The following is a 144179-nucleotide window of genomic DNA, read 5'->3' as shown; positions in this document are numbered from 1 at the left end:
AGCTGCGGCGCGTGGGGGCTCCTCCCTGGCTGTGGTGGGCGGGCTTCTCATTGCGGCGGCTTCTCCTGTTGCCAGGCGTGGCTCTGGGCACGCGGGCGTCGGGAATCTGCGCATGGGGTTCGGTAGTTGCGGCTTCCGGGCTCCGGAGCATAGGGTCAGTACTCGCGGTGCAGTTTTAGTTGCTCCGCGGCGGGTGGGATCTTCCTGGCCCAGGGACGGAACCCGTGTCTCCGACACTGGCCGGCAGTCTTCACCACTGAGCCACCAGGGAAGCCCTGCCGTATTTTTTTAAATCACGCAGTATTTGTGTTTGTCTGACTTATTTCACTTAGCATAATCCCCTCCGAGTCCGTCTATGTTGCTGCAAATGGCAAAAATTCATTCCTTTTTTGGAACCAAGTAGTATTCCACTGTACACACACACACCCACACACACACACACACCCGCATCTTCTTTATCCATTCATCTGTTGATGGGTACCTAGATTGCTTCCATGTCTTGGGAACTGTAAATAATGCTGCTGTGAACACTGGGGTGTGCGTATCTTTTCAAATTAGTGTTTTTATTTCTTTTGGATACATATAGCCAGGAGTAATTGCTGGGTCATTTCCTGTTTTCTAACTCTATAAATGAAATAATACTGTATGCATTCCTCTGTTACTTTCTTATTTCACTTAACCTTATATGTTTTAGAGACACTCATTTTGATACGGAATGGTATGTAATGAATGGCATGTTATTTTGATATAAATGGACCTGCAGTTCATTTATTTTTGCTGCTGTTTAGCTTCTGTTATGAATAAGCTCCATTTTATTCATCCGTTCCTACTGTTGACAGACATTTGTGCTGCTTTGACTCTTTTGCCGAGAGAAGTGCTGCCATGAGTGTTTCAGGTACCTGGTTCGTAATGCAAATGTGCAAGGATTTCTGTTTTATGGAAATTCTGCTCAGGCTGGATCCTAGAGTATGTATGTGTTCAACTTCTTAATTTGTTGCCACTTATTCTCAGAAGTAGAATAGCTCAGCTGGGAGGGTGTTAGACCGAAGACCTAAAGATCCCGGTTCGATCCCAGTTCCGGCAGTGGCTTCAGGTGTCCCACCAACGGTAGCTCCGTGGTGACCGCCTTCTCAGCTGCCCGTGCGCCTGTCTCCACCTCTGTAACGAGGGAACGCCCGGCTGCCAGAGTTCTCACTCACACATGGGCGGTGACCTGCTTCCGTGGACGCGGAAACACTGGCTGATTTTCCTTGGACAGCAAGGAGCTCGGACCAGTCCATCCTAAAGGAAATCAACCCTGAATATTCATTGGAAGGACTGATGCTGAAGCTCCAATACTTGGGCCTCCTGATGCGGAAAGCTAGCTCACTGGAAAAGACCCTGATGCTGGGAAAGACTGAGGGGAAGGGGGGAAGGGAGCGGCAGAGGATGAGATGGTTGGATGGCATCACCGAGTCCGTGGATGCGAGTCTGAGCAGGCTGAGGAGACCTGGCGTGCCGCGGTCCCTGGGGTCACAAAGAATCCACACAAGTTCGTGACCAAACAGCCACAACAATTCTCAGCAGTGGTCAGTCCAGTTTGCACAGAGCCACCCTGACACTGGGATTGTCTGCTCTTTAATGTCACTACTTTGGAGGGTACAGAGCTGTATCTTGGGACTTTACTTTTTCTCTCCCTCGTTGCTAGGGAGGTTTTCAGATGTTCATCGGCCATCCAGATCCTGCACGTCTTCTCACAGACTGTGAGACGTTGGGAGAGTTGCCTCACTTAGATCCTCTTTCCTTCAGCAGTAAGAGGAAGACAACAACATTCACCTCACAGCATATCTAGGGAAAGAGTCGCCGCTGTCAACATGACATTGACCTAGCTTACTTTAGGTTTCACTTTGACCGGTGCTCTTCCTGGGTGTAGGAAGCTGGAATCAATGCAGAGATGATGGAAGCACCCAGAAAGGCTCCTGGGTGTAAGGAGAGGACTCTACCAGTTTGTGAAAAGTCCCAAATACCCAGAAGTTGCTTGTTTCAGTTATGGAAACTCTAACAGCTTTAGTTAACAACCCCTAAATTTCAGTGACTTAACAAAATAAGAGTTTATTTTTTGTTGCTGGTTACAAGGCAGCATTTCTCCACCGACTTAGGAAACCAGGTTCCTTCCCTGTGTCTCTGCGATGCCCTTTAGAAGTTCCCTGTTCCACCTGTCAGCAAAGGAAAGAGAGCCAAGAAGTCGTAACACCCACTGACTTCTTAAAAATCCATCCTTGGGAAAAAAAAAAAAAATCCGTCCTTGGGATGGCATGTCTCCTCCAGTAGCATTCCTTTGGTGAGACCTGCTCACACGGCGGTGTCTGTATGCAAGGGGGCCTCAGAAAGGTAGCCCCGAGTTGCGACTGTCCACTTACCAGGAGGACACTATGGAAGGGAAGCCACAGTCATACACAGTGTTTACCCGTGATGGCAACTCTTCCCACCAAGGTTAAGACAATGGTAGTGACATTTCTGTCCTATCAGCCCACCCTTAGGCAACACGATGCCCTTGTTCACACTGAATCTCCTCTTAATGCTCGTTTTTAGGTACATCAGGGGTCCCCCACATCAGGATCTAATGCCTGATGGTCTGAGGCAAAGCTAATATAATGATAATAGAAATGAGTGAAAGTCACTCAGTCGTGTCTGACTCTGCGACCCTACAGACTATACAGTCCATCGAATTCTCCAGGCCAGAACACTGGAGTGGGTAGCCTTTCCCTTCTTCAGGGGATCTTCCCAACCCAAGGATTGCAGCCAGGTCTCCCACATGCAGGCAGATTCTTTACCAGCTGAGCCACCAGGGAAGCCTGAGAATACTGGAGTGGGTAGCCTATCCCTTCTCCAGCGATCTTCCTGACAGAGGAATCAAACCGGGGTCTCCTGCATTGCAGGCGGATTCTTTACCCACTGAGCTATCAGGGAAACCCCAGTAGAAATAAAGCACACAACAAATATAATGCACTTGAACCATCCTGCAACAATCCTTCCACCGCAGTTGGTGGAAAAATTATCTTCCACGAAGTCGATTCCTGGGGACAAAAAGATTAGGGACCGCTGATGTAGGTTTCACTTACATCTTGATGAAAGTGAAAGAGGAGAGTGAAAAAGTTGGCTTAAAGCTCAACATTCAGAAAACGAAGATCATGGCATCTGGTCCCATCACTTCATGGCAAATAGATGGAGAAACAGTGGAAACAGTGGCTGACTTTATTTTTTTGGGCTCCAAAATCACTGCAGATGGTGACTACAGCCATGAAATTAAAAGATGCTTACTCCTTGGAAGGAAAGTTGTGCCCAACCTAGACAGCATATGCAGAGATATTACTTTGCCAACAAAGGTCTGTCTAGTCAAGGCTATGGTTTTTCCAGTGGTCATGTATGGATGTGAGAGTTGGACTATAAAGAAAGCTGAGCACTGAAGAATTGATGCTTTTGAACTGTGTTGTTGAAGAAGACTCTTGAGAGGCCCTTGGACTGCAAGGAGATCCAACCAGTCCATCCTAAAGGAGATCAGTCCTGAGTGTTTATTGGAAGGACTGATGTTGAAGCTGAAACTCCAATACTTTGGTCACCTGATGTGAAGAGCTGACTCATTTGAAAAGACCCTGATGCTGAGAAAGATTGAGGGCAGGAGGAGAAGGGGACGACAGAGGATGAGATGGTTCGATGGCATCACTGGCTCAATGGACATGAGTCTGAGTGAACTCTGGGAGTTGGTGATGGACAGGGAGGCCTGGCGTGCTGCAGTCCATGGGGTTGCAGAGTCGGACACGAGTGAACTGAACTGATGTGGGTTACAGATGGTGGTGAAGGGGTCAAGGAAGAGGACAGAGTTCTGTCATATCTTGGTTTTGTCCTGCTTTGGCTCCGCTGGGAACGTGCTCCCAGGTAAACTGTGAGCCCTGGGAGGAGCATTGCATACCATGTTTATTCTTGAGTTTAGCGCTCAATTGTGGCACGTGTATCGGTGCTTCTCAGAATTTAATGTGTACCCCAGTCACCTGGGGGTCTTGTTAAAATGCAGATTCTGATTTGGTAGGTCTGGGTGGGGTCCCAGATTCTCCATTTCTCAAACGCTCTCAGGGAGTGACCATGCCTCAGGTCCAAGGGGAAAAGCTGGTAGAGGCCCATCCACTCATTGATGGAGCATATTTTAACAAGTGGCTATAATCAATCAGGCACTGTCCTGGATGTTGAGGAGAGAACAGGGAACGGGACAGGATATTAATTTGCCGCTCTTCAGATTGAAAGTATAAATATGTGTTCAGCATCAGTATAGTGGAGTAGAGACATATCACATACACATCTATCTTGCACTTTTTGTTTCCTGACTTTCGTGTTTTCAAAACGCTTTCCTTTTTGTGATTTCTTATTCTCCCTTGCGGAATATAGGTGTTTGCATGTACCCACTCTTGGGTGGGGCCTCCCCGGTGGCTCAGATGGTAAAGCGTCTGCCTGCAATGAGGGGGACACGTCCCCTGGAGAAGGAAATGGCAACCCACTCCAGTACTCTTGCCTGGAAAATCCCATGGATGGAGCCTGGTAGGCTACAGTCCATGGGGTCGAAAAGAGTCGGGCACGACTGAGCCATTTCACTTCACTCTTGGGTGATGTATTACAGGGTTTAAACTTAGATAAGATTCCTCTTAGTAAATACTACCAGATTGTGCCTTATTTTTTTGAGAAAATGAGTTTTTTTTTAAAAAATTATTTATTTGTTTTATTATTATTATTGGCTGTGGTGGGTCTTTGTTGCTACATGTGGGCTTTCTCTGGTTGCTCTGAGCGGGGGCTTTTCTTCCTTCAGTGCTCGGTCTACTCATTGAGCTGGCTTGTCTTATTACTGAAGCACAGGCTCTAGGCGAGTGGGCTTCAGTAGTTGAGGCTCACTGGCCCTAGAATGCGGGCTCAGCAGTTGTGGCCCACGGGCTGGGTTGCTCCACAGCATGTAGGGCTTCCCAGGCGGTGCTAGTGGTAAAGAACCCACCCGCCAATGCAAGAGACTTAAGAGACGCAGGTTTGATTTCTGGATCGGGAAGAACCCCTGGAGGAGGGCATGGTAATCCACTCCAGTATTCTTGCCTGGAGAATCCCATGGACAGGGTGGCCTGGTGGGCCATAGGGTCACAGAGAGTTGGACACGACCGAGGAGATTTAGCACGCATGCACATGTGGGATCTTCCCAGACCAGGGATTGAACCGTCTTGCATTTCAAGGCGGAGGCTTAACCACTGGACTACCAGGGAAGCCCCATCATTTAGTTTTAGAATTCAAGGGAAGTGCGACCTCCAACCTCAGGCAGCTGTCAACTAGCAATTTTACTGCTTGTAGGAAACCATGAACTTAGTCTGTGATTCAAAAAACACTCAACAGAAGTAGCTCAGCACAGGCAAAGGACGCTTAAACGTTCCCACCCAAAGAAACGGTCCACCTCAATTACATAGAAGTGTGAGTTAACCAGCAGTTTATTTCAACGTTAATCTGGTGGTGTTTTAGAACTTCATACAGATGATGGTGTAATCAGCTGCCCAGTTGGCCAGTGACAGAGGCAAAGCTATGTATCTATTAAATATCACTTAGTTTTTCTATGTCTGGATTAAAAAGAAGGCTATATTCCCCAGTCTCCATTACAGTTATGTTGAAGTCATGTGATTGGGTTTCAGGTGAATGGCATGTGGGTTGAAGTGCTATGATCCAACCTCAGGCCAGGTAATTTAAAGCACTCTATACAACTTAAAAAAAATTTTTATTTGAAGTCTAGTTGATGGACATATAGTTGATTTACAATACTGTATTAATTTCCGGTCCACAGTAAAGTGATTCTGTTATATATACACTTTCCTGCCGGGGTCCAGCCCCGGCTGATCCAGGGTATTCGAAGCGGGGACGGTGTCGGTGACCTATTTATTTAAATATTTTATCAAAGATATAAAGAGTAATAGGATGAGGATAGCTCAGTAGGAAAATTCAGTGGAGAAAAGAGGCTGAGTAGCTTGGTTTACGCGGGAGACCAATAAAACTTCAAGACAAGAAGCTTGCACCACTTATGTAGGCCGCAAGTGTCCTTCTGTTCTCCTGAAGGAGAGGAGACACTGAGGCCTCCCCGGTCGGATCTTAGAAGCCCAGGCATAATTAGTAAGCATGGCGGGTTCCGCGCTCCAGATGGAGACTCAGCCAGAGTGAGAGAGAGAGAGACATGGGGAGACCAGTATTTCGAGAAACTGATCCCAATTCTTTATTTTCCATGGTCTACTTTTATACACTGAGATGTTAGGCAAAAGTCACGTGGGGTCAGCAGTCCTGACTTTTATCAAAGTCAGGTGCTTCATACAAATGTATACAGAGGTCTTAGGGGTGTTACATCATCTTCTGGCCAGGGGGGCCTGCTGACAGTTTATGACCCTCTCCTTGTGACAGTGGTCAGTCAAGCAGGACACTTATTTCTCCAGGGGTGATTATTCTTAAAACAGACGCCACCCAAATAAAGTTACATTCCTGTAGGGTGAGGGTATAGTGGGTTTTAGTTAAGGAAAGAATTTACTTAGCCTAAGGTCTAACGTGATTAATATCAAAGGTTAATACTTATTTCTTCTATATATTCATTAATGTGTGTAAGGGCAGGGGATGTGGAGTCTTAGCAACAAACATTGGCTCAACAAATGAAAAAACCCTCCACCAATACAATTTCTAATCAGCCCATTATACTTATACTAATAGTTTTCTAACTTTTCTAAGGAACCTGTTTTTAGAAGGTTTAAAGCATCTCGTGCCTCTCACGGTTGGGATGCTGTGAGCAATCACATGTGGCCGGACAAGCCTGTCAGGCAGGCTAGAGAACCTTCAGAGGAGTTTGTAGGTTAAAACACTCTTGTCACGCCCAGGAGTTTTTATTAACTGGAGCTCTAAGTTAACTCCTTCTCTGAAAGAGGTGGTGGGGGACAGCCCCCCGTAGTCAGAGGTGTAGGTGAGAGCACAAAATAGTAAAGTAGGCAGGCTCTGGTTATGGGGGTAGATGCTCGAGGATTTCCAGGGGGACTCCTGAGGCTCGATCCCGCCTTTGCGTATGTCGAGCCTCCTTCCTCATAACCTTTGCCACGGGCGGAGTACCTCACTCTGGCCCCCAACACTTTCCCAGGCTTTTTGTTACTCATTTTTATCACACTCTAGATGTTCTGACCTGCTGTTTTCCCTGGATTATGTAGTCTTCATAACATTTAGGGGTTCTATCATAATCCATGCAGGGAGTGAGTCTTTAAATAGTATTCCTTCTTTAAGCGTTTACATTTCTGCTAATTTTTTTGTTTTTAAAAAATGATACTGTGATAAACCTATTTGTATAGTAAGACTTTCAAATTTAGAATAACATCCCTAAGAAAGATCTGAAAAAAGGCTTTTTAGTGATTCCGATTATCAGGGTGAATCCGACTCAGTGCAGATGAAGACTTTGTGTTAACTTAGGAGCAGGCCTTCTAGTCCAGCCTTCAACCCTGAATTAGGTCAGGTTCCGCTTTTTCATTTGTATGATTCTCTAAAACATATATATTCATATTACATGTATAGTTAAAACTATTCAGGCCAGATAGACAGTTTTTTTGGGGGGAGTTGCCTTGAGCAGCTTGCAGGATCTTAATTCACTAGGGTTGGAAGGCATGCCCCCTGTGGTGGGAGCACCCAGGGCTAACTGCTGGACAGCCAGGGAATTCCTAAGATAGAATTTTTTCGGATCAGCCTCCTAAAGCACCGTATCTTAGACCATGCTGTAGCTGCCTAAATGTCTTTCTCTCTCTCTCACACACACACATACACACACATACACTCTGGAGAATTAAAAGATGTACAAATGTCTGTCTAGAAAAACATGTATTGGGAAAGTTCTGTTTTGATCCTGAGGTTTTATTTAACAGGACAGCTCATGAAAACATAGCAGCAGTGAGAAATAAGGACCCTTCTACCCAGGTCATCTTCTGTTTGGAACAGGAAGGAGGAACTGAGCCCCTGGAGCCTACCCCCACGCCACTGAGTCAGTGGGAAAACCAGAATAATTGTGTTGCCCCTGGTGTGATGTTTCCTGGGAGTTATGATGAGCTGCTGATAAACGGCGTGTGGCTGTGGGTAATTGAAATAGCTCTGATTTTTGTGTGGAAGCTCTGATTGTGAATACTCACTCTCTCACCAACTGTATGATTTTAAATAGTTTGTTTTTACAGGATGAATATCCTTCATTGGAAAATAAGACCATCACAGACTATGATACTGCTGTTTCTTTCTAACTTCCTCCCTCTCCTTCCAAACCAGGCTGCTCCTGGCTGGGATGGTTCACAGTCTGATTGGGAAGACGCTATGCCTTCCTCTTGCCAACAAACAACCTCGCAGGGTTTAGCAGGAGCTTCCTCTGCAGGGCCTCCTTCACCTCCTTGTTGCAGAGGCTCTCGATGACGGGGGTGAGCATGGGGGTTATGATGGTGCAGCAGACAGACACGACCTGGCCACTGGTATCGTCGGTGGATCCATGAGGCTGGACGTAGGTGAAATCACGGTGCTGTGGAAGGTGGCAATGGCCAGGAAGTGGGAGGCACACGTGGAGAGGGCCTTCTCCTTCCCAGCTGCCAAGCGCATCCTCCCAATGGCCACCAAGACCAGGCCGTAGGAGGTAAGGATGAGGGCAGCAGGTAGATAGATAGCCAGGGCAGAGAAGATATAGAGGACCACTCCTGCCATGGCTGTGTTGGCACAGGCCCAGCAGAGAAGGGGTTGGATGTCACAGAAGTAGTGCAGTACCTGGTTGGGCCCGCAGAAAGGCAGGGCAAAGACATTCCCAGTCTCGATGGCAAGATTAGCGCCACCGAAAGCAAGGAAGCAGCCACCAGCTGGAGACAGGTGCCCCTGGTCATGACGGAGCCGTAGTGGAGAGGTCGGCAGGTGGCCGTGCAGCGGTCGCAGGCCATGGAAGCCAGCAGGAAGCTCTCAGCTGTGGCGTGTATCACAAAGAAGGTCATCTGGACCACGCAGCCGTTGAAGGGGATGGACCTGTCAGAGGCCAGAAAGTCGACCAGCAGCCTGGGTGTGACCACAGAGGAGTAGCAGATATCAAGGAAAGAGAGGATGCTGAGGAAGAAGTCCACGGGACTGCGGAGGCAGGACTCCATGAGGCTGAGCGCCACCATCCCCAGGTTTCCCACCACGGTCATGACATAAATGAGCAGCAAGCCTCCAGAGAGAAGCTTCTGGAGGTCTGGGTCATTGGAGAATCCCCGCAAGATGAGCTGGGTGTCAGGGGTGTAGTTGCCAGCGGCAGGGCTAGTTCTCCAGGCGTCATCTGCAGAGGTGGCAACTGATCATCACTCAGACAGTACTACTGAGCGTGCCCACCTGTGCAAGGTACAATACAGGAGAACACCAAGCAGGTATAAGTCTTTTTCGAAAGGAAGTAATGGGGCCTTCGTTGGTGATCCAGCGGCTAAGACACTGCGCTCCCAGTGCAGGGGGCCTGGGTTCGAATCCTGGTCAGGGAACTAGATCCCACATGTGGCAACGAAGACCTGGCACAGTCAGACAAATACGTATTTAAAAAGTAAACGAGGAGCGTCCTGCCACAGTGGATGCGACGTGGGCTGCGAGGCCAGGCGGACCTGAGTCTCCACAGTGGACAGGACGTGGGCTGCGAGGCCAGGCGGACCTGAGTCTCCATAGTGGACGGGACGTGGGCTGCGAGGCCAGGCGGACCTGAGTCTCCATAGTGGACGGGACGTGGGCTGGGAGGCCAGGCGGACCTGAGTCTTAGTTCTGACAGTGGCGGTGTTTGTGTCAGCGGCTGAGACACGGGTTGTGTCTCCTTGGATAGGCTTAATCCATGGCCTTATTTGTGTCACTATGGAAGAGGGAAAATGTATCTATTTAGGGTTGCTCTGTGCCCTAGGTGAAAAAAAACAAATTGTGAACACCTCTGCATATCTGGAACATAGTGCTGCTAAGTCACTTCAGTCGTGTCCGACTCTGTGCGACCCCATAGACGGCAGCCCACCAGGCTCCCCCGTCCCTGGGATTCTCCAGGCAAGAACACTGGAGTGGGTTGCCATTTCCTTCTTCAATGCATGAAAGGGAAAAGGGAAAGTGAAGTCGATCAGTCGTGCTGACTCTTAGCGACCCCATGGACTGCAGCCCACCAGGCTCCTCCGTCCATGGGATTTTCCAGGCAAGAGGACTGGAGTGGGTGCCATTGCCTTCTCCAGGAACATAGTGAATCATCAGTAAATGTAAGGTCATCCCCATTCTCTTGTGCCTGTACCCCTAAATACAGGTCACAGTATGCAGCGCTGAAAGTCAGGGTCCCGCTGGTGTGGTGGAATCGTCTCATATGATTCAGCCTTGAAATGTAAACGGCAAAATCAGCTTCCTGCCCTGGACTTCCGTTTCCCCACCTAGGTGACTAGTGTAATTTTCATATTCGCTCCTCCTTTTGTAACTTTCTTGGTTTAGGGCTTAATGTTGCCCAAATGAAAATGTCCATGAGTCTCCGGTCCACAATGAATGTTGATGTTTATCTTTTGCTCTCATAGGATGACAGCCAGATTACACGCACACACACACACACACACACACACACACTCACATACACACACTCACACACTTAGACACACACACTTTTACACTCACACACTCTTACACTCATACACACTCATACACACACTCGCACACACTCACTCACACACACAACTCACACTCACACAAACACACACACACCCCCACACATCACACACACTCACTCACACACTCTCACACACACACTCACGATACTCATACTCACACACACACCCTCACACACACACTCACACACACGCTCAGACACACATCCACTCACACACACACACCCACATACTCACACACACTTTCACACACACTCACACACACTGACACACACACACACGGAGTCGTTCAGCTCTGGGTTTAGGCTGAGCGCCTCCATCCTGCTTCCCAGTAAGTGAGGGCTCTGGTCCTCCTCTCCCGCTCCCCCTTTCTCACCATCTTCCCTGGTCCAGACAGACTAGGTTCCCTCCTCACCTACTCCTCCCGCCCGACTCCCAGAGGAACACGTGAGTCCTTCAGAGGCCCATCTACGATAATCCTCACTGACGACGGCCTTGACTGACAGCCTTGCAGACGGACCCGAGGCTCCCAGCTAGCGAAGAGCCTGCGGATGTCCTCCATGACGCCTGCGAAGTCCTGCCTCAGCCCTGCCAGGGGCCTCCCCTCACCCAGCGGAATTCCCTCGTGTGTGCTGCTGCAAGCTGGAGGCTGAATGTGACTCAGATGCATTTACACTCGCTTATCCGGGCTTGGTCAACCTTTCTGAGTCTTCCTTCCCCACCCACTTCCAACTGCATTGTTTTGTTTCTTTATTACATTAGAACTTCTCAAGCAGAGGCTATTCTCGGTTTTGTATCCAGCAAAGAGCAAATTCTTGAATAGTCTCTGTTATGCAAAAAATATTCGAACAATTGCAGTTGTTCAAAAGTATTTAAACAACAATTGTCAAAATAGCATAAAGCAGGGCTTTGGTCATTTAGGACCTTGAAATATTGTTGAGACACAGACCCGCTCCTGGGACATGGGGTGAATTGCGTGGTGCCCACTCTGTGGTAGGAGCCGTTGCAGTGAACAGTGAGGGCTTCAGAGAGGGAGAGGGGCTGGGGCCTGAACAGCGACGACGGGGCAGCTTGACGGTGCAGAGGAGGGTGTGTGACAGCCTGGAGTGGGAATTAGCCTCCTCGGTAAACAGAACATTTCCACTGGGCAAAAATGCAGAGGAAGAGTCAGGAGACTCGGCAGAGCAACTCAACCTCCTTGAGCCTCAGCTTGCTCAGTTCTCCTCAGATTCTGTGCGATAGGGACGGAACGCGTGTTAATGTACTTAGCACGCTTCTGGAGACAGGGTAGACCTGCAAGTTATGTTAGCTTTCACGCCCAGGTTAGATTAGGAACACGTAGTGGGCAGGACCCCTGAAGGCAGTGGGGTCTCAGGAAATGCTTACAGGCTGGCAGAGTAGGGGGTGGGGTGCGTCCAGATTTGGGGGAGAGGAAGGAGGAGAGAACAGGCAACCTCAGCTCTCTGAACCAGCTCTGGTGGGGGAACTCAGCAGGACTTCCGATGGACAATCACCCACCTCAGCGGGCAGTGCTCCCACCTGGTACAGTTCCAGTGGGAACTCAGGATCCTCCCCACCAGGCACGCGGGGTGTTCCAGGACTCACGTCCACTCCAGCCCGTGTCTTTGGGGTTCTCTCTAGAGCTGTTTCTGGACTCAGAGCTGATGGCAGGCACCCGGCTCAGGGGAACAGGGAGCGGCCCTCAGGACTGAAGCCGAGGCCACCTCTGCTCCTGCCAGTTCATCAGCTGGCTCTGCCCCTCATGACCCCAGGTGCTGTGGCGGCTCAGAGCTCCGGGAGGCCCTGAAACACACCAGGCCCACCTCCTGTCCTGGGACTGCCGGAGGGTCAGTCTCAGGGCAGAAGGGATGATGCCCTGCACAATCTGGTTACTTAGTTTGGTCTTGAGGAAAAGGAAGTTAGGGTCTCCTTGAGGAGCTGGTGCTGGTGGTTCCACCTTGGCTGTAGGGACACTCAGAAGGAGAGGTGGGAGCCGTCCAGCCTCCTCCCTGGACTCTGAATTCTGGGTGAAGGGATGTTGTCTTGCCCCCTGTGGGGGCTTTCTGGAATCTGGAGGCCAGTTTTCCCAGCTAGTCTACTAAAGAGCCCAGGGGACCTTGGCTGGACACTGAGGACCTGCCCTGGGCTCCAACCCTGGAGGACGAGTTGGTGATGCTGAGCCCCACGGAGAGTGAGTCTAGGGCGGGTCAGGCCGTGCTGATCCCCTTTCCTTGCTGTTCTGTGTCCCAGCCCTGCTGGAGCCCTGAGCAGGTTGGGGACACAGGGACAGGCATCCTGGGGCCTGACCCTCTCTGGGAAGCTCTCCTGGCATCAGCCACCAGGGAATCATCCAAGGAGGTGTTGGGAATCTTGTCAACAGAATGGGTGGTTTATTTATATTAGCAATTTAGAAAATTTTATTTTCAGAAGTGAAGCTAGCATTTAAGCACAGGAAATGCCAATGGGTGTAAGGAGGAGCCAAGGGAATGGTTAACCAGGAGCAAAAATGCATTTGGATCATCTCCCAGCTGTGGCTTTCGCCCTCTTTTCCTCTCTCTGACTCTGCTTTGTGGGTGGTGGGGAGAGGGCCTCCTCTCTATTCGTCAGCTGACACTGCTCCCTGAGCCTGTCCCTTGATGGCTCAGCTGAGGCTCCTGGAGTAGGGGTGGTGGAGGTTCTGGAATCATGAGTGTTTGAGCTGAAGAGAAGTACAGGGTACATGACCCAGCGGCTCTCAGCTGAGATGCGATGGTTCCACTCTGCTCTGAGTCAGGCCTGGATTACCCAATGGGAAGACCAGGAACTAGGGCAACGACATCGAGAAATGGTCACATATGGTCATTAAAGAGGAGGAGATGGCTGGATAGCATCACTGACTCAGTGGACATGAGTTTGGGTAAACTCTGGGAGGTGGTGAAGGACAGGGAGGCCTGGCGTGCTATAGTCCATGGCGTTTCAAAGAGTCGGACACAACTGAGTGACTGAAAAACAAGTGTTCATTAAAATAAAGTCCAGGAAAAGATACACTTAGGGATTCTGGAAATTTCTTTAAGATTATCAGGTGGACGCATAGGGAAAAATAAAGAATATATTTTGGAGAGAATTGACAAGTCTAACGGAGAAGGCAATGGCACCCCACTCTAGTGCTTTTGCCTGGAGAATCCATGGACGGAGGAGCCTGGTGGGCTGCAGTCCATGGGGTTGCTAAGAGTCAGACACGACTGAGTGACTTCACTTTGACTTTTCACTTCCATGCATTGGAGAAGGAAATGGCAACCCACTCCAGTGTTCTTGCCTGGAGAATCCCAGGGACGGGGGAGCCTGGTGGGCTGTCATCTTTGGGGTCGTACAGAGTCGGACACGACTGAAGTGACTTAGCAGCAGCAGACAAGTCTAAATATGAACCGTGGATTAGATGACAAAACTATATCACGGCAAGGTGTCCCAGTTTTGGTAACTCTATGGGGTTTTCCTAGGAACTGCTCACTAAAGTGCCTAGTGATAATGGTTCTGAATGTTACATACATGAATAGTTTATGTGGAGTAGGAAATGGCAACCAACTCCAGTACTCTTACCTGGAAAATCCCACGACAGAGGAGCCTGGCAAGCTACAGTCCAGAGGATTGCAAAGAGTTGGACAAGACTGAGCAAACACATGCATGCATTAATATTTTATGTGTTTATTATGTACATATGTTTATATGCTGCTGCTGCTGCAGCTAAGTCGCTTCAGTTGTGTCCGACTCTGTGCAACCCCATAGACCGCAGCCCACCAGGCTCCCCCGTCCCTGGGACTCTCCAGGCAAGAACACTGGAGTGGGTTGCCATTTCCTTCTCCAATGCACGAAAGTGAAAAGTGAAAGTGAGGTCGCTCAGTCGTGTCCGACTCTTAGTGACCCCATGGACTGCAGCCCACCAGGCTCCTCCATCCATGGGATTTTCCAGACAAGAGTACTGGAGTGAGGTGCCATCGCCTTGTGTATATAAATGGGGCAAAAATAAAGAATTGGTGAGGCTAAAGGGTGTATGTGGTGTGGTTTAGTCTCTAAGTCATGTCCGACTCTTGTGCACCACCAGTCTTCTCTGTCCATGGGATTTCCCAGGCAAAAATACTAGAGTGGGTTGCCATTTCTTTCTCCAGGGGATCTTCCCTGACCAGAAATCAAACCTGGGTCTCCTGCATTGCAGGCAGATTCATTACCGACTGCGCTAGGAGGGAAGCCTGTATTATTTTTGCAACTTAAAAAGTTATGTTAAAATACATTACAATTATCAAATAAGTTATATTAAAAGTTAAAATCTGAGTGGGAGGAGAGCTGATGGTAAAAATGCTAAAATTGTTAACTGTTCAAGTTGGATAAGAAGTAAATCTGAATTAATTTATCATACTATCTGCCTTGTATATGTTTGAATCCTAATTTTATTTTTCAAATTGAAATCCACTTGACATATCATATTTCTTGTGCCAATTTAAGGTGTTTAACATGCTAATTTGATAGTTTTATGTATAGTTGCCCTTGTAATGATAAGTAGCACCTCTAATTGTCATATAAGTATTGTTTCTTTTTGGTGGTTGGATTAATGAAGATCTAGTCTCTTAGGCTTCCCTGGTGGCTCAGACGGTAAAGAATTTGCCTGGCAATGCAGGAGACCTGGGTTCCATCCCTGGGTCAGCCCACTCCAGTGTTCTTGCCTGGAGAATCCTGTGGACAGGGGAGCCTGGGGAGCTACAGCCCACAGTGTTGCAAGCAGCTGGACATGACTGAGCGATTAAGACAAACACACACAGAGTCTCTTAAAAGGTTTGATGACCATAAGAAGTATTGTCTGTGTTCACTGTTTCTGCACTAGGTCTCTAGGATTTACCGTTTGGTGCAAGTTTGTGCCTCTAACAGCATCAGACCTGGCTCACTTCCCAGTGCCTGGCAACCACCATTTTCCTCTCTTTGTAGAGTTCAGATGTTTTTTAGATTCTTCATGTAAGTGGTGTCATGTGGTATTTGTGTGTCTCTGTCTGACTTCTCTCCCTTAGCTTCCTGCTCTCAGAGTCCATTCTCTGTTGCTGCAAATGGCACGATGGCCTTTCTCACGGCTGGAGAACATCCCGTTGAATATTCACACCACACGTTCCGTATCCATTCATCCGGTGATGGACATTCGGGTTGTCTCCACATATGGCTATCCTGAGAGATGTTTCCATAAACATGGGAGTGCATATTAATACTAATTTTAAAGAGCTCTGAAGCACCACAGAAAAAAACTTTCTTGCAATTCTTTTCACGCCATTTACAGTTCAAAATTCATAAGTAGGGTGAAGTAAAGAAAATAATTTTTCAGTATTTATCTTACAGACAACAAAACTGATATTCAAAGAAAGGAAGTTTCCTACCCAAGGTCACGCAGCTAATTAGTTTTGGACTCAGAGCTTTACTTCATGTCTCCTGGGCCCCCAGTGTACAATCTTTAGACAAAGCCTCCATCCTCTTAAATGCTGTGGGATCAATAATTTGGGATTAATGAGTGCATAGTACTTTCTATCTTGCCCTAAAAGTTGCTTAGGTACTTTACTGCTTCACTTTTGGGGAAACTTAAAAACACCCAGAGACGAATATGATATCGTATGTCCACTATTTTGGCTTAGTAACTGTAGATGTTTGTACTATCTATGCTTCAGATCTTTTCATAAAAATTTTATGTATTTTGTAATTTTCTTTCTTTCTTTACTGTTGGCGGTGTTGGGTCTTCCTTGCTGCTGGGGCCTTCCCCTCGATACAGCGAGCAGGCACGAGTCCCCCCTGCAGCACGCGGGCTTCTTACTGCAGCGGCTTCTCTTCTGGGGAGCACTGGCCATAGGCATACGGACTTCAGCAGGTGCAGCTCCCGGCTCCAGCGAGCGAGCTCAGGCGTTGTGGGGACAGGCTCAATTGCTCCACGGCCCACGGGAACCTCCTGGACCAGGGATCAGACCTGTGTCTCCTGCGTTGGCAGGTGGATTCTTTACCACTGAGCCACCAAGGAAGCCCCTTCAGATTTTTTTTTTTAATTTTTAACTGGATGATAATTGCTTTATAATGTGTTGGCTTCTGCTACATATCACAGGTCTCTCTTTTATTTTTAAATCAGAGAAATAATACATTAAAGGTCACTGAAATCCCCATGTGATCTATCCTAGTTCCAAGCCTCTCTTTCTTTAGAGACAACCGTTATCATAGACTTGGCTTGTATCCTTTAGTCTATGAAAACCCAGTTTTCAAAACTGAAAACTGTGACTTCTACAAATGTAAGAGAAACACATCAAAGAGGTTATGCAATTTATCAAGGAAGAAAAGAGTAAGCTATTAAGGCTAATTCAAGGAGCATTTGAAAGATCACTATAGGCAGTAAACTTGATAAAATTAACAAAAGAAACTCCATCAACTTAATGAAAGAAAGTTTAGAATGCAGGGAAGATTGTTGGGTTAGATATCCAACGGTTCTTGTGCTATACGGCAGTAAAATGTAAACTCTGGGGTGATATTTTCTATAAGACAGATACCGTTTGCATTTCTACCGGACAAAACTCTGAGTAATACACAACTTCACTAAGTCTGGAACTTTAATCAATAGTGAACAATCAAACCAGGTTCATTTTCCTAAATAAATCCTTGGCTGCCCAAGGAGTTAGAGAAAGCCTTAGAATGACCCTGAAAAGACATGCTGCTCACCTTTTTCCAGTATTTCCAAGTTTTGGATAATTTTTCTGAGCAAATCTGTATTGCTCTATTATAGTGCAGCTATGAATCCATAGATAATAATAGTAGGTAGTAATTATTGAACATTTATGTGTGCCAAGCAGTGTCTTAAGTGTTTCATTAATACATGTATTAAGTCTGTTTAGCGCCTTAATGCCAATATTAGGTTCTATTACTATTCTTATTTTACAGATGAAAAATCTGAGGCACAAATCCCTAAGATCATTCAGCTAGAAAGAGGCAGAACTGTGATCAATCCCAAGCTGCCTGGTGTCATACCCTACATATTATTGTGCAAGTCGCTTTTGAGTTCCTTGTCTGCTAGATGGCAAAAGACTCTCTGTCAATTCTGAGCAGTCATAGTTTAACAGTACCCGCCCCCCACCCTGCCTCAACATCCACCCATGCAAATCTACACCATTTAAAGAATATTGCTAAAACAAACACGTATTTATGCACTATCTATCTTTAAATAGAAACTTACAAGTATCTTTAATGTGCTTGTGAATCATCTGATCATCATGTTAAAATACAAATTCTGATTCGGTAGATTTGGGGAACAGCCTGAGACTTTGTGCTTCTAACTAGCTCCCAGGGGACACAGACGCTGGTGTTCCACAGATTACGCACGGAGAGTTGTGACCTAAGAATATTCCTGTGTTCCTCTCTCTAATTTCACCCATGTTTTCACCCCAACAAGAGGTAAGCACTATCCCAAATTTTGTGTAATCACTCCTTGCTTTATTTTAAATAGCTTTACCATCAGTGCATACAGTTCTAAATATTATAATGGTTTAACAGTCATTACAGAATATTGGCTGTGTTCCTTATGTTGTTCAATGCATCCTTGAGTATTTTACACTCAAACGTTTGTACCATCCACTCTCCTACCCCCATGGTAACCCTCTCCGCCCTGTCCCAGTGGTAACCACCAGCTTGTTCTCTGTCTGTATCTGTGAGTCTGCTACTTTTTTATTATATTCAGTAGTTTGTTGTATTTTTTAGATTCCACATAAAAGTGATATCATACAGTATTTGTCTTTCTCTGTCTGACTTATTTCACTTAGCATCAGTTCAGTTCAGTCGCTCAGTCGTGTCCGACTCTTTGCGACTCTTTGGTGATGCCATTCAACCATCTCATCCTCTATCGTCCCCTTCTCTTCCTGCCCTCAATCTTTCCCAACATCAGGGTGTTTTCAAATGAGTCAGCTCTTCACATCAGGTGGCCAGAGTATTGGAGTTTCAGCTTCAACATCAGTCCCTCCAATAAACACCCAGGACTGATCTCCTTTAGGATGGACTGGTTGGATCTCCTTGCAGTCCAAGGGACTCTCAAGAGTCTTCTCCAACACCACAGTTCAAAAGCATCAATTCTTCGGCACTCAGCTTTCTTCACAGTCCAACTCTCACATATATCCATGACCACTGGAAAAAACATAGCTTTGACTACATGGACCTTTGTTGACAAAGTAATCTCTCTGCTTTTTAATATGCTGTCTAGGTTGGTTATTGCTTTTCTTTGAAGGAGCAAGCATCTTTTAATTTCATGGCTTCAATCACTGTCTGCAGTGATTTTGGAGCCCAGAAAAATAAAGTCAGCCACTGTTTCCACTGTTTCTCCATCTATTTGCCATGAAGTGATGGGACCAAATGCCGTGATCTTTGTTTTCTGAATGTTGAGCTTTAAGCCAACTTTTTCACTCTCCTCTTTCACTTTCATCAAGAGGCTCTTTAGTTCTTCTTCACTTTCTGCCATAAGGGTGGTGTCATCTGCATATCATATCTGAGGTTATTGATATTTCTCCTGGCAATCTTGATTCCAGCTTGTGCTTCATCCAGCCCAGCGTTTCTCATGATGTACTCTGCATATAAATTAAATAAGCAGGGTGACAATATACAGCCTTGACGTACTCCTTTTCCTATCTGGAACCAGCCTGTTCTATTTGGAACCATGTCCAGTTTTAACTGTTGCTTCCTGATCTCAATATAGGTGTCTCAAAAGGCAGGTCAGGTGGTCTGGTAATCCTATCACTTAGCATAATACTCTCCAAATCCATACATGTAGCTGCAAGTGGCAAAATTTCCTTCTTTTTCCCGATATAGACTATATATATTTCTAAGCCCTATATATATAATAAGCCATATCTATATATAAGCATTATATGTAAGGCTATAGCCCTGTAGCCACCAGGGAAGCCCTATACATAGGCTCAGTGATAAAGAATCCTCCTGCCAAGGCATGACATGAAGGTTCAATCCCTGGATTGGGAAGATCCCCTGCAGAGGGAAATGTCAACCCAATCCAATATTCTTGCCTGGAAATCCAAAGGACAGAGGAGCCTGGAGGGCCACAGTCCATGGAGTCACAAAAGAGTTGAAACAGAACTTAGTGACTGAACAAAAGAGCAACATATATATACATACGCACACATACCACGCACACACGCCACCTTCTTCTTTATCCACTCATCTGTTGATGGGCACTGCGGTTGCTCCCATGCCTCGGCAGCTGTAAATAACACTGCTGTGAACAATGAACACAGGTATCTTTTCAAAACAGTGTTTTTGTTTCTTTTAGCTTTGTACCTGGGAGTGGAATTGCTAGACCCTTACCTGTCCTTAAACTTTACAATGATGCAATAATAATATGAGCAGTCTTCCGCTACTTCCTCATTTCTTTCAACCTTATGTTTTAGAGACATGTTTGTCTTGAAGTACAGACCTGCAGCTCCTTTGTTTTTGCTGCTGTTGGGTTTCTGTTTTGCTCATCCGTTCCCACAGATGACAGATGTTTGTCTTGCTTGCACATTTTGTGCTCTGAGAAGCGGTACTGCTTTAAGCATTTCTGGTATATGTTTTATAATGAAAATGTACAAGAATTTCTCCTGATTATATGCCTACTCATAGAACTGCTGAATCATAGTGGATGAACATGTTCAACTTTTTAGTTCAGTTCAGTCGCTCAGTTGTCTCTGACTCTGCAACCCCATGAACCACAGCACACCAGACCTCCCCGTCCGTCACCAATGCCCGAAGTTTACACAAACTCATGTCCATCAAGTCGGTGATGCCATCCAGCCATGTCATCCTCTGTCGCCCCCTTCTCCTCCTGCCCTCAATCTTTCCCAGCATCAGGGTCTTTTCCAAAGAGTCAGCTCTTCGCATCAGGTGGCCCAAGGATTGGAGTTTCAGCTTCAGCATTAGTCCTTCCAATGAACCCTCAGGACTGACTTCCTTTAAGATAGATTGGTTGGATCTCCTTGCAGACCAAGGCACTCTCAGGAGTCTTCTCCAACATCATAGTTCAAAAGCATCAATAATTTGGCGCTCAGCTTTCTTTATAGCCCAACTCTCACATCCTACATGACTGCTATGGGAAAACCATAGCCTTGACGAGATGGATCTTTATTGGCAAAATAATGTCTCTGCTTTTTAATATGCTGTCTAGGTTTGTCATAACTTTTCTTTCAAGGAGTAAGCGTCTTTTAATTTCCTGGCTGCAATCGCCATCTGCAGTGATTTTGGAGCCAAGAAAATAGTCTCTCACTGTTTCCATTGTTTCCCCATCTATTTGCCATGAAGTGACAGGACCAGATGCCATGATCTTAGTTTTCTGAATGTTGAGTTTTAAGCCAACTTCTTCACTCTCCTCTTTCACTTTCATCACAAGGCTCTTTAGTTCTTTACTTTCTGCCATAAGGGTGGTGTCATCTGCATATCTGAGGTTATTGATATTTCTCCCAGAAATCTTGATTCCAGCTTGTGCTTCACCTAGCCCAGCATTTCTCATGATGTACTCTGCATATGAATTAAATAAGCAGGGTGACAATATACAGCCTTGACGTACTCCTTTTCTGATTTGGAACCAGTCTGTTGTTCCATGTCCAGTTCTAACTGTTGCTTCCTGACCTGCATACAAGTTTCTCAGGAGGCAGGTCATGTGGTCTGGTATTCCCATCTCTTTTAAAATTTTCAACAGTTTGTTGTGATCCACACAATCAAAGGCTTTGGCATAGTCAATAAAGCAGAAGTAGATGTTTTTCTGGAACTCTCTTGCTTTTTTGATGATTCAACGAATGTTGACAATTTGATCTCTGGTTCCTCTGCCTCTTCTAAATCCAGCTTGAACATCTGGAAGTTCACAGTTCACGTTCTGTTGAAGCCTGGCTTGGAGAATTTTGAGCATTACTTAACTAGCATGTGAGATGAGTGCAATTGTGTTCCAGTCTGAACATTCTTTGGCATTGCCTTTCTTTGGGAATGGAATGAAAATTGACCTTTTCCAGTCCTGTGGCCACTGCTGAGTTTTCCAGATTTGCTGACATATTGAGTGCAGCACTTTCACAGCATCATCTTTCAGGATTTGAAATAGCTCAACTGTAATTCCATCACTTCTACTAGCTCTGTTTGTAGTGATGCTTCCTAAGGCTCACTTGACTTCACATTCCAGGATGTCTGGCTCTAGGTGAGTGATCACACCATTGTGATTATCTGGGTCATGAAGATCTTTTCTGTATAATTCTTCTGTGTATTCTTTCTACCTCTTAACATCTTCTGCTTCTATTAGGTCCATATCATTTGTGTCCTTTATTGTGCCCTTCTTTGCATGAAATGTTCCCTTGGTATCTCTAATTTTCTTGAAGAGATCTCTAGTCTTTCCCATTCTATTGTTTTCCTCTGTTTCGTTGCACTGATCACTGAGGAAGGCTTTCTTATCTCTCTTTGCTATTCGTTGGAACTCTGCATTCAAATGGGTTTATCTTTCCTTTTCTTCTTTGCCTTTCGCTTCTCTTCTTTTCACAGCTATTTTTAAGGCCTCCTCAGGCAGCCATTTTGCTTTTTTTGCATTTCTTTTTCTTGGGGATGGTCTTGATCCCTGCCTCCTGGACAATGTCATGAACCTGTGTCCATAGTTCATCAAGCACTCTGTCCATCAGATCTAATCCCTTGAATCTATTTCTCACTTCCTCTGTATAATCATAAGGGATTTGATTTAGGTCATATCTGGTCTAGTGGTTTCCCCTATTTTCTTTAATTTAAGTCTGAATTTGGCAATAAGGAGTTCATGATCTGAGCCACAGTCAGGTCCCGGTCTTGTTTCTGCTGACTGTTAGAGCTTCTCCATCTTTGACTGCAAAGAATATAATCAATCTGATCTCAGTATTGACCATCTGGTGATGTCCATGTGTAGAGTCGTCTCTTGTGTTGTTGGAAGAGGGTGTTTGCTACGACCAGTGCGTTCTCTTGGCAGACTCTATTAGCCTTTGCCCTGCTTCATTCTGTATTCCAAGGCCAAATTTGCATCTTACTCCAGGTATTTCTTAACTTCTTACTTTTGCATTCTAGTCCCCTATAATGAAAAGGACATCTTTTTTCACTGTTAGTTCCAGAAGGTCTTGTAGGTCTCCATAGAACCGTTCAACTTCAACTTCTTCAACATTACTGGTTGGGGCATAGACTTGGATTACTGTGATATTGAATGGTTTGCCTTGGAAATGAATAGAGATCATTCTGTCATTTTTGAGATTGCATCCAAGTACTGCATTTCAGACTCTTTGGTTGACCATGATGGCTACTCCATTTCTTCTAAGGGATTCTTGCCCACAGTAGTAGATATAATGGTCATCTGAGTTAAATTCACCCATTCCAGTCCATTTTAGTTTGGTGATTTCCAAAATGTCGATATTCACTCTTGCCGTCTCTTGTTTGACCATTTCCAATTTGCCTTGATTCATGGACCTAACATTCCAGGTTCCTATGTATTATTGCTCTTCACAGCATTGGACTTTACTTCCATCACCAGTCAAATCCACAACTGGATGTTGTTTTTGCTTTGTCTTTGTCTCTTCATTCTTTCTGGAGTTATTTCTCCACTGATCTCCAGTAGCATATTGGGCACCTACTGACCTGAGGAGTTCATCTTTCAGTTTCCTATCTTTTTGCCTTTTCACACTGTTCATTGGGTTCTCAAGGCAAGAATGCTGAAGTGCTTTGCCATTCCCTTCTCCAGTGGACCACATTTTGTCAGAACTCTCCACCACGACCTGTCCGTCTTGGGTGGCCCTACACGGCATGGCTCATAGTTTCATTGCACTCAAGCTTTTGTTTATGCTCTCCAAGAGGCTATTTCCCAGTTCTGTGTAAGTTCTGGCGGCTCTGCGGTGGGGTTAATGGTGACTTGTTCCAAGAGGGCTCATGGCACACCCAGGTGTGCTGCTCCCAGAGCCCCCGCCTCTGCAGCAGGCCACTGCTGACCTGGACCTCCGCAGGAGACGCTCAAACACAGTTCTGGCTTGGTGTCTGGTGGGTATGGGCTTTGATTCCAAATGCGATTTCGCCTCTCCTACTGTCTTGCTGGGGCTTCTCCTTTGCCCTTGGATGTGGGGTGTCTTTTTCTGGTGGGATCCAACCTTCTCCTGTGGACGGCTGTTCAGCAGCGAGCTGTAATTTTGGAGTTCTCGCAGGAGCGGTGAGCACATGTCCTTCTACTCCGCCATCTTGGAGTCTCCCATGCAGGTCAGGAAGACTGGGACAATTTTTTAATTTGATGCCAAATTGTTCCCCAACGTAGTCAGTCCAATTTACAGAAAACCATCACAGATTCGGATCTGGTAGTTCTGGGGTGGGGTCCCAGATTCTCCATTTCTCAAAAGCTTGCAGGTGATGATGAGGCCACTGGTCCAAGGAAAACGAGCATGTAGAGGCCCGTCCACTCATTGATGGGGAAAACCTGTCAAGTGTCTACAACGTGCCAGGCAGTGTACTAGACTTGAAGACACAATGGTGAATGGGACAGGACACCACTTTGCCACTCCTTAGGTTGAAAGTATAAATATTTGTTCAACATTTGTATTGTTGAAGTGGATAGCAACGGATTGTCTATTATTTTAAAATTGTACCCTAGAGTCATATTACATGCCCACTTAACTTGTACTTTCTGTTTTCTGACTTTCATGTTTTCAAAATGCTTTTCTTTTTTGTGGTTTCTCATTCTCTCTTGAGGAATGCAGGTGTTTGTACGAACCCAATCCTGGGTGATACATTACACGGTTTAAACTTGGATAAAGTTCTTCTTAGTAAATATTGCTGAATTGTGCCTTAATTTTGTTTTATTTATATATTTTCCTTTATCACCGAGTCGTCATTTATTTTTTCTAATGTATTTTCTCTTTTTTTGTTAAATTGGAGTATAATTGCTTTACAGCGTGGTATTATTTTCTGCTGAACAGCGAAGTATAGCTCTTGGTATACATATACTCCCTCTTTCCTGAGCCCCCCACCTCCACCATCCCTCCCCTCCAGGTCATCACAGAGCGTGAGCTGAGCTCTGTCTGATGCACAGCACCTTCCCACCAGCTATCTGTTTTACATATGGTAATGTGTGCTTCAGAGTAGAATGCACAGGGCTATTAACTAAGGCTTGGACTTCTTTATGTTTAAAAGCCTCAGAACAAAAGAGTAGTCATTAAAGCCTTCATTGGTATTCATCTGTATTCTTGGCCTTTGGTGTGTATTTATTATGTAATTTTAAGGAAATTTGCCCCACAGATAATATTTTATTTTTAGTTAAATTTAAATTTTGCATATATTTTGTCACATTTAAGCCTTGTCTAAGAAGCATGTGCTTCCCAGGTGGCTCAGTGGTAGAGAATCTGCCTGCCAATGCAGGAAATGCAAGTTCGATCCCTGGGTGGGGAAGATCCCCTGGAGGAGGAAATGGCAACCCACTCCAGTATTCTTGCCTGGAAAATCCCATGGACAGAGGAGCCTGGCGGGTTGCAGTCCATGGGGTCACAAAAGAGTCAGATGCGACTTAGTGACTAAGCAACAGCAGTGTATACATGTCCTGTGCTATAGTTTTAGAGTTCAAGAGGACTATGACCTCCAAATTCAGGCAACAGTCAGCTAGCTGGTCTCAGAGTTAGTTTTACTGCTTGTCAGTTGTACTATCATGAACTTAGTGTGATTCAAAAAAGATTCAGCAGAGGTAGTTCAGCACAGTCAAAGGATGTTCAAACATTTCCACCCTAAGAAACAGGCTTCCCTGGTGGCTCAGCTGGTAAAGAATCTGCCTGGAATGCAGGAGACTCTGGTTTGATTCCTGGGTCAGGAAGATCCCCTGGAGAAGGGAGAGGCTACCCACTCTAGTATCCTTGGGCTTCCCTGGTGGCTCAGAGGTAATGAATCCTCCTGCAACGTGGGAAACGTGGGCTCGATCCCTGGGTTGGGAAGGTCCCCCTGGAGGAGGGCATGGCAACCCACTCCAGTATTCTTCCCTGGAGAATCTCCATGGACAGAGGAGCCTGGTGGGCTACAGTCCATGGGGTCGAAAAGAGTTGGACACGACTGAGCAACTAAGCACACACCGTAAGTCCACCTCAACTGTGTAGACGCACGAGTTAGCCGGCAGTTTATTTCAGATTTAATCTGGTGATGTTTTAGAACTCTGTATGGATGATGGTGTAATCAACTGCATGGTTGGCCAGTGAGAGGCAAAGCTAGGTGCTCATAAAATCTCATTTAGTTTTCCTATGTCTGGACTAGGAAGGTTGCATTTCCCAGTCTCTTTTGCAGTTATCTTAAGGCCATAAGTGGTTGAATTGATGTGAGCCAACCTCGGGCCAGGTTACTGAAAGCACTCTTCATGACCTTCTTGATCGTTTCCCTCAGTATTAAAATCTTGGCAGACACTTTGAGATTGAGATGATGGCGCTGTCGAATGAAAGAGGCTCGAATACTGATGGGTGGACAAAGGTTGCCCTGGAGAGTCCCTGGTCTGTCTCCAGTCTAGTGCAGGAAGAAGCCTTTGTGGTGTTGAGTTGCCTTGTGGGGCTTCTTTGTTACTGTAGCGTAAACTATCTGACTACTACATGCTCTGACTTTTCATCTAGGTAGGGCCTACCACACTTGTTGTGCCTAATTGCCTCCTGTATATTTTTACAGCTGAGTGAATTAAAGTAAGTTTTCACAAGTCTTTTCACCCTAATGTTCTAGTCCTGACCTTAGTTGGTGTCCTGTACTGAAAATGTGCTTTATTAGTTAAAGGAATGTAGAACATAGGAGGAATTTAGTAAATATTTATTTTCTGGAGGGAGACAAAAGTAAGAAATCTTCATACTTAGCTTGCCTGAAAGGAATTTTTAATGAGTCATTTTTAGAATAAAATGTCAAAATTGAACACGTTCATTAAGTAAGTTTTGTAAAATCTTTTTTTTTTTTTGTAAAATTTTTGAGAAAGATAGAAAAAGGTTTTCCCGTTGTGCTACGACTCTAATACACTCACCATTTACACTTCTGTGCGCTCCTCCCAGGGTTTTTCTACTCATTTTTATCTCATAGTCACCATTACACAGATGTTCTGACCTGCTGCTTTCCGTGTATTCTGTCATCTTCACAAGCGTAACACTGGCTATATCATAATCCGTCGGGGGTGGGGAAATCTCTTAATTGGTTTTCTCCTTTGGACGTTTGTTGCTGTTGTTGCTAACAAGTCCGACTCTTTGTGTTTGTGACCCCGAGGACTGCAGCATGCCAGGCTCCCTGTCCTTCACTATCTCCTGGAGTTTGCTCAAACCCATGTCCATTGAGTCGGTGATACCATCCAACCATCTCATCCTCTGTCGTCCCCTTCTCCTCTTGCCCTCAATCTTTCCCAGCATCAGGGTCTTTTCCAATGAATCGGCTCTTTGCATCAGGTGGCCAAAGGACTGAAGTATTTGAACATTCAGGTTTCTTCTAGTTTCTCGCTTTGAAAAGTGATGCTGTGATAAATCTATTTGCATAGTAAGATTTGGGCTTCCCAGATGGCACCCCCTGCCAAGGCAGGAGACTTAAGAGACGCTGCTTCAGTTCCTGGGTTGGGAAGATCCCCTGGAGGAAGGCATGGTGACCCACTCCAGTATTATTGCCTGGAGAATCCCAAGGACAGAGGAGCCTGGTGGGCTGTGGTCTATAAGGTTGCAAAGAGTCAGACACAACTGAAGCATCTTAGCATGCACGCATAGTAAGATTTCCTGTATTTAGAATTACATCCTTAAGATAAACCTGAAAAAAGGTTACTGATGATCCCCAAATCTAGAGTGAGGCCCACACAGGCCAGATGACGTCTTGGCCTTAGTTTAAGAGCTTAGCTTCAAGTCAACTGTTCAGCCTTGAACTGAGTCAGGTTCGGCTTCTTCATTTGTGTGTTCTCTGGAACACATGCACTCACCATATTACAGGTATACTTAAAGATATTTAGGTCAAATATATGTATGTATATATATATTTGTATGTATATGGCAGGAGTCGTCCTCTATATCTTCTCTGCCCTGGCTGCCTACCTACCTGCTGCCCTCGTCCTCACCTCCTACGGCCTGATCTTGCTGGCCATTGGGAGGATGCGCTCAGCAGCTGGGAAGGAGTATATGTATACATATATATACTTGAGTCCCTCTCCTAAAGCACAGCATCTTATATAATACTATGATTGCATTGATCTCCCTCTCTCTCTCTCACTCACACACGCAGACCCCTGAGAATTCTGAGACATAGACTTTCCGCTAGAAAACAGATGTATGAGGAAAGTGAGGAGAGTTCTCTCTTCATACTGAGGTTTTATTTAATGGGACAGCTTATAAAGGCAGCAGCAGTAAGATGCAAAGGACACTTCTGACCTGGTTCTCTTTCCTTTAGGAGCAGGAGGAAAGCATGAGTCACTGGAGCCTACCCCACGTCACTAAACCTGGGGAAAACCAGAAGATTGTGCTGCCCCTGGTCTGAGGTTCCCTGGGAGTCATGATGAGCCACCAATAAGAGACTTGACTTGTGATCGTGGTGTAATCGAAATATCTGGTTTTGATGCAGACATCCTGATGCTGAAGTCTCACTCTCTCATCAGCTGTGTGGCTTCAGGAAGTTAATTCACTTTTACTGAGTCACATACCCTTCATTTGTAAAACGAGGTCATCTTGACACAGCTCCCTCACAAATGGTGGCAAAGATTCAATATGTGAATGGGTACTGAGTTACTTTAAAGCTGAAGTGCTCTGCACCAAGTATGGTATCTGTGTTTCTCTCTTACTTCTACCACCTCCTTCAAAGTCAGGCTGCTCTTGGTCACATCAATTCTTCGTGTGATTTGGAAGATGCTATGCCTTCCTCATTCCAGCAGCCTTGCAGGGCTCAGCAGGGAAAGATATTGACCTGGAGCTTCCTCTGCAGGGCCTCCTTCACTTCCTTGTTGCGGAGGCTCTAGATGACGGGGGTGAGCATGGGGGTTATGATGGTGCAGCAGACAGACACGACCTGGCCACTGGTGTCATCGGTGGATCCATGAGGCTGGACGTAGGTGAAATCACGGTGCTGTGGAAGGTGGCAATGGCCAGGAAGTGGGAGGCACACGTGGAGAGGGCCTTCTCCTTCCCAGCTGCTGAGCGCATCCTCCCAATGGCCAGCAAGATCAGGCCGTAGGAGGTGAGGACGAGGGCAGCAGGTAGATAGGTAGCCAGGGCAGAGAAGATAGAGGACCACTCCTGCCATGGCTGTGTTGGCACAGGCCCAGAGGAGAAGGGGTTGGATGTCACAGAAGTAGTGCAGTACCTGGTTGGGCCCGCAGAAAGGCAGGGCAAAGACATCCCCAGTCTCGATAGCAGAATTAGCTTCACCGAAAGCGAGGAAGCAGCTACCAGCTGGAGACAGGTGCCCCTGGTCATGACGGAGCCATAGTGGAGAGGTCGGCAGGTGGCCGTGCAGCGGTCACAGACCATGGAAGCCAGCAGGAAGCTCTCAGCTGCGGCGTGCATTACAAAGAAGGTCATCTGGACCAAGCAGCCCTTGAAGGGGATGGACCTGTCAGAGGCCAGAAAGTCGACGAGCAGCCTGGGTGTGACCACAGAGGAGTAGCAGATATCAAGGAAAGAGAGGACGCTGAGAAAGAATCCACGGGACTGTGGAGGCAGGACTCCATGAGGCTGAGCGCCACCATCCCCAGGTTTCCCACCACGGTCATGACATAGATGAGCAGCAAGCCTCCAGAGAGAAGCTTCTGGAGGTCTGGGTCATTGGAGAATCCCCGCAAGATGAGCCGGGTGATGGGGGTGTAGTTTCCAGCGGCAGGGCTAGTTCTCCAGGTGTCACCTGCAGAGGTGGCAACTGATCATCACTCAGACAGTACTACTGAGCGTGCCCATCCGTGCAAGGTACAGTGAGGAAGAATACCACGCGGGTATAATCTGCTTCAAGAAGAAATGGAGGGACTTCCCTGGTGGTCCAGTGGCTAAGACTTCACGTTTCCAAGGCCGGGGGTCTGGTTTTGCATCCGGGTCAGGGAACTAGATCCCACAGGCTGCAACGAAGATAGAGTACAGTCAGACAAGTAGATAAATGTTATAAAAAGGAAGAGCAGGAAGTATCATGCCATAGTGGACAGGAGCTGGGCTGTGAAGCCAGACAGACCTGAGTCTTGATTCTGACAATGGCACTGACCGGCTGTGTCTGCTTGGATAAGCTGCATCCATGAGCCTGATTTTTCTCCCCTATGAAATAGAGAAGGTACATCTATTCAGGATTTCTCTGTGGCCTTGATAAAAAAAGAAATGAATTGTGAAGTCCTCTGAATATCTGGAGTGAAGTAAACAATGAATCTGAGGTCATGTCGCAGTTCTCTGGTGATGCGTCTACACATACAGGTCGCAATACGGAGCACTGAGAGTCAGGGTCCCGGGGGCAGAATCCTGTCCCAGGGCTCAACCTTGATGCTTCCTTCCCTGTATCCCAGTTGCTTTACCAGTAGAAAAATACCAGGTATTTTCATATTCTCTCTCCCTTTTCTAACTCTCTTGCTTGAAGGCCGTACTTTTGCCCAAATGAAAATGTCCATGAGTCTCTGGTCCAGTGAATATTAATGGTTTTCCTTTTCTCTCCTGGGATGACAGCTGGATTCCCTGGACCCTCACACATAGGCACACGGTCGCATCTAGTATTAGGTTTCAGCTGAGTTCCTTGATCCTGCTTTCCAATAAATGAAACTTCTTGGTCCTCATCCCCAGCTCCTCACCTCTTATCATCATCCCCCGGCCCAGACAGGCTAGGTTCCCTCCTAACTTACTACGCCCATCCCCAGCTCCGAGATGAGCACTTGATTCCTTCAGAGGCTCTTCTATAATAACTCTCAGTCACGATGACCTTGACTAACAGCCTTGCGGACGCGTTCTGAGGTTCTCCAGATTTCCTCTGTGAGCGTGAGGCATCATCTCTCAGCCCTGTGAGCCAGCCTCCCTCGCCCTGATCGTTCCCGTTCTGTGTGCTGTTGCAAGCTGGAGGTTGAACTTGACTCACACGGATGTACTTAGACTCTATTAACAGGGCTTGGTCAACGTTTCCAAGTCTTCCTCCTGCCCCTTACTGGTTTTTTTTTTTTTCCCCTCTATCACATTGTGGCTTCTGAGAGCAGAGGCTGCTCTAAGTTTTGTATTTATCAAGTGAATAGCAAATATTTGAACAATTACTGTTACCCATATTTGAACAATTGATGTTGTTCAATAGTATTCAAACAACTACTCTTCGAAAGAGCATCAAACGTGGCTTGGGTCATTTAGGATCTTGAAATATTGTTGAGAGACAAACTGACTCTCATGACACAGAAGTGAGTTTGCCTGGTGACCGCTCCGCAGTAGGAATCCTTGTAAGTGGCCCGCAAGGTATTCAGGAAGGGGAGGGACAGGGCTGGACACTGAACAGCGCTGAACCTGTGGTCGATGGAGGAGATGAGGCTGTGCGACAGCCTGGAAGTGGGAGTTACCCTCCTCGGTAAACATTTACTGGGCAAAGTGCATTGCCAAGAGGGACTCTGAGCTGCAGTTTTCTAAGTTTCTATTTGGACGGGAAGACAATATGTGTCAGTATATTTAGCACACTTCTGGAAACAGGGTAGACACATTAACTTTCTTTTTTTTTTTTTTTGGCACATTAACTTTCATCCCACCCTAAGTTAGATTATGAACATGTAGTGAGTCGGGGGCTGGAAGGGATGGTCTCAGACCCCTGAAGGCAGTGGGGTCTCAGGAAATGCTTACAGGCTGGCAGAGTAGGGGGTGGGGTGCGTCCAGATTTGGGGGAGAGGAAGGAGGAGAGAATAGGCAACCTCAGCTCTCTGAACCAACTCTGGTGGGGGAACTCAGTAGGATGTCTGATGGACAATCACCCACCTCATCGGGCGGTGCCCCCACCTGGCACAGCTCCAGTGGGAACTCAGGATCCTCCCCACCAGGCACGCGGGGGATTCCAGGACTCACGTCCACTCCAGCCCGTGTCTTTGGGCTTCTCTCTAGAGCTGTTCCTGGACTCAGAGCTGATGGCAGGCACCCGGCTCAGGGGAACAGGGAGCGGCCCTCAGGACTGAAGCCGAGGCCGCCTCCGCTCCTGCCAGTTCATCAGGCTGGCTCTGCTCCTCATGACCCCAGGTGCTGTGGCGGCTCAGAGCTCCGGGAGGCCCTGAAACACACCAGGCCCACCTCCTCTCCTGGGACTCTGGGAGGGTCAGTCTCAGGGCAGAAGGGATGATGTCCTGCAGAATCTGGTCACTTGGTCTGGTCTTGAGGCAGAGGAAGTTAGGGTCTCCTTGAGGAGCTGGTGCTGGTGGTTCCACCTTGGCTGCAGGGAGACTCAGAAGGAGAGGTGGGAGCCGTCCAGCCTCCTCCCTGGACTCTGAGTTCTGGGTGAAGGGATTGTTGTCTTGCCCCTGTGGGGGCTTTCTGGAATCTGGAGGCCAGTTTTCCCATCTATTCTACCGAAGGGCCCAGGGGACCTTGGCTGGACACTGAGGACCTGCCCTGGGCTCCAACCCTGCAGGACGAGTCGGTGATGCTGAGCTCCACGGAGAGTGAGTCTAGGGCGGGTCAGGCCGTGCTGAGCCCCTTTCCTTGCTGTTCTGTGTCCCAGCCGTGGTGGAGCCCTGAGGGGGTGGGCACCCTGGGGCAGGCATCCTGGGGCCTGACCCTCTCTGGGAAGCTCTCCTGGCATCAGCCACCAGGGACTCATCTAAGGAGGCGCTGGGAGCCTTGTCAACAGAACGGGTGGTTTATTTATATTAGCAATTTAGAAAATTGTATTTTCAGAAACAAAGCTAGCATTTAAGCACAGGAAATGCCAATGGGTGTAAGGAGGAGCCAAGGGAATGGTTAACCAGGAGCAAAAATGCATTCGGATCATCTCCCAGCTGTGGCTTTCGCCCTCTTTTCCTCTCTCTGACTCTGCTTTGTGGGTGGTGGGGAGAGGGCCTCCTCTCTATTTGTCAGCTGACACTGCTCCCCTGAGCCTGTCCCTTGATGGCTCAGCTGAGGCTCCTGGAGTAGGGGTGGTGGAGGTTCTGGAATCATGAGTGTTTGAACTGAAGAGAAGTACAGAGCATCTGGCCCTGTGAACTCCTGGCTGAGATGCGATGGTTCCACTCTGCTCTGAGTCAGGCCTGGATTTCCCAGTGGGAAGACCAGGAGCAAAGTCTAGGCATCAACGTGAAAAAGAGGACACGTGCGGTCATAAGATGAAGTAGCAGGAAATGATAAAACATAGGGATTTTCTTTAAAATTATCTGAGTGTATGCATAGGGAAAAATATAAAGGACATTTTGGACAGAATTGACAAATCGAAATATGAACTGTGGATTAGATAACAGTACTGTATCACTGCACAATGTCCCAGTTTTGATAACTGTATGGGCTATTCCTAGGAACTTCTCACTGAAGTATTGAGTGATAAAGGTTTTGAGTGAATTATATTCGTTAATATTTTATGTGGAGTAGGAAATGGCAACTGACTCCAGGATTCTTGCCTGGAAAATTCCATGGACAGTGGAGCCTGGCAGGTTACAGTCCATGGGGTTGCAGAGTCGGACATGACTGAGCACACACATGCACACATTAATATTTTATATAGGTATTATGTACATGTATGTATATATGTACAAATATGTATATGTGATGGTGCAAAATATAAACAGTTGGTGAGTCTAAAGGGTACATAGATTTCCTGTATGATTCTTGCAACTTTAAAAATTATGTTAAAATACATTATAATTATAACAGATTATATTAAAAGTTCAGAGAAGGCAATGGCACCCCACTCCAGTACTCTTGCCCGGAAAATCCCATGGGCGGAGGAACCTGGTGGGCTGCAGTCCATGGGGTTGCTAAGAGTCAGACATGACTGAGCGACTTCACTTTCACTTTTCACTTTCATGCGTTGGAGAAGGCAATGGCACCCCACTCCAGTGTTCTTGCCTGGAGAATCCCAGGGACGGGGGAGCCTGTTGGGCTGCCGTCTGTGGGGTCGCACAGAGTCGGACATGACTGAAGCGACTTAGCAGCAGCAGCAGCATATTAAAAGTTAAAATGTGAGTGGGAAGAGTGCTGATGGTGGAGATACTATAAATTGTTAATTGTTGAAGCTGGATGAGAGGTAAATCTCAGTTAATTTATCATACTGTCTGATTTGCACATGTTTGAACCTTGGAATCCTAATTTTGTTTTTCAAATTGAAATATATTTGACCTATCGCATTGTGTCAATTTAAGGTGTTGTTACTGTTGAGTCTCTAAGTCGTGTCTGACTCCTTGCGACCCCATGGACTGCCGCACACTGGGCTTCTCTGTCCTTCATTATCTCCCCAAGTTTTCTCAAATTCATGACCATTGAGTCAGTGCCATGTCATCCCCTTTTGCCTTCTTATCCTCCTGCCCTCAATCTTTCCCAGCATCACGTGGCCGAAGTATTGGAGCATTAGAACATTTAGATTTCTTCTAATTTTTTGTTTTCAAAGATGATCCTGTGATAAGCCTATTTATATAGTAAGATTTTCTAAAGTTAGAGTAACATCCTTGAGACAGATGTGAAAAAAATCCTTTGCATGATCCAAACATCTCAGAATGAAGCCAACTCTCTCCAGGTTAAGAATTTGCATTAGTTTAAGAGCATGCCATCCAGTCCAGCATTCAACCTTAAATTAGGTCAAGTTCAGCGTCTTCATTTCTGTGATTCTCTAAAACACATATACTCATCATAATACATGCACATTTAAAGATGCTTAGGCCAAATATAACTTTTTGGAGTCAGTATCCTAAGGCACAGTCTCTTATATAATGCTGTAACTGCTTAGATCTCCTCCCTCACATTCACACATACATACTTCTGGCTAGGAAGCAGGGGTGTGAGGAGAGTTCTCTCTTGACCCTGAGGTTTATTTAATGGGACAGCTTATCAAATGCAGCAGCAGGAAAATGCAAAGGACACTTCTGACCTGGTCTTCTTTCCTTTAGGAGCAGAAGGAAAGCATGAGTCACTGGAGCCTACCCCACGTCACTAAACCTGGGGAAAACCAGAAGATTGTGCTGCCCCTGGTCTGAGGTTCCCTGGGAGTCATGATGAGCCACCAATAAGAGACTTGACTTGTGATCGTGGTGTAATTGAAATATCTGGTTTTGATGTGGACATCCTGACGCTGAAGTTTCACTCTCTCATCAGCTGTGTGGCTTCAGGAAGCTAATTCACTTTTACTGAGTCGCATAGCCTTCATTTGTAAAATGAGGTCATCTCCACACGACTCCCTCACAAATGGTGGCAAAGATTCAATATGTGAATGGGTACTGATTTACTCTAAAGCTGCAGTGCTCTGCACCAAGTACGGTATTTGTGTTTCTCTCTTACTTCTACCACCTCCTCCAAAACCAGGCTGTTCTTGGTCAGATCAATTCTTCATGTGATTTGGAAGATGCTATGCTTTCCTGGTCCCATCACTTCATGGCAAATAGATGGGGAAACAGTGGAAACAGAGACAGAGTTATTTTTGGGGGGCTCCAAAATCACTGCAGATGATGACTGCAGCCATGAAATTAAAAGACGCTTGCTCCTTGGAAGAAAAGCTATGACCAACCTAGACAGCTTATTAAAAAGCAGAGACATTACTTTGTCAACAAAGGTCCATGTAGTCAAAGCTATGGTTTTTCTAGTAGTCATGTATGGATGTGAGAGTTGGACTATAAAGAAAGCTAAGCACCAAATTATTGATGCTTTTGAACTGTGGTGTTGGGGAAGACTCTTGAGAGTCCCTTGGACTGCAAGGAGATCCAATGAGTCCATCCTAAAGGAAATCAGTCTTGAATATTCATTGGAAGGACTGATGCTGAAGCTGAAACTCCAATCCTTTGGCCACATGAGGCGAAGAACTGACTCATTAGAAAAGACCCTGATGCTGGGAAAGACTGAAGGCGGGAGGAGAAGGGGACGCAGGATGAGATAGTTGGATAGCATCACCAACTCAATGGGCATGAGTTTAAGCAAGCTCCAGGAGTTGGTGATGGACAGGGAGGCATGGCGTGCTGCAGTCCATGAGGTTGCAAATAGTTGAACATGACCGAGCGACTGAACTGACTGATGACTGAACTGACTGATGCCTTCTTCATTCCAACAGCCTTGCAGGGCTCAGCAGGGAAAGATATTGACCTGGAGCTTCCTATGCAGGGCCTCCTTCACCTCCTTGTTGCGGAGGCTCTAGATGACGGGGGTGAGCATGGGGGTTATGAAGGTGCAGCAGACAGACACGACCTGGCCACTGGTGTCATCGGTGGATCCATGAGGCTGGACGTAGGTGAAATCACGGTGCTGTGGAAGGTGGCAATGGCCAGGAAGTGGGAGGCACACATGGAGAGGGCCTTCTCCTTCCCAGCTGCCAAGCGCATCCTCCCAATGGCCACCAAGACCAGGCTGTAGGAGGTGAGGATGAGGGCAGCAGGTAGATAGATAGCCAGGGCAGAGAAGATATAGAGGACCACTCCTGCCATGGCTGTGTCGGCACAGGCCTGGTGGAGAAGGGGTTGGATGTCACAGAAGTAGTGCAGTACCTGGTTGGGCCCGCAGAAAGGCAGGACAAAGACATTCCCAGTCTCGATAGCAGAATTAGCACCACTGAAAGCGAGGAAGCAGCCACCAGCTGGAGACAGGTGCCCCTGGTCATGACGGAGCCGTAGTGGAGAGGTCAGCAGGTGGCCGTGCAGCGGTCGCAGGCCATGGAAGCCAGCAGGAAGCTCTCAGCTGCGGCGTGCATCACAAAGAAGGTCATCTGGACCACGCAGCCCTTGAAGGGGATGGACCTGTCAGAGGCCAGAAAGTCAACCAGCAGCCTGGGTGTGACCACAGAGGAGTAGCAGATATCAAGGAAAGAGAGGACGCTGAGAAAGAATCCACGGGACTGCAGAGGCGGGAGTCCATGAGGCTGAGCGCCACCATCCCCAGGTTTCCCACCACGGTCATGACATAGATGAGCAGCAAGCCTCCAGAGAGAAGCTTCTGGAGGTCTAGGTCATTGGAGAATCCCCGCAAGATGAGCTGGGTGTCGGGGGTGTAGTTTCCAGCGGCAGGGCTAGTTCTCCAGGCGTCACCTGCAGAGGTGGCAACTGAGCACCGTTCAGACAGTATTACTGAGCGTGCCCACCCGTGCACGTGCAAGGTGTGTTGAGGGGGAACGTCAAGTGAGTGTCTTCGTTTAGAAGAAGAAATGGGGGGCTTCCCTGGTGGTCCAGTGGCTAAGGCTTCATGTTTCCAAGGCAGGGGTTCCGGTTTGGGATCCTGGTCTGGGAACTAGATCCCATAGGCTGCTCCTAAGTGTGTGCTGCTGCAACTAAAGATCAGATACTCCTCACCGAAGACCTGGCACAGCCAGACAAATGAACAAATATTAAGAAAAAGAAATAATGGAAAATATCACATCACAGTGGATAGGACACGGGCACTGCGGCCAGACAGACCTGTCTTAGTTCTGACTGTGCCGCTGACTCGTACTGTCTCTTTGGATAAGCTGTATTCGTGAGCCTTGTTTTTCTCATCTTTAAAGTAGGGAAAAGATGTCTACTTCTCAGGTGGCTTTTTGGTGGAAATGAAAATAAAATCTAAAACCTTTGAATGTGTGGGACACAGTAGGTTATCAATAAACATGAGGTCACTCCCCCCCTCTGTTGTGCGTATATCCACAAATAATGCTCATGAGTCTATTTGACGATGATTTCATTCTATTCTTTTTAAAAAAGTTATTTGGTGTTTATTTGGCTGCGCTGGGTCGTCGCGGTGCTCAGGTTTTGCTGGCTGTGATGAGTTGGGCGCTCCTCTCTCCTTGCGGGGTGTGGGCTTCTTAGGGCAGTGGCTTTGCTTCTTGCAGAGCTGGGCCCTAGGCACTGGGCTTCGTGGTTGTGGTGCGTGGGCTTAGGTGCCCTGTGGCATGTGGAATCTTCCTGAAGCAGGGGCTGAACCTGTGTCCCCTGCCTGCATGGGCAGGCGGATTCTTAACCTCTGGACCCCCAGTGAAGTCCTCATTCCGACGTTTAAAATCACGATGTCATTCACATATCGTAAACTTCACTGTTTAAAGGCGTACAAACCAGTGGTTGTTTGTCTATTTATAACATTTCATAACCACCCCTAATGTTTAATTGCAGAGCACTTTCATCACCAAAGAAAGAAAACTCGGTTAACTATTACCAGTCACCTCTTGTTTTCCTCTTCCCCCAGCCCTTGGCAACGATTAATCCACTTTCTGGCTCTATGAATTCGCCTACTCTAGATGTTCCATGTCATAGGGTTCACACAATCTGTGGTCTTTGGGGCCTGCCTGCTTTCACTTCATCTTTGCAGGGCTCACCCGTGTGACGGCACGTATGACTATTCATCCTATGTGGTTCTTAAGCATCCTCCGGGCACCCCCCATCTATACCATAACCGTTTCGTCCTCTGAGAATCTACTGAGTTAAATGTCACCTCAGAGACCAGACTGTACATGGTGTGCTGGGGCTTCCTGGACGGTCCTCCAGGACGTTTCTCCCTAGGAGGACTGGAGAGGCCCAGGGTCCTCTCTTTCTTCCCCACACTTTCTTCTCTCTTCTGTTCCTCAAATCCTTCTTCGTTGAGAGTTTGGGCTAAAGTTCTGCAAACCAAGCCCAGGGGCACCTCACCAACCTCTTCATCCAAGCCTGGTGGCCTGTATCGAGGACACGGAGGGAAAAGCATTGAAGTTGACAGAAGAACATGCCACAGCCTCATCTTCGTCCCGCCTCCTGTGACGGGACGGGGGAGGAAGGAGGAGCCGTGGACAGGACCAAGGAGACCTGCTTCCTGGGTCTGGCTCGACTCTCTCTAGTCCTCTGATCCCTCGATAGCAAAATCAAGGTTGTGCATGAAAGATACCTGAAGTCAGGCCTGGTGCTGACAACCTGACTGCGACTCAGGGCTCCTTCCCGGAACTTCTTGCCTGGGTACAGATCTTGGCACCAGCACAGCCCCCACAGCACACAAAGAACCCACCCAGACGTGTCCAGGAAAAGGAGTCTCCATAGCTGACTGCAGGAGGCAACTTAAGGAGCGTCTGACCAGCTCACAAGGATCTATGTAAGTACCTTGTCCACTCACGGCGGTAATCCCTGGTAGACACGCTACACGTGAAGCGGCAGCTTCTGTGAAACCTCGTTAACATAAATGAATAAATGGGACAGAAGGCGTCTTGTTATGGTGATGTCGTTTAATCCCCTGAGCTCCTTCTCAGTGCCGAGAATCACACAGTGATGTGTTTGCTTTTTAAAACTCATTTTTAACTGGAGGATCCTTGCTCTGCCACGTGGTTGTTTCTGCCGTACAACACGAGTCAGGCACAGGTTCACACGCGCTGCCTCCGTCCTGAGCTTGCCCCTCCCCCCGCCCCATCCCAAGCTTCTAGGGGGTCGCAGAGCAGCAGTCAGCTGCTGCTTTTGAAAGACGCTCTCTCCATTTTGCGGAAAGATTCCCACCTGAGTTAAATATTTTTCTAGGCTTATATTCATGCATTTTATAAAATCAGTTTGTTTAAATAAAGTCATGAAAGTCATTTACGTTTTCAGCAGCTGTTTATGACTTTATTTTTCTGCCTGCGGTATCCTGGCTGTTCTGTGTGCTGGTGGAATGCCTTCTACTGGTAGGCGGGATATCTCCTCTTAGAAGTGGGATAAGGCAACTGTGGAAATGAACGTGAGAAAGCAGCACAGCGCTTGACTACAGGTGCGCGTTCAGGGACGCTGTTTTCACAAAAGCGTGAATTGCGGTTCTGGAAACTTGTTCCTTTTGGCCCATGAGCTCTTCGGAAAGTCTTCCCTTATCCCCAAAGGGACACCACCCCGGTCTGAAGACGGGAAGGGCTATCAGTTCCAGGAATCTTGTCTCTTGCCCTGCGGCCTCTCTTTCCTCCCCCAGCTGGTCTCCTGATTCTGGGATGTGAGGAATTCACTGGAACACCCTGTGCCCTTCACAGAGCAACCTTCTGTTTATTGCAAAGGTTATGCTATGCATCGCTGGAAGTCAGGGTCCTGGAGGTGTGGCAGAATCCTATTGCATGGTTGAGCCTTGAAGTCTAACCTGCGAAGTCGGCTTCCTGCCTGGGATCCTGTTTCTCCACCTGATGCCCCACGTATTTGTCATATGCACTCCTCCCTTTCTAACTTTCTTACTTTGGGGGTTTACTTTTGTCCAGATCCAAACGTCCATGAGCCTCTGATCCACAAAGAAAAGTAGCATTTTCCTTTTTCTCTCCTAGGAGGACAGCCTGATTCCCGGCCCACCCCACCCGCCACAAACCATCACATCCAGCCCTGTGCTTGGGCTGAACTTCATCCTGCTTCCCAGTAAAGGAGGTTTCCAGTGCTCTTCCCCAGCTCCCCACGTCTTACCATCTTCCCCAGTCCAGACAGACTATGCTCCCTACTAATTGGCTACTCCTGTCCCAAGTCCCAGATGAACGCTTGATTCCTTCCGAGGCACCTCTATCAATAATTCTCAAGGATGATCACCTTGACTGACAGCCTCAGAGATGCACCCCGAGCTCCCAGTTAGTGAAGGGCCTCCAGATGTCCTCCACGAAGCCTGCAGAGTCCTCCCGCAGCCCTGCTAGCCGCCCTCCCCTCCCCCAGCTGAACTCCCTTGCTGTGTGCAGCTGTAATCTGCGGGTGAGTCTGACTCACACAGATGCATGAAGTATTGTTGAACAGGGCTTGGTCAATGTTTCCATGGTTTTCTTTCCCCCCTGCTAGGTTGCTTTTTTTCCCCTATCACACTAACTTCTGAAAGCAGAGGCTGTTCTGAGTTTTGTATCAAGTGAACAGCAAATATTTGAACAATGACTGATACCAAAAGCTATTTGAACCATTCCCTTTGTTCAAAAGTATTTAAACAACTGTTCAAAATAGCATAAAGCCAGGCCTTGGTCATTTAGGATCTTTAAATATTGCTGAGAGAGAAACTGACCCTGTGACCCTGGAGTGAACTTGGGGGGTGCCCACTCGGCAGGAGGAAGCATTGGAGAGGCCGTGAGGGCTTCAGAAAGTTGAGGAGGGGGACGGGGCTGGACCCTGAAAACTGAGGGAGGTGGAGCTCGATGGAGGAGATGGTAACAGGTGACAGCCTGGGGAGGGAGCTCACCGCTTCGGCAAGCGTTCACGTGGCCAAAAGCATGTGAGGAGAGTCGGGGGACCTGGCGTTGGGGAGCCTCAGTCTCCTCAGTTCCTGCGAGGGAGCAAGACAGCGTGTGTCAGTGACTCAGCACACGTCTGGAAGCAGGGTAGACACTCGATGCGTGATAACTTTCACCTAGCCCCAAGTTACATTCTGAACATGGGGCACTGGGCGAGATTTCTGGGGATCCCTGAATGCAGTGGGGTCTCAGGAAATGCTTACAGCCTGGCAGAGTAGGGGGTGGGGTGCATCCAGATTTGGGGGAGAGGAAGGAGGAGAGAACAGGCGACCTCAGCTCTCTGAACCAGCTCTGGTTGGGGAACTCAGTAGGGGTTCCGATGGACAATCACCCACCTCAGCGGGCAGTGCTCCCACCTGGCACAGCTCCAGTGGGAACTCAGGATCCTCCCCACCAGGCACGCGGGGGATTCCAGGACTCACGTCCACTCCAGCCCGTGTCTTTGGGCTTCTCTCTAGAGCTGTTCCTGGACTCAGAGCTGATGGCAGGCACCCGGCTCAGGGGAACAGGGAGCGGCCCTCAGGACTGAAGCCGAGGCTGCCTCCGCTCCTGCCAGTTCATCAGCTGGCTCTGCCCCTCATGACCCCAGGTGCTGTGGTGGCTCAGAGCTCAGGGAGGCCCTGAAACACACCGGGCCCACCTCCTCTCCTGGGACTCTGGGAGGGTCAGTCTCAGGGCAGAAGGGATGATGCCCTGCAGAATCTGGTCACTTGGTCTGGTCTTGAGGCAGAGGAAGTTAGGGTCTCCTTGAGGAGCTGGTGCTGGTGGTTCCACCTTGGCTGCAGGGAGACTTAGAAGGAGAGGTGGGAGCCGTCCAGCCTCCTCCCTGGACTCTGAATTCTAGGTGCAGGGATTGTTGTCTTGCCCCTGTGGGGGCTTTCTGGAATCTGGAGGCCAGTTTTCCCAGCTATTCTGCTGAAGGGCCCAGGGGACCTTGGCTGGACACTGAGGACCTGCCCTGGGCTCCAACCCTGCAGGACGAGTCCGTGATGCTGAGCTCCACGGAGAGTGAGTCTAGGGCGGGTCAGGCTAGGCTGAGCCCCTTTCCTAGATGGACCTTTGTTGGCAAAGTAATGTCTCTGCTTTTGAATATGCTGTTTAGGCTGGTCATAACTTTTCTTCCAAGGAGCAAGTATCTTTTAATTTCATGGCTGTAGTCACCAACTGCAGTGATTTTGGGGCCCCCAAAATGAAATCTGTCACTGTTTCCACTGTTTCCCCATCTACTTGCCGTGAAGTGAAGTGGCCAGATGTCATGATCTTTGTTTTCTGAATGTTGAGTTTCAAACCAACTTTTTCACTCTCCTCTTTCACTGTTATGTGTAATTTACTATAATAATAATAAAAAAATGAATGGAAGGGTACTGGAATCTCACTTCCATGCTTGTCCTGAGAATTAAACAGCGTTACTTATGAAAGCCCTGCCTCGGGCACAGCAGACACTCAGTAAAGTACAGCTACTGCTTGTTTCTTCCTCTGCTTCACCCTCATTTCGTTCATTATCTTCTTCATCTTCTGTTGACTTGTGTTAATTTCCAAGTTCAGGGTCTCTGTTGTTCAGGGTCCCCCCCAAATCATATACCAAAGCCTCAATCTTCTATAAGGAGATAGTGTCATTAGGGAGATAGTCAAGGATCCAGGTTAAAAGAATTCATAAGGATAGCACCCTAATCTGATTGGAATGATGTTTCTTATTTATTTGTTATTTTTTGGCCACTCTGTGCAATATGCTGGATCTTAGTTCCCTGACCGGAGATCGAACCTGTTCCCCCCTGCAGTGGAAGTGCAGAGTCCTAACCGCTGGGCCTCCAGGCAATTCCCAGGAATAGATTTTTTGCAGAAAGAGGAAGAGGCAGCAAGCCTGTCTTTCTCTCCCTGTGTGTCTGCAGACACAGCAGAGGCCATGGGAAGATGTGGCAGGAAGTTGACTGTCTACAGGCCAGGAAGAGAGAGGCTTCCCCAGAAACTGACGGACGGCACCTGGGTTTGGCATCCAGCCTCCAAAACCGTGAGGGAGTACATTCCTGTTGTTTCAGTGCCTGACTCTGTGGTGCTTTTCACGGCAGCCCTGGCAGGCTGACACTCTGCCTGTGGGCACGGTGGTGCGGCCAGCTCTCCCCACGGGCACTGCTTCCCAAGCCCCACCAGGGATTTGCCTTCCTCAGCTCAGCCACTTTTATCCTGCCATTGCTGGGCACTTAGAAAGTTCAAATTTATCTTAGTGTTAGCTTGAGGAAACCATGATTGGGGGAAAATCTGCTATAAAAACAAATTACCTTGTGGGTTCCCGAGACAAACGTGGTATGTTTGGAAAGTCGGTATAATTGCTCTCTCCCCACAGATGCTGATAACCACGTGTTGCCTGTAAATTACACAAGTGCACATGGAGCAATGGAGGCATGCCTGTGGGTGGTGTGGATTGTCCAGACTGCCTGAGCCCAAAGGAGCCAATTTACATGCAAGTGTGGAGAGAATGAGATAGAAAGAGCATGACTTCTGCAATTATTAAATAGGTTAAGACAACCTAGATTCATCACTTTTATAAGTTGTATAACCTTGAGTCAGTTGCCTTTGCAAAACAGGGATAAAGTACTTACCCCAAAGGGTGATGGTGAAGATTGACATGAGACAATGTTTGCCAAATGTGGATAAACTCATTGTCTTCCTTCTCTGTTTTGAAATGGAATCAATCAAGCAGATGTTTTCTTACAGACCTTGTGCTCGGAGGCATGGACTGCAGCCCACCAGCCTCCTCTGTCGATGGACTTCTCTCACCAAGACGACTGGAGTGGGTTGCCCTGTCTTCCTCCCGGGGATTAAACCTACGTCTCTTACATCTCCCGCATTGGCAGGCGTGTTCTTCACTCCGAGCGCCACCTGGGAAGCCCTTTTATAGACCTACAGAGTGTAAAGCAGAGGAGAGGAATGACCAACTGTCTCCCAGGAAGTAAATATACAAAGAAGAGTAAGCTCATGTCAGAGGATGGCAAATTTAGAGGAAAAGATTGAAGGGAAGAGGGCTTAGTTCTTAGGAGGGGCTTAGAAACACAATCGACTGAATTAAATGGAATTATTAAATGAGTGAATGGTTTACTTTTGAGCAACACAGGGGTTTGGAGTGCCTGCTGTCTGCACAGCTGAAAATTCGAGTGTAACTTTACAGTCAGCTTTCTGTACCTGTGGTTCTGCATCCGTGGATTCATCTGTGACCTGGACGGATTTTGTGTCTATATTTGAACTGTTTTCTCTATGGAGGAAAAATGAAAGCTTTCTCTTATCCCACTTTGAGTATTTTCTCTCTTTCCATATTCAAATCCATTTTTATCAATGTGGATTTATCCAATTTTATAAATTCCTACATGTGTGTAGGAATTTATTTTTTAATTCATTTGATATCTCTCAGTTAAATATCTATCATTTACAAAAAACTGCATGTGGTTTCTTTGTCTTAGATAAGTCCTTGTTGATATCTGAAGGAAGCAGGAATGGGTACCTGTTAGGAACTGTACAAAGGACTCTAGGAACTCGTCAAATTAACATAGGCAAAACATTTTTTTTTTTTAATTGGCCATGCCACGAAGCTTGTGGATCTTAGTTCCCCGACCAGGGGATCCATGGCTTCCTCCGTGTAAGCACAGAGTCTTAACCACTGGACCACCACATTGCACTCCTAATGTGCAAATATAACATGTGCAAATTAAAAATATCACTATGAAGATAAATTTGTTATCTTTGTTTCACCTAAAATTCTGTGGTCCACACTAATGTGGCCTTGGAAATAACTTAAACCAGGCTTAAATCCGGGCTCTGATATGTATTAATTGTGTAGCCTTGGAAAAATTACCTTGTGTCTTTGACTTCCAGGTTCCTCATTTGTAAAGGAGGGTTGAAGAGTCTTGCTTGCAAGAAATGTCAAAGAACCAATTGAAATACGGCACATGAAGTGTGAAGACTGGTTTGGTGCCTGGCACAAAGTGTGCCTCAGTTAGTGAGAACTTAATTGATTGGAGATGGCAATTTAGATTCACTAATTTCCAAATATGGTTTGGTTTGAATGGAAACAAAGACAAAAAGGGTAACCCATCTGATTCCGTCGTAGTGGACTAGATTTTCCTTGGGATAGTAAGAGCTGGTATCTCCAAGGTGGTGTCAGAAATCATGAGAGTAGCCGGCCGAAGATTGGTGAACGGCTGTGACTGGTACATTATGATTGGAATGAAGGAGAGAAAGGCGAATATGAGGCAGAACTGGAACCAGATACTGCATCCAGCTTCTGAGTGGCCTGGAGGGAGCGCTGTCCAGTCACAGGGTGCTGAAATGACCCCGAGCTGCATACAGCACATGGCAAAGGAGTTTTGTCTGAACCTATCTCTGCTTCCTAAAGATCACCTCTCAGGCACCCCTCCTCCCCTCCCCCTTTTTCACAGTCTGTAACCCCAGCCTCCTACCTCCAGCTCCCTTTCTCACTCACACCACCTCTCACCCCTCACCGCTTCTCTTCTAGCCAGCGGATCGCTAACCTTTCTGCAAATAAAGCTCACTGAAGCTGACGTGCTTCATTCCAGGATGGAGCTGTGTGTGGGAAGTAGATGCAGTGAGCCTTTGAGAGCTGATGACTACAAAACACTCTCTCCCCCAGTCACAAATAGCCGCTGGTGTTAATGTGGCTTGATTACAACCTCAAGGACTGAAGACGCTGAGGACGACGTTTTTCCGAAACATGGTTGTAGCTGCCTGTTCCTCTGGCTGACCTTTCAGCTCCGTCTCCCATGGTTCTCAGCGTGGATGCTCAGGTCTCCATCCGTTCAGCTGTTGCATGTAATGTTCTGCTCTGCTTCCTGTCTTGTTCTTGTTCCTTAAGCTTAGGATAGCTTTCTTTCTTCTCCAATTAAGATGTATCTTTCCTATATTTAAATGTCCAATTTAAGATTCTCTCCCTCCATGGGGAATATAGCCAATATTTTATAATACCTACAAATGGAAAGTAATCTTTAACATTTATATAAAAAATAAGCTGAAAAATCCCCCTCCTCTAGATCACCTGAACTGAAAGCCATATTCCTTTCTTCTGAAATCCTACAGCATTTTCACCATGGACATGCACTTAGCCCTTGGTTTATAAACTACCTTAAGCTCATTTTGAAAATCACTAAACATGTGGCAGTATTGCCTCTTCAGCCAAACTCTAGGCACCTTGAAGGGCAGGGAGCAAGGTGTCTGCATGTTCTGTGTTTTATGTATTTTGTTCCAAACACTGACGCAGGATATGCTGTAAAAGTGAAGTTGCTCAGTCGTGTCCAACTCTTGTGACTGCATGGACTGCAGCCCGCCAGGCTCCTCTGTCCATGAGATTCACCGGGCAAGGACACTGGAGTGGGTTTTCATCCTCTTCTTCAGGGGATCTTCCTGACCCAGGGATTGAACCCGTGTCTCCCGCGTCTCCTCCACTGGCATAAACCACCTGGGAAGCCCACCATGTACCTAGCATCCTGGCCAATGCTCCTGCTGGGAGGGAACAGATGACCCATGGCTCCACATTTCTGTGGATCCTAGGAAGCTGTGGGGAAATTTTCTACGACCTTTTTATCAGGGTCATCTCTATGCTTGTATCTTCTCTTATGCTTCCTTTTGTTGTTGGCCCTCCCACGGCTCTCTTTTCCTATCCTCTCTTTATCTTCTGCCTATTCACCACGATGTGATCTTTCAAGAAATGTTAAGATCCTGGGGGTAGTTTCTTTGGAAATACTGAGGGCAAAGAAAATGATGACTCTCTGTTTGGAGACCATATATAAACACAGAAGAAACCTCGAAGATTACACATCTAACTCGGTCGTGCAAAAAGAGATGCTAAGGGCCAGATGGGGAAGAAGTGTTTCAACTCAATCACCTGATTAAATAGCTACTGAGGGTGAGGTTAACAGTCAATAATTTTGCACCATAAGTCCCAGGAGAACATTTCCAGGGACCAACACTCAACTATGCAAAATAAAAGGACTGTAACAATTTGAGCTGGTGTGGATGTCATATTTACATATCATTTGCATACACCTACATCAGCCCCGCCCTGCAATCTCTTCTTGGTTATTTCTGAAGTGAGAATGTATCATTGCTTCCCTTGTTCGTCATTTTTAGTGTTTCATTTCTCTATTCCTTTTCACCCACTCACAGTCTTTGGCCCAGATCCCCTGCAGTGTTCAAGGGGAAAAAGTATTCACAGAACATTAAAATTAAACTTCAGACAAGTGTGTTTCTCTGACCATCTGGCCCCCTCTAGAACAGCCACTTCTCGAAGACAGGGGCTCTTGGCCTCAATATTCCACCCAGAACCCAGAAAACGGGGATGCTCAGTGAGGCCCAAGCTGAAGAGGTGGACTGTTGCAGGCAGAGCCAGTCAGGGGTGGTTGGGACACAGCGTGACAAGGATTTGAATGCAAGACTATATATTCCGTGAGGACAGGGAATTTCTTCCTTATCACATTACCTCCAAGACTTAGTTGAGCTTCAGATACAGAGTAGACCATAAACATGTGGGGAATACATGAATGTATGAAGTTACATAAAAAGTTTTATATACTTCAGATCAGATCAGATCAGTCACTCAGTCGTGTCCAACTCTTTGCCACCCCATGAATCGCAGCACGCCAGGCCTCCCTGTCCATCACCAACTCCCGGAGTTCACCCAGACTCACGTCCATCGAGTCAGTGATGCCATCCAGCCATCTCATCCTCTGTCATCCCCTTCTCCTCTTGCCCCCAATCCCTCCCAGCATCAGAGTCTTTTCCAATGAGTCAACTTCGCATGAGGTGGCCAAAGTACTGGAGTTTCAGCTTTAGCATCATTCCTTCCAAAGAAATCCCAGGGCTGATCTCCTTCAGAATGGACTGGTTGGATCTCCTTGCAGTCCAAGGGACTCTCAAGAGTCTTCTCCAACACCACAGTTCAAAAGCATCCATTCTTTGGTGCTCAGCCTTCTTCACAGTCCAACTCTCACATCCATACATGACCACAGGAAAAACCATAGCCTTGACTACACGAACCTTTGTTGGCAAAGTAATGTCTCTGCTTTTGAATATGCTATTTAGTTGGTCATAACTTTCCTTCCAAGGAGTAAGCATCTTTTAATTTCATGGCTGCAGTTACCATCTGCAGTGATTTTGGAACCCAGAAAAATAAAGTCTGACGCTGTTTCCACTGTTTCCCCATCTATTTCCCATGAAGTGATGGGACCGGATGCCATGGTCTTCATTTTCTGAATGTTGAGCTTTAAGCCAGCTTTTTCACTCTCCACTTTCACTTTCTTTCTTTTTTTTTTTTTTTTTAAATAGTGCCTCCCCGTGGCTCTTTTTGGAGAAAATGCTGAGAGCAGACAGATCTGGGGGAAGAGACCTTGGGCTGGTTCTGGAGGGCCTGGCAGGAATCTCAGTCCACAAGCTGCTTGAGGGAAGTACCAGGTTTGCTTTAGCTAAGCCATCAAGTCCGCTGTCTTCCCCTGTAAGAGACACAGGAGGCACCATGGTTATAATCCTGGGCGAATAACCTTTCCCTCATTGGATGTTATTCCATGGCTCCTCTTCCCCATTCCACTTTCACTTTCATCAAGAGGCTTTTTAGTTCCTCTTCACTTTCTGCCATAAAGGTGGTGTCATCTGCATATCTGAGGTTATTGATATTTCTCCCGGCAGTCTTGATTCCAGCTTGTGTTTCTTCCAGTCCAGCATTTCTCATGATGTACTTAGGTAAGGGTAAAAAGCCAGGTATCAATTAGTTGTCTACTGAATATGTATTTAGTAGTGAAATCATAACTTTTCATTCTTTTAGAAGCTTCACAGTCTTCCTGTTGCTTGCTCTCTCACAGGTTTCAGGGAAAGTGCCATGTGAAGTCTTAAGTGCTACACAAGTGAGGTACGTTGTTATTTCAGCACAATTAATCGATTTTTAGAACAAATATTCTCAGCCCTAGATTATATTTCTGGGAGTCAGAGTTAAAAATTTAACCTTAAGAACTTATTAGAAAGGAGTGACAGATAAAGAACTTAATAAAGACATTTAAGTGCATGTACACACTGCTATATATAAAATAGATAGCTAATAAGGTCCTGCTGTACAGCACAGAGAACTCTACCCCGTACTCTGTGATGACCTATATGGGAAAATAATTTAAAAAAGAGTGGATATATATATATATACCCTGGAGGAGGGCATGACAGCCCACTCCAATATTATTTCCTGGAGAATCCAGAGGAGCCTGGTGGGCTACAGTCCATGGGGTCGAAAGCAGCTGGACACAACTGAAGTGACTTAGCATGCACACACGTGTATGTATTCATATGCACGCATATACAGAATTCATTCACTTTGCCATACAGCAGAAACAACGTTGTAAATCAAGTATATTCCAAAAAAAATTAATAAAAATATACATTTAAGTGCAGGCCTAGAGAATCCAATCTGAGCCATCTTAAACTAAGGAGGAGAATTTATTATTAGATTCCAGACCTATTCCACGGAACTGGTGGTGGTTCTGAAGCAGGTACACAAATCCTGAGAGTCCTCCTTTCAAGAGGTTAGGCTTAGTCCCCCTCCCCTGGAGCCTGGGCTGGACCTAGGGTGACTCACTCCCGATAAACAGAAGGCAGAAGCAGTGATGACGTGTGACTTCTGAGACATGGTCATTGCGTTAGCTTCAGGGCTGCTGTAATGGGTACCAGAAACCGGGTGACCGAAACAGCAAAAGCATATGTCTCATGGTTTTGGAGAAGTCAGAGGAGCCCGAGCCCTGGGTGTTGGCATGTTGTTCCCTTCTGGGGGCTGTGAGAGGAGCTTTTGCTTCCCCAGTGCTGGTGGGCTGGCTACACTTCTCCCCAGGGTTCTACCCGTTTCAGCCTTCACTGTCACACAGCAATTCTCTTTTATGCATGTCTGGGTCCAAAGTTCCCTACCTTTTTTTTTTGAAACAGGGAAATGTTTATTACAGGGCCATATAAAGAGGTGGATGGCTCATGCCTTAAGAATCCCAAGATTACTGAAAGCTTTCCGCCCAGCCTTTTTAGAGGAAAGGTGAGGATGGGGCGTGGTTATGCAGTCACACAGTCGTGTCTGACTCTTTGTGATCCCATGGACGGTAGCCCGCCCGGCTCCTCCATCCATGGGATTCTCCAGGCAAGAATACTGGAGTGGGTTGCCATTTCCTTCTCCAGGGGACCTTCCCAACCCAAGGATCAAACCCGGGTCTCCTGCATTGTAGGCGGATTCTTTTGCATCTGAGCAAAACATCTTGGTGTCAAATCTTTTTTTTTTTTCCCTCTGAGTCTTTCCTGATGAACCTATTTGCATGGCAGCAAACGGTGAGGAGATACCCCTGGTCCAAGGTAAGGAACAGCGGCTGCCCTTTGCTGGAGCAGCCGTGAAGAGATACCCCACGGGTATCTCTAGCCCAAGGGAAGAGAAACCCAAGTAAGAAGGTAGATGTTGCAAGAGGGCATCAGAGGGCACACACACTGAAACCATATTCACAGGAAACTAGTCAATCTAATCACACTAGGACCACGGCCTTGTCTAACTCAATGAAACTAAACCATGCCCGTGGGGCAACCCAAGACAGGCGGGTCATGGTGGAGAGGTCTGACAGAATGTGGTCCACTGGAGAAGGCAATGGCAAACCACTTCAGTATTCTTGCCTTGAGAACCCCATGAACAGTATGAAAAGGCAAAATGATAGGATACTGAAAGAGGAACTCCCGAGGTCAGTAGGTGCCCAATATGCTACTGGAGATCAGTGGAGAAATAACTCCAGAAAGAATGAGGGGATGGAGCCAAAGCAAAAACAATACCCAGCTGTGGATGAGACTGGTGATAGAAGCAAGGTCCAATGCTGTAAAGAGCAATATTGCATCAGTTCAATTCAGTCGCTCAGTCGTGTCCGACTCTTTGCGACCCCATGAATCGCAGCACGCCAGACCTCCCTGTCCATCACCAACTCCCGGAGTTCACCCAGACTCACGTCCATCAAGTCAGCGATGCCATCCAACCATCTCATTCTCTGTGGTCCCCTTCTCCTCCTGCCCCCAATCCCTCCCAACATCAGAGTCTTTTCCAACGAGTCAACTCTTCGCATGAGGTGGCCAAAGTACTGGAGTTTCAGCTTTAGCATCATTGCTTCCAAAGAAATCCCAGGGCTGATCTCCTTCAGAATGGACTGGTTGGATCTCCTTGCAGTCCAACGGACTCTCAAGAGTCTTCTCCAATACCACAGTTCAAAAGCATCCATTCTTCAGTGCTCAGCCTTCTTCACAGTCCAACTCTCACATCCATACATGACCATTGGAAAAACCATAGCCTTGACTACACGAACCTTTGTTGGCAAAGTAATGTCTCTGCTTTTGAATATGCTATCTAGGTTGGTCATAACTTTCCTTCCAAGGAGTACGCATCTTTTAATTTCATGGCTGCAGTCACCATCTATAGTGATTTTGGAGCCCAGAAAAATAAAGTCTGACACTGTTTCCACTGTTTCCCCATCTATTTCCCATGAAGTGATGGGACCAGATGCCATAATCTTCGTTTTCTGAATGTTGAGCTTTAAGACAACTTTTTCACTCTCCACTTTCACTTTCATCAAGAGGCTTTTGAGTTCCTCTTCACTTTCTGCCATAAGGGTGGTGTCATCTGCATATCTGAGGTTATTGATATTTCTCCCGGCAATCTAGATTCCAGCTTGTGTTTCTTCCAGTTCAGCGTTTCTCATGATGTACTCTGCATATAAGTTAAATAAGCAGGGTGACAATATACAGCCTTGACAAACTCCTTTTCCTATTTGGAACCAGCAAACACTAGTCATTAGTAAATATATAACCTTCCCATGGGAGAAAAAGTTTCTCAGTTGGTGTCTTCTTTTAATAGACTAATAAAACGTATTAGGTATTGACTCAAATACTGCTTCAATTCATACTATATAGCTAGATAAAAATAATTTTAAATGAATAAAAGCAATGAAGTAAAAGGAAAATGAAGTAAAGGGAAAATAGTTAGAACCAGACATAGAACAATGGACTGGCTCCAAATTGGGAAAGGAGTACGTCAAAGCTGTATTTTGTCACCCAGTTTATTTAACTTATATGCAGAGTACATCATGTGAAATGCCAAGCTGAATGAAGCACACATTGGAATCAAGATTGCAGGGAGAAATATCAATAACCTCAGATAGGCAGATGACACCACCCTTATGGCAGAAAGTGAAGAGGAACTAAAAAGCCTCTTGATGAAAGTGAAAGTGGAGAGTGAAAAGTTGGCTTAAAGCTCAACATTCAGAAAATGAAGATCATGGCATCCGGTCCCATCACTTCATGGGAAATAGATGGGGAAACAGTGGAAACAGTGTCAGACTTTATTTTTCTGGGCTCCAAAATCACTGCAGATGGTGACTGTAGCCATGAAATTAAAAGATACTCCTTGGAAGGAAAGTTATGACCAACCTAGACAGCATATTCAAAAGCAGAGACATTACTTTGCCAACAAAGGTTTGTGTAGTCAAGGCTATGGTTTTTCCAGTGGTCATGTATGGATGTGAGAGTTGGACTGTGAAGAAGGCTGAGCACCAAAGAATGGATGCTTTTGAACTGTGGTGTTGGAGAAGACTCTTGAGAGTCTTTTGGACTGCAAGGAGATCCAACCAGTCCATTCTGAAGGAGATCAGCCCTGGGATTTCTTTGGAAGGAATGATGCTAAAGCTGAAACTCCAGTACTTTGGCCACCTCATGCGGAGAGCTGACTGATTGGAAAAGACTCTGATGTTGGGAGGGATTGGGGGCAGGAGGAGAAGGGGACGACAGAGGATGAGATGGCTGGTGGCATCGCTGACTTGATGGACGTGAGTCTGGGTGAACTCCGGGAGTTGGTGATGGACAGGGAGGCCTGGAGTGCTGCGATTCATGGGGTTGCAAAGAGTCGGACATGACTGAGCGGCTGATCTGATCTGATCTGATCTGTGAGTATATTCTCTGTGCATTTCAGGCCCATGTGCATGTGAGTGCTGTGGCCACAGGAGTGCAGTCATCTGAGTTCTGACTCCGCACCGTCATGCCTAATGCTGGGAGAGCTGGCAGAATGGGTGATGTCCTGAAAGCTGTTCTCCACTGGGATGAATACCAATGTGTGCCAAGTCGCTTCAGTTGTGTCCAACTCTTTGCGACCCTATGGACTGTAGCTGCCAGACTTCTCTGTCCATGGGATTCTCCAGGCGAGAATACTGGAGTCTGTTGCCATGCCGTCCTTCATGGGATCTTCCCCACCCAGGGATCAAACCAGTGTCTCTGATGTCTCCTGCACTGGCAGGTGGGTTCTTCACCACTACGGCCACCTGGGAAGTCCTGGAATGACCACCAATAACTGAACTAAATGCCAGGCTATTTAGAAATCATAAGAATATATGCAATAAACCCAAGCAGAGTGTATTCCCATCTCAACCACCCCTTAGCTGGGTCTCACATTCAGCAGCCACTCTACAGCTGCAGAAAGGTACAGGGATGCGGGGGAAATCAAGGTGGAAAGAGGCAGTGGTTTTAACCAATTGCGGCTAAAAATACTTTCTTTCTAAAACTTTACAAAAAGACATCTGATGATGTGAGCACATAGCTACGGCCTTCCCAGGGCCTTGGGAGAGTCCTGGCAGGTAAGGAGCTCTGAAGCCTTGGTGTGTCACCCTCCTGGAAAATTTGTCTCTGGGCAGAGTTTTATATTAATAGAACACAGTGATTGCTGGAAGCTTAACCTGGTGGGTGGGGCAAGTGTTTCCTGAGAAAATAAAAAACCCATGAGGATAGATAATTATAACATACAGTGAGACAAGTTGGGGTGGACTAAGAGAGCAGAAATGTGGAAGTGGAGGTTTGACTCAAACTCGCAGAGTTGATATGAGGGATTGCTTACTGTGGGAAAGGACGTCTGGGTGAGTGGGAAGAATCTTCCAGGCGGATACATAGCATATGTGAAGGGAGGAGGTGTAAGAGACCGTGGCTGATTTGGGGGGCACAGCAGATATTGCAGGGATGTTAGCGTGAAGGGCATGAGGATGGGGTTGCTTGAGAGGCGACCCAGGAAATCAACTAGGTCATGTCACGCAGGGCCTTTCGAGTCATGCTATGTCTTCTTTGGACTCTACTCTGAAGGAAGTGGGGCATCAGTGAAGGGTTTTCAGCAGGGACTTTGGACGGTCAGATTTGCATAAGCCTAACACAACCCTGAATATTCACTGGAAGGGCTGATGCTGAAGCTGAAGCTCCCGTACTTTGGCCACCTGATGTGAAGTGCTGACTCACTAGAAAAGACCCTGATGCTGGGAAAGATCGAAGGCAAAAGGAGAAGGGGGCGACAGAGGATGAGATGGTTGGATAGCATCATCAAGTCAATGGACATGAGTCTGAGCAAACTCTGGGAGATGGTGGAGGACAGAGGAGCCTGGCGTGCTGCAGTCCATGGGGCCACAAAGAGTCAGACAGGACTTAGCGACTGAAAAACAACAACAAAACTACAGCACTTGAAGTCAGTATGGGAGACTTAGCTACATTAGAAGAAAACTTTCCACAGATAATTTAGTGATCCGATAGACTTTTATTCAGTGACAGCATCTAGTCTAGCAGACTGGGAAGAGCTCTGAAGAGCTATGCAATGCGAGAGATTTTTACAGGCCAACGTGAGTAGGAACAAGGAAGTTAAACTGGGCATTTGGTTTTTGTTTGATTTTTTGCAGATTGCATTTCATTATAGTTATTCCAGGAGAAGGAAATGGCAACCCACCCCAGTATTCTTGCCTAGAGAACCCCTTGGACAGAGGAGACTGGCAGGCTACAGTCTGCCTATTGGGGTTGCAAAGAGTTGGCCATGACTGAGCGACTGAACATAGTTAATTACAACATATTGAATAAAAATTCCTGTGCTATATGGTTAAAAAAGTTAGAAAACAAAACGAAACTGGGCACTTGCTGATTGGGTAAAGCAGGGTTGTTTCCTTACACAGAGAAAAGTGAAGTCTTGGATGCTGATCAGGTGACTTGTGCTGAGTAGGCAAGCAGTGTTGGGTGGACCGGGGCTTCCTTTTCTGGGGGAGCAGAGAAATTTAGTTAAGTTTTGCTTTGTTGATATGGGGCTTAGCATGAGTCCATTTTGGGTTTATTGTGGTTACTTTAATAGAGGAGACTGGAACCCCTTTCTATCTCAAACACAGAAATGCAGGGGGAAAAAAGCCCTAATAAAATAATTTGAAAGATATGATTGAACTCAAATCTCAGGAAAGAAAATCCCTGAGAGCCAGAACTGAAGAGAACTCCTAAACATGGGGAAGGGAGTGGAACTTGAACCATGGCCCCAATGGAAGGGGACTGGATTAGCATCTGTAGGGTTGGGGCTCGGAGAAGGCAATGGCACCCCACTCCAGTACTCTTGCCTGGAAAATCCCATTGACAGAGGAGCCTGGTAGGCTGCAGTCCATGGGGTCGCTAAGAGTTGGACACAACCGAGTGACTTCACTTTCACTTTCCACTTTCCTGCATTGGAGAAGGAAATGGCAACCCACTCCAGTGTTCTTGCCTGGAGAATCCCAGGGACGGGGGAGCCTGGTGGGTTGCCGTTTATGGGGTCGCACAGAGTCAGACACAACTGAAGCGACTTAGCAGCAGTGGCAGGGTTGGGACTGGGCTTGAATGATCAGACACGTTGTGGGGTTGTCTGGGCTGCAGACTTGGCGCAGGCAGGATGCAGTGACTGACTTCGGGAGTCATAAATCCAGCTGTCCACCCAAGCCTCTGTGTGAAGGGTCAGGACTCTAGAGGACTGTAGGTGATGGATCATTCCTTCCTTAGCTTCTGACATGGAGACCTCTCAGAGACCTCCCTCCTCTCCCAGCATGTGGGCTGAATTTGCCTCCTCGTACAACACTTTTATACCTTTTTTTTTGGCTGTGCTGGGTCTTCGCTGAAGCACAAGGGCTCCTCTTTAGTTGCAGTGTGAGGGCTGAGTTCCCTGACGACATGTGGGATCTCAGTTCCTGGACAATGATCATCAGTGATCGAACCTTTGCTCCCTGCGTTGGAAGGCAGATTCTTAACCACTGGACCACCAGCAAAGTCCCTTCATCCATGTATTAATGGAGATCTTACTATATGTCAGAGATCGTGTACTAGGGGCTCAAAGATTAGAAAGAAGAAAAAAAATAAACACCTTTAGATCTGCTGAATGATTATCTGGAACATATCCAGTGAAAAAATGTTTGGGAACTTTTGGAATTTCTTTTCCTGAGCTGGTCTTTTTTTGTTGTTTTGTTTCTGTGGGTTCCAGCGTCCTCCTGTTGATGACTGTCAGCGACTGCTCTGGCAGGAGGAGATGAACGTGTGTCCTTCTACTCCGCCATCTTGAACTGGAAACTGCGATCCCCCTTAGCTGGTCTTAGCCTCAGCCGTTTTCCCGTCTTTTTCCATCCAAGGCCCTGCAGGACCTGTGAACAGTGATGAGTAGATTTCAGGAGGTGTATCCTGGCAGCACAGGTACAAGCGAGGGAGAGTCCCGCTCACTGAGCGTGCTCATTTGCTTCGGTGGTGTCTGACTCTGCAACCTTATGGACTGTAGCCCACCAGGCTCCTCTGTCCATGGGATTCTCCAGCCAAGAATACTGAACTGGGTTGCCATGCCCTCCTCCAGGGGGTCTTCTGGACCCAGGGATCAAACCCAAGTCTCTTATGTCTGCTGCACTGGCAGGCGTGTTCTTTACCACTAGTGCCGCCTGGGAAGTGGTTATAAGTTTCCAACAAGGGCCCCTCTCCTATGTCTGGTACCTTAACCAGGAATGTGTCCCTCAGGCTTGGGACTTCATCAACTGAACTGAGGCTCTCCGCTCCACTGAGCGCGACCTCTGTCTAGCAGCAAGCAGATGTGGCTGAAGGGCTGGTGAACCGACGATGGCACACAGGGCCAGGTCTGAGGGCCTCTTGGGTCTTCAGTCTCGAGTCGGGCGAGCAATGAGCACAGCAAGCTTCTGCGGAGAAGCAGGGTGTGTGTAGGCCAGGTGGAATTCGCTGACGGCTGGGGGAAAGTCCGTGTGCAGGGTGGGGTTAGCGTAAAGTACACCCTGAGGATTTAGAACTTTCTTCCTTTCGAGGGGTGTGGCGTGGAACGTTTGAGGTCCACCTCTCGGAAAAGGACCCAATGGACAACCCGCAGCCTGCTTTGTTTATGTGCCCAGGAGCGGACGCTGCGTTGGATGGGATGGGGGCCCCTTGAAATGGGCATCTTGTTCTCTAAATTACGAATATCTACTTGGAGACTGGATTGCCTCACTGTGTTGCTAAGATCGTGGCCTCTGGAAGCTCTCTGGTTCCGGGAGAGGGGCAGGGGGCAACCTCAACCTCTGAAAGAAAACCTGGTCCTGCCATGGCTAGTATGGAAGCCGCTAGCCAACGTGGCTGTTGAGCCCTTGAAAGACGGCTGGTCCAAACTGAAATATAAGAGAAAGATACACTTCAGATGGATGTAGAAGACTTCCTGTGGGAAAAAAGAATAGAACATAGCTTATTACTAATTTTAAAACATTGATTACATGTTGAAGTGACTATTGACATATTGGGTTAAGTAAAATATATTTTTGAAATTAATTTTGCCTGTTTAATTTTTTTTTAAATGTGACGTACCACCAGGAAAGGTAAATAACATGTGTGGCCTGTGTTTGTGGCTTGCATGGTGTTTCTGTTGGACGATGCTGCCTCAGTCTGTCAGGACCTTTGGTTACCATAGGATCTGAACTCCTGAGTCGCTTCTTGGTTCTTCCTCTCCTCTCTGCCCTCTGAGAATTTGATTTTTCTCCATGATCACCACTTCCTCCTTCTCATCTATGAATCTGAAGGAAGCAGCCGTAAGCCCTTAAATGTGATAAGGAGATAACCTTCAGGAATTGCTCGGAAGAAGCAGCTACGAGGGAGGGGATAGGAAGGACTGAGACCCAGCCCTGCTTTCTGTAGAAGGAACGGAAGGTGAGGAGGGAAGTCCTCTAAGCCTAGTGGTCCCAACCAGGTGCCTTCCTTCCTCCCCCGGGGGACATTTTGAAACATCTGGGGACATCTTTTAGCTTCCCTGGTGGCTCAGATGGTAAAGAATCTGCTTGCCAATGCAGGGGAAGCAGGGTCGATCCCTGCATCAGGAAGATCTCCTGGAGAAGAAAATGACAACCCGCTCCAGGATTCTTGCCCAGAGAACTCCACGCACAGATGAGCCTGGCAGGCTACAGTCCGTGGGGTTGCAAGAGCGTCGGACACAGTGTAGTAACTGAACAGCAACAGCAAGGAGACGTCTTTTGTTGTCACACCTGGTGAGGTGGGGATGCTACCAACATCTTAAGGCAGAGGCCAGGGATACTGTGCAATGTTCTACAGCACACGGGGAAGCCCCCCCGCCCCCCACCAAAGAATCATCCGGCCCCAAGTGTTGATACTGTGAAGGTTGTGAGACCCTCACCTGCCTCGGAAAGGCCTTGGATACCCGAGGACCAGGGACAGGAAAAGAGGCTGCGGACCCTGAGACGGCAGGGAGACTGCCCCACCCTCTCCCATTCCCTGGCTCTTTCTTTTTATGAAAAATTTATTTATTTTTAATCAGAGGGTCATTGCCTTACAATGCTGTGTTGGTCTCTGCCATACATTGACATGAATCAGCCATAGGAATAACATGTCCCCTCCCTCTTGAAACTGCTCCCCACCTCCGTCTGCACCCCATACCTCCAGGTAGCTGCAGAGCACTGGGTTGAGTTCCCTGCCTCATACAGCACATTCCCACCGGCTGTTTATTTTACAGATGGTAGTGCGTATGTTTCAGCTGCTCTCCATGGCTCTTTCTTCCTCCTTGGTGACTCATGGCCCTTCCCCTGTACTCCGAGCCTGTCTGAACTCATCCTGGTGGAGAGAGAAGAAGTTCTCCTTCTCGGGTGTGACTCACAGGCCCCGAGCCTCAGGCAGAGACCTCTCCCTACAAGAGATAAGCCCTCTCGGGGAGAGAGCTAGAAGGGGATTGATCTGGGGGAGGTGGTCAGTGGCCACTCTCTTTCCCTTACCTTGCTGGTCTTTTTTTTTTTTTCTCCCTTCTTGTTTCCAGTTCCCTCTGCAGCTGCCCTGAACTCACCAGCAGCTCCCAGTGAGACCTGACTCTACCAGAATCCTTGGACAGGTAGCTGGCTGTCAGAGTTGCTGGGCTGAGAAGGAAGCTGGTGGAAGCTGCTGCTGCTACTGCTAAGTCGCTTCAGTCATGTCCGACTCTGTGCGACCCCATAGTCGGCAGCCCACCAGGCTCCCCCGTCCCTGGGATTCTCTAGGCAAGAACACTGAAGTGGGTTGCCATTTCCTTCTCCAACGCATGAAAGTGAAAAGTGAAAGTGAAGTCGCTTAGTTGTGTCCGACTCTTCTCGACCCCATGGACCGCAGCCCACCAGGCTCCTCCATCCATGGGATTTGCCAGGCAAAAGTATTGGAGTGGGGTGCCATTGCCTTCTCCAGAAGCAGCTGGCAGAAGCAGGCAGGGTTTTCTCATAGAGAAGAAACCTGTGAATTTGCCTCTGGATTTCTTAGAGCTCTCCAGGGTCTGCAGCTGGGACCGGTGCTGCTGGGGCTTGGACAGTCCATCCTGTAACGTGGACGAGAGCCAACCAGTCATCCCGAAGGAGTCAGTCCTGAACTAGGGCTTGGACAGGTCCATTCTGTAACGTGGACGAGGGCCAAACAGTCCATCCTAAAGGAGTCAGTCCTGAACTAGGGCTTGGACAGTCCATTCTGTAACGTGGACGAGAGCCAACCAGTCATCCTGAAGGAGTCAGTCCTGAACTAGGGCTTGGACAGGTCCATTCTGTAACGTGGACGAGGGCCAACCAGTCCATCCTAAAGGAGTCAGTCCTGAACTAGGGCTTGGACAGGTCCATTCTGTAACTTGGATGAGAGCCAACCAGTCATCCTGAAGGAGTCAGTCCTGAACTAGGGCTTGGACAGGTCCATTCTGTAACGTGGACGAGGGCCAACCAGTCCATCCTAAAGGAGTCAGTCCTGAACTAGGGCTTGGACAGGTCCATTCTTTAACTTGGATGAGAGCCAACCAGTCCATCCTAAAGGAGATCAGTCCTGAACATTCACTGGAAGGACTGATGCTGAAGCTGAAACGCCAATACTCTGACCACCGGATGTGAAGAACTGACTCATTGGAAAAGACCCTGATGCTGGGAAAGATTGAGGGCAGGAGAAGGGGATGACAGAGGATGAGATGGTTGGATGGCATCACCAACTTTATGAACATGAGTTTGAGTAAACTCCAGGAGTTGGTGATGGACAGGGAGGCCTGGCGGGCTGCAGTCCATGGGGTTGCAAAGAGTCGGACACGACTGAGTAACTGAACTGAACTGAACGGATTCTGTAACTTTCCCACCAGATGTCATGGAGCCCTGATTCCAAACCCCAGCTCTAAAAGGCAAACTCCTTGCCCTCAGAGAATTTACTGTCTAGCTGAGGAACATGAAATGTGTATGCTTAAAATGATCTAAAAGGCTTTAAAGGGGAGCTTTAAGGCAGCAGAGAGCCAGGGTTCAGAGTGACCATGGGGTTGCCAGAGCTGAAAACACCTGGGCTCTGGAGCCAGCTTTGGCTGTGTCCTTTAGTACTAAAGGGCCAGAGCTGAAAACACCTGGGCTCTGGGGCCAGCTTTGGCTGTGTCCTTTAGTACTAAAGGGCCAGAGCTGAAAACACCTGGGCTCTGGGGCCAGCTTTGGCTGTGTCCTTTAGCACTAAAGGGCCAGAGCTGAAAACACCTGGGCTCTGGGGCCAGCTTTGGCTGTGTCCTTTAGTACTAAAGGGCCAGAGCTGAAAACACCTGGGCTCTGGGGCCAGCTTTGGCTGTGTCCTTTAGCACTAAAGGTAGCACTAGTATTACCAAAAGAGTGTGGTGAGGTCCGGCTGCTTGTCGCTCAAAAGCCAATCAGCAGGCTGGGTTCATGGGAAGAAAAGTTTGCTTTATTTCAGATGCTGGCAGCTGGTGGAGGGGAGGGTGGTGGACATCTGTCTGAGGGTTGACTCTCCCCCCACTGGCAACCAGAGGGTCACAGCTTTTACAGACAGAAGGAGGGGGCTACATGCAGAAACAGCACAGTCAGCTCTGACAGTCATCTTCAGATCAGTCATTGGGTGCCTGGCCAGCGTCAGACCTTGTCTGTTTGATGTGCAGTTAATCTTCAGTTCCAGCCTTCCCAGGCGGCTCAGTGTTAAAGAATCTGCCTCCCATGCAGGAGATCCCGGTTCGATCCCTGGGTCAGGAAGATCCCCTGGAGGAGGAAATAGCAACTCACTCCAGTATTCGTGCCTGAAGAATCCCATGGACAGAGGCATCTGGCTGGCTACAGTCCGGGGTCGCAGGGACTCAGACACGACTGAAGCGACTGAGCACAGCTGTCAGTTCCAAGGTCCATTTGTTCCCATTTCTCGGAGGCCAGTTCTCGGAACTGCCCTGGGTGCAGTCCGGTCATCGCGTAGTTAACTTCTCCCCCTGGTGTTTCAGTATTGATAAGACAGCTCATGGGACATGGCTCAGAATATGATCTGTAACCCTTGAGAAAGAACTAAAGTCCTTGACTTTGCTTAATGACTACATTGTTATTATTTAATCTCCTTTGACTATTTTTCTTTGTTTCTGCCTTTCTCACTTCTCTGATTAAGCTTACTGACTAAGTGCTTCCACAAAAGACAGGCAGAGGACCTGAGGGGGCTGCGGGAGGGGCAAGAACCGTGGTGTCCTGTGTTTCACTAAAACCTAGGAATAAACGAGACTCTGCTCTCTGCTCCTGCTGCCCGCACACAGCTGGGCAGAGTCCTCCCGAGGAGGACCGCTGGGGGTTTCCAGATTGCTGTCTGCTGGAAAATGGCTCACAGATGTGGCTTGCCGATCTGGAGGTGAGGAGTCCCAGCTCCCCACAGAAGCACGCAGCCCTGTAACTTGTAGCAGTGGCCTTGGGCGTAAGCTGGAGGCATCCTCCCGGCTCTGTTCTTGGGAGAAGGGTTCCTGCAGTTCTCCCGCCTTCTGACAGGAGCTGTGATGTACTGTGCGTCTATTACGGGTCAGGTACTGTGTGGGCACTTTGCTGTTTTACTCTATTTGTCAAGCAATAAGCAGTAGCTGAACATCCTCTCTGTACTGAACACTGGGGCAGAGGCTGGATGACTGGGAAGTAAGCTAAAAAAAAACCCAAAATACAAATGGGAGAGAAAAACAAAACTGACATTGTCTTTTTCTAAAATTATTTTTTAAAAAAACCACATTTATTTCTTTTGGCCGTGCCTGAGACATGCAGGATCTTGGTTCCCTGATCAGGCATCGACCCAGCGCCCCCCGCACTGGGAGCATGGAGTCTGAATCGCTTTGCTGTATAGTTGAAATCAGCATATTATAAATCATCTATACTTCAATAAAATAAATTAAACAAAAAATATATAGGATGTAAAAATATCACGCCCAGTTATATTTAGTGAGATTAGCAACTTGATCAAGGTAAGAAAGCTGGGACATAGGAAAGTGGGATTAGAACTCAGTCAAATGAGTTATCATGAGCCTATTGCATAACTATAGTCATTTTTGTCCCCAAACTTCCTGTTCCGTGGGGAACCGGCATCACGGATGAGTGTTGAGGCCTGGTGTGTTGGCCCAGAGGGCAGTGCATGACAGGACTAGTCTGTAGCTTCTTTTGGGGCAGGGAGCTGACAGTGCGGCCCCTCAGGCCAGGGCCGCAGGAGACGGGGCCTTATGTCACCAGAGCACAGGGCGACACAGGAGAGCAGCGGTTTGTCCCCGCGTTACAGGCTGAGCCGTGTCTGTCAGGAAGATTTGCTGACGTCCTCACCCCGGTACCTGTGAATGTGACCTTATTTGGAGATGGGGGTCTTTGCAGGTGTGAGCAAGTTGGATCATATTCGATTAGGGCGGGCCTTCAGTCCACTAGGACTGGGGTCCTTATGAGAACAGAAGGTGGGGGCTCCCCTGGTGGCTCAGTGGTGAAGAAGAGTCCTCCTGCCAACGCAGGGGACACGAGCTTGTCCCCTGATCTGGGAGGACCCCACGTGCTGCTGAGTGACTCAGCCCGTGTGTCGCTGCTGGAGAGAGCCCCCCGCAACAGGAAGACCCAGCACAGCCCCTCCTCCCCCAAAATAAACAAAATTAAGACGAGAACGGGGAAACACAGGGAGGAGAATGCCCTGTGGAGGGTCAAACGCAGGGAAGGCGGCCACTGAAGACAGAGAGCGGGGTAATGCTGCCACACGAAAAAGAGACTAGACGATGTGAAGAACTGACTCGTGGCCAAAGACCCTGACGCTGGGAAAGACTGAAGGCAGGAGGAGAAGGGGACGACGGAGGATGAGATGGTTGGATGGCATCACCGACTCAATGGACGTGGGTTTGGGTGGACTCCAGGAGTTCGTGATGGACAGGGAGGCCTGGCGTGCTGAAGTTCGTGGGGTCACACAGAGTCGGACACGACTGAGACTGAACTGACTGCCACAAACCTGGAATGCCTAGAGCTTCCAAAAGTTGGAAGAGGCAAGGAAGCTTCCGAGGGAGCTCAGTTCTGCTAGGAGCTTCACGCTGGGCGTGTAGCCTCCAGAACTACAAGGGAGCGTATTTCTCTTGTGTGACCCTGCACACTTTGTGGGACTTTGTTACAACAGCCTTTGGAGACTACCACTCCCACCTGGGGATCCTCCTGGCTCCTGGTGGAGGCTCCTGAGCTGTTGGCAGGAGCCTGGGGTTTCTGATCTACGTTTACAACTGAGCAGACTCCAAGGGGAGAAAATGAGACAAAACAGAGCCAAGCCTGTTCTATTATTCACTACTAGCTAAAAAGATTTTTCCGGGCTAATGGGCAGCTACAGTAAATACAACAATTCCCGTTCGCCAAGACCGTAACCAAGGAGCAAACTCCTGTGCGTTAGCTATTAACAACCGAAGGCAGCAGGACATGCAGATCTGCGGCATTGGGGTCCGTGGCCGGGCACGGTTCTGAAGGCAGAATTCCGTCCCCAGCGAGCTCAGGTCAGCCTTCTCACACCCACCTCCTTACCTCCCCAGAGGGGCTCTCTCCGCTATAGTCACGCTCCCAAGCACTTCTGTCTGGAGAACCCTGCCATCTAGATTTTCAGATTGCCATGGCTGCTCGCTGTTCTGAGGGGAAACCCTGGGGTGGGGTCCCGGCCAGGGTCTGCTCTCTTTGGCTGGACATCTGCTGGATTAGTGGAGTGTCGGTTCTGGATCGGTGCCTGTGGCTTTCCAGTTGTTACATCTCGTAATTCTGAATGGTTTGGATGAGGCTGGGAGTAAAGGAGGACCAAGACCGCGTCTCTTTAGAGCGTCTCAGGATAACGAAAAACAGGTGGTGTCGTGTGTGTGTTCGCTGCTCAGTCGTGTCCGACTCTTTTCGACCCCATGGACTGTAGCCCGCCAGGCTTCTCTGTCTGTGGGATTTTCCAGGCAAGAATACTGGAGTGGGGTCCCCTTCCCTTCTCCAGAGGATCTTCCTGACCCAGGGATTGAACCCAGATCTCCTGCATGACAGGCAGATTCTTTACCGTTTGAACCGCAGGGAAGTCTAAATCAGGTGGTGTCTAAATCAAAGCTACTAATATGACTATGTGCTATCAGCATATACTGGCAACTCAGTCTCTTGCTGATAAGAAGAAGGGAATATTTCTTCTGCACTTATGATGTGGCCTTCCCTAAAGCGAGGACCCATTGTGTAACAGTTCTGATGCCCTCTTCTCCTAGAGGAGGAATTTTTGTGATCAGTGAGTTTGGGATAAGGCACTGGATGTGCCTAGCTCTGCTTTGCTCTCTCCTTTGCTTTACTAGAAGCACAGGTTTCGCTCTGCTACGCTTCTCTGTAATGTAGATCTGAAAACTAGGTCATTGTCCGATTTTTCAGAAGACCACTTACAAGGCTGAGTCGTGTTCTGGAGCACCAGGGTTTTTTTCCGTCCTGCAACTGGTGTTTTCCTCTCCGTCTGCCTTGCTTCTACCTTCTCTCTCTTAACTGGTTCAGAATTTGCAGAGAGGAGAGACGCTAGCTGTTGTGATGCTTCACGACCTCAGAGAGAGCAAGAGGGGAGCTGGCAGGCATGCTTTGCCTGGCCTGTCTCTTCACGGAGTCCCTGAGCTGGGTCAGGACACCGACAGGGTTAAGGGGTGAGGTGGAGGAAACAGTGGGTGTGGTTGGACCTCGGAGGACCAGGGTTCACAGTGGTGAACTCCTGGATGAGATAGCTGGCCCCAGCTCCTCTGCTAAGATGCTCACGAGGGGCTGCCGTGGTGATGTGAGTGTGTGAAGGAGACTGAAGTGTCCTGACATGAAGGAAAGAGGGGGCTTGTCAAGGTCAGCAGAGTGGTGGCTCGTGAATGTGGAGGTCATCGAAGGACGGGGGAGGCCCTGAGAGTTTCTGCAGGTCTCCGGTTCCCATAGACGCCTTCCAGGGTCATGGATGTGTCCCCATTCTCTCTCTGACTCCCCCTGCTCTTTCCTCCGGCACAGGAATTGCTGTTTTTGGTCAATAAGTGAAAAGTGAAGTCGCTCAGTCGTGTCCGACTCTTCGGGACCCCATGGACTGTAGCCCACCAGGTTCCTCCATCTATGGAATTTTCCAGGCAAGAGTACTGGAGTGGGTTGCCATTTCCTTCTTCAGGGGAACTTCCTGACCCAGGGATCAAACCCGGGTATCCCGCACTGCTGGCAGACGCTTTACCGTCTGAGCCACCAGGGAAGCCCCAAGAATACTGGAGTGGATTGCCCTGCCCTCCTCCAGGGGATCTTCCTGACCCAGAGATTGAACCCAGGTCTTCTGCATTACCTGCGGATGCTTTACCCTCTGAGCCAACAGGGAAGCCGAGGCAGTATGTACCAGTATGCAGGTTTGCTTTTTAAAAGCAAACATTTACTCACCAGTACTGTCTCTTTTAACCACGAGGAAATGCTGTTCAGCTTCTGGAGGACCGGCCTTGAGAGTCCTGTAAATGGAGAGCATTTGTAGGCATTTAAGCAAGACGGCGACCTGGTCAGACTAAGCTGTTAAAATGAATTTAAGGGAAATTAGACAGGAGACGGGGAGCTACATTTGGCAACTGGTCACAGTGGCCTTAGCTGAGATGATGTTGTTTTATTGACTTACAGATACTCTAACGCCCTTATTGGGACTGGAGATACAATGGAGATCAAGGTAGGGGAGATCTTTGCTCCCAGAGAGAGAGGAAAGGTTAGGGAAAGGGTTGGGAGATGGATTTATCCCTGCTTGCTCATTAATTGGATATGTGGGCTGAAGGAGAGTCAGGCGTGACATCCCGGGTCCTGGTTCGAGTGAACAACGGCATCATTCACTCTAACAAATAATAGACTCCAGGAAGGGTGTGTTGAGTTCCATTTTTTTTTTAATATTAATTTATTTATTTGATGTTAGCTGTGGCATGTGGGATCTAGTTCCCTGACCGGGGATCAAACCCAGGCCCCCTGATTTAGGAGTGCAGAGTCCTAGTCACTGGACGACAAGGGAAGTACCAGTGAGATCCACTTTTGATAGAAAGAGCGCAGTACACTGATCCGGGAGACAGGGGAGGGGGGTCTACCATCCTGAAGCTCAGGAGGAAGTTCTTTGCTGGAGACGCAGGCTTCAGAGTTGATGGACATGTTCGGTCATTCAGAATGTGTCTGTTGGGTGTGTGCTGGGCACAGGGCGGGAAGTGAGGATCCAGTGGTAAGGGAACACAGACACGGTGCTCGTTCTCGAGGAATTAGGGGGAGAGCCGAGCATTAGTAAAATAGCCACACAAATTACTGAAAGTTGCAACTGGAGCAGTAACTCCAACATGGAGGTACTTAACGCTGTAAGCCTAAAACTTGGACTCAAGAAGACCAAGGAGCATTTTCCCCAGGAAGAGTTTTTTGTAGGAGGAGAGTGGGCACAGCCCATGCAAAGGCCCTGAGCTCTGAGCAAGCCTCTCGAGGATGAGGAGCTGGAAGGGGCCAGTGCTGGCAGAGGGCAAAGAGGGAGGGTGTGCAAGCTGAGACCGGCAGGCGGGTAGCATTTTGGAACACTTAATGAGTGCTTTCTGTGTGTCAAGCGCCCTTCTAAACACCATTCATGTAATTTAATCCTCCCGACAACCTTATCAGATGCGCTGTTGAAATCTCTGTTTTACATATGCGGAAACTGTGGGACAGAGAAGTTAGGGACTTGCCCAAAGGCTCAGCTAGTAAGTGGCTGAAGTGGGGTTTGAATTCAGATCAGGTTTAGAGCCTACACTGCTATCGTCTGGTACCCTAGATTATGTTAAGAATTTTTTTTTGGGGGGGGGTGTGGGATACCATAAAAGATGGAGAAGGGAATGGCAACCCACTCCAGTACTCTTGCCTGGAGAATTCCATGAACAGAGGAGCCTGGCGGGCTACAATCCATGGGGTCGCAAAGAGTCGGACACGACTGAGAGACTAACGCACACCGTAAAGGAACTTTAACCAAGAAGGTGGCAGGGCCGTATTTGCTTTTTGATAAGATCAGTCTAAATGCAGTTGTAGGGACGTGATCGGAGGAGGGTCTGTAGATGGGGGAGATTTGTTGGGGGGACATTGGAGTCATCTAGGAGGGACTCATCGCTTAGACTAGAGTGGGGGTGGCGGAGACACTTAGAGGGAAGTGGCTCTGAGAGCTGCTCAGCTGTCAGTATGTCAGGATTTGGTGAATTGCTGAAGTGCCGTGTGAGGAGGAGAGCGTGTCAGGGCGAACTCTAAGGTCTCTGGTGTACAAAGTAAAGCTTGTAGGTGAAGCTGAAAGAGGTTAGGGTGTGAGCTGTAAAAGCCAAGAGACCCCAGGGTACCACCCTAAGGAAATTAATTTCAACCTTACTGCTCACTGCTTCTGAGCGCCAGTTTCTTCCCATTCACCCAAGTGTTCAGGCAGGTGGTTGGATTGGAATAGTGTGAGCAGGTTCATGAAGAAGGGAGAATCAAGGAAGCCAAGACCTCACTGGAATTAGGATTCCATCTCTCAGCCCACTTACCTGTGGTTGAATGGAGACCATCCGTCCATGAGCCTGGTTTTTGCAGACCTCTTGAGGGTGTTCGTCTCCCCTTTTCATTAATGCCCTCTGACCAGCTTTCTCAAGAGAACTTCTCAACGAGTTGTAACAAAGCTTTGGGATTCCTTATTGCTGGGAAGACTCTTGTCATAAGTTTCATCTGACTTTTTTTCATCCTGACCTCCCCGGAGTTCAGAAGCGTGCCAGGGGGAATCTGTGACTCGTTCTCCCAGGAGCAGACCTAAACTGCAGGTGGTCCCCGAGGGATGCTGGAGAGGTCCTGGGGAGGGTTGTCTGGGAACCGCCGAGGAGCAGGGATTCTCCATCAAATGCCAGGACAGATGGTCTTCACTGACAGTGTCCAAGCACGGTGAGCCTCTCTTCCCAGGTTACGGAGACCCAGAGAGCCAAGATGTACACGGGGCACAGTCAACATAGCCCCCAGGTCTCACGGGAAGTGACAGAGAGTAACAGTGACATCACCGTGTCAACTCTGACTGCGAGCTGTGGCTTCCCCAGCTGTCGTTTGCTCTGATCTTCAGAACACCTCTGGGAAAAAAGCATGCACATTATATTTGCCATAAATATACAGCTGGGCTTCCCAGGTGGCTCAGTGGTGAAGAATCCACCAGCCAAGCAGGAGATGTGGGTTCAGTTGCTAGGTTGGGAAGATCCCCTGGAGAAAGGCACGGCGACCCACTGCAGTGTTCTTGCCTGGGAAGTCCCATGCACGGCGGAGCCTGGTGGGCTGCAGTCCCTGGGTAGCAAAGAGAGGGATGTGACTGAGCAACTGAACAGCAATAACAACAAATAAAAGTACAATAATGGGATTATATCATAATTGCTTGATTCACTTAACAATATTCCAAATACATCTCTCCACCAAAAAAAGAAAAACAAAACAGAATTCTTCCCACCTACAGAATAGCTCTAATGTCTTTGTAGAAATAACACATGCTAGTCATAAAAAGATATAAGCAACACAGAAAAGAACTAAGTAGAAGGCAGAACATTATCTAAAACCCTGGCACCACAAGAAATGGGCGTTGGTGAGTGTTCCTTTATAAATTTCTTAATGCACTCATGGCCATAGTTCCCAAAAGCAGAATCAAGCAGAATTATACTGTTTAAGCTATTGTGTCATTCACTTTCTCCCTCGTGCCATGGACCCTTCTCCCTATCAATCAGTAAGTAATAGTCTACATAACTGTATTTAATCACTGCCCTTTTCTGCTGTGTGTGTGCGTCCTCATTTACTTAACTGGCCCCTGGGTTGATGATAAGGTATCTGCAAGTTTTCGCTATTATAAGTAACTTTGACAGACACCCGTGGATGTGGACCCTGAAGAGCCAAGTCTCGGGAGAACAAGGTGTAGAGAGCCTGATTTTCACAGGCCAGGAAGGAAGACGTTGGCTCATTCCTTGGGGGCCTTGGCAACTTGGGTTTCCACAATCCCAGGGGACATCTCCATGCACAGCAAGGGCCTCGTTAGGCAAATGACTTGTTTGGATAGGAGAGATTCAGTCCCTAGACTACTGGTCTGGGAGAGACTCTCAGCAGATGAGTGGCTGGATGGCCCATGTCTCCTGCAGGTAAGAGGAGGTTGATTCACGTGGGAGAGACCTGCTGAATCTCCCCAGCAGAAGTGAAACGGGGCTGAGTCCTCTGCCCTTCGAGCTGGGTCCCACCTGCACAAGGCGTCTGATGCATCTTCCCCAGGAACCCGCTTCAAGCTGCCGGTCCTCTCCCCAGGAGCACCGCGTCTCCCTCGCTGTGTTGGATTCTGTCATGATGCTAAGCATCAGGGCTCCTCCATGGAGGTCTTGGAAAACAATTCTTCCCACAGCATGTGGGACCTTAGTTCTCTGACCAGCGGTTGAACCCGAGCCCTCTGCATTGCAGTTCAGTTCAGTTCAGTCACTCAGTCGTGTCCGACTCTTTGCAACCCCATGTACCACAGCACGCCAGGCCTCCCTGTCCATTACCAACTCCTGGAGTCCACCCAAACTCATGTCCATTGAGTCGGTGATGCCATCCAACCATCTCATCCTCTGTCATCCCCTTCTCCTCCCACCTTCAGTCTTTCCCAGCATCAGGGTCTTTTCCAATGAGTCAGTTCTTCACATCATGTGGCCAGAGTATTGGAGTTTCAGCTTTAGCATCAGTCCTTCCAATGAATATTCAGGGTTGATTTCCTTTAGGATGGACTTGTTGGATCTCCTTGCAGTCCAAGAGACTCTCATGAGTCTTCTCCAACACCACAGCTCAAAAGCATCAATTCTTCGGTGCTCAGCTTTCTTTATAGTCCAACTCTCACATCCATACATGACTACTGGAAAAACCATAGCCTTGACTAGATGGACCTTTGTTGGCAAAGTAATGTCTCTGCTTTTTAATATGGTGTCTAGGTTGATCATAACTTTCCTTCCAAGGAGTAAGCATCTTTGAATTTCACGGCTGCAGTCACCATGGTGGAGTCTTAACTACTGCACCACCAGGGAAGTCCTGGATAAAGATTCTTGCTTGGGAGGAGGGGACTGCTCTGGCTCTTTGTCGCAGCTCAAGAGAATGGCCTCTGGAACGTGGGCTCTCAAGTGTGGGCTTAGTATTTGTGGTACAGGGCCTAGCTGCCCCAAAGCATGTGGGATCCTCCCAGACCGGGGATTGAACTCATGTCTTTTGCATTGGCAGGTGGATTTCTAACCACTGGACCACCTGGAAAGTCCCTGGATACAATTTTTATCCACTCTCATACATGTATATGTATGGCTGAGTCCCATTGCTCTCCACTCAAAGCTATCACAACATTATTAATTGACTATAGTCCCCAAAAAAGGTGAGAATTCATATCCATTCTCTTTCCTCGCTTCACTTTGCTTGGTCACATCACTGGGTTTGGTCCTGGGAGTGTGAATGAAGGTGTTCTGTGCCCTGTCTGAGCACAGATGCGTCTGAAGCTACCCCGTATCCTCCACATCCCCTCCTTCCCTCTGCTGTGACACCAGCCATGTCCAGACATAGGAATTTCTCTTACGTTAGCCCAAGTCTTGGAATGAAAAGTAGTGGGTTCACTACTGACTCATGACAGATGTGAACAAGAGTGAGAAATACACTTTCTGCTGTTGTAAGCCAACGAGATTTGGGCATTTGTCGGTTAATATGGTAAAGAATCCGCCAGCAATGCGGGAGACCTGGGTTCTATCCCTGGGTAGGGAAGATCCCCTGGAGAAGGCAAAGGCTACCCACTCCAGTATTCTGGCCTGGAGAATCTCATGGACTATAGTCCACGGGGTCGCAAAGAGCTGGACATGACTGAGCGACTTTCACGTTCACTTCCTGTTACTATGGCAGCCTCCTGTTCATACGGTCATAGCCCTCTCTTGGCCGTGACCCTGCTTCTATCTCCTCTATCCTGTCTCAGATGGCCTGGGCTTCTCAGACTTCTCCTCTCTGTCTCCTCCGAGAAGCCTTTCATTCACACTTACTGAGCCTGCATCTAGTCGATTGACCTAAGGCAATTTTTAAAAACTGTTTTGGCTTTTATTTAAAAACACTTTTTCGTTTGTTTTCTGTTTTCAAACTCTGCTCCTACATTTGCATGTAACTTCTAAATAGTTTTATTTGTTTTGGTTTTTGGCTGTGCCGGGTCTTCGTGGCTGCGTGGGCTGCTCTCTAGCTGTGGTTTGAGGGCGTCTCACTGCGGTGCCGTCCCCTGTGGTGGGGCACCGTCTCTGGGCCTGCGGGCTTCAGTAGCTGCCACATGGCTCTGAGCTCGATAGGTGTGGCGCACGGGCTTAGCTGCTCTGTGGCACGTGGGATCTTCCCGGACCAGAGATGGAAACTATGTCTCCTACGTTGGCCGGTGGATTATCTACCACTAAGCCTCCAGGGAAGCCCCCTAAAAGCACTTTTTCATTGCGATGTAATTGACCTATAACATTATGTTAGTTTTACGTATACAATATAATGATTTGATATTTACATATGCTGAGAAATGATCACCACAGTAAGTCTCGTTAACATCTGTCACCATACATGGTTACAATTTTCCCTTCTAGTGATGAGAAATTTTAAGATCTACTCTCGGCAACTTTCAGATATGCAATATTATTAACTACAGTCACCATGCTGTGCTGGAGCAGGAAATGGCAGCCCACTCCAGTAGTCTTGCCTGGAGAATCCCATGGACAAAGGAGTCTGGTGGGCTACAGTCCATGGGGGTCGCAAAGAGTTGGACACAACTGAGCGACTGACACACACACACACACACACACACACACACCATGCTGTACAGTACATCCCCATGACTTATTTCTGTCAGTACATCTTTTAAAATATGAGAAGGTTCTAGTTGTTAGTAGCAGGTTCCGCACAACCCCATTCTTTCAAGCCTGATTGACAAGTGATGTGAGCTCTTGCACAGCTGAAACTGTTTCTTTATTATCTATCTCTGCTCACTTTGTGGGCTGAGGTGGGAGCATTGGAACACAGGCTTAATGTCACTGGTGGGAAGAACGGAGGTGAAGTTCTGTTTCCGTGGGAATAGAATAGCATCTCATGGTACTTTAAAAAAAATAAATGAAACTTGAGCTTGGAGACCAACTGTACTCATATAGTCTCTCTATGGGGACTGAGGTCTGCATTTTCCTATGGCAACGTAACTGAGCTCATTGTTCTTAGAAATTCAGACCTCAGAAGAGATGGTTATAAACCAATAAACAACCTCACTGTGCTTTATGAAACTCCTGCCAGTTTTTCTGAACAAATAGTTTGCACCTCTAGGCAAACATCTTTCTTGTTAAGACAATAGATCACTGTCTTGGATAAACAGCTTTCTCAACAAACAGCAGTTCACTTATTAAGATTTGTTTTCAGGTCCTTCCTCCCTTGTATGTGTCAATCCTAAACTATTATGTCACAAGCTTTTTCCAGCCCTGATCTGCTCCCTGATTTGGAAAATCCACCTTAAGCCACTTGAAGCCTGATCTCCAGACTCTTTAAATATCGCTGTTCAGTTGCCAAGTTGTGTCCGACTCTTTGAGACCCCGTGTGCTGCAGCGCGCCAGGCCTCCCTGTCCTTCACCACCTCCTAGAGCTTTCTCAGACTTGTGTCCCTTGAGTTGGTGATGCCTCCAACCATCTCATCCTCTGTCCCCCTTTTCCTCCTTTTGAGAACCACTAATGGTGAAAAAAAAAGAAGGAAAGAAAGTGAAGAGGAACTAAAGAGCCTCTTGATGAGGGTGAAAGAAGAGAGTGAAAAAAGTGGCTTAAAACTCAACATTCAAAAAACGAAGATCATGGCATCTGATTCCATCACTTCATGGCAAATAGAAGGGAGAAAAGTGGAAGGAGTGGCAGAATTTCTTTTCCTGGGCTTCAGAGTCACTGCAGACAGTGACCGTAGCTGTGAAATTACCTTCCTTGGAAGGAAAGTTACGACAAACCTAGACAACATATTAAAAAAAGAGACATCACTTTACTGACAAAGGTGCATATAGTCAAAGTCATGGTTTTTCCACTAGTCATGTATGGATGTGAGAGTTGGACCATAAAGAAGGCTGAGTGTCAAAGAACTGATGCTTTCGAATTATGGTGATGAAGAAGACTCTTGAGTGTCCCTTGGGCGGCAAGGAGATCAAACCAATCAAACCTAAAGGAAATAAAAACTGAATATTCATTGGAAGGACTGATGCTGAAGCTCCAATACTTTGGCCACCTGATGCCAAGAGCTGACTCATTGGAAAAGACCACAGTGCTGGGGAAGAATGAGGGCAGGAGGAGAAGGGGACGACAGAGGTTAAGATGATTAAATAGCATCACTGACTCAATGGATGTGTGTCTGAGCAAACTCCAGGACACGGTGAAGGACAGGGGAGCCCTGTGTACTGTGGTCCGTGGGTCACAAAGAGCCGGATGCAACTTAGTGGCTGAGCAACAACAACACTGAGAACTACTAAGATTCTGTATTCTCTCTTACTACAGTAGGTTTAATAAACTTAGCTTTGGTTGAGGAACAGGTTTTCTGGTCGTCTTTCAAAGGGTTATCAACTGACAATCTGCTCTTTACCCAGGGTTACTTGGGGCCATTTTGGTTCCTGTTTTGGCCATCTGATAACTGGGAAGACAAGCAGAGTTACATTACACATAAGGGAGTTTGCTCCATCAGTTTTATGAGGATATAGGTTCATTGCTCCTGCCAAGAGGGTTCAGATTTCATGTGAATGTCAGGATTGGAAGCAACCTTACATGGATCATGTTCTTTAATTCCTCCTTTTGCACAAGGGCTTCCCTGGTGTCTCAGCTGATAAAGAACCCATCTGCAATGCGGGAGACCTGGGTTCAATCCCTGGGTTGGGAATATCGCCTGGAGAAGGGAAAGGCTACCCAGATTTGCATGGTCCATGGGGATGCAAAGTGTCGAACACAACTGAGCAACTTTCACTTTCACACTAGAGCTATTGAGGTTCTGGGAAAATAGACCCATCTCTTACTTGGGGGAGAGATTCTCAAGTTGTCTTCTTTAAGCAATGTCACTCCTTCTCTCAGTTCAGTTCAGTCACTCAGTCGTGTCCAACTCTTTGCGACCCCATGAATCGCAGCACACCAGGCCTCCCTGTCCATCACCAACTCTTGGAGTTCACCCAGACTCATGTCCGTTGAGTCAGTGATGCCATCCAGCCATCTCATTCTCTGTCGTCCCCTTCTCCTCCTGCCCCCAATCCCTCCCAGCATCAGAGTCTTTTCCAATGAGTCAACTCTTCGCATGAGGTGGCCAAAGTACTGGAGTTTCAGCTTTAGCATCATTGCTTCCAAAGAAATCCCAGGGCTGATCTCCTTCAGAATGGACTGGTTGGATCTCCTTGCAGTCCAAGGGACTCTCAGGAGTCTTCTCCAACACCACAGTTCAAAAGCATCAATTCTTCAGCACTCAGCTTTCTTCACAGTCCAACTCTCACATCCATACATGACCACAGGAAAAACCATAGCCTTGACTAGATGGACCTTTGTTGGCAAAGTAATGTCTCTGCTTTTGAATATGCTATCTAGGTTGGTCATAACTTTCCTTCCAAGGAGTAAGCATCTTTTAATTTCATGGCTGCAGTCACCATCTGCAGTGATTTTGGAGCCCCCAAAAATAAAGTCTGACACTGTTTCCACCGTTTCCCCATCTATTTCCCATGAAGTGGTGGGCCAGATGCCATGATCTTCATTTTCTGAATGTTGAGCTTTAAGCCAACTTTTTCACTCTCCACTTTCACTTTCATCAAGAGGCTTCTGAGTTCCTCTTCACTTTCTGCCATAAGGGTGGTGTCATCTGCATATCTGAGGTTATTGATATTTCTCCCACCAATCTTGATTCCAGCTTGTGCTTCTTCCGGTCCAGTGTTTCTCATGATGTACTCTGCATATAAGGTAAATAAGCAGGGTGATAATATACAGCCTTGACGTACTCCTTTTCCTATTTGGAACCACTCTGTTGTTCCATGTCCAGTTCTAACTGTTGCTTCCTGACCTGCATATAGGTTTCTCAAGAGGCAGGTCAGGTGGTCTGGTATTCCCATCTCTTTCAGAATTTTCCACAGATTATTGTGATCCACACAGTCAAAGGCTTTGGCACAGTCAAGAAAGCAGAAATAGATGTTTTTCTGGAACTCTCTTGCTTTTTCTATGATCCAGCGGATGTTGGCAATTTGATCTCTGGTTCCTCTGCCTTTTCTAAAACCAGCTTGAACATCAGGAAGTTCACGGTTCACATATTGCTGAAGCCTAGCTTGGAGAATTTTGAGCATTACTTTACTAGTTTGTGAGATGAGTGCAATTGTGCGGTAGTTTGAGCATTCTTTGGCATTGCCTTTCTTTGGGATTGGAATGAAAACTGACCTTTTCCAGTCCTGTGGCCACTGCTGAGTTTTCCAAATTTGCTGGCATATTGAGTGCAGCACTTTCACAGCATCATCTTTCAGGATTTGAAATAGCTCAACTGGAATTCCATCACCTCCACTAGCTTTGTTCATAGTGATGTTTTCTTTTCTTTTTTTTTAAAAATTTTATTTTATTTTTAAACTTTACAATATTGTATTAGTTTTGCCAAATATCTAAATGAATCTGCCACAGGTATACATGTGTTCCCCATCCTGAACCCTCCTCCCTCCTCCCTCCCCATACCATCCCTCTGGGTCGTCCCAGTGCACCAGCCCCAAGCATCCAGTATCCTGCGTGGAACCTGGACTGGTGACTTGTTTCATACATGATATTATACATGTTTCAATGCTATTCTCCCAAATCTTCCCACCCTCTCCCTCTCCCACAGAGTCCATAAGACTGATCTATACATCAGTGTCTCTTTTGCTGTCTCGTACACAGGGTTATTATTACCATCTTTCTAAGTTCCATATATATGCGTTAGTAAACTGTATTGGTGTTTTTCTTTCTGGCTTACTTAACTCTGTATAATAGGCTCCAGTTTCATCCACCTCATTAGAACTGATTCAAATGAATTCTTTTTAATGGCTGAGTAATACTCCATTGTGTATATGTACCACAGCTTTCTTATCCATTCATCTGCTGATGGGCATCTAGGTTGCTTCCATGTCCTGGCTATTATAAACAGTGCTGCGATGAACACTGGGGTACACGTGTCTTTCCCTTCTGGTTTCCTCAGTGTGTATGCCCAGCAGTGGGATTGCTGGATCATAAGGCAGTTCTATTTCCAGTTTTTAAAGGAATCTCCACACTGTTCTCCATAGTGGCTGTACTAGTTTGCATTCCCACCAACAGTGTAAGAGGGTTCCCTTTTCTCCACATCCTCTCCAGCATTTACTGCTTATAGACTTTTGGATCGCAGCCATTCTGACCGGCGTGAAATGGTACCTCATAGTGGTTTTGATTTGCATTTCTCTGATAATGAGTGATGTTGAGCATCTTTTCATGTGTTTGTTAGCCATCTGTATGTCTTCTTTGGAGAAATGTCTATTTAGTTCTTTGGCCCATTTTTTGATTGGGTCATTTATTTTTCTGGAGTTGAGCTGTAGGAGTTGCTTGTATATTTTTGAGACTAGTTGTTTGTCGTAGTGATGCTTTCTAAGGCCCACTTGACTTCACATTCCAGGATGTCTGGCTCTAGGTCAGTGATCACAGCATTGTGATTATCTGGGTCATGAAGATCTTTTTTGTACAGTTCTTCTGTATATTCTTGCCATCTCTTCTTAATATCTTCTGCTTCTGTTAGGTCCATACCATTTCTGTCCTTTATCGAGCCCATCTTTGCATGAAATGTTCCTTTGGTATCTCCGATTTTCTTGAAGAGATCTCTAGTTTTTCCCATTCTGTTGTTTTCCTCTATTTCTTTGCATTGATGGCTGAAGAAGGCTTTCTTATCTCTTCTTGCTATTCTTTGGAACTCTGCATTCAGATGTTTATATCTTTCCTTTTCTCCTTTGCCTTTTGCTTCTCTTCTTTTCACAGCTATTTGTAAGGCCTCCCGAGACAGCCATTTTGCTTTTTTGCATTTCTTTTCTATGGGAATGGTCTTGATCCCTGTCTCCTGTACAATGTCATGAACCTCATTCCATAGTTCATCAGGCACTCTATCTATCAGATCTAGGCCCTTAAATCTATTTCTCACTTCCACTGTATAATCATAAGGGATTTGATTTAGGTCATACCTGAATGGTCTAGTGGTTTTCCCTACTTTCTTCAATTTAAGTCTGAATTTGGCAAATAGGAGTTCATGATCTGAGCCACAGTCAGCTCCTGGTCTTGTTTTTGCTGACTGTATAGAGCTTCTCCATCTTTGGCTGCAAAGAATATAATCAATCTGATTTCAGTGTTGACCATCTGGTGATGTCCATGTGTAGAGTCTTCTCTTGTGTTGTTGGAAGAGGGTGTTTGCTATGACCAGTGCATTTTCTTGGCAAAACTCTGTTAACCTTTGCCCTGCTACATTCCGTATGCCAAGGCCAAATTTGCCTGTTACTCCAGGTGTTTCTTGACTTCCTACTTTTGCATTCCAGTCCCCTATAATGAAAAGGACATCTTTTTTGGGTGTTAGTTCTAAAAGGTCTTGTAAGTCTTCATAGAACCGTTCAACTTCAGCTTCTTCAGTATTACTGGTTGGGGCATAGACTTGGATTACTGTGATATTGAATGGTTTGCCTTGGAAACGAACAGAGATCATTCTGTCGTTTTTGAGATTGCATCCAAGTCCTGCATTTCTGACTCTTTTGTTGACCATGATGGCTACTGCATTTCTTCTGAGGGATTCCTGCCCGCAGTAGTAGATATAATGGTCATCTGAGTTAAATTCACCCATTCCAGTCCATTTCAGTTCGCTGATTCCTAGAATGTCAACATTCACTCTTGCCATCTCTTGTTTGACCACTTCCAATTTGCCATGATTCATGGACCTGACATTCCAGTTTCTTATGCAATATTGCTCTTTACAGCATCGGACGTTGCTTCTATCACCAGTCACATCCACAGCTGGGTATTGTTTTTGCTTTGGCTCCATCACTTCATTCTTTCTGGAGTTGTTTCTCCACTAATCTCCAGTAGCATATTGGGCACCTACTGACCTGGGGAGTTCCTCTTTCAGTGTCCTATCATTTTGCCTTTTCATACTATTCATGGGGTTCTCAAGGCAAGAATACTGAAGTGGTTTGCCATTCCCTTCTCCAGTGGACCACATTCTGTCAGATCTCTCCACCATGACCTGCCCATCTCGGGTTTCCCCATGGGCATGGCTTAGTTTCATTTAGTTAGACAAGGCTGTGGTCCTAGTGTGATTAGATTGACTAGTTTTCTGTGAGTATGGTTTCAGTGTGTCTGCCCTCTGATGCCCTCTTGCAACACCTACCTTCTTACTTGGGTTTCTCTTCCCTTGGGCGTGGGGTATCTCTTCACGGCTGCTCCAGCAAAGCGCAGCCACTGCTCCTTACCTTGGACGAGGGTTAAAAAAAATTATTTACTTAAAAAATTTAATTTTTTTAGTTGAAGGATAATTGATTTACAATACTGTGTTGGTCTCTGCCAGACATCAACATGAATCAGCCATAGGTATACCCATGTCCCCTCCCTCTTGAACCTCCCCCCACCTCCCATCCCACCTCTCTAGGTTGTCACAGAGCGCTGGATTTGAACTCCCTGCGTCGCACAGCACATTCCCACCGGCTAGCTGTTATGCATTTTTTGATGTGTGTGTTTCCATGCTCCTCTCTCCGTGCACCCCACCGTCTCCTCCCCACCTGCGTCCACAAGCCTGCTCTCCATGTCTGCATGCACATAGTTTCATCAGTACCGTCTTTCCGGATTCCATATATGTGTGTGAATGCGCAGTATTTGTTTTTCTCTTTCTGACTGATTTCACTCTGTGTAGTCGGCTCTAGGTTCATCCACCTCTTTAGAACTGGCTCAAATGCACCCATTTTTATGGCTGAGTATTATTCCTTTGTATATATGTACCACAACTTCTTTATCCAGTCATCTGTTGATGGACATCTAGGTTGCGTCCGTGTCCTAGTTACTGTAAATAGCGCTATAATGAATGCTGGGGTACATGTGTCTTTTTCAACTATAGTTTTCTCAGGGTATATGCCAGTAGTGGGATGGTTGGATCGTACGGTAGTTCTTTCCCAGCTTTTTAAGGAATCTTCACACTGCCTTCCTTGGTGGTGTATCAGTTTACATTTCCACCAGCAATGCCAGAGGACTCCCTTTCCTCCACACCCTCTCCAGCATTTATTGTTTGTAGACTTTTTGAAAATGGCCATGCTGATTGGTGGGCTTACCTGATAGTTCAATTGGTAAAGAATCGACCTGCAATGCAGGAGACCCCAGTTCAATTACTGGGTTGGGAAGATCTCCTGGAGAAGGGATAGGCTACCCACTCCAGTATTCTTGGGTTTCTCTTGTGGCTCAGATGGTAAAGAATCCACTTGCAATGCAGGAGACCTGGATTTGATCCCTGGTTTGGGAAGATCCCCTGGAGAAGGGAAAGGCTTCCCACTCCAGTATTCTGGCCTGCATAGCCCATGGGGTCACAAAGAGTCAGACATGACTGAGTGACTTTCACTTTCACTTTCATTCTGACCAGTGTGAGGTGATAACTCATTGTGGTTTCAATTTGCATTTCTCTAATAATTAGTAATATCGAGCATCTTTTCATGTGTTTATTAGCCAACTGTATGTCTTTGGAGAAATGTCAGCTTAGGTCTCCTGCCCACGTTTTGATTGGGTTGTTTGTTTTTCTGGTATTGAGTTGTATGAGCTTCCAAGCCCCTGGTTTTGATCCTATCAATGAATCACTACTTGTCCACTCTTGAAACCAGCCTGGACTTGCCTTGGAAGAAAAAGATTGTTTGCTATGACTCACAAAGAAACTCTATGCTGACATTAAGATGAAACACAGAAAGGGGATGATGGAACGGTAAATGACTTAGGAGACAAGCTTTTTTTCATGGCAAAGGAATGGGGTCAAAGCAGTGGCACCAAGGGCCTTCCTTGCCTCATTCTTCCTGCCTCTTCTTTCTCATTTTTTTTTCCTCTTCCAAGCGGCTCTTCAGGTGGGCTGTAGGAACTGAAAGCTCCTGGTAGGAGTCAAGACTGTACGGGATGATTAGAAAAGCTGGGTCCTCGGGGAAATATGTGAGAAGCTCTTTGGATATATTTTCGGAAGCAGTGGAAATGTAAATTTGTATAATTTTCTGCAAAAACCCAAGGAGTTTTAGGCCTAACAGTAGAGCATAGACTTTGGAATCAGCTGAACTCAGGTCTGCCTTTATGAACAATATTTGACCTTAGATTTCTTGGACTCTCAGTTTTCTCATATATTAATAGGTCTAGCCTACTCATGGAATTGTTTTGAGGCTTAAATGAAATAATGTGTTCCAGGTGCCTCCCAGAATGCTTGGCACCATAATATACGTTCAATAAATATTAGCTATTAATTTCATTATTGGGCAAATGGCTTCTTCAGGCAGCAGGAGTGTTTCGTGAAAGTCCTGAGCCTTACAGAGTCGTGACAACTGGTCTTTTTATCTTCTGCTGTGTACAAGTTGCAGATCCAAAGAGGGAGAGGTGAAATATATATGAATCCATAACCCTTAATTAATATTCTCCCATTGAGTACCTTGCACTGTGCTAGGTTCAGTGGTGCATGAGATGAAATATGAGCATTGCTTCCTGCTTCAGAGAGCCTGTGGTTTATTTGGGAAAGCCAGAGACACAGCCAGATAACGACGGTGAGCGGAGTGTGTAGGAATGTAACTCCATGGGAATCATTCAGCTCTGTCCCGGGGACAGATATGCTCACATCCGTCTGCTGTCCTGGGAGTGGAGAGCTCGTGAACAAACAGGGGCTGGGGAGGAGACGGGTGTTGAATCAGAGTACACGTCACCGCAGCCTCCGAAGTGTTGTCTTTGGCCACTGCCTTTAATTGGGGGCAGGAGAGATGTGGAGGACAGGCAAGGTCAGGTGCCCGAACACGACAGGCCAGGTCTTTCAGAGAAGCTTGCACGCGTGCGAGCTGAGTTCTTCAGTCGTGTCGGGCTCTTTGTGACCCCACGGACTGTCACCCACCAGGCTCTTCTGTCCATGGGGTTCTCCAGGCAAGAATACTGGACGGGGTTGCCATGCCCTCCCCCAGGGGATCTTCCTCACCCAGGGGTCAGACATGCATCTCTTGTGTCTCCTGAATTGGCAAGTGAGTTCTTTATCATTTGGGAATCCCTCAAAGAAGCTTAACTCCAAACACGTTTTGTACATAAGCAGGAGTCTGGAGGGATCTGAAATACCCCTTTACTCTGAGTCTGGCTCCTCACAAGCTAGCTTTGACTTCCAGTGGCCTTAAGAACAAGAAATCTGACCTACGTCTTGACCCCAAGGGCAGTACCTATTGGTCTAAGTTCACGTCTGACTCTGATTTCACTCACGATGCTGCCTTTCTTCACTTGCCCTGGGTTTTGAAAAATCTTATCCTTCTTCTCCTGGCATTTGGCCCTTGGCTCATCCTTGGTTAGGGTTCCTCTGCTCTTCAGGGTCTGGTTACTTGTCCTGGCTCTGTCCTGCTTGAGGGTTTAACCTACTGTCTTGAGACTTGAGTTTTGCTTTGGACTTTCAGGGAATGCATCCTTCTGAACGTGACTAGGATGATGGTGATAATGAAGCAAGCAAAGGAAGAGGACGGTCTCAGCCTGGCAATGTTGACACAGGTGAGCTGGGGGTTCGGCAGAGAGCCAGAGGCCACAGACGTGCTGATTAACGACTCTGGGCCCACAGAAGGGTGAAAGGAAGAGGTCATCTTGCATGACCGCATCTTGGTGCCAGCAGCCCATGCCCTTTTAATGCCCAGAGTGCATAATCCTAGAAGAAGTGGGGACACTGGTCTCCAGGCATCATCTACTACAAACCACGCTATCTGCAAAGCTTTCTGCCATGTATTTAATCTTTACACAACTGTCTTGTTTACAGATTACGCTAGATTGTATGTGGCAAAACCAGACTTGGACGCTGGTCCTGTGTTGATTCCATAACCCCTGTATCTACTGTGCCATCGTATGCTCTCCCAGATCTACAGTCTTCTGTCTCAGCATGTCTGGTTCAGGGGGAAAGAGAAAGACAGAAATTTGGGAGAGTAACTAGGTCACTCTAGTGACCTGGTCTAGGTAGGTCTAGGTTGCCTGTGATTTCTCAGGGACAGCTGGGCCTGGGAAACAGGCTGGCGTGGTAGAGTGAGGGGCTTGGACAGGCTGGACCCCTCAGTGTTTCCCAGGCCGGGAGTCTCTTCTCGTGGAGAGCTGTGGTTCTGTGGTGGTGCTCCCTGCCACCCTTGTTATACTGTGTTTTGTGACTTCATTAAACTTTCTTCCCTGCATAGAAATAATAAGGAAGGTAAAATTATAGAATAACACAGAGAAATTATTCAGTGTGAGGATGACTAATAACAGCTAACATGTGCTGAACGCTAATTAAGGGCCTGGCGCTGTTCTGAGCACTTTATAGACGTTAAATCTCCTTTCATCCTCACAGGCCACCTCCCGAGGTAGTTAATATTGACAGACTCATTTTTCAGGCCAAGAGACCAAGGTCATAGAGCTTTGTGTGACAGAGCTGGGATCCAGTCCTGGGTCTGGCTGTCTTCAAAGTCCGTCCTCTGAACCTCAAGAAGACACTGCCTCCCTAAGGAACAGTCAGAGTGAGACTGCCTCAGACGGCACAGGCTCGTAGGGACCAAGCCCGATGGAGCCTCTGCCGGGGACCGCAGTGTCTGGGGACCCAAGGCAGAATAATTCAAGGATGATCCCTTAAGGGTTATTTTGGTTATCTCTTGCTATATAAGAAAGCTCCCTGGCATGTAGTATCTTACAAATATGATGATCTGCTCTTTCTCACAGTTCTGGGGGTTAGGGGCTTGGGGCACATTGCTCTTCCCCTTCTCCTGGTACAGACGGAGGTCACTGCCTCAGCCGCACGAAGCTGGCAGCTGGGCTGTCCTGCCAGGCCGTGGCCTGACCCAGTGTCGGGGGCTCAGAGCTTCCCATGGGGCGCTTCCCTGCTGCTGGCTGGGCTGGCCCACAGCACGGTGGCGGCAGGGCGGGCTTCTGAGACGAGGAGCTGGAGACCAGCCGCCCTCTTGGGGCTTGGGACTGGCCCACGGTCACCCCTGCAGTTTGTTATTGGTCAAACAAGGCACGCGAGGAGCCGTCAGTAAAACGTATGCTGCTGGGACGTCCCTGGAGGACTCTGCGCTTCCAAGGCAGGCGGCACGGTTTTGATCCTCGGTCAGGGAACTAAGATCCTGCCTGCCTCACGGTGTCGCCAAAAAATACTACATTCCACACCTGGTGCCCAGCTAAACTTTAATTTCAGACAAGCAATCAATTTTGGCTTGTGTCCCATGCAATACTCAGGTACGCTTATCTGAAAAACTTTTCATTGTTGATCCGAAATTCAGTTTTAAGTGGGCATCTGTATTTTTATCTGCTAAATCTGGCAATCCTAGTCTCGAGACTAGAGCAGATTCCATGGGACGCAGGCCTCCCCTGACCCCAGGCCTGATAGGAGGAGGGCCCGGACTTTCAGAGAAGGAGGGAGCTAACAGTCTCCATCCTTGGAGACTCTTCGCTTATGTGTCCACAAAATACTTCCTAAGTAGTGCAGACAATGTAGTGGTTGGACATTCCCGGGTCTGTTTCAATCTTGATTCTGCAGCTTTTCAATGTGTGACCCCAGGCAAGTTATTTTACCCTTCTGTGACTCAGTTTTCTTATCCTAAGAATGGGGCTATCTGGAGTTTGTGCCTCGTGAGGGCTGTTGGTAGAATTTTGTGAGGAAATGGAGACACAGTGCCTCGTAGACAGAAGGTGTTTGATAAACATTGGCTGTAATTAAGGCAGGATTTTAAGTGAAGCTCTGGGTAACGTTTCAGTCCTACGGGGTCAGAGATGAGGGGGCAAAGGGGCCCCTGCTCCCACCCTTCACTGTCTCTTGGAGGATCACACCCAAGTTAAGCACAGTTTTTTCATTTAGTTTTTCTCTTTGGCTGCGCTGGGTGAGCACGGCAGCAGGTGGATGGTGCTGGCCCAGTTGCCTGTGGCGCGTGGGATCTTAGTGCCCCTAGCGGGGATTGAACCTGTGTCCGCTGGATGGGAAGGCGGATTTTTCACCCCTGGACCTTCAGGGAAGTCCCTCCAGCACTGTCTCTAATACTGTCCTAGTGCTGGTGGAGTGGCCAGTGGGCCTGTTTCTTTCCTCAGGTTTGCCCCAGACACAACACACGTGTGATGCAAGTATGTTAGAAAATCCCCCCACGTCAGGGAATATTTGCACGGCTTTGTTACTTTCCCAGCCTTGTTTCTGAGCTTCGTGTTGCGCAGAGCATGCGTCCCCAGGAGAAACGTAAAGGGAAATAGCAGAGTTTACCGTGAAGCAAATATTGGGTTGCAGGAGCGAAGGCTGAGAAATTGGGCCTTTGAAGAAAAGCACTAGCAGGGTCCCTCCCACCTGAGCTTCAGATAAGAGGGAGGAACCTCCAGGCTCCTTGAAATGCAGGCGCCTCTGGAGCCTGAGAAAGAGTACGGACCAGCTCGACTGCGTTCTGGAGGGATGCTCTGGCCCTTGTCACATCTGTGAGCGGCTGTCAGCCCCAGAGCAGATGGGCGATCAATGAGCTGGAGCCACTGATCTTGGGCAGATGCAGAACCGTGAGCTCATGTTGAGTTGGATTTAGCCGTGGATTGCGCTGGTCACACTGAGTGACCGCTCTGGCTTCCCAAGGAGTCCCGCCATGGGCACCTGGGGACGGAGCAGCCAGGGCGGCCTCCCACCCTGGGGGTGAATGTCTGAGCCCAGCTCCTGTGCTGGGAGTCAGAAGGTGGAGAGAGGCATGAAGACAGAGGTGTCAGAGGGGACTGATGAGAAATCTGAAGGATCCTATCCCACCTGCTGGCCCTCAAGTCTGTCTCTGGCCTTCCTTGAGCACGACTTAAGAGCCTGCGGGTCTTGCTCACATCTTTTGTTTTACCGACGGCTTTGTAAATTCCGTGATTGGGTCATTTTTACAAAGAGTGGCAGTTTTGAGCTCTGAAGCGCTGCGAGTAGAACAGCACACTCTGCTGCATTCAATAGTAACCCCCGAGGAGAGCCACACTGCGCAAGCTCTGAGGTCCTGCTTCGAACGCAGCGTTTATGGGGCATAGGGCTTTCTGGGTGATACTGATTCTGGAGGGCTGGCCTTGAAACCTGTCTCTCAAATTATCAAACATCATATTTAACATGCATCTCAGAGTAGAAGAACGGGGTCTAAGGTTGACTGGTCCCCCTCCATGGAGCAAATTCAGCTTTCTAGGGCTTATCCACACCCTGACTGTGAGTCAGGCTTTTGGTGTTGCTGTTTGGTTGCTAAGTCATGTCTGACTCTTCGGGACCTCACGGGCTGTAGCCTGCTAGGCTCCTCTGTCCTGGAGTTTGCTCAGATTCGGGTCCACTGAGTCAGTGATGCTGTCCAAGCATCTCATCCTTTGCCACTCCCTTCTCCTTTGCCTTCGGTATTTCCCATCATTGGGCTCTTTTCCAATGAGTTGGCTCCAATGAGTCAGGCTTGCTTCCCATCTAACTCAGCTCCTTGGGACTGGCCAGTTTCTCTGAGGTTCCAGAGAGGGGAGGGATGAAACAGGGTGTGGGTGTGGCCACCGTTCAGTATCCTGTGGAGAAGGCAGGATGGCCACGCCCTAGTGGGATCCATGAATCTTCTGGAGGGGATCTAACCCTCTGCTCTCCTTGTGCTGCTGGCTGTCTCTGAGCAGCTCCAGCTGGAAACGCCCTCAGCCTGTCCTGAATTCTTTCTGCAAGGGAAGGCCCCTCATTTACCTCATTTTGGTTCCTTCCATCTTGCCCCAGGTTGTCCCTTGGGGTGGTGTCTTGAGAGCATCACACCCGGTGAGTGAAGCTGTCAGCCACTGGAGAGGTTGGGTTTCCCACTGAAGGCCCCGGTGCCAGGCCGACGCCCCACCTCACGCAGTGCTCCTCCCGCGAAGACCGTTGCTGCTGCTATTTAGTCTGAGTCATGTCCGACTCTTTGCGACCCCATGGACTGTAGCCCTCCAGGCTCCTCTGTCCTTGGGATTTCCCAGAAAAGAATGCTGGGGTGAGTTGCCATTTCCTTCTTCAGGAGATCTTCCTGATCCAGGGACCGAACCCATATCTCCTGCATTGGCAGTCGGATTCTTTGTCCCGAGTCACCTAGAAGCCCAGGAAGTCCTTCAGGGTTCAGTCAGTTCAGTTCAGTTCAGTTCAGTCACTCAGTCGTGTCTGACTCTTTGCAACCCCATGAATCGCAGCACACCAGGCCTCCCTGTCCATCACCAACTCCCAGAGTTCACTCAGACTCACATCCATTGAGTCAGTGATACCATCCAGCCATCTCATCCTCTGTTGTCCCCTTTTCCTCCTTCCCTCAATCCCTCCTAGCATCAGAGTCTTTTCCAATGAGTCAACTCTTCGCATGAGGTGGCCAAAGTACTGGAGTTTCAGCTTCAGCATCAGTCCTTCCAATAAACACCCAGAACTGATCTTTAGGATGGACTGGTTGGATCTCCTTGCAGTCCAAGGGATTCTCAAGAGTCTTCTCCAACACCACAGTTCAAAAGCATCAATTCTTTGGCGCTCAGCTTTCTTCACAGTCCAACTCTCACATCCATACAAGACCACTGGAAAAACCATAGCCTTGACTAGACGGACCTTTGTTGGCAAAGTAATGTCTCTGCTTTTGAATATGCCATCTAGGTTGGTCATAACTTTCCTTCCAAGGAGTAAGCGTCTTTGAATTTCATGGCTGCAGTCACCATCTGCAGTGATTTTGGAGCCCAGAAAAATAAAGTCTGACACTGTTTCCACTGTTTCCCCATATATTTCCCATGAAGTTAGTTTAAATGAATTTGAGACGCTTGAGAACATGATGAATGTCTAGGAGGTTCAAAGTGATTTATCCCCTTTCCATCTGTAAACAGGAGACTTTAGAGATCATCTTTGTTCCGCATAGACTAGACCTGAGGTCCTGCAAGGCCAACTTTTCTCAGGTGACAGAAGCGGTCATCGGTAACAGTAACCACTCATTCAACACTGGCTGTTGGCAGGGACCTTGATCCACTGTAGCCCAGCGCTTTGGCTGCCTGGTCGGGACCACAAACTATTCTTCATTTCAGCATTTATGGCTTGATCGGCCCCTAACTTTAGCTTCACTTCCACCCAATGGAAAGTTCTAGATCTTCAGGTACTCGGTGGGCTCTGGGTGCTCTGAAGAGGTGTAAAGAAAAATTCAATTCAAATGCTCTTGAGAGAGGTAACACTTTGACTGAATTTCCAGTCTTCCAGCAGACTTAGGTGAAGGCAGAGGAGAGAGCTGGGCTGCGTTTGCAGAGGGCAGGGAGTGTGGGGCTGTAGGAGCTGGATGCCTGTTCTCCCTGGCCGACATTGCTGTGCTGTCAGCTGCTCCTGCACTCAGGCCTCTGCCTGTCTTTCCCCCGTGCTTCTTCCGATTCTCACCAGTCAAATTTCTGGGGAACCTGTTTACTCCTTAGCCTGTGACCTGGTTGCCTAGGGCTTTGAGGCAACCTTCGCTCAGCAACTGGTGAAGTTAGGAGGCAGAGTCTGGGATTACAGGGCAGTGAGGAGGGGCTGGCACCCCTCTCTCGCTTCCCTGGTCCCCTGTGGGTCCTTGCTCAAAGGTAAATTATCATTCAAAGAAAAGTTTCTCGTTAAGCGAATGGCTTATTTTCATGGAACGATTGCAGCCCCTAACCTCCTGAGTCTGAGATGGTAGGAGACTGGCTGGAGCTTGCTCTCTTCTTAGTTTATGTGATGGTTAATTTTATGTGTCAATTTGGCCAAGCAAAAGAATGCTCGAGAGCTCATAAAATGTTTCTGGGCATCTGTGAAGGGTTTCTGGAAGAGATCAGCTTTATAATTGGGGACTGAGTAAAGAAGATGACCCTCACCAGCATGGGTGGGCATCAGCCAGTCATTTGAGGGCCTGATTAGACCAAAAAGGCCAAGAAGGGGCGACTCGGCTGTTTTGGTTGGAGCTGGAAGTTCTGTTCTCAGACATTGATTTTCCTGGTTCCTGAGCCTTCAGATTCCCACCATGGCTTTCATCAGTGGGCCCTGGCTTTTAGATTTTTGTATTCAGACTAAATTACAGCACTGTCTTCTCCTACTTCTCCAGCTTGCAGATGGCAGATTGTGGATCTCAGCTTTCATAATTGCATGAGCCAACTCTTATAATAAATCTCCATTTTTATGTCTCTGTATATATCCAGTTGGTTCTGCTTCTCTGGAGAAGCCTATACAGTATGTTAAGAAAAATGATCTCAAGCTTGTACATAAAGCAGGGAGATGATTCCAACATGATTACTAGGCATTGATCAGTAGGTTCACCTGGGATTAACAAGTTTTTTAGGAAAACATTCCACTTTGGCATCTGTGAATTTACAGGTGAACGCTTTGTCTGGGAGAGGTGCAATCTCTTCGGCTTCTTCACAGGGCTGAAGCCTAGCGCTGTGTCCCGCAATGCAACCTGCCTAAGTTTGCCCTTTCCCCCTCCCTATCAGAACCTAAAATGGTCAGAGTTTGTTTTCCCCCATTTCCTCATTTATATTATCCACATTCCTGATCCCAAGCTTTTCCCGCTGTCCCTGAATGAGTCATAAACTGAAGTCATTCAGTGGATTAAGGAACTCGGACTGAGGTGAGCCGGCAAAGCACAACACACACTCACAGCCCTTTCCTGCCGCTTCCAGCGCCCCAGGAATGTTCTCAGGAGTGTGGGGACACCCCCACGCTGGACTGGGGTTCACGCTAATTCCATTTGAATCCTCCAAAGATACGGAGCCTCAGCTGACATCTGGGTTTCACAGTAAATTGCACCTCTTTTTCGTTCTCTTAAATCAGTAAGACTGATGTGTGTTTCAATAAAATAAGGGTTTTATCTAAAAACATACAGATAGTTTCTAATTGAAAAAAGTTATATGGTCTTTCGGTCTGTAATATTGCTTCATTGGTCATTTACATAGAAACGATAGCTCACTACTGCTTTAGAGCAGGTTTTAGTCCAAGGCTAATTAGAGATTTCTGTACTGGGGCCTCCATTCTCTGCTGCATGTCGAGTGACTACTCTCCTCCGTCTGTAGTTGAACACCACGTGGATTATTACTTCAGTAGCGTTTATTCAGAAGGGCAACATACCTTGTAGAGCCTTACGGGGAAGGTCGCTTTGGTTGAAATATGCCGTTTTCACTGTTTGGCATTCAATGAACCTTTCTATATTTGAGAACTCTCAAAACAAGAAGCAGATAGAGTCTAGCTCCACCTTTTACCTCCCGGGGGCCTGTAAGATAGAAGTACGGATGGAGGAGATGAGCATCTGTGTGCTATCTATGCTGAATGTGGTTAATACATCAAGAGATATAGAATAGGCCAAGAAAGGCAGGATTGCATTTTTTTTTCCTTCCAGATTGAGTTGGTGTAGTGTATTCTTGGTTACCAGAATACTTAGAGCTTTGGGGCTTTGAGACGGTTAATATTCATGGTGTGTATGACAGCACGATATGGGACTGCGTGATCTTAATAACGTGAATATGGTACACAGTGGAGAAAATGCACAGATGACACCCAGCAGGGCGTGTCAGATGGTCAACTGCTTGTGATTATGAACGACTGTATTTTGCTTCTGTGCTTTTTGCTTTCCTATTATGCACATATTAACTTTTAAGAAACAAATGTTAAAAACCTTCAAAAAAGAGATATAGAATAGCTATGCTGCCAGACAGGTGAATGCTCCTGCTTAGGACCTGAGCCTCGAGGAAGTGATGAGAGGTCTAGGATCAGCAGGAGATGACATGCAGTTGGATGCTGTAGAGGGTGGTGTGGTGGCCAGAGCAGGTGGCTCTGTCCAGCGCTGAGTGGTGCTGAAAGCTCAGGGCAGTAATGCCAGCCGCAGCCCTGGAGAACGCACAGAGGTGAAGCTCCTTATGTGGCATCCTACACAGACCACCCTGTGGCAGGGGCTTAGCTGTGTCTTGCTGCTCTTGGTTCTTGTCCCGGCTGGGTTCTCTAGGCTTCTCTTCTATGCTATGGTCTTCTGGAGGCCTCTCTAACAAATTCGCTTTCTGCTTAGGTTAAGGACCCTAAGTAGTACAGCAGCCTTGACATCTTTATTCCGTAGGCTGTAGACCGGCGGGTTCAGCATGGGGATCATGATGGTGTAGAACACAGAGAGGATCTTGTTGTAGGCTGACACACTTTCCGGGTTGGGTTGCACATACACAAGGAACACAGACCCATAGAAAAGGCAGAGGGCAGTGAGGTGGGAGGCACAGGTGGAGAAGGCCTTGCGCTGGGCCTCCAGTGACCTCATCCCACAGATGGTGACCAGGATGTAGGCATAAGAGATCAAGATGACTGAGACTGTGGGGACAGTGGTCAAGGCGGAAAAGATGAGCAGAATGACGTTGGCCACAGTGGTGTCTGAGCAGGCCAGTTGGAGCACAGGGGGGATGTCACAGAAGTAATGGTCAATGACGTTGGGACCACAGTAGGGCAAGCTGAAGACATTCCCTGTCTGCACTGCTGAACTGAATCCCCCCACAGCATAGGTGAGCCCCACCAGCTGGACACACAAACGCTTGGACATGATGCTGTGGTACAGGAGAGGGTGGCAGATGGCCACAAATCGGTCATAAGCCATGATGGACAAGAGCACACACTCCTCAGAGCCATGGAGGGTCATGAGGGCCATCTGGACCACACAGCCCTCGAAGGAGATGGACTGGTCAACAGTGAGGAAGCTGATCAGCAGCCTGGGGGTGAACAAGGAGGAATTGCAGACGTCAAGGAAGGAAAGCACACTCAGGAGGAAGTACATGGGGGTGTGGAGGGTGCTGCTGGCTCGGATGACATCTATGAGGCCCAGGTTGCCCACCAGAGTCACCAGGTAGATCAGCAGGAAGGTGGCAAAGAGGAGCTGCTTTTGGTCTGCCCGGTCTGTGAGCCCCAGCAGGATGAATCTGGGCACTGTGCTGTGGTTCTGTCCCGAGGCCATTCCAGTGGGGTGTTTCCTACATGGCAAAGAAGAAGAGAAACAAGGACGCTAACTCTCTCATCCAAGGGGTATACTTCAATATCTGTGTGCCCAGTTGCTCAGTGATGTCCATCTCTTTTCGATCCCATGGACTGTGGACCACCAGGCTCTTCTGTCCACAGGATTTCCCTGGCAAGAATACTGAAATAGCTTGCCATTACCAACTCCATGGGCTCTTCCTGACCCAGGGATCAAACCCTTGTCTCTTGTACCTCCTCCATTGACAGGAGGGTTCCTTACCACTGCACCATCTGGGAAGCCAGTAGCCTTTAATATCTCCTACTAATCTCACCACAGAGCTGCCAGAACTTACACAGGACTGGGAAAGAGACTCTTGGAGGGCACAAATAGAACCTTGAGCAATAGGACCCAGGAGAAAGGAGCAGCGACCCCACAAGAGACTGACCCAGACTTGCCTGTGAGTGTCCAGGAATCTGCAGATGAGGCGTGGGTTGACAGTGGCCTGCTGCGGGGTTGGGGGCACTGAGTGTAGCAGTGCATGCTTGGGATCTTTGGAAGGGGGTCACCTTTATCTTCATTACCTCCACCATAGTTTGCCCCAGGTAAATAGCAGGGAGGGAACACAGCTCCACCCATCAACAGAAAGTGAAGTGAAGTTGAAAGTGAGGTTGCTCAGTTGTGTAGGAGGACTGTGGACTGTGACCCTGTGCACTGTAGCCACCAGGCTCCTCTGTCCATGGGATTTTCCAGGCAAGAATACTGGAGTGGGTTGCCATTGCCTTCTCCAGGGGATCTTCCCCACCCAGGGATCAAAGCCAGGTCTCCCTATTTGCAGGCAGATATTTTACCATCTAAGCCACCAGGGAAAAACTGGATTAAAGATTTACTGAACATGCCCCCACCCATCAGAACAAGACCCAGTTTTCCCCTCAGTCAGTCTCTCCCATCAGGAAGCTTCCATAAGCCTCTTATCCTTCTCCATCAGAGGGCAGACAGAATGGATACCACAATCACAGAAAACTAGCCAATCTGATCACATGGACCACAGCCTTGTCTAACTCAATGAACCTATGAGCCATGCCATGTGGGGCCACCCAAGATGGACAGGTCATGGTGAAGAGTTCTGCCAAAGTGTGGTCCACTGGAGAAGGGAATGGCAAACCACTTCAGTATTCTTGCTTTGAGAACCCCATGAACAGTGTGAAAAGGCAAAAAGATAGGACACTGAAAGAGGAACTCCCAAGTTGGTAGGTGCCCAATATGCTACTGGAGATCAGTGGAGAAATAACTCCAGAAAGAATGAAGAGACAGAGCCAAAGCAAAAAGAACACCCAGTTGCAGATGTGACTGGTGATAGAAGCAAGGTCCGATGCTGTAAAGAGCAATATTGCATAGGAACCTGGAATGTTAGGTCCGTGAATCAAGGCAAATTGGAAGTGGTCAAACAGGAGATGGCAAGAGTGAACGTCGACATTCTAGGAATCAGTGAACCAAAATGGACTGGAATGGGTGAATTTAACGCAGATGACCATTATATCCAAATAGGAAAAGGAGTATGTCAAGGCTGTATATTGTCACCCTGCTTATTTAACTTATATGCAGAGTACATCATGAGAAACGCTGGGCTGGAAGAAACACAAGCTGGAATCAAGATTGCTGGGAGAAATATCAATAACCTCAGATATGCAGATGACACCACCCTTATGGCAGAAAGTGAAGAGGAACTAAAAAGCCTCTTGATGAAAAGTGAAAGTGGAGAGTGAAAAAGTTGGCTTAAAGCTCAACATTCAGAAAACGAAGATCATGGCATCCGGTCCCATCACTTCATGGCAAATAGATGGGGAAACAGGGGAAATGGTGTCAGACTTTATTTTTTTGGGCTCCAAAATCACTGCAGATGGTGACTGCAGCCATGAAATTAAAAGATGCTTACTCCTTTGAAGGAAAATTATGACCAACCTAGACAGTATATTAAAAAGCAGAGACATTACTTTGCCAACAAAGGTCTGTCTAGTCAAGACTGTGGTTTTTCCAGTGGTCATGTATGGATGTGAGAGTTGGACTATAGAGAAAGCTGAGAGCCAAAGAATGATGCTTTTGACTGTGGTGTTGGAGAGGACTCTTGAGAGTCCCTTGGACTGCAAGGAAATCCAACTAGTCCATACTAAAGGAAATCGGTCCTGAATATTCACTGGAAGGAGTGATGCTGAAGCTGAAACTCCCATACTTTGGCCACCTGATGTGAAGAGCTGACTCAATGGAAAACTGACTCTTTGGAGAAGACCCTGATGCTGGGAAAGATTGGGGGCAGGAGGAGAAGGGGACGACAGAGGATGAGATGGTTGATGGCATCACCGACTCAATGGCCATGAGTTTGAGTAAACTCCGGGAGGTGGTGATGGACAGGGAGGCCTGGTGTGCTGCAGTCCATGGGGTCACAAAGATTTGGACACGACTGAGTGACTGAACTGGGAACTGAACATCTGAAAAGCCACTTCTCTTTCATAGTGGCAGACTGCTCTCCAAATCCCACACCATTCCCATGATGTGGCAATCCGGCTTTGTGTGATGTCATTGTGTGATGTCACACAATGTGTGCTAAGTGTTCCCTGTCCCTCTTAAGACAGTGTCTAAATTATTTATCTTTCAGATGTTCTCAGTGAAACACCCCTGTGCTACCCTGCTCTCCATTTACCCTTTAGCAAATCTGAACAGCTTACTTCTACAAGCAAACCATGTTATTGCAAATGTCTAAGTTTTCAGAAATTCTATATTATTGCCTTGGAATATCCTTGGGTCTCTCTGTATCCGGCTTGAGGTCTGTTCCTTTCCTCTCTCCCTGAATTTCACAGATACTCCTTTAGCTGAATTAATTGGACCATACTTTAACATAGAAAATGCCCATCCAATGTCACTCAGCCACAAAAAAGAAGGAAATAAGTCCAGCAACAAGGATGGACCTGGAGATCCCCACACTCGTGACCTTGGATCTAGAGAGCACCGCACTCGTGACCTACCAGATGTGGGTCTGGTTCCCGTTCTTCCACACTTGGTGCCGTGATCCTGGCAGGTCACTTGGAGAAAGCTGGGTCCTATGGACTCACCTGCAAAGTGCAAAGGACAGCTCTTGGCTGGGTTTAGAGAGTCACAGATGGTTAAGACAGAGGTACTTTGACAAGAACGAGGTGCTTATAATAATCCTGGCTGGTGGTGGAGGGAGGAGGAAATATGATGATGGAGGAGACAAATATTTGTCGAACGTCTGCTCTGGGCTGTTCTCCAGGCTGGGTGCCCCCCTCTACCCTGATCTCATCTGAGAGGAGAGTAACCTGCTTGAGGTCCCAAATGGATGACCTCATGTTTGAACCTGGATGACCATAGAGAGAGGCCCTGACATCATCCTCTCTTCACTGGGTAGGAATCACAGCCTCAGGAAAGAAAGCAAATAACAGCAGCTGGGAAATAACTTCCTGAGAATCGAGAGACGGTGTAGGGTGACTATAGAAGCAGAGTGCCGTGCTGGGCTCAGTCGCTCGGCCGTGTCTGACTCTGTGACGCCATGGCCTGTAGCCCGCCAGGCTTCTCTGTCCATGGCGATTGTCCAGGCAAGAATACTGGAGTGGGTTGCCGTGCCATCCTCCAGGGATCAAACCCAGGTCTCCCAGATTTCAGGCAGATTCTTTACTGACTGAGCCACCAGGGAAACCCAGAGAAGAACAGTAAAACCTATTAATTCAGGCAGCCTAAGCCAGGTACCTAAACTACAAATAACTCAGGGGAACAGAACACGTCCTAAGTATAGAGTGGGCTTCTTACAAGAAGACCTTTCACGGGAAGTCATTGTTCTCCCACCTTAGGTTTCAGATGTACATTCCAGCTCAGCCATCGGTTACAGGAGGGTCCTGGTTCTCCCACCTTAGGTTTCAGGTGTACATTGCAGCTCAGCCATCGGTTACAGGAGGGTCCTGGTTCTCCCACCTTAGGTTTCAGGTGTACATTGCAGCTCAGCCATCCGGTTACAGGAGGGTCCTGGTTCTCCCACCTTAGGTTTCAGGTGTACATTGCAGCTCAGCCATCGGTTACAGGAGGGTCCTGGTTCTCCCACCTTAGGTTTCAGGTGTACATTGCAGCTCAGCCATCGGTTACAGGAGGGTCCTGGTTCTCCCACCTTAGGTTTCAGGTGTACATTGCAGCTCAGCCATCGGTTACAGGAGGGTCCTGGACTTTCACCCTTCACCCAGCCTCCAGCCTCCAAGGGTGACCCAGGTGTGCAGCGTTTCTTCCACTTCCAGGGGACTCGACTGGCAGTTCCTGCCCTCTGTGGACGATCTCTGGGCTCCCATAAGGGAAATCAGGGCCCCAAGAGCATCCAGCCTCTGAAGCCACACCTTTCGGGGTCTCCCCAGCAATGACACGAGGCAGAGCTACTCTGGTCCCTTTCCAAGAGCTGACTCAGCTGGGAACTCACCAAGAGGGTACATGAAAATGTTGAGTGAATCAATTTCATTGAATTTTGGGGGTGGATGGAGGTACGGTGAGAACAAGGGGATTACCTTTCAATTTTAATTTCTGTTTTCGTTTTGAATGGAAATAGGTTTCTATGGTACAAAATTCAGAAGGGACTGCAGTGAAAATAAGCCCTCCCATCCTCTTGCTTATGGGTCTTCAGTCACTCACCCCTCTCCTGAAATCTACCGGTGCCTTGTGGATTTGCTCATGGCCAGTCATTGCTCAGATGAGCAGTAAGTGTGTATATATCCTCCTTTTCTTTTAAAATATGCAAATGGCAACAAGCCATTCCATTGTTCTGGATCTTGTTTTTCTTTTTAAGCCATGTTATCTTGGAGATCTTTCCACGTTAGTAATTAAGTGTGGCCCACTTTTTCCCCAAAGATATATTATAAATGTTCCTTTTAAGAAGTCTCCTGCTGAGGGATATTTAGGTTGTTGTTTCTTTTTTACAGTTACCAATAGTACTTGTCTTAAAGTGCCTTTAGAGTAAAGCAATTTGGAAACTAAAGTCATGAAGTGAAGTCGCTCAGTCGTATCCGACTCTGCAACCCCATGAACTGTAGCCCAGCAGGCTCCTCTGTCCATGGGATTTTCCAGGCAAGAATACTGGAGTGGGTTGCCATTTCCTTCTCCAGGGGATCTTCCTGACCCAGGGGTTGAACCTGTGTCTCCCGCATTGCAGGCAGACGCTTTACCATCTGAGCTACCAGGGAAGTCCTTGGTGAAGAGTCATGAAACTCACAATAAAAATATTAGTGTACAGCCTCTGATTTAGTTACCATTCAGAGAGCTTCCAGTCTTGCTGGACTTACCACCATTTCCTTTTTGGGGGGAAGAAGAAAATCGGTGGTTCTGGGAGGGGCCTTGCTTGCCTTCCTCTTGCTTCACTTTCTTTTCCCTCCTGGCCAGATGGAACCGATGTTCACGAAATGTGGGCGCTGACCTCCAGCGTCTGGTCACCAAGGAGAGACTGCACACCTGTGGCACCTCTGGGCGCTCCTGAGAAAGGCAGAGTGGTTCCTCCCAGCCCGCCAGCATTTCCACAGGATCCGCAGTTGATTCCTGTTTTGGTTAGAGTCTGAGACACTCTGACTAGCAGCCTGAGTGGATTTGGTTTTTGTGCCAGTTGGCTGCTGGTGGGGAAGGACAGAGATGAGGAGGCTCCCGGTCCCCCATTTGTAAGACTCTGTGTTGAGGCTGATCCAGAAAGGGACCACACATTTGGCGGGAGCATCTGAAAGTGACTTGGGAGGCTGATGAGGGGAGTGTCATGACTTGCTGGAGGGGAAAGCCCCTGAGAACCAGACATTCTCCTTCTAGTCTGAGTGCGAGGGTGTCAGAGAGAAGCCTGCCCAGGGGCGGTCTCCAGCCTGGCACGGGAGCGAGCCTCACTGTCCCCCTTACTGGACTTTCTGGTCCATATATATGTCCAGAGAGCAGAATCAGCACTTGTTCGAACCAGTTTTTTTTTTTAAATATATTTTTATGTGAGTAGAAGAGGAGTATGTAACTTAAGAACCACGGCTAAGGGCCACCTCACTGGTATGTCATTGGAACCACATATGCTTCTGAGACTTAGAACGCAGGAGGACATGCAGACTTTGAATGTATCACGTGGAGAACCCAGCTCTGCAGAGTCATGGCGGATATCTAAGTGGCCTAGAACAGCTGGGGGACAGAGAGACTCTACAGCACTCTTCCTGCAGCCAGCCCCATCTCCCAACTATTGCAAATGCATCGCCAAATAGATGAACGTTTTACTGCTTTTCAGAAGGGCTTCTCCAGTCCTTTCCTGGAGCCTGAGGCTGTTGGCTTGGTCCTGGAAAGCGCTATTGCCTAGAAGTGAAGAGCATGGACCTTGGGATTGGCCAGATCTGAATTTGAATCCCAGTGTCTGCCCTTAGACCTTTGGTGACCCAGGACAAGTGATTTAACCTCACTCAATTTTCCTTCTGCAAAGTGGTACCTACCATTACGGTTGCCATGGACTGAATAAGATGATGCATTTGAAGCGCTTGTCAGTGTGTTTGGCAGACGGTAAATACAGGCGGTCCCTGACTTACAGTGATTCAACTTAAGTCTCTTGAACTTTATGATGATACAAGAGCAACACACATTCAGTAGAAACCATACTGTTCGTTTTGAGTTTTGACCTTTTCCAACCCTCTCAACATGCTGTAAGATACATTCTCGTGATTCTGAGTAGAGGCAGTGATTACAGAACGACCGATACACTTACAGCCATTCTGGGCCCAGACAGTCATTCTGGTTTTTACTTTCAGCACAATATTCAATAAACTACATGAGCTATTCAATGCCCTATTAGAAAACAGATTCTGTGTTAGATGATTTTACTTAAATGTTGGCTAATGGAAGCCTTCTTAGCACCTCTGAGGTGCAGCGGCCTAAAGCTATGATGTTCAGTGTGACAAGTGTATTAAACGCATTTCAACTAATGGTATTTTCAACTTATGCTTGCTTCACTGGGACTAACCTTAATGGCAGTTAAAGAAGATCTAGATTCAAGGCTTGTTATTAATTCTAAGTGGGCGCTTGAGGGTAAGTGGGGAGACGGGAAGCCCAGGAGGAGAGGTGGGGGTCACCTGTGGGGGTCACCTGTGAGCTCACTGACCTGCGGGGGAGCAGGGACCGTCTCCCTGGATCCAGTCTGGAGGCCCCGGGCTGTGACCTTCCCTTCCTGTGACATTGGTGTGTCCGAGCGGCTCCAGGGGCCGGTGGTCCTTCGGCTGTCTCCTCTTCTGAAGCCTTTGGATGAGCTCTTATCCAGCCTTCCCACCCGGGCCTGTGAGAATTGCCTCATTTTTGATTGTCCCAGGGGCTGAGCAGGAAGCCAGTGACTGGTGGTCCAGGACACCCAGACAGTGATGCCTGGAGACACAGATCCTATTGGTGCTGAGGTCTGGGAACCTCAGGGGTCCCAGCCTGGGGCCTACCCTCTTCACTCACCGAGTCTCTCCCCTGAGGGCCTCCACCCGGAGCTTAATGAGCGTGAGCCTCCTGAGAGCGAGCTCTGCACAGAAAGCCATGCACAGTGCTCTGGGAGCACTCACAGCGCCGGCTTCCGGGGGGCCTGAGGCTATTATTTTTGTTTGTCTCCTGAACAGCGGAGAGTTGGTTAGTGCTCTCTCTCTCTCTCATAAGACAAGCCTGAGACCCCGTTGAGGCTCACTAACTTTTTTGTGATCTCACCGCAAATCACAAGTAATAACAAATAACTGGGAAAATTTTGCAATGGTTTTTTTCATCATTTTATGTTCATAAAATCCTCAGAGATCTGAGCAGTAAACATTGTTGTCTGCATATTATGGGAGGGGAAAACAGAGGCTCAGGGAAGTGACGTGACCAGTTCAAGGTCATAACTGATGGGTGGCACAGGCAGGACCCAAAGCCAGGCTCTGTAAACTTTTGATCTTTGCTTCCTCCACAGCTCTCGGACTCTAGGAGTTCAGTCATCCTGGGATTACTCGATATTATGGGTCTGGCTTAGAGAAATAATGTTTTAAAGGAGAGGCATATGCAATTTCAGCATCCTATTCTTTGCCACAGCCCCACTGCCCTTGATAAGGTTCCTGTCCTGCTCATCGGCAGCAGATTCTGACGAGAGAATCCCTACTGTTTTCCCTGGAGAATTATGACCGCTGCAGGAACGGAATCCTGTTTTGTTTTTTTTTTTTTTCAAGTTTAATATAATTTAAAAATATCATTTAAATATGCATACGATTGAAACTACATTTGTTTTTTTTTTCATTTTATGTTTTTGCTGCAGTGCACAGCATGTGGGATTTTAGTTCCCCCACAAGGGACTGAAGCCCTGGCCCCTGCATTGGAGGCAGGGAATCTTACCCCCTAGGCCCCAGGGAAGTCCCTGGGGTGCTGTCTGTCGCTGGACTCCACATGGGCGTTGCAGTGTGCTGCCCACCCCGCCCATGCCACTTGTTGCCCTGGGGGCCCTCTGCCTGCCTCTCTCCCCATTTTTTAAACTAATTTTTGTAATTGGAGGATAGTTGCTTTATGATGTTGTGTTGGTTTCTGTTGCACAACAGTGGCATCAGCCATAATTTTACGTATGTTTATATTCATATCCCCTCCCTCCCGGGCCTCTGTCCCCCTCCCCTCCCACCCCTCCAGGCCATCGCTGAGCAGGCTGAGCCCCTGTGTCACACAGCAGCTCCCACTAGCTGCCTATTCTACACACGGTCGTGCATGTACGTCAAGGCTACCTTCTGAGTCTGTCCCACCCTCTCCTTCCCTCGCTGTGTCCACAAGTCCGTCTCTACATCTGCGTCTCCATTCCTTCCCTGGAAACAGGTTCACCAGCACTGTTTTTCTAGATTCCACGTTTATGCATTAATATACCACATTTGTCTTTCTCTTTCTGAGTTACTTCACACTGTGTGGCTGGCTCTAGGTTCATCTCACGGCAACTGACGCAAACCCCTTCTTTTTCATGGCTGAGTAATATTCCCTTGGGCATACATGCCACATCTTCTTTATCTGTTCCTCTGTTAATGGACAGCTAGGGGGCTTCTGGGTTCTGGCTACTGTAAATAGTGCTGTTATGAACATTGGCGTACATGTATCTCTTTGAATTGTGGTTTTCTATGGGTATATGCCCAGTAGTGGGATTGCTGGATCATATGGTAGTTTTACTCCTAGTTTTTTTAGAGAATCTCCGTGCTGCTCTCCATCGTGGCTGCATCAGTTCACATTCCACCAACAGCGGAAGAGGGGTCCCATTCCTCCCCTCGTGTTCACCTGCTCTGGTTCAGTATCACACCCTGGGGACCCCTCGCCCACTCTTGCTTCTTGGTGACTGTCGCCTCCTGGAGCTCCAGTGGGGCTGACGGCTTGCCCCAAATTAGCCCTGTCATTACCCCAGGCTTGCGGGTTTCCTGCGTGGCCGGCATTTCTTTCTCGCAGCTGCTGCTCCTGGATCTGTCTCTGGTCACCTGTTACATCCCACCTTTCTCCCTGTGGGTTTCCGTGACTTCATTTTCCGTTTCTTTCTATCTGGAGGCAGGGGCCTGAGTCGTGCCCGAGGGGCCCTGAGATGTGGCAGCCTTTGCTTTCTGTATCTCGAGGCTCAGGCTGAACATTCTTCCGTCCGAGGGACCTGCAGTGCGTGTTTGTATTATTTAAGAAAAATTCCACCACGGGATGTAAGAGAAAGCAAGGAGAGAGCCAAGGAGCCTGCAAGAAAGGAAGTAGAGAGTGTGTGTGATGAATATTTATAGGAAGGCATGAAAGGACTGTGAAACAGCACATATTTATGAAGCAATGAGGCAGTTTCACAAAGCATCAAAATGCATGAGCTTGTAAATTGGCACCACTGGGTGATGCCCATTTTTGGTCCCACTTGTCTTCTGCCCAAGACATGGAATTAAAAGGCACCGTTGCTTAGCAAGTCGCTGGTGAGCTAGGGCTCTGGGTGAAGCTTACTTTCTCCTGCCTTTTTCTGACGTGCGCCTGTTGGCTCCGGGCACCTTCTGTCCTCCAGCATCCTTGTCTGCCCTAGGCTCAGTGTTCTCGTGATCGTATGTCAGTGGGAATGCGGACGTGTCAGAGAAGGAGGAGGAGAGAGTGACAGGAGTGGAGTTGGAGGCACACGCGTGCACACAGACACACACACACACACACACACACACAAACAACACAGGGTTCAGGTACTGTGGTTCTTTCATCCTGCTTGAATGGTTCCCTAAATTTGTCCCTTTCCTCTTGATTCTCCATGCATTTCTATCATTAATTGAATACATCATTCGATTTGAGCATCTTAATTTGGCTCAGGAGCCTGTCTGCTCTGTAAGCTCTCTGGTGCTGAGGCTGCGGTTGCATCAAGGACATTTCCCACACAGCAAGTCCTTAATCCCATCCTATAAGCCATAGTAGGTTCTGTCTCATCAGGGATTTTATGTGAGTGTGGGGATGAGGCAGGCTTGCACGAAGCACATGAAAAAATTACAAGGAGGTGAGACAGAGATTAGAAGTGAATTCTAGGTCCTGTGCCCTGAGTTTGTTTAGGGGACAGTTTTGCCATGGCTGGCAGCTGGCTCTCTGTGGCACTCTGCCTGGGTTCCTCTTCAATTTCTCCATCCATCCCCAGCCTGGTACTCAGAATCTCAGTTTCTTCTCATTCTACTGAGTTTCCTGTTCTGAATCTGAGAACCCGGCTTCTTTCTCTGTCCTGGGGTTTCCTGAGGCGGAGTCTGAGGCTCCGGAAGAGCCAATGAGAGTGCACTCTGTGGTGGTGCCACTCCAAGGGGACACAGGAAGGGTTGGCCCCTTTCCTAGGCAACTGGAGACCCCACGTCTCCTGCTGCACTGGGAAATTATTATGCAGAATGGATTTTTGGTAGGTAGCTTGTTTGTGTGCAGGAAGTCCAGCCTCTGGACTCTTGAAGCTGGAACAGAGCCTTGGAGTGGAGAGAGTTGTAGAGGGTGTGGAGAAGACATGAGAAGGAATTCTCTGGTGGTCCAGTGGTTAGAACTCCATGCTTTCATTGCTGTGGCCCCTGGTTCAATCCCCATCGGGGAACTAAGATCCCACAAGTCACCTGCTGTACCCCACCCCCAACAAAAAGAAAAAGAAAGAAAAAAGAGAAGGCGTGGGATGCGCTCTGGAGAGACCAAGTCCCTCTGCAGGGCTGGACTCCTGGGTGTCCTACGGGTCATGACTAACTCCCACCTGCCATCAGCTATTACCCCCGTCTTTCTCCAGCATTGCGTTCATTGTCACGGTATACTGCCCAGGGGCATGCATGGCACCCCGAAGTTTTACTGCATAACCTGAACAGGCCAGAAAGCAGAATGGCTTTGCTTTTCTTTCAATCATGATCTTCAATCTACTCGGATATTTTCCCCCCATTCCTTGATGATATCTTTATCATGAATCATCACCTTCAGGCACAAAAGCAAGGGCTCGAAGGAGATTAGTCACTGGCCCCGATTCCTCACCTCTCTCTGTGTTTGTGTATCTTTCTCTGAGGAATTTAGGACCATCGGGAGAGTTTAGTCAATTGTCCAGGAGTTCCGACACCAATCTCAAAGGCTTAGGGTCCAACCTCAAAGTTGGAGAGTCGAGTCCACACAAACCACTCTCAGGCCTGATGCCAACTGCAAGTTCGAAGGGGTTTCCAAACCTACCCTCAAATTAGATAGTTCTGTAAAGAACTCACAGAACCCACTGAAAACTTATCCTCAGAGTCACGGTCTATTACAGCAAAAGGATACAGATTAAAATCGTCCAAGAGAAGGGATGCAGAGGGCGGTGTCTGAGAGGGCTCCAAATACAAAGTGTCTGCAGCCCCCACGATGTTTTAACTTCTGGACATTGATAGGTGACGAGAGCACTGCCCAACAGGGAAGCTCACCTGGGCTTTGAGGTCCAGCATTTTTATTGGGGCTTTTTTTTTTTTTTGTGAAGTATAATTGATTTACAATGCTATGTTATTTTCAGCAAAGTGGTTCAGTTATGCATATCTGTCTTTTAACTATAGGTTATTATAAGATATTGAATACACTTTCCTGTGCTATACAGTAGCTCCTCGTTGTTTATCTTTTATATATAGTAGGATGTATTTGTTAATTCCAAGATCAAATCAGCCAATACTAAAGGAAATCAGTCCTGAATATTCACTGGAAGGACTGAGGCTGAAGCTGAAGCTCCAATACTTTGGCCACCTGATGTGAAGAGCTGACTTATTGCGAAAGACCCTGATGCTGGGAAAGATTGAGGGCAGGAGGAGAAGGGAACGACAGAGGATGAGATGGCTGGACGGCATCACCGACTCGATGGACATGAGTTTGAGCAAACTTCGGGTGGGAGTGAAGTACAGGGAAGCCTGGTGTGCGGCAGTTCACAGGGTCGCAAAGAATCGGACACGACTCAGTGACTGAACAACAACAGTGTACCTGCTAATCCCAAGTTCCTAATATATCCACCCCCCCAACTTCTTGCACCCCTTCTCCACTGGTAACCATAAGATTGTTTTCTATGTCTGTGAGTTTGTTTCTGTTTATGAGTAAGTTCACTAGTATCGTATTTTAGATTTCACACGTAAGTGATGTCGTACAATGTTTGTTTTTCTCTAACTTCCCTTCATTTGATAATGTCTAGATCCATCTATGTTGCTGCAAATGCCATTGCTTCGTTCTCTCTCATGACTGACATTCCATTATAGATATATCTTTATCTTCTTTATCCATTCATCTGCTGATGGGCACGTAAGTTGCTTCCGTGTCTTGACTATCGTAAATAGCGCTGCTATCAACTTTGGAGTGCATGTATTTTTTAGATTATGGCTTTGTCTAGATGTGTGCCCGGGGGTGCTATTGTTGGATCATATGGTAGCTATCTCTGTGTTTCCTTTTTAAGGAACTTCCATTCTGTTTGCTATAGTGGCTGCACCAGTGTAGTTCCTATCAACAAGCTAGGAGGATTCCCTTTTCTCCACACCCTCTCCAGCATTTATTATTTGTAAACTTTTTGATCATGGCCAATCTGACTGGCGTGAGGTGATACCTTAATGTAGTTTTGGTTTGCATTTCTCTAATAATTAGCAATGTTGAGCATCTTGTGCCTGTTGATTATCTGTATTTCTTCTTTGGAGAAAGGTCAATTTAGGCCTCCTGGTGTTTTCACTTTCTTGATGTTTTTTAAAGAACAGATGCTCTTCATTTTTAATAAAATCTATATAAAATTTAAACTGAGCTTGTCTCTTTCCAGAAAATTTTGCTGGATTTGGATTGGAATTATATTGACTCAATAGGTCAATCTGGGGAAAACTGACATCCTTCCAATACTGAATATATTGAACATGAGTATCATGTATCCATCAACTTATTTAGGTTTTCTTTAATTGTCTAAGTCATATTTTGTAGTTTTCTGTTGGGGGTCGTACACGTTTGTTTTGGGCTAGGTTTATTTCTAGATATTTTAAGTCTTGAACGTAATTGTAAATGGTAAAAATTTCCTTTTTCCTGTTTTTATTGCTGTGTATGCTTGTTGCTCAGTCCGGTCCAACCGTTTGAGACTCCAGGGACTGCAGCCCTCCAGGCTCCTCTGTCCATGGAATTCTCCAGGCAAGAAGACTGGAGTGAGTAGTCATTCCCTTCTCCAGGGAATATCTTCACTACCCAGCGGTGGAGCCCAGGCCTCCTGCATCGCAGGCAGGGTCTTTACTGTCTGAGGCACCAGGGGAACTTAATTAGGTGACGCACATCTTGTCTGGGAAAGAAGCTCTCCTGAAATGGTTAATGGAAGATACAGAGTTCTGGGATCAGAGACGCGGGTGGTTTCAGATAAACAGATTGTTCCAGTGAGAGAATGGGGCGTATTGTACCAAGCCGGGGAGAGATTTTGAGCGGGTATGTGGGTCCACACTAGTCTGGGTATTCAAGTTTGGTTGTTTGTGCAAAGGATTAATTTACCTTTGAAAGAACTGTCCTTTGGTGTCTGCCTGCCAGCTGGGAGTGAATTTGTTTCTAAAACAGTACAAGGATTCTTGGTTTCACCTGGGAGAGAGAACCCGTCTCTGTCTCTCAAGGTCGCACATTTTTCTGCGTTCTGTCTGGGAGGAGATAAGGGCTCCAGGGCCATAGAACACAATAGGCCATTCTTGTGACTATTCTGGGCACCGTGAGCGGCCTCTGTTCTTGACCCAACACCCGCCTTGGTGCGGGAACTTTGTTATCATTTCCCTGAAAGCAAATCCAACGTGACAGGATGGATGAATAGTGTCAATTCTACTGAAAGTGTCTTGGGGAGACTGAAAAGCCCTGTGAATCCCGGGGAGGCAGTTTTGATCTATGACAGAACCCAATAAAAATCCCTATTAGTCATGTATGTTTTCTCTCCAAGGGGGAAGGTTTCACATTTCTTTCATCTCTTTTCTCCATGTTCTTAAGCAAAACAATCTAGTCTCTCAAAGTCTCCGGCCTCTCTCTCATCCTCCCATCCATTCCTCTGCCTGGCTAACGGAGGCCCCTTCTTAGGGTCCACTCCTCTTAGAAAGGAAGTGGACTCTCATCCCCTACCTCTTTCTGGCGAATGTAGCTGGTAACCCACTTCCAGGTATCTGAGCACCCATTGGCTCAGAGGGATAAATGGGCTAAAGCAAAGGAGAGCCACCTCCCTCCCTAGGACTGGGGGTCCCACGGCCCCTCTTGAACACGTTTTCTAGTTCTTCCCGTTCTGCTCACTGTATGTATTTAGAGAATTTCCTGGGACCCACCTGAGGGCTTTACGGTTCAGCAGGAATGAGAGAAAGGGTGGAGATTCCATTTTGGACCTTCTGCAGAGAGTCGGACACCACTGAAGCGACTTGGCACGCATGCACACACACACACCCCACCAGTCTTTTAGTCACTGGCTGCTCCCAACCCTCTAAAGGAGCATCCTTGGCTGTTTATCCCATATCTTCTGCCCTTTTCACCTGGGCCTTGGACACAGGCAGCCCTGCCCCACCCCAACACTTGCATTTTATTGCAGTTTTTCCCCTCAGGCAGACATTCTTCTCTGTATTAGTCTTGAATTGAGCTGAAAAATAGGAGAGTCACACACACAGTTACTAAGCCTTGCTGCTCATGTCTTTAAAATGTGTTAATGGGTGGGTCATAGATTGCTCTCGCTCCTTATTCATTGGACTTGGATTCTTGTTGCCATTGGCTGGGCTCTATCGCTTTCATTCTGATATGAAAATTTGCCATTGCATTGTGATCCACTCATTCATTCATTCATTCCTTCAATGTTTATTGAGCACATACTATTTGCCAGGCAGCGTTCTAGGCACCGGGGATATAGTGATAAACAAGGGGGAGAAGACTGCTGTCCTCACGGCTCTTATATTATGTTGAAAAAGGAAAGCACAAACGAGCCAAAAACAAAACAGAAACAAAAAACCAGATGGGGACAAATTCTTGAAGAAGATCAACACGAATGACAGACAGGGCTGCGTTACAAGCTACTGACGCTGAGAGAAGGAGGAAGGCCTTTACTCTACATACTTACAAGTGATGAGGTGACACTTGCTGATTTAAATCTTCAAGTTCACAAAATAATTTGCCATTTACCCTTCCTTTTCAGAGTCTGAATTTTCAAATTGTTTTTCTCACATAGACTGTGCAACTGCCATTCACAGGAAATGTGATTCTAGACCAGGGGTTTAACTTATATGCAGAGTACATCATTCGAAATACGGGGCTGGATGAAACACAAGCTAGAATCAAGATTGCCAGGAGAAATATCAATAACCTCAGATATGCAGATGACACCATCATTATGGCAGGAAATGAAGAGGAATTAAAGAATCTCTTGATGAAGGTGAAAGAGGAGACTGAAAAAACTGGCTGAAAACCCAACATTCACAAAACAAATATCATGGCATCTGGCCCCATCACTTCATGGCAAATAGATGGGGAAACGATGGAAATAGCGATACTTTATTTTCTTGGGCTCCAAAATCACTGCAGATGGTTACTGCCACCATGAAATTTAAAAAGTGAGGCTTGCTCCTTGGAAGAAAAGCTATGACCAACCTGCTGCTAAGTCGCTTCCGTCGTGTCCGACTCTGTGCGACCCCATAGACAGAAGCCCACCAGGCTCCTCCATCCATGGGATTTTCCAGGCAAGAGTACTGGAGCGGGGTGCCATTGCCTTCTCCGATGACCAACCTAGACAGAGTATTAAAAAGCCGAGACAAAGGTCTATATAGTCAAAGCTATGGTTTTTCCAGTGGTCATTTATGGATGTGAAGGTTGGGCCATTAAGAAGGCTGAGTGCTGAAGAATTGATGCTTTTGAACTGTGGTGTTGGAGAAGACTCTATTGGATAGAAGAGTCCCTTGGACAGCAAGGAGATCCAACCAGTCCATCCCAAAGGAAATCAACCCTGGATATTCATTGGAAGGACTGAGGCTGAAGCTGAAACTCTAATACTTCAGCCTCCTGATGCAAAGAGCTGACTCACTGGAAAAGACCCTGATGCTGGGAAAGATTGAAAGCGGGAGGACAAGGGGACGACAGAGGATGAGATGGTTGGATGGCATCACCAACTTGATGGACGTGAGTTTGAGTGAACTCCAGGAGTTGGTGATGGACAGGGAGGCCTGGCGTGCTGCAGTCCACGGGGTCACAAAGAGTCGGACACGACTGAGCGACTGAACAATGACAACCGAGGCCAGGGACTGGCGGGCTTCTGGAAAGGGCTGGACAGGAAATCCTTTTGGCTTTGAGGGCCACAGTCTCTCAGTCTCTGCTGGTGGTTGCACAAGGGCCATCACGATGATGTCAATGCCAGCAGGAGGCTGAGACCTGACACGGCTTTCCTCACAAAGACAGGAGTCAGGCCACAGCCTGCCGCCCCACCCGCAACAGTTCTCTGACCTTTGCCCTCAACTGCTCTTTGTTTCCCTTTACTTCCAAGTGGCAGCAGCAGCCCCTTTTCTTTGAGGGGAGAGCCCCCTCCCATTAAATGGTCTTTACCGGGACTTCCCGGTGGTCCCATGGCTGAGACGCCAGGCCCCCAGTGCAGGGAGTGAACGTGAGCGCTGCTCAGTCGTGTGCGGCTCTTGCGACCCCGTGGACTGAGCGGTCCGTGGACTTCCCAGGCAAGAATACTAGAGTGGGTAGCCTTTCCCTTCCCTAGGGGATTTTCCTGACCCAGGAACCGAGCCCAGGCCTCCCGCATTGTGGGCGGACTCTTTCCCAGCTGAGCCCCCAGGGAAGCCCAAATCCGCGGTCAGGGAACCGAATCCCACATGCTGCAGGCAAGACCTGGCGCAGCCAAATAAACACATACTAAAAAATAATTCTGTCCTTAATTGTTCTTCATTAGAAAGTACAAACTAAGATATACTAATTCATAAAATTTATACAGTAGACAAGAAAAAGTAGGGTAAAAAATGTTAGGCTTAATCTTTACCTTCAAATACATTCTTAAGGACAGCCAGTTTTTTTCTTCCTCTTTTTAACAAACTTTTAAAAACTGTTCATGGACTTTGTTATAATATTGCTTCTGTTTCACGTTTTGGTCCTTTGTCCATGAGGCCTGTGGGGTCCTAGCTCCCCGTCCAGGAATCAAACGCTTTTGGAAAGGTAAGACAAATTTACCTTTGGAAGGGTAAATTCCAAATTGTTGTGTGAACTTGAAGATTTAAATCAGCAAGTGTCTTAACCACTGGACCGCCAGGAAAGGCCTGGATGACCTCTGTTACTGTGTTTCTTTTTGGATGTTTCTATGTGTGCGGATATACTTAAGAAGTAGATACACAGAGATATACAAACAAAGGTGTTTTTTGGTTTGCTTTTTTCTTTTCTCTTTCCTTTCCTTCCTTTTGTGCTGTGCTCAGTCGTGTCCAACTCATGCGACCCCATGGACTGTAGCCCGCCAGGCTCCTCCATCTATGGAACTTTTCAGGCAAGAGTACTGGAGTGGGTTGCCACTGCCTTCTCTAGGGGCTCTGCCCGACCCACGGATGCAACCTGCGTCTCTTGTGGCTCCTGCGTTGACAGGCAGAGTCTTTACTGCTAGCGCCACCTGGGGGCTTCCCTTGTAGCTCAGCTGGGAAAGAATCCGCCTGCAATGCGGGAGACCTGGGTTCCATCCTTGGTTTGGGAAGATCCCCTGGAGAAGGGAGAGGCTATCCAGTTCAGTGTTCTTGGTGTTCCCTTGTGGCTCAGCTGTGAAAGAATCTGCCTGCAATGTGGGAGACCTGGGTTCGATCCCTGGGTTGGGAAGATCCCCTGGAGAAGGGAATGGCTACCCACTCCAGTATCCTGGCCTGGAGAATTCCGTGGACTGTCCACGGGGTCACAAAGAGTCGGACACGACTGAGCGCCCCTGGGAAGCCCTTTCCCTTCCTGCCCTGCTTCCTCTCCCTGTCTCCTCCCCGCTCCGTCCCTCTGTTGTCTCTGGCACACGTGGGACTGTCCTGAAACCCTGTTCCGCAGCCGCTTCTCTCGCCCCACGTTGCATCATGGTGCCTCTTTGGCTCTGAGAGACACACATTCCACAGTGGGTGGCTTGTTGTTGCCAATGAGCATGACGTGAGTGTCGGGTTATGTGCGGTGAGTGCAGCTGTGAGCAGGTGGACGTGGGGGCATCTCCATCTGCACCCACACGACCCTGGCGCCGGCTGGACCGCGGGCCCCCAGGCGCTCTCAGACCATCTGCCCACAGCTGTGGGACCCTTTCCTGGCCAGCAGGCGCCAACAGCTGCTCTGGAGTTTGGAAGGAGCCTCTGTCTCCAGGGGCAGCCTGGCCAGCTCTAGATTGTAAGGCTTGCTCCAAAGCAGGAACTTCTCCTGACAGGACTGGCAAACTCCTCTACAAAATGAAGAGGAGTGGGCCCAAGGGGCCTGGAGTTCAAGCATTCCCCTCCCCACATGGACTGATGGGTTTGCCTTAATTAAAAATAAAAAACTTTATCAGAATGTCAGGAGCCCTCCTATATGATCCAAGCAAATCAGCTTTCCTTCCCCTTCTTACGGAGAAAAATTGAGAGAATAATAAAATAAACACCTGTGTATCTTTCACTCAGATTCATAGCACTTTCCCCCACATTTGCTCTGCTTATTTTTCTTTCTCTCTAAAAGTATGTGTGTATATATATACACACACACACACACACACACACATAGATGAGTTTCCCAGGTGGTGCTAGTGGTAAAGAATCCACCTGCAAAGCAGGAGATATAGCAGACGTGGATTTGATCCCTGGATGGGGAAGATCCCCTGGAAGAGGGCACGGGAACCCACTCCAGTATTCCTGCCTGGAAAATTCCACGCACAAAAGAGCTTGGCGGGCTACTGTCCACGATGTCACAAGAGTCAGACACAACCTGACTAAGGAGCACACACACGTGCGTGCTTGCTAAGTCACTTCAGTTGTGTCCGACTCTTTGCGACCCTACGGACCACAGTCCTCCAGGCTCCTCTGTCCATGGGATTCTCCAGCAAGAACACTGGAGTGGGTGGCTGTGCCCTCCTCCAGGGGATCTTCCCCATCCAGGGATTGAACCCACATGTCTTACGTCTCCTGCTTTGGCAGGTGGGTTCTTTTTACCATTATCACCACCTGGGAAGCTCCCCCCCTACATATATAAATTATAAATATTTATGCATGTATATATTTAAACACTTAATTTGATTAAATTTTGGTTTTTGGCCACACCATGTGGCTTGTGGGTTCTTAGTTCGACCAGGGATGGAAAGTGGCCCCCAGCAGTGAAAGTGCCGAGTCCTAATCACTGGGCCTTCAGAGACTTCCCAGTTCTATTTTTAACTGTGGTTCCAGAATAAATCACATATTACACATCCAAAGTAAATCACAACTCTAATTTCTCCATTCCAAGCTATTTCTAATATTCCTTTACCAATTAGCTAGCCCTAAGGGGTTGAATAAAGTTCCTTTCTCTCAGATAAGTTTCTGTCTTTAGTTCAGCTGCTTAGAATGTTAAAGCTGAGGCCCTTGTGAGTCTAGCTGCTTTCTTTGAGTTGCAGGGTGGTCCTTGAGAGTGTACACTTCCCAGGGGCAGACATATTTGCTTTGTTATTGCTGTTTGTCCATTGTTCAAAACAGTACCTGGCACAGTACCTGTCTGACTCTGTGCGACCCCATAGACGGCAGCCCACCAGGCTCCTCTGTCCGTGGGATTTTCCAGGCAAGAGCACTGGAGTGGGTTGCCATTGGCTTCCCACATAGCAAATACTCGGTAACTAAACGTTTGCTGAGTGATTTATTGTGGCTTCAGCGATCACTTAAGAGCTACAGGCAGCAAAAAAGAGGATGAGATGCAAAAGCCAAGAAAACAAAACATTCCTGGGAAATCCATGGTTAATGGATTAAAATCCATCGCTCAGTCTACTTGAGATCCATTGGCTGGAGCTCAGGGCTACCCACAGAGAGGCTGGAACATAAGGTTTTGCATTGGGCACATTGCTGCCGCACACACACACACACACACACACACAAGCTGCTTTTCTCTAAGGAAGAGGGGACTTCATATGGAGCAGCAAAGGAGAGAATTTTTTCTGGGCCTTAGGCACCTGCCTGTGGATGATTCTGCCTGGAGAGTGTGAGAAATCTAGACAGATGATAGATAACAAGGGGTCAGTCCACAGAAAAGGGGCCCAAAGCAACTGCTTCTCAGAAAACTGATCGGGATTAGTAGAGAAACAGCTCTGATGGTGACTTTGTGACTGTTTTCTGTTTGCAAGGAACCAGATGTCTTATTTGTGCCCAACCTACTGAACTGCGGGGCCAACACAGTTCCTAAGAAGCTAAAAATGGACTTGGAGGTTCAGTCAGTGGCCTGAGCTGAGCTCCACTACTGGTCAATTCTGAACTGACAAGATAACGAACTGTTTGAATCAGACAATCTTCTTTCCTGTGAACTGCACGGCTTTTACCTTTATCTTGCTGCTTGCCTTTGGTTGGCAAGACCATCTTCATGGGGTTCCTATACTCCGTGCGTATCCAGAACTGGTGACATGCCTTGTGGAGCCCGGGCAAAATGAAAACGTGGGGCCCTTTGCTTTGGGATTTCAGGATGATGATCATGAAATTGTAAACCAAGTGGGGGGCCATCTGAGCACAAGGGCCCTGTCTGGGCAGTTCAGGAAGTGTTTGCACAGGTCACAAGCTCCTGAAGCTGGCTTGCCAGATCCTTACATGCGATGAACCCACAAGACTGGGACCAGTCACCTCTGACTTATTTTTGACAGTTAACCTGAAGATCCCACCCCACAGGATCGAATCCCTCTGTGTTGGATCAGATTTTCCCTGCTTGGCCTGGCAGTGAACTCAGACTCACTCACACTCACGGTGAATCAGAACTTGTTATTTTAAAATTCTATCAATGGCAATTTTAGAGTGGCTGCCACAGAATACTTAGACTAGTTAAACGTGGGAATTGAGACTACGGTTTATGTGTGTGTGTGTTTCCTTCTATGACTCCGCCGAAATGTCAGCAAAAGAAAAGTAAAAGGTATGAATCTACAAGGATAAAGAGATCACGGGAGGTGAGCAGAGCAGCTGAGAGAGAAAGAAAGCTAAATCTAAAGCCCCTAGAAAGGGGCAGGGAGAACTAACAAGGCATGAGTTGAGTCTTTCTGCAGAAACCCTTAAAGACTCAGGAGCTGGCACCCAGGTATCTTTTTTTGTGTGTTTTTTGGCCGCTTGGCTTGTGGGATCTTAATTGCCCGACCAGGGATTGAACTCCAGCCCTAGGGGGTAGAAGAGTCAAGTCCCAACCACTGGACTGCCAGGGAATTCTCTAGCAGCTGTCTCTAGAGTTAGAAGTAGGCTGGGGCTGAAAACAGGAAGCCAACAGGAAGTCCAAACAAAAAGCAGTTGCACCCCAGATTGGTTCTCTTGCTCCAAGAAAGACTGAGAGCAAATTTTTTTTCGCTGTAGAAGTCGACACACAGAGCTTTTGGATTTGGGAATGCCATGCAGAACTGAGGGCAGTAGTTGAGTACTGGTTGCCAACAGAGATTAATGAAAATCTACAGGAAGGCTGTCTGGCTTGCTGATAGCCAAATGGCCCCCAGAGTGCCAAGGCCAGGCTTCCAGCAGGGATGCAGGGAAGTCCCCTCTGGGGTGACCACCAGCCAGGAGAAGAGGCTATCTTGACCCCCCATCTCCAGAGGCCAGCACCCCTCTAAACTGCCCTTTGCTGACGTCTACAAGCAAGAAACCCAGGCATGCCGAGTTGTGCTTTGCTCTTTGATGCCAGTGGACATAGTAGGGGAAAGATACTAGAAGAAAAAACAAGATAAAAGTCAAGGAACAGGGGAAGGACTTGGGGGAAACAGAATACAGAGGTTAGACGTCAGCTTTGAAACACTGTAATTAACATAGCACGTGAGGCCGCCACTCCACATCACTTTCTAGTTCCATTTCTTGCTTAAATCCATTACCGCTCAGTGTTACACAATCTGTCTATTAGTTGTTCACTCTCTGTCGCTCCTCATTGAATAGCCCACTCTATGAGAGCAGGATCATCAGTGCTCATGACTGTCACAGAGTAAGTGCTCAACCCATGCTGGTGACTGAATGGATAAAAACTGTTCATAAACAAAAACAGGGCGCTGTAAAAAAGGCGCAATGACGAGCAGAAGAGACACTGGAATAATAATAGTGTGCTAAGAGAATTTAAAAATCCAGGGACTTCCCTGCTGGCCCAGGGGTTCAGAGCCCACCTGCCAAAGCAGGGCACGAGTTCAATCCCTGGCCCAGGAAGATCTCTCATGCCACGAAGCAGCTAAGCCCGTGTGCCACAGCTGCGGGGCCTGAGGACTGCAACCACTGGGGCCCACTTGCCTAGAGCCTGCGCTCGGCAACAAGAGAAGCCACAGAGATGAGAGCCCACGCGCCACAGGGACGAGTAGCCCCTGCTCACTGCAACTAGGGAAAGCCCACAAGTAGTAACGGATACCCAGCGCAGCCAAAACTAACTAACTAAACAATAATGGACTGACTCGCCAAAAGAAAAAGAAAATTTAAAAATTCAGTTCAGTTCAGTTCAGTCACTCAGTCATGTCTGACTCTTTGCAACCTCATGAATCGCAGCATGCCTGGCCTCCCTGTCCATCACCAACTCCTGGAGTTCACTCAGACTCACGTCCATCAGTAGGAGATTTAGAAAATAAAAGTGAGGAAATATCCTCAAATATAGAATAAAACAATGAAAAATAATTTAAAAAACCAGAAGAAAATTGGAAAGATTAACCAAAGAGTTTTAGCATGTGACTAATAGAAGTTCCAAAAAGAAAGAATAGAAAAATCGGAAGGGAAACGGTTGGCACAGAAACGATGAAGAAAAATTCTCAGAAATAAAAGGTATTTTCAGAATTCAAATTCACTGAGTCTGGAAAAATAAATACATACCATCTCAAGGCACCACTCAGGAAATTTCAGTTTTAGGGTTAATTATAAGATCCTAGAAAGCTTCAATGGCACCCCACTCCAGTACTCTTGCCTGGAAAATCCCATGGATGGAGGAGCCTGGTAGGCTGCAGTCCATGGGGTCGCGAAGAGTCGGACACGACTGAGTGACTTCACTTTCACTTTTCACTTTCATGCATTGGAGAAGGAAATGGCAACCCACTCCAGTGTTCTTGCCTGGAGAATCCCAGGGATGGGGGAGCCTGGTGGGCTGCCGTCTATGGGGTCGCACAGAGTCGGACACGACTGAAGTGACTTAGCAGCAGAAAGCTTCTAGAGAGTAAAATAACCACAAATAAAAGATGAGTGTCAGAATGGCATTGGGCCTCCCAGCAGAACACTGGAAACCAGAAGACGGGGACAACGCGTTCAAAGACTGAGAGAGCATGATCTGCACCTTCCAATTCTGCGCTCAGACACAGTGTTACGGGGGTGGTGCAAGAAAGAACTGCTCAGACACGCCAGGTCGAAAATATACACCGTCGATCAACCTGTGTCAGGAAGCCCCAGAGAGCGCATCAAAATTAGGAACTAAACCGAGAGAAGATCTCAGATTGAGAGGGGAAACGTATTCCCATCCCGACGGTATTCTCAGGACGAGCCCTCCGCATCAGATCAAGAGGGCGGCCAGTCCAGAGAGGAGCAGCAGTGTGCAGGGTCCCAGGAGATGCGTCTTTGAGAAACTCACGCAACTCGTGGCTTACCTGATGCATTTGTCTGGGCGTGGATGTTGAGTTGTGTTTGGACCTAGTCTGGGGATAGTTTGAGTCAATCGTACGTATATAAAAAGCCAAGCAAATGAAAAACGAAGGCAATATGAACTCAGGAAAAGCAAACTGCCCTGTAAGAAAGGGTATGTGATTGTAACATGCCAGACGACTCAGCCAAGAATTACATTTTTGTAGTCAGCCATGTCATGTAAGCCTTAAGTAGCAATTTTAACAAAAAATCTTGATACAACTTCATCGAGAGAATGTCGAGGGTATATAGGGATGTGTGGGTTAAAAGAATGAAACCCTTGTTTCCTATCCTGTGAAGTCCACAGTTAAAATTTTGAAACAAAAAAAAAGAAACAAGAAACACCCATAGGCACGTGATTTAGGAACACGATGGTGAACAGGCCAAGGAACAAACGGAGTTGAGAGGGGTCGCCTTGGGGTGTGGAGGCTGGGCACAGGCAGGGCTGAGGGCAGGGAAGGTTTTTCTGTTGCAAGCCTCGTGGTACCCGTTCACTCTTTAAATTGCACAAGGAAGTCCTTTGATGCTAAAAGTGATTAAAGGCGGTTTGCTAACGGGCTGATGCGCGGAACACCTCCTCTGTCATCTGTCCGCCTCTTGGCGTGGTGCTCACAGCGAGGGCTTGAGGGCAGCGGCGGCCTTGGAGCTTAGTCATGTGGAGTGTGACGTCTTCTTTGAAGCCATCACGAGCTTATCATGTTCTAGTCTCGCTGGGAACAGAAGGTCTGGGAACCAAGGGCTGGGAGATGGGCATGGAGCCTTTCACTACAGATGGAAGGATAAACAAGCATGCGTATACCATACAAACATCTGGCTATTTCTTCCAACGGGAAAAACTGCAACCCCCTTCTGACTTCACTTGCCCCCAGCTCTTTCCTATTTTTGTGTCACTTTGTAGCCACATTGTTCCAGGTCGTGGTCCTTACTTAGTGTCGTGAGGTCTTCTCCCCGGCTGCCTTGAACCCTGTCCAGTCTGTGCTCGCTAAAAACGCTGCTTCTTTCAAGATCTTTAACAGCCTCTGTGTTACTAAGTCCAATGGTGAATTTTGTTTTTATCTTCCTACTGACAGCATTTGATTCAGCTGATGGCATTGGATTCTCTGCAACACTTTGTACTCAGAAGGAGGGCTCAGGGTCATTGATTCTTCTGTTCCATGGCAGAAGGGGAAGAGAGCTGAAGGATCACCCTGGAGATTTCCGCTGCTTCAGCCTGGGAGACAGACATCTCCTCTTCTCACATATCATTGGCCACAACCAACCTTCTCTGTGCCCAGGAAGAGGAAAATAAATGGGATTTGGTGAACAAAAAGCATGACCTTGACTCAGTTACTCTTCAGGGTGTACGTGTGTGAGGGGCCAAGGGAGTACATGGACCATCGTGGAATTGTAGTTGTGTGTGGTTATGACATGTGCTTTATTATAAAAAAGTTTTTTAATACAATTCCCAAAGTGAGCTCTCTTCTTATCTCCTGCTTCGGATTTACGGCATCCATAGTCTCCACCTTTGCCCTGAAACAACGTTACTGCAGGACTCAGCAACTCCTTCAATTCTTTCACTCTTTACAACAGCCTGCAGACTTTTAGCCTCCTCTTAGACACTGGGAAGTGAAGACTGGAGAGGTTACATGCTTTGTCTGAGGTCACACAGCTAGCAAGTGGCTGACTTGGATGCCAGCCTGAGGGTCTGGGTTTCTGCCTTTGTTTCTGACCTCATCCTGCGGTCCTGGAGGGGGTAGACCCTATCAGAGACGAAGCGTCATCTTCCCATGACGTGTGGGCGCCTTCCAGCCCCAGAGCTCTCTGCTGCCCTCTCCTGACGTTCACAGTCCTGGGTGAGAAGTTGCTGTAGCTCCGGAGCACGCGTGATCTGACAGTCCCTAAGGCTGCAAGCTGTCTCCCCTCTTCTGGATATTTCACACCCCCCATCTCGCCTAATTCCCAGGCACTGAGTACATAGTAGGCACCGGGAAATATGTCTCTTGATTAATGTCTTAGAGCAGCAACACTGATGGGGTTGTCAGAGTACCTTAATGTTCCCACTACTGATGACTGTACACACATAATCCCATGGGTTCCTCATAACGACTCTGTAAGGAAGTGCTCTTAAGTCTCTGACACATGGGAAAACTGAAGCAGAGAGGATGCAGCAACGTGCTCAAGACTATTCACTTACTAACTATTCTATATACTGTCAATGGCCAGACCATGGCTTAGATGTTGGGATATAATTTTAAGTTCTCTGCATTTAAACAATGATTCAGAGATGTAGCTGGAGTTAGAACTCAGATTTGTTCTGATTGTTTAATAAAACTAAAACATATTGCATCTCTTCCTTCGAGGATGATTGTAAGGCTATTTTCTTTGTGAAGTTTTCTTTGAGTCTTCCTGTCTCCCTCCCAGATCAGATATGGAAGCACAATTAACGTCCTGCAAGTCCTCGGGGTTACAAAAGCACTCTTGACGGCCTCTCTGTCTCCTGGCCCCAGACATGAAGCTCTGGATGGCATCTTCTCGGGATGGCAAATGTCGGCTACTTGTGAATTACTGCCTGGGCTTGAGCTGTTTAGCAGGCATTGCTAATCCGTTACGACACCCTTTCAGAGACACAGCCTGGGAATCCTCTCTGCCTCCCCTCTGGACTACCACAGATTGCTGTAAAGGGCTTTTGATCCTCAAGGCTTTGCTCTGACACGCACTGCCACGTGGTGTGATGGGTGGGCCAGTTTGGGAGTGTCTCGGTGGGGAGAGCTGGGGCGAGCGTGCCTGTCAGACGACAGCAGTAAGCACAGCGCGTGTTTCTGGTCGGGGTGGTGATCTGACCCCTTGGGAGACAGTGCGATGCTACTTCATGACGTCCACTCAGACTGCAGGAGAGGTGAGCTTTCTTTTCCACTGGATTTGTGTGCAAGGTCATAAATCTGGAGCTCCTGGCAGCCCCTTGGCCACTGAGTGGAGGGGGCTTGTTGAGAGTGAAGCCAACACGGAAGTGGATAGAACCGGGAGATGGAGAAAGTTGGCTCTGGGGACTCTTGGGTTCTACAAACCCATAGGTTGTCATTCTCTCTTTTTTCCCCCAAATTGAAGTATACCTGCCGTACGATGTTATATAAATTACAGCTGTACCATATAGTGATTCATAATTTTTATTTATTTTAAAAAATTCGAATGGCATGTAATCTTTTTTTTTTAATTTTTGCTCCTCAATGTTTATTTCTTCAGGATAGATTTTCGGACGTAATCCCAAGAAGAAAAAAGTAAATATTGAAAAACGTTTGATACCAATTTCCCAACTACACAAAACAATTCCTTACAAAAAAAATCCTTACACAATATTTGTTGAGTGGCTAGATAAATGAAGAAATAAAGCTTTAAATGTGCTAACACACTCTCCAAACAAGCTTGTACACCTGAGGCTACACAGTAATGACCACGGATTGTTGTATCTCTCCTGTCTCTTCCTAATTTTGACGAGCAGAAGCGGCGTCTCACAGTTCTTTTTCCTTTGTAACAGGAAAGGCTGTGCATTGTTTTTCATATTCCTTTTTTTTTTTAACTGATACATATTTTGCCTCTTTTTTTGAATTTCCTTCCCATTTAGGTCACCACAGAGCACTGATTAGAATTCCCTGAGCGATACAGCAGGTTCTCGTCGGTTATCTGTTTTATTAGTCAGTGTTCGTCGCTCAGTCGCGTCTGACTTTGCGACCCTGTGGACTGCAGCCCGCCAGGCTCCTCTGTCCATGTTCCTCTCCAGGCAAGAATGCTGGAGTGGGTTCCCATTTCCTTCTCCCATTTTATACATTGTATCAATATTATATCAATCTCCCAATCCATCCCACCCTGATTGGCAAGTTTCAAATGTTCCACTCCATTTATAGTTACTATAAAGTAGTGACTGTGTTACCTTTACCCTACCAGGTGTCCTTGTAGTTTATCTTGTACACAATAGTCTATGCCTCTATGCCTCTCGATGCCGTTTTCCCGTACGGCCCCTGCCCTCTTCCCTCTCGCCACTGGCAGCGGCTAAGTTACTGTCTCTGTCTGTGAGTCTGCTTCTGTTTCTCGACATTTGCTAGTTTGTCAGATTCCACAAGTAAGTGTTATCATAAAGTATTTGTCTTTCTCTGACAGATAAATTTGAATTCCTGATTAAGAGAGCGGGAGTCAGTTTTTCTGTTATTTGCAACCAACATATTCCTGATAGACAAGGTCTCATTTTATAGATAAGGAACCTGAGGACCAGAGAAGGGGTAGTGAGGTCCCCAACGGCACCAGTGTGGTAAGGGGCATTCATCGCCTCAGCCACCCACCTTTAAAGAAACCTGGGGACTTCCCTGGCGGTACAGTGGATAAGAATTCCCCTGCCACTGCAGGGGACACGGGTTCAATCCCTGGCCCAGGAAGATTCCACATGCCTCGGAGCAATGAAGCCCCTGTGCCACAACGGCTGAGCCCACGCTCCAGGGCCCGTGAGCCACAGGGCCCGAGCCCCTGTGCTGGAAGGACTGAAGCTCCAGGGCCCGTGAGTCACAGCGCCCGAGCCCCTGTGCTGGAAGGACTGAAGCTCCAGGGCCCGTGAGTCACAGCGCCTGAGCCCCTGTGCTGGAAGGACTGAAGCCCCTGTGCCCAGGCCTGTGCTCGGCAACAGGAGAGGCCAGCACAGCGAGAAGCCCCACTCACGGCGAGGAGCAGCCCCACTCACCGCAACTAGGCAAGCCCCTGCGCAGCAGCAAAGACCCAGCACAACCAAAACAAATAAATGAAATAAAAAATAACCGTGGTCCCCAGTGCCTCCTTGTTCCTGTAGTTGTTCAGTCGCTAAGTCATATCCACATCTTTGTGACCCCATGGACTGCAGCATGCCAAGCTTCCCCTGGCATCGGGACCCTAGCAACATCCTGAGTACACAGGGATTATACAGATAGCCCTGCCATCCATGCAGTTTACTTCTGAATCTCTTCGTAATTGTTTTTAAGGGCTGTTCCTGGTCAATTCACCTTTCCTGGGACTTCTAGGGATAGCTGAAATTCAGATCAAGCAGTCTTACCATACAATTGAACTAATACATTTGTTTGACAGAGACCATTGTATCATGCACACACACACAGACACACCCCCCCAAACATTTAATTGTTGATGCTTCACTCACGTGTGAGCTCCTGGGGGATGGGCTACCCCGTGCTTCAGACTTCACCTGGTTTCCCTGCTATGGACGGATGTCCCTGAAGGCTGCTACAATGATCCTCCCCGAGGCCAGTGTTGGACACGCATTTGTCTGGTTTGATTTTCTTTTTCTTTTGCACTCAAGTTGCCTTGAATCTTAGAGTCTGAGCTAATTTGCTCCCTCTCTGTATCCACAGTATAAATTATTTTCACAAGTGCTTGCCTTGGTATCCGCTACAGCAAATCTTTTCTGAGCACCTTTAATCTATTTATTCATTCACTCCACAGTGACTCAACTCTATGTCTTAGGCAGAAAGCTATGAACAGCACAGATAAATCCCAGCTCTCGTAGAAGGTACTTATACATTCCAGAGGGCCTAGGAGCTGTTTTGTCTTCCTGCAGCTTCTTTGGGTGTACAGAACCTGTGCATCTATGTTAATAGCTTTTTATTTGTTGTGTACAGGGTGAGGTTTACTGGAAGGAAGGAAAACTTCATTTCATTGGTGATAATCATCTTTTTCTGTTTTTAATCCTTTCTCCTGTTGGCTGGAGAGTCGTTTCCTGGTCCCTTTTGTTTCTCTCTTCCTGTTGATCCTCTAAAGACGTCTATACCCCCTGGATCCTCTGGCCCCTTCGAGTGCATGCGTGCACCAGGTGTATCCTAGCGGACTCAAGCAATGTAGACAGCGTGATCCGTGCCCTACCCGGAGCACCAATTCCATCCTCCCTACAGCCTGAGGATCCATAAGGTTGGGTATCACAGGAAAAGACTTTTCTAAAATGAGTTAACTTCAAATCTTTATTTCAATTTCTTTCAACTTTATTACTATTTGAATCCTGAATGCTCAGGATAAATTCAGTTCATACTTAGTCTTGACAGCCTCTTACATGCCTGGTGCTTCAGTAACATGCCACAGATGGAGACAACATTAAGCCTGGCTAAGGTGGCATTCGATACCACAAAACTAACCTGGTTGGATGGCATCAGTGACTCAACGGACATGAGTTTGGGCAAACTGAGGAAGATGGTGAAGGACAGGGAAGCGTGGCATGCTGCAGTCCACGGGGTTACAAAGAGTCGGACACGACTGAGCGACTGAGCAGGAACGGCAACAAGGTGGCTGTGGGGACCACAAAACTGGCCTGGCCTGGCCGTGCTGGGCATCAGAATTTTGACCACAGTGAAGATTTATGCAATCTAAACATCTAACTTTATCTATTGACAGCCAGTGTGAGATGGAGTTCATGCTGTGAGAATCTCCTCTGCTCTACAAACGTAGCAAGTACTGGATAAGACAAACACAAACAGTAAACCGAAGAAGGCAGTCAGGCTTAGATAGCAGACAGGCACTTTCGAAGGTCCAGCTGGCACAGACCAGGAGTGAAGGGGGAGGTGGACCCGTGGTCTGGATGCTGAGGCACTTCGTGGAGGGAACCGAGTCGAGAGCATTTCCTGTGAGATGAGGAAACAGAGGCAGGCTCACGGACTAAAGCCCAGCGTGAGGGCGGAATTCATTTCTCATCCTCCACCCGCGTGGGGAGAGGTTAGAAATAGACCTGCTGCCAAACGCTGAAGGAGCAGTGGCTCCCCTCCAGCTCCAGGCTGGGAGCGATGGCTGAGTCAGCCTCCCCCCGACCCAGCCTGCACCGGCCACAGCCCACTGGCTCTGTAGAATGGTCCCTCTGGCTGCCTGCGGTAGGTTTGGCTGGGGGACCCCCAAAGCTGCTAAGCAGGACAATGGGATATATAGGTAAAGGAGAAGAGGGGAGGGAGAGAGAGAGAGAGGAGAGGGGGCTGAAACAAACACACCACCTCATATTCCAAATAAGACTATAAACCAAAGCAAAAAATTACAGGCCAGTATCACCAATGAACATGGTGCAGAACTCCTCAACAAAATTCTAGCAAACAGAATCCAACAACATGTTAAAAAGATCATACATCATGACCAAGTGGGCTTTATCCCAGGGATGCAAGGATTCTTCAATGTTCACAAATCAATCATTGTGATACACCACATTAACAAACTGAAAGAGAAAAGCCATATGATTATCTCAGTACATGCAGAGAAAGCCTTTGACAAAATTCAACATCCATTTACGATAAAAACCCTCCAGAAAGAAAGCAGGCATAGAAGGAACATACCTCAACATAATAAAAGCCATATATGATAAACCCACAGCAAACATTATCCTCAATGGTGAGAAATTGAAAGCATTTCCCATAAAGTCAGGAACAAGACAAGGGTGCCCACTCTCATCACTACTGTTCAGCATAAAAAAATTGATGAATAAAAGCTAGTACTAAGAAAAGTAGCCAACAAACCAACAGTTAGAACAGGAGTTCACTTCTGATGAAACTGATTTTACAGAATGATTAGACAAGGCTTAGGACTTCCCTGGTAGTCCGATGGTTTAGACTCCACACTTCCACTGCAGGGGACACAGGTTTGATCCCAAGTTGGGGAATTAGGACTGTGGATGCTGCATGCCCCAAAATTGAAAAAAAAAAATGTAGACAAAGCTTTCAAGTAAATATACCGATTGTTTCAAAGAAGTAAATAAAATAAAAACTTCCACTTCAATAACAAAAAGATTGGCTGTAAAAGAGTGGGGAGATATGAGAAAGAGCAAGTTAGAATATCTGAACATGAAGAAATGATCACATGGGGCTTTGAGTTAGGTGGCTATTTGGTTATACATATTAACATACAGGTTCACAATCCTTCTAAAGCACAGTGAAATCACAGTAAAGAGATTAAAGACAGGAGAAAAGAAACCAACAAGAAGGGGGAGAACAGGTGAAGAGACCACAGCAACAGTGTTTCGGAATCCGGAGAGGAGAGGAAGGAGTGGTCACCGATTAGTAAACCAGCCAGACCTTGAGTCATTGTGGTCTCAGGAAGCTCAAAAAACCCCAATTCATCCTGCTGCTGCTAAGTCGCTTCAGTCGTGTCCGACTCTATGAGACCCCATAGATGGCAGCCCATCAGGCTCCGCCATCCCTGGGTTTCTCCAGGCAAGAACACTGGAGTGGGTTACCATTTCCTTCTCCAATGCGTGAAAGTGGAAAGTGAAAGTGAAGTTGCTCAGTCGTGTCTGACTCTTAGCAACCCCATGGACTGCAGCCTACCAGGCTCCTCCACCCATGAGATTTTCCAGGCAAGAGTACTGGAGTGGGGTGCCATCGCCTTCTCCGCAATTCACCCTGAGAACCCTCTAAATCTCCAGAACTAGCAACTCCAGAAGACTCTGCACCTGGGCAAAAGTAGAGGCTAAACCAGAAGGGTTGAGTGCAAGTGGTTTGAAAAGCAAGTGCGCCTCGCTTTTCTCTCCCCCACAGTGCTCTCTCATCCAAGGAACACTGTAAGATGATGAAACAGAGCCTGTGTGTCTGTGTGCATCAGGCGTGGCTGGGGGTGGGACTACCATGTTGAAAGCCAGGGGTCTTGAGTGACCGTGTGTGGAAAGACTATGAAATGCTGAGACGCCCAGGACTTTCCCTCTTGGCTCTAGAATGCTGGGGGCCTGAACTGGACCGTCCAGTAAGTGTTTGGAAGATTCTTCTATGAGAAATAGAGCCAAAGAAGAAAGTCCTAAAGATAAAGACATGGAGAGGCTCCCCCAAGAAGTGACCTACTCAGACCACCGTAGGGGAAAGCTCCTAAGTCACACTCACCTGCCCAGAACTCCTGCTTGATCCTAAAGTGGCTCAGATGGTAAAGAACCTGCCTTGAATGCGGGAGACCCGGGTTCAGTCCCTTGGTCGGGAAGATCCCCTGGAAAAAGGAGTGGCTACCCACTCCAGTATGCTTGCCTGGAGAATCTGATGGACAGAGGAGCCTGGCGGGCTACAGTCCATAGGGTTGCTAAGGGTTGGGCATGACTGAGCGACGAACACTTTATACTTTGTCCCGAGGAGATGATCTAAGATTACTAGACAGTTGAGGGAAGCCTCTAGTGTGGAACACAGACAGCACAATGAACAGAAGAAAGCAACTTGGAGGGAATGGAGACTATATAGGGGGAGGAGGAAGCAGAGAACCAAAAATTGTAAAGTCAGTGTTGTTAGAGAAAAAGAGATTGTGTTTATGTAACAGAATGTTAAAAATTCAGAATTTTTTTTTAAAAGGACAATTAGAAATTAGAAACATGATGGCAGAAATGAAAAAACTCTGTGAAAGTGCTGGAAGCCGAAGTTAACGAATTTGCCTAGAAATCAGAACAAAAGCATGGAGCATAGAGGGGAAAATAAGAGAGAAAAGATAAAACATTTAACGTATGAATAATGTTAGCTCTAGAGGGAGAGAACGAAGGAAATGGATGGGGGAAAAGGAATAAAATAATTCTGGAAAACTTCCCAGGTTAAAGTACACGAATGTGGATGCTAAAAGAGCTCACCAAATGCCGAGTAGAATGGGTCATAATACAGCCAACCAAGGCACATCCTTGTGAGATTTCAAAACCTAGGGAAACAGAGATGATCCTAATGTGTTTCAGAGAAACACACACACACATTCAAAGGACCATGAATGATAAGGTCTTTAGTGTCTCAAGAAGAACGTAGATAAGAATGGAGTGATATCTCATAAATGTTAAAGGAAAGAATCTAGAATTCTATATCCAGTCAACCTATCAATAGAGTGTGGATTCTTAGAAACCCCCCAAAGAAAGAAACTCCAAATATCAGAAAGTATATGTTCTCACTGCTGTAAAGCATATTGGCGCAACATTGTAGATAAACCATACTTCAATTTTAAAGAAACATTGAAAGTATACTTTCCCATGCCTTTTCTTAGAGGGCCTTTGTGGAAGGGTGTGCTCCACACCATGAAGGGTGTAAGTCAAGAAAGGGAGCTAAACGAGATGCGGGGAGCCAGCGCAGAGCAGAGTGAAGGCAGCCCCGGAAGTGATGGTGACGGGGAACCCGCTAGTGGACAGATAATACCCGCGCAGAGGACAGAATCCAACAGGTGCAGAGTGGAAAACGCCGGGTCATCACACACGCTTCTGGAGTCACTGCGTGCACAGGCAGCAATATGTACCTACAGGAAGGTTTCCTCTCATTCAGGCCAAGCCGACTGTCCTCTGCCCTGAAGTCCCTGGAGACCAGGAGGCTCTTGCCATATTGTTGATAAAAAGACACACCAGATCTTTTTTAGCTTTCTGATTTATATTGGAGTGTAGCCGATTAACAGTGTTGTGATACTTTCAGGTGGACAGCAAAGGGACTCAGCCACAGACATATGTGTGTCCACTCTCCCCCAAACTCCCCTCCACCCAGGCTGCCTCACGACACCGAGCAGAGTTCCCTGTGCTTTACGGTAGGTCTATGTTGGTTATCCGTTTTAAATACAGCAGGGCACAGCAGACTTTGGTGCAGTCATCCCCATCAAGCCCTCATTCCGTCTCAGGCATAAGGACTTGTCCCTGTGGGCATTATCGGGAAAAGTGAAGGCTCCTTTGGCTCTGAGGTGGGCACTGTGCTCGGTCCCGAGTTTTCAAGTCTGATCTAACCCAGACTGCTTTTTCTCACTGTGCCTGGTACCTAGTAATCCCCACCACATAATTAAGTTATGAATAATTTAAACGATAAAATGTAGTTAACACATCCCTACCATCTCTTTTTCCACCTTTTGGGAAACTTAAGAATGCAACCTTGAATCACTCTGAGTAAAGAAGAAATAGATGACACAATAATAAAATATTTATAGCTGAACAATAATAAATGTGCTAAAATTAAAAAAAAATTGCTTGATGTAACTACAGTGGTGTCTAGAGGAAAATATACAGCTTAATTGTATTTGTTATAAATGAGAAAAATGAAAATAAATGTGGAGTCCACTAAAAAACAAAAAGAACAATGAAGTAGCTTATTAGTAGAAGAAGGGAAATAACAAATATAAGAGAATAAGTTAATTAATTAGACATTTAGAGAGGACACAAAACCAAAAACTTATTCTTTGAAAAAAGGAAAATAATGAAATAGTTAAAGAGGTAGTAAAACTCATCAAGAAATAGAAGACATGTATAGAAATAAGTAATAATAACAAAAAAAGGCTGGTCATCATCCAAGTTGTTAAATATTTTGAGTATCCCCCTGGATATAAAACAGAAGAGATATTATCAGTTAATGAGAAAGGATATTCTCAACATGAGGAAAAACTAAAATTTGATCTCTGCTTCATGGCATAAGCAAAGATTAAATCCAGGTATTTAATCCATATCAAAGACCTCAGTACAGAAAAAAAAAAAACCTAGACATTTTTAGGACAAGGTTGAGAACAAGAGCACAAACCATACAGGGGAAGACAGGTGCATTTCACGACATGAAACTTCATGGTGCTGCACAAAGCCCAAAGATTGGAAAACATTGACTGTATAACAAAGTATGTGCATTTAGAGAATACACAAAATTTCTACAAATAACTGAAAATGGTGTTGCTGCTGCTGCTGCTGCTGCTAAGTCGCTTCAGTCGTGTCCGACTCTGTGCGACCCCATAGATGGCAGCCCACCAGGCTCCCCCGTACCTTGGATTCTCCAGGCATGAATACTGGAGTGGGTTGCCATTTCCTTCTCCAATGCATGAAAATGAAAAGTGGAAGTGAAGTTGCTCAGTCGTGTCCGACTCTTAGCGACCCCATGGATTGCAGCCTACCAGGCTCCTCTATCCATGGGATTTTCCAGGCAAGAGCACTGGAGTGGGGTGCCATTGCCTTCTCCTTAGGGAGAGCAAAAAATCAGAAACAAACGCCCTCCTGCAAGAGAACCAAGAGGAAATTATGCTTTTTAATACCACAGAATATACATAGAAATTAAAGTGAATGAAACTAGAGATGCAAATATAACATAAAAAATGAAAAACAATGTTCTATGAGAAAAGCAAATTACAAAGTGATATATGGAGTTTGATACCATCTATGTACATTTTAAGGAAATGCAATTTGAAAATAATATAATGTTTATGGATAACAAATGGTATAAATCACGCCTGAGCAGGATGATGCCAAATACATGAGAATGGTTAGTTCTGAGGAAAGAGTGAGGGTGATGGCCTGGAGAAACGGAAAAGCAGGTTATAAATTGTGCGTGTACTTTAAAGATTTCTCTTTCTTTCTTCTAGCTAGCTATCTAGCTAGCATATATCAGCTATATATATATATTTTTACAAAAAGACATCCTAAGTAAATATCGCTGTCTTAGTTCAGGCTGCTGTAACAATACCACTGACTAGGTGGTACACAAACAACAGAAATTGATTCCTAACAGTTCTGGAGGCTGGAAGTCTGAGATCAGGGAGTCAGTACGGTTGTGTCTGGTGAGAAAACTCTTTCCAGTTGCAGACTGCCAAATATTTGTTGTATCCTCAAATGGAAGGAAGAGGGCAAGAGAGCTTTTTGGAGCCCCCTTGTGAAAGAGAACTAATCGCATTCATTAGGATTCCATCTTCCTGACCAAATTACCCCCCAAAGATCCCAACTCCTAGTACTATCACATCGGACATTAGCATTTAACATATGGATTTTGGAGAGACACAAACATTCAGTCTGTAATAACTGCCAAAGGTCAATATTTGATAAAGCTAGGGAAGGGGCATACATTCATCACTGTATCATGTTCCTTCTTGAGTAAACATTTGAATAGATGGAAATATTTCATGATAAAAATGCATTAAAAAGAATACCTGCAAAAACACTAGCCCAGGCTTTGTTTCTGGATGTTGTTAAAGATGAAAAACATAATTTTGAGAAGTCTAAGTCTCTATTGTGAAATGAGAGCTGGATACGATGCTATGTGCATGCGTGCCTGCTGAGTCGCTCAGTTGTGTCTGACTCTTTGCAATCCCGTGGACTGTAGCCCGCCAGGCTCCTCTGTCCATGGGGATTCTCCAGGCAAGCATACTGGACCGGGTTCCCATGCCCTCCTCCAGGGACTCTTCCCGACCCAGGGCTGGAACCCACGTCTCCTGGGCTGGCAGGCAAGGTCTTTGGCACCAGCACCAGCTGGGAAGACTGTACAGTGCCACATACTTCATCGTGATGATGGAAAAATTAGAACTACCAGTGTACGTGTGTGTATGCGAAAGGTGCTCATCGTGTCCGACGCTCTGAGACCCCATGGACTATCCAGTCCGTGAATACTGGAGTGGGTAGCCTTTCTCTTTTCCAGGGGGTCTTCCCCACCCAGGGGTTGGACCCAGGTCTCCCGCACTGCAGGCGGATCCTTCACCAGCTGAGCCACCGCGGAAGCCCAGGAGTGGTCTCAGATCTCTTTTCAGAGGAACAGTGAAGACCTCAGCCTCACACTCACGTCTGTGTTCCTCTTCTTTTGTCAAAGAGTTGGTTCTGTTGATCATCCCCTCTGTGTCCTGGTTTTGGAGCTGGGCTATTTGATTCCTCAGCCCAGAGGAGACTAAAAGGAATATGATCATTCAAAGCCTCTTTTATTGCCCTGACAGAGGAGAATTCTGCCTTTAACCGCTCAGTTTCGGACTTCGGTGGTGTAAAACTGGGACAACCGATAGAACTTAAGGGGCGGGCGGGACGGGGTTGGTTTGCATTGTCAGGGCAGAGATGCTCTGGAAGGCGAGAGGGGAGGAGGGGGCAGACAGGAACCCGCAGGACCTGAATTTGAGAGCAGAATTTGACACCTGCCTCTGTTTCTTGGTTCTCCAGGCTGTTCCTCCCTCCTGAATGTCCCTGGGCTGCTGGCATGATGGTCTTCTTAATTGCTTAAAAAAAAAAATCATTTATTTCTTTGGCTGTGCCAGGTCTTCCTTGCAGCCATGAGATCTTTGTTCCCATCTTTTCTGTGGCATTCGGGATCTAGTTCCCTGACCAGGGATCACACTTGGGCCCCCTGCATTGGGAGCTCAGAGTCGTAACCACTGGACCCCCAGGGATGTCCCCCTAATTAATTGCTTTTAATCAACCTAGTATGTTTGTGCAGATGGTTTTTGTAGTCTTGGGAAGTAAGAGTCTCTGTCAGATTGGGTCTACTTGGGTCAGAACTGGAAAGGGGTTTTCCCAATGAGCACAGATACAGGTGTGCTACTGTTAAACATCCTCCCTGCCTAGAGAAGCCCAGAGTTTTATGTGCAACCGTCTCACGTCCACTGTTGGGTGAGCAGACCCTTGCTTCATTTATCTCTAAGCATGTCTTTGTCAGGTAGTATTTTCTTCCTGACTTCAGAGATGAGGAAACTGGCTCAGAGAGATTGACTTCCCCCAAGTAGCAGATCCATGCAGAGGCTTATGTGGGATACAAATCCAAGTCTATGATGTTTTACACTGAGCTAGGTTTGTGAGGTTGGGTAAAAGGGTAAGACTTGGTTAGTTGGGAAGATAGCTTTATTATTTAGTTAATAATAAATATTATTAACATTAAAACACCTGAAACATTAAGGCTGGACCCAAGTCATAGGCAATCAAGGAGAATGAGCCCATATGTATGCTAAAGAACTACTCAGCTCCAGAGTCCTGTTAACTTTGATTCCGCAGTGTCCTATAATCCAACAGTGGAGAAGAACATGGCAACCCACTCCAGTACCCCTGCCTGGGAAACCCCAGGGGCAGAGGACCCTGGAAAGCTGTGGTCCATAGGGTCACACAGAGTCAGGCATGACTGAAGTGACTTAGCTCTCAAGCACGCACGTTCAGGGTAAAAGTGACGCTCGGTCACAGCCTCTATGGGACTCTGGACTTCATGCGGGTTGAGGCTGGGTGTTTCACATCTGAATTGCATAGAGCCTGAACCAAACAGGCTATTCAGTCATACTCATTGTTATTAGTCTTGATTTTCCCCACCCGGGGATAAAGGGCATGTAGGTAGGTGGGTAAAACCCACCTAACCTAGTAGAGGAAGACCTCATTGTAACCTTGGTAAGTCTGGAACTCTTGAGATTTCATTTTACCCTACCCCAGAGTAGTCAGGGCTTCCCAGGCAGTGCTAGTGGTAAAGAACCCGCCTGTGAATGCCAGAGACACAGATCACAGGGGTTCAACCCCTGCATTGGGAAGATCCTCTGGAGTAAGAAACGGCAACCCCCTGCAGTATTCTTTCTGGGCAATTCCATGGACAGAGGAGCCTGGCAGGCTATCGTCTATGGGGCCACAAAGAGTTGGGCATAACGAACAACTGAGCATGCACACAGAGTTGTCAGAGCCACAGACCGAGCCGGAGTCCAGCTGCCAGGCAACCTTCCTAGGTTGGCCCCTGTGGGTGTTTGTCCAGCTAGTCTACAAATCGGGCTCCCATATGGCTTTTGCGTGCCCCGTGGGGCAGGGTTTTCCATGATTCCTTGTCTTCTGTCCTTTGTTGTCTGAGTGCACTGAGCCTCCATGGAGAGCTGATCTCACAGGTCACCCCTGGGGAGTGAGAGGTACTGGGTCACCCTCGGGAGTGAGAGAGAGGTACGTACACGGGAGATGAGTTCTTTTATAGCTGGTGACAACTCCTGTTTCTTCCCTTTCCTGGTTCAGCTGGTGGGGGACCTCTGCCCCCTCTCTTTGGTTCAGAAAAGATGTGATCCTTGAACTGGGGATTCAGTGAGATCGAAGAGCCTGCCTCTGCCACCACCCCCGAGGTTCTGAGCACGTTGGGACCTGTGTGTTCTTCCTGGAGTACAAGCAGAGAGCTAGCAGGGGTAGGGAGTGACACTTCTGGAGATTCACGGGCATGGTGATGGGCTGGCTAGCTTCTGGTTGACATCAAGGCTGGGAACTAAGAAGCACAAAGCAAGCAGAAGGCGGCAAACGGAAAACTCATCGCCAACCAAAGAGACACCACACCTAGTCAAGAGCCTTCACACCAGGGTAACCCAATCTGCCTTCAGTTGCCCCAACCTGTCATCTCATCTTTTTTTCCTTCAAAAACTCCTTTACAGAGTCATTATGGTTTGGTTTATTTAAAAAATTTAAAAAATTGCTTTTACTGAGCATAATGCCTCACAATATTGTGCTGTTTCCTGCCATTCATCAACATGAATCGGCCACAGGAATACGTATGTCTCCTCCCTCGAGAGCCTCCCACCCCATCCCAGCCCTCGAGGTTGTCACAGAGCCCCCGTTTCAGCTCCCTGATTCATACAGCAAATTCCCACAGGCTCTATTTCACATATGGTAAAATATCTCTCCATTCCTCCCACCTTCTCCTTCCCCAGCTGTGTCCTTAGTCTGTTCACTGTGCTTTGAAATATCAATCTACCTCTCAAGTGAGGAAACCGAGGCACACAGAATTCAACTGATTTGCTTCAGCTCACATATAGTAGGGCTGTCAAGGGGCCCTTGGGGCTCTAGGCCCCCTTCATCTCTGCCTGCCCTCTCAAGATACCTCAAATAAACTACAGCATAAGCAAAAATCGATTTTCTTATTATTCAAGTGCAACTTCAAGGCCGTACCCAGGGCCCTACTGAAGTTGCCATCCCCAAGGCTTCCCCTTTTTTGAAATTCTGCAGTCATCATTAGACCATCAGGAATGGAATCAACATAATAAGAAGGGCTTCCTGGAGTCTGTCTTTAAAGCTTTCAAAGAGCCTGCACATTGACTATGCATTGATTCACATAATGTCCTGGGAGTCAGGAAGAGCAGGTATTATTCCTATTTGGGAGCTCAGAAAGCTCTGTCCACCTTGGATCCCTGCTGCTGCAGTGGGCTCTCTGGCTTGCCTTGGGACTGGGGTCTCTGCTGTATCTATGACTGGAGACCCTTCCCATTTCTTTGCTATGCCTCCGCTTCCCATCTGTCCCCTTCGTGAGGAGGCTGTCCGTGAGCAGCTTTGAGGGACGGGCCATGCCTACTCAGTTTTGAAGCAGCTGGAATAACGAGAGAACTCCCAGGTAACTGACCAGGTTTGGTTTCAGGAAAGCCAGCTGCCGCAGAAGTTGGTTCGGTGGAAGATGGTGGGCTGTGGTCAGATGGAGCTGTGTTCTCATCTGGACTCTGCCGCTTCCTAATTGTTGAAGCAGGGCTCGTGGGAACTCCACGCGGTGGGTGCCTCTCTGCAGCCACCTGGCAACTGGGGAAATTTAGGGCTTGGTGGAGAGAAGTTTGAGAACAGCTGATATAATACTGTTTTTTTTGAAACTTAAATTCAGGAGCTCAAATCTCTGCGACCCCATGGACTGTAACCTGCCAGGCTCTTCTGTCCATGGAATTCTTCAGGCAAAAATACTGGAGTGGGTAGCTATTTCCTTCTCCAGGGGATCTTTCTGATCCAGGGATCAAACCCTTGTCTCCTGCGTTGAAGGTGGATTCTTTACTGTCTGAACCACTAGGGAAGCCCTAAAATTAAATCTAGTAGCTAAGAAAAGAAATTATACGCAGAAGTCAACTCCACTTGATTCTCACCCCAGGCCAGTTGAGGGTAGGCTGCTCCAGCACACGGGCTTTGACTGGCGGGAAGGTGCTCTTCCATAAATGCTGGTGGGCTTCCTCCCTCTCCCCCATTCCCTTCAACGGGTGGCTGGACTTGGAAAGGAAACAGCTCTCTGGCTCAGCAGAATGCTCTGCGTGGGTATCCAATTGTTTTTACTACAATTTATTTACATGTACAATTATTTAATGTACAATTTATTACAAATAAATATCGGTGTATTTATTGCACTCAGACTGCATCCAGGGACTCTTTGTGGCTCTGGCAACACAGTGATGAACAAACAGACACAGGCATGGTCTTCAAGGGGCTTCCTTGCATGCGCGGTGTTATAGTCAGGCAAACAAATATCTAACCTATGACAATGAAGCCGTGACCAAAAGTATCAAGGCACTCAGCCAGTCAGAGAGTGACGGGAGCTGCATTTTCAGATGGGTGGTCAGAAAGGGTCTCTTTGTTTAGGAGAATTGAAGGAAGCGCAGGAGGAAACCATGCAGAAGGGCAGAGGGGCTGAAGTAAGAGCAAAGGCCCTGAACTTTCACTTAATGCTACTTCCTTCCATCTTTAGACCAGCCCTGCAAATTGATACATATTATGCCCTCCATTGGAGGACAGAAAAAAGGGAAGCCCAGCAAGACGAGGAACTTTCTCCAAAATGCAGCCAGGGTGGGGCCAGGATCAAGTTCATCTTCTCTGACTCTGAAGACGGTGCTGTGAACTCAGGGGGCTGTGTGCCTGAAAGTGGGGTGAGTGTTGCTGCCCCCTGCAGGGACCCAGAGCAGAGAGGGGGCGGGGAGCAGAGCTCGCAGCTCCTGCCCGTCTGGTAGCCCCTTCCGTCTGCCTCTCGCCCCCAGCACCCCCCACTGCCTGCTCCCCGTGGCTCGGTCGCTGTTTTCTGAAATCGTTGTCTGGTCTTAGTATGCTCCTTTTCCAAGTCCTTTCTCCCCTGGGGCCCCGTCTCCCAGAGGCTGGGTAGAGAGAACCGGAACAGGGGGAAATCCAGCCTCTCCCACCCGGCTCATCACGCAGCTGCGCCAGCCGACAGCTGCAGGGACCCATCTTAGCTTCCCTGCGTGGGCTCCAAACTGTTTTTCCATATGTGTCAGGGACAGCCTCAGCCAAGGGGGCAGCACCTTTGCAGCACACTAAGTCAGCTCAGGTTCTGGGGTGGCCTTCACTCTTGGTTCAGAGGTGGTTCCCTGTGACCCTCTCCTCCCAGTGGGGGCCGTTTTTCCCCGGCCCGGCACCCGGTTGACAACGTTCTCTCAGCCTCGGAGAGGAAGCCGGGCTGGTTCATAAGCCTGGTGGTCTCACTGGGTTCCCGTGGGTGGCTGGAGCCCAAGGGGTTCTTCCAACCAGTCCCCGAGGCGCAGAGAAGCGAACCTTACTGCCAGGGCCGGCGGTGAGGGGCGCAGGTGCGTCATTTGGTGACGTGAGATGGCAGAGGGAGACGGCACGGCGCGCGTGTGCATGTGTGTGCGTGTGTATGTGCATGCGCGCACATGTGCATGCGTGTGCACGTGCATGTGCGTGTGTGCGGGCACGCGTTTGTGTGTGCGAGTGTGCATGTGTGTGCGTGTGTATGTGCGTGCGTTTATGTGTGCGTGCACATGTGCATGTGTGTGCACGTGCGTGTGTGCGGGCACACATTTGTGTGTGCGCGAGTGTGCATGTGTGTGCGTGTGCATGTGTGTGCACACACATGTGCATATGTGCGGGCACGCGTTTGTGTGTGTGCGAATGTGCACGCGCATACATGTGCGCGTGCATGTATAAGCGTGCATGTGTATGTGCGTGCATGTGTGCACATATGTGTGTGCATGTGCGTGTGTGTGCGTGTGTGCATGCATGTGTGTGTGTATGCCGAAAGCACACACGTGTCTATCAGATGCACTGGGACTTGAGTCCCATCTTTCCCGCTCACTGTCTGGCTCTTCATAGGAGTTTGACGACTCCCGTTCCTGGAGGTGTGACTGGTTTTCCTCAGGGAGCCAGGCTCCTTGTGCGGTTCTGTTGTCCCTGAGGTCTGAGCTAAGTGTACGGAACTAAGCCGGTGAATAGGGAGGGAGTTAGCCTGCAGAGAGGGGGCAAGGCACACCTGCTTCTTAAAAATCCCAGCCCGGCTCAAGAGGGAGGGGATACATGTAAAGATACAGCTGATTCATGTTGTCGTACAGCAGAATGTAATATAACATTGTAAAGCGATTGTACTCCAATTAAAAAAAAGTAAAATCACACACACACATCAGTTCAGTCAGTTCAGTGCAGTCACTCCGTCGTGTCTGACTCTTTTCGACCCAATGGACTGCAGCATGCCAGGCCTCCCTGTCCATCACCAGCTCCCGGAGTTTACTCAAACTCATGTGCATTGAGTCGGTGATGCCACACACACGTCCCAGCCCCCAAATGAAATACATCATTGTCTGGAGGCAAAGAAGGTGGGGATGTAGCCCTTGGCCTGGCTGCCAGCTATCAGCAGCTCACGGTGAGGAAGGGAAAGTGCGGGCCTTTGCTGTGAGCATGTGCTTAAAATATCCTGCTGTTTGACTTCCTCCACCAGCAGCTGAGTAATAAAAGTTGTGCTTTCAAGGTAACATCTGGATTTTATGCAGGCCCCCACAGGTTCTGGCATCCTATCTCTAAGCAATGGATCAGAGAACTGAGACTATTATAAGGCAACACCTGCTCTGTGCCAGGTCCATGGTGGATGCTGGGGCACCTGTTCTCTGCCTGAATGCCCCTCTGGTACAGCTGGCACAGAGCTGGTATCCTGTGCATTTTGGTGGTCTGATCTGCATACACATCTGGAGGAATGAGAAAAGTCTTCCTACTAAATAATGAGACTATCAAACCTGAGTCACACCAGGAAGGCTGGCAAGATTTAGAAATAATACTAACAATTCATGGATGAGGCAACCAAGCTGGTGAGTTGCAGGGACAGGGCGTGATCCCGGATCTGCTGGACTCTAAATCTTGCGCTTTTAATGACTACAGAAAAGAATGAACATTTCTGAAAAGCTTTACTATGAAGGCAGGTTTCTACAGCATCTGTGTGCAGTAAGGGAAGACATTTGGGAAGGGTGAGCACTGCGCCCAGGATGCTACATTGTAAGCCAAGTTGCAAAGGGGCGAAGTGTGCAGGAAGGGTGTTCTGAAATTTCCTGGAGTCAGCAGAGGCACGAAGCATCTTGGGCTGCAGTGCAGTTATTTGTTCAGGAAACCAGCGTTTACAGATGCTCCCCCGCACCCTCACTGTGGGGAGGTCGGAGCCCGGATTTAGGCGTGGTGAAGATACACACAGGAATCTGAAGACTTTGACCTTCTTTCTTTCTGATTTTGTATCTCTACAAGCTTTCATTGCCAGGAAATCATGAAATGTTGATGCCAGAGGGAACCTGGCATCAATTATCTTTTAGAGGAAAAGAGCGAGGGTTTTAGACCTTGGCAAACCTGGATTCAAATTCCAGTTCAGGCATTTGTAACCACAGGCCAAACATGATTTGTTTTCCTCCAAAGGTTCAGTGGTATTGACTCATGTGTCCGCGGTCACACCACTGGTATGTAATGCTTTTTGTTATCTACTGCTGTTCAACAAACCGCTGCAAAGCTTAGTGGCCGACAGAAACGGTGTTCAGTTATTGAGTTCACAAATCTGCAACTTGGGGAAGGCCCAGCAGGTAATGCTGGTGTCAGCTGGGCCAGCCTGTCCGGGGCTGGAGGGTCCATGCCTCAGATGACTCTCTCGCCTGGCTGGTGTGCGGTGTCGGTGGTGAGTGGGAGGTCAGGGCCGGCGCTGAGGACTGAGTCCCTCCCCACCGGAGCCTTGCCACAGACTGGGCTTCCTCATGCCATGGGGGCTGGGCTCCAGGAAGCAGGCAGAGGAAGCCGGTGTTAAGGCCTGGAAACCGCCACAGCATCGCTCCCATCCTTCTCTGCTGTGACGCGCTTCCCTGGTGGCTCAGACGGTAAAAAGTCCACCGCAGTGTAGGAGACCCAGGTTTGATCCCTGAGTCAGGAAGATCCCCTGGAGAAGGGAATTGTTACGCGCTCCAGTATTCTTGCCTGGAGAATCCCGTGGACAGAGGGGTCTGGCGGGCTACAGTCCGTGGGGCTGCCAAGAGCTGGACGTGCCTGAGTGATGAGGCTTACACACTTGCTGCTGTGAAGCAGCCACAACACTCAAACTGAAGGGGAGCAGCCATTGACCCCACCTTTTCCTCTCTTTTCAAAAAGCGTTAAAAAATGTTTTTTAAATGAAAAACATTAAAAAAATTTTTAAATTTTAAATTAAACATTTAATTGGAGGATAATTGCTTTACAGTGTGGTGCTGGTTTCTACAGTACAGCAATGTGGAGCAGTGATCTGTACACATACATGTCCTTCCCCATGAGCCCCCTCCCAGCCCCGTCCCACCATCCGGGTCATCGCTGAGCACCGAGCCCAGCTCCTGGGCTCCACAGCAGGTTCCCACTGGCCGTCTATTTCACGCGCGGTTGGGTATATATGTCAGCCCTACTCTCTCAGTCTGGCCCAGCCTCTTCTTCCCTCCGTGTGTCCACAAGTCTGTTTTCTGCGTCTGCATCTCCACTGCTCCCTGCAAATAGGTTCATCGGTACCATTTTTCTAGATTCCACATATATGCGTTAATATATGACATTTTTCTCTTTTGGACTTACTTCACTCTGCATGACAGGATCTGGGTTCATCCACATCTCTATAGATGACGCGGTTTCGTTCCTTTCCATTGGTCCCACTTTCTACTGGGAAGAGTGTCCAAGAGCTTTGGAATGGCCGCTCTTCTCCACTGGTCTCCCCCGCTCCAGACCTGCTTCAGCACAGCGCACTAACTCCCCCCTTCTCTGCATCACTCCTGTGCTGAGAACTCCTCAAGGCGCTCTGTTACCCTTTGCCTTCCTCTTAACTTGGTTAGTTCATGATGTTGTCCTAGCCTGCTTCTCAAGATCAGTGAAGTCGTTTTTCCTCTATGATCTATTTCAGGATAAAGAAAGAAAGAAAGTGAAGTCACTCAGTTGTGTCCGACTCTTTGCGACCCCATGGACTGTATCCCACCAGGATTCTCCAGGCAAGAATACTGGGGTGGGTTGCCATTTCCTTCTCCAGGAGATCTTCCTGATCCAGGGATTGAACCCAGGTCTCCGGTGCTGTAGGCATACGCCTTACTGTCTGAGCCACCAGGGAAGTCCAACATTAAAAAACATTCCAGAATAAAGTCAACATTAAAAAATTCCCCATGGTATGTATGTATGTACTTTTATTGAGGCATAGGTGATGTCCAGTATTATATGTTCAAGTGTGCAACATAGGGACTCACAATGTAAAGGCTGTATTTCATTTATAGTTTTTATAAAACACTGGGCATATTTCTTGTGCTATATCCTATAGAGATAAATAAGCTGTCTAACTTCGTAGCTTATTTATTTTATACCTGGTAGCTTGTAAATCCCCTACCCCTACCCTGCCGCTCTCTGCTTCTCTCTCTGCGTGGGTAACCACTAGTTTGATCTCTACATCTGTGAGTCTGTTTTGTTTTGTTGTATTCATTCATTTGCTTCATTTTGATTCCACATATAAGTGATGACATGCAGCATTTTTCTTTCTCTGACTTATTGCACTAAGCATGATACTCTAAGTGTCCACCAACAGATGAATGACGTGTGTTCCACACACACAGTGGAACAGTCTTCAGCCATAAAAAAGAACGAAAATCTGCCATTTGCACCAATATGAATGGACTTGAAGGGTATGAACCCCTAGTATTTATTAACCCAATCATGATAAATACTTTAGAGGGATTATCCAATTTGAATTTTCACCGCAACCCTGTTAGCTGGGTTCTTTTGTATTTGAAGTCAGGAATGCTTAACCGGGAAGCTGAGCTGTTAACTCCCACGGTAAACCACGTCCGGTGGAAGTTTCCCAGACGCAGGTTGTTCTCGCTGAGGTCCGAGATTTTATCCTTTTTCTGTGTCTTCTCTTTTATCTCACCAACTTATTTTTCAGGTTCCAATTTAGCCAGCCCTTCCTCCAGGAAGACTTCCCTGATTCTTGAAGACAGGTTGCACTCCCCATTAATATTCCGTCTTATTTCCATCTACCACTTTTCACTTTGTCCTGAAATTTCTGGAACCCCTCACAGGCTATACATTGTCTTTCTTTCTTTTTTTTTTTTTTTTTGAGTTCAGGGCAGCGTCTTAATTTATTTTCCTCTCCGGAAGTGAAAGATCCATCAGTCCAGTATCTCAGTTTCTCCCGAGTTGTCCTTACCTACGAGGCTATGAGAGCCCCCAGTTATGCAGCCCGACACCGCCAACCAGACCCACACGGCGGAGTTTGTCTTGGTGGGCTTCGCTGAGTTGCGTGAGACACGCCTCTTCCTCTTCTCGCTCTTCCTCACCATGTACCTGCTCACCTTGGTGGAGAACTTGGCCATCATCGTGCTGGTGCGCTTCGACCCCCGCCTCCATAGGCCCATGTATTTCTTCCTGACGCACTTGTCCTGCCTTGAAATCGGGTACACTTCGGTCACGGTGCCCAAGATGCTGGCAGGCTTCCTTGGGGTGGCTGGAAGCCAGAGGATCTCCTACGCAGGCTGCCTCACTCAGCTTTTCGTCTTCACCTTCCTCGGCGCCACCGAGTGCTTCCTGCTGGCCGCCATGGCCTACGACCGCTACCTGGCCGTCTGCCTGCCTCTCCGGTACGCGGCCCTGGTGTCCTGGGGGGCTTGCGTCCGCCTGGCAGCCGCCTGTTGGCTGGGGGGCTTCCTCACCCCCGTGTTGCCCGTCTACCTCATGTCCCGACTGAGGTTTTGTGGCCCCAACGTCATCGACCACTTCTTCTGCGACGCCTCGCCGCTGCTGGCCCTGGCCTGCTCGGACGTCTCCCAGAAGGAGACTGCAGACCTCCTGGTCTCCCTGGCTGTGCTCCTGGCCTCCTCCGCGGTCATCGCCGCGTCCTACGGCCGCATCGTCTGGACGCTGCTTCGGATCCGCGTGGCTGCAGAGCGCAGAAAGGCCTTCTCCACCTGCGCGGCCCACCTGACCGTGGTGAGCCTCTTCTACGGCACTCTCTTCTTCATGTACGCCCGCACCAGAGTGGCCTCTTGCATCAGCTTCAACAAGGTGGTGTCCGTCTTCTACGCCATCGTCACGCCCATGCTCAACCCCCTCATCTACAGCCTTCGAAACCGAGAGGTGAACGCAGCTCTGGGAAGAGCCTTCTCCTGCAGGTCTTGGAAAGGTCAGTGAGGAGGCAGGTGTTGGGTGGGGTGCAGGATCCTTGCCTAGCTTTTTATAAGGAGAGTGGTGAGTACTCTGGAAGGGAACAGAGGCCTAGGAGGCACGAGTTATGGATTCAGTTCAGTTCAGTTGCTCAGTCGTGTCCGACTCTTTGCTACCCCATGGACTGCAGCATGCCAGGCCTCCCTGTCCATCACCAACTCCCGGAGTTCACTCAGACTCATGTCCATTGAGCTGGTGATGCCATCCAACCATCTCATCCTCTGTCGCCCCCTTCTCCTTCTGCCTTCAATCTTTCCCAGCATCAGGGTCTTTTCCAGTGAGTCAAGTTCTTTGCATCAGGTGGCCAAAGGATTTGAGTTTCAGCTTCAGCATCAGTCCTTCCAATGAATATTCAGGACTGATTTCCTTTAGGATGGACTGGTTGGATCTCCTTGCTGGCCAATGGACTCTTGAGAGTCTTCTCCAACACCACAGTTTAAAAGCATCAATTCTTTGGTGCTCAGCTTTCTTTATGGTCCAACTCTCACTTCTATACACGACCACTGGAAAAACCGAAACTTTGACTAGACGGACCTTTGTTGATAAAGTGATGTCTCTGCTTTTTAATGTGCTGTCTAGGTTGGTCGTAACTTTCCTTCCAAGGAGTAAGCGTCTTTTTGTTTCACGGCTGCATCACATCTGCAGTGATCTTGGAGCCCAGAAAAATAAAGTCCCGCACAGTTTCCACTGTTTCCCATCTATTTCCATGAAGTGATGGGACCAGATGCCACGATCTTTGTTTTCTGAATGCTGAGTTTTAAGCCAGCTTTTTCACCCTCCTCTTTCGCTTTCATTAAGAGGCTCTTCAGTTCTTCGCTTTCTGCCAAAGGGTGGTGTTATCTGTGTATCTGAGGTTACTGATATTTCTCCCGGCAGTCTTGATTCCAGCTTGTGCTTCATCCAGCCCAACGTTTTTCATGATGTACTCTGCTTATAAGTTATGGATTGTGTATTAAAGTAAAATGCTACTTCTGCTATGACAAGAAACTCCTAATGATATTAGCTTAAGAAGGAAGGAGACTTCCTCTTTACTGCCAGAATCCGAGGTGCATGCTCCATGTTGGTGGCTGGTTCTGCTCAAGAGGCATTTGAGGATCCGGGTTCCTTGTATCTTTCTGTTTTTTGTGGAGGAAGCTCTCTGCCTCCAGTCAGAACCACATGCTTCTCTTTCTCATCACTTCTCCTTTTCCTTTTTAAATAAATTGATCCAATTATTTTTATTTAATTTTTTCTTTTTAAACCCTTTTATTGTGAAATATAAAACACAGAGAGGAGGGATGTCTCTGATGGGCCAGTGCTTAAGACTTCGCCTTCCAAGGCAGGGGGTGAGTATTTGATCTCTGGCCGAGAAGCTAAGCTCCCATATGCCTTGTGGGTGAAAAACCAAAACATAAAACAGAAGCAGTATTGTAACAAATTCAATACAGATTTTTAAAAGGATCCACAGAAAAAATCTTTAGAAAAGACATTTAGGAAAGTGAATACAACATAACCATATAGCTTAACGGATTATATAGTGACCAGCAGGTTAATACACTGAGTACTAAATCCAGAAATTAACCATCACGGGTACCCCCAGTGCTGGGAAAGATCGAAGGCGGGAGGAGAAGGGGACAACAGAGATGAGATGGTTGGACCACATCACTGACTCGATGGACGTGAGTTTGAGTGAACTCCGGGAGTTGGTGATGGACAGGGAGGCCTGGCGTGCTGCAGTCCATGGGGTAGCAAAGAGTCGGACGCGACTGAGTGGCTGAACCGAACTGGTGCCCCCAAAACCTGCCCTCAGCAGACCTCTTCTCAATCATAGTCTCCTCTTCCCCCAAATGGTAACCACTATTTAGACTTCCATAGTTATCTTACCTTTTCTCTTCTGAGAGTTTAAAACCTAAGAAAGCAAGCCTCAACGCTATACGGCTCACCTTGAACAATGCTTAGGGGCACTGACTCTCCACATGGTCAAAAGTCAAAGTATAACTTACAGCTGGCCCTCTGTATGCAAGGTTCCTCGGTAACCATGCTTCTGTTATTTTTATTAAAATCTTTTGGGGTACATTTGAGTCACAAAGTTGTGCTACATTCAGGAGCAGAGCACAGTGAATCAGTTACACATGAACATATACCCCCTCTTTTTCAGATTCTTTTCCCGTATCGGCCGTTACAGAGTACTGAGCAGAGCTCCCTGTGCTGTGCAGCACGTCCTTGCTAATTATCTACTTTTTCTGCAGTAGTATGTATGTGTCAGTCTTGAAAGTGAAAGTGAAGTTGCTCAGTCATGTCTGACTCTTTGTGACCCCATGGACTGTAGCCCACTAGGCTCCTCTGTCCATGGAATTCTCCTGGCAAGAATACTGGAGTGGATGGCCGTCTCCTTCTCCAGGGGACCTTCCCGACCCAGGGATCGAACTCAGGTCTCCCACACTGCACGTCAGTCTTAACCTCCTAGTTTATCCTCCCCATCCCCTGGTAACCGTGAGTTTATTATCTACCTATGTTAACTCTATTTTTGCTTCTTTGCATCTTTAGGGTCAACCTCCCCTTGGATGTTGGCAAACTAAGGCCAATCCATTCCAGCTCTGATTTACAGCAACCTATGAGCTAAGAATAGTTTTTAAACTTTAAATGGCTGATCACAAATCAAAAGTAGAATACTATTTCATGACATGTAAACATTTTATAAGATTAAAATTTCAGTGTCTGTAAATCAAGTTTCACTAGAACTCAATCATACTTATGTATTGTCTAGGCTGCTCTTGTGCTCCAGGGACAGGTGTGAGTCATGACAGAGACCATTTGCCAATCCCCAGGGGCTTTCTTACTCCTTCCATGACCAACATTTGGTCCCGCTGGAGAAGAAGGGTGGTGTTGCTGTTCAGTCACTAAGTCGTGTCTGACTCTTTGTGACCCCAAGGACTGCAGCATGCCAGGCTTCCCTGTACTTCACTGTCTCCCAAAGTTTGCTCAAACTCATGTCAGTGATGCCATCCAACCATCTAATCCTCTGTCTTCCCCTTATCCTCCTGCTCTCAACCTTTCCCAGCATCCCATCTCAACTTTTCTAATGAGTCAGCTCTTTGCATCAGGTGGCCAAAGATCGGAGCTTCAGCTTCAGAATCAGTCCTTCCAATGAATATTCAGGGTTGATCTCCTTTAGGATTGACTGATTTGATCTTCTTGCAGTCCAAGGGACTCTCAAGAGTCTTCTCCAGCACCACAGTTTGAAAGTGTCAACTCTTTGGTGCTCAGCCTTCCTTATGGTCTAACTCTCACATCCATACATGATTACTGGAAAAACCGTAGCTTTGGCTATACAGACCTTTGTGGGCAAAGCGATGTTTCTGCTTTTTAATATGCTGTCTAGGTTTGCCACGGCTTTTCTTCCAAGGACCGAGAAGGGTGAGGATACAGCACAGAGGGGACACAGCTCACCTCTTAGTTTTTCCACTAGATGTGGCAATCATCATTTTTACAGACCTTTCTTGGTGAGAAGTTAGCCACAGGTCATGTGT

General features: G+C 47.6%; 1 protein-coding gene, 2 long non-coding RNA genes and 3 pseudogenes across 3 annotated transcripts; 3 read left to right on the top strand and 3 right to left on the bottom strand.

The window, feature by feature from the left end:
- Positions 1-8349: 8349 nt before the first annotated feature.
- Positions 8350-9343, bottom strand: LOC113904640 (annotated as a pseudogene).
- Positions 9344-27840: 18497 nt separating this feature from the next.
- On the bottom strand, positions 27841-31593 carry LOC113906003 (annotated as a pseudogene).
- Positions 31594-35820: 4227 nt separating this feature from the next.
- On the bottom strand, positions 35821-36822 carry LOC113906001 (annotated as a pseudogene).
- A 242-nt stretch (positions 36823-37064) lies between these two features.
- On the top strand, positions 37065-43749 carry LOC113905249. Its single transcript, XR_003514624.1, has 2 exons — positions 37065-38806; positions 43255-43749. It is a non-coding gene; the product is annotated as an uncharacterized LOC113905249 (long non-coding RNA).
- Positions 43750-63415: 19666 nt separating this feature from the next.
- LOC113905248 lies at positions 63416-118170 on the top strand. The gene is made up of 3 exons (XR_003514622.1): positions 63416-63999; positions 82141-82231; positions 116903-118170. It is a non-coding gene; the product is annotated as an uncharacterized LOC113905248 (long non-coding RNA).
- A 20862-nt stretch (positions 118171-139032) lies between these two features.
- On the top strand, positions 139033-140766 carry LOC113904639 (olfactory receptor 6Q1). Its single transcript, XM_027561762.1, has one exon. The coding sequence runs from the start codon at positions 139684-139686 to the stop codon at positions 140635-140637; it is 954 nt and encodes a 317-aa protein (XP_027417563.1). The 5' UTR covers positions 139033-139683; the 3' UTR covers positions 140638-140766.
- Positions 140767-144179: the final 3413 nt, after the last annotated feature.

Source organism: Bos indicus x Bos taurus, chromosome 15, assembly GCF_003369695.1.
Source record: "Bos indicus x Bos taurus breed Angus x Brahman F1 hybrid chromosome 15, Bos_hybrid_MaternalHap_v2.0, whole genome shotgun sequence".
NCBI lineage: Eukaryota > Metazoa > Chordata > Mammalia > Artiodactyla > Bovidae > Bos > Bos indicus x Bos taurus.
Note: the sequence above shows the minus strand (reverse complement) of the source record. Positions and strands in the feature narration are given on the sequence as shown.

What these genes read in the sequence shown, in the direction of transcription:
- LOC113904639 (XM_027561762.1), top strand. Translation starts at nt 139,684, where the DNA reads ATGCAGCCCGACACCGCCAACCAGACCCACACGGCGGAGTTTGTCTTG.